The sequence below is a fragment of the Manduca sexta genome, chromosome 27 (genome assembly GCF_014839805.1).
Source record: "Manduca sexta isolate Smith_Timp_Sample1 chromosome 27, JHU_Msex_v1.0, whole genome shotgun sequence".
NCBI classification, from domain to species: domain Eukaryota; kingdom Metazoa; phylum Arthropoda; class Insecta; order Lepidoptera; family Sphingidae; genus Manduca; species Manduca sexta.
Window position 1 is genome coordinate 7,427,117 of NC_051141.1, and position 144,179 is coordinate 7,571,295.

The 144,179-nt window shown below is 34.1% G+C and overlaps 2 protein-coding genes and 1 long non-coding RNA gene across 3 annotated transcripts; 1 reads left to right on the forward strand and 2 right to left on the reverse strand.

Annotated features, from left to right (window-relative positions):
* Window positions 1-11,804: 11,804 nt before the first annotated feature.
* On the reverse strand, window positions 11,805-75,558 carry LOC115441172 (glutamate receptor 1). The gene is made up of 17 exons (XM_030165829.2): window positions 75,417-75,558; window positions 47,899-48,026; window positions 43,325-43,454; window positions 23,846-24,099; window positions 23,244-23,375; window positions 22,109-22,309; window positions 20,301-20,408; window positions 18,840-19,071; window positions 18,340-18,434; window positions 15,274-15,438; window positions 15,028-15,159; window positions 14,829-14,917; window positions 14,384-14,537; window positions 14,123-14,319; window positions 13,868-13,967; window positions 13,343-13,618; window positions 11,805-12,674 (listed from the first exon to the last, which is right to left on the reverse strand). The coding sequence occupies exons 1-17, from the start codon at window positions 75,520-75,522 to the stop codon at window positions 12,606-12,608; spliced, it is 2,568 nt and encodes an 855-aa protein (XP_030021689.2). The 5' UTR covers window positions 75,523-75,558; the 3' UTR covers window positions 11,805-12,605.
* A 21,081-nt stretch (window positions 75,559-96,639) lies between these two features.
* On the reverse strand, window positions 96,640-97,892 carry LOC119190862. The gene has a single exon (XM_037444045.1). It carries the CDS (start codon window positions 97,770-97,772, stop codon window positions 97,050-97,052), a length of 723 nt encoding a protein of 240 aa, XP_037299942.1. The 5' UTR covers window positions 97,773-97,892; the 3' UTR covers window positions 96,640-97,049.
* Window positions 97,893-104,877: 6,985 nt separating this feature from the next.
* LOC115441173 lies at window positions 104,878-116,603 on the forward strand. Its single transcript, XR_003938434.1, has 3 exons — window positions 104,878-104,980; window positions 115,160-115,268; window positions 116,381-116,603. It is a non-coding gene; the product is annotated as an uncharacterized LOC115441173 (long non-coding RNA).
* The last annotated feature ends 27,576 nt before the right edge of the window (window positions 116,604-144,179 follow it).

Here is a 144,179-nt window from a genome sequence, read left to right on the forward strand (position 1 = left end):
ATCGATTAATATACAATTATACAAGAGCACAAAGTTTGGAATACAATTTAGTTTTTGTTTGTATATTTTATAATTTTTCATACTTCTGCTTTGCATCTTAATTTAATAAATAAATAGATTTAAAATGTGCTATATCGAAATGCATTATAGTAAAATAATATTAAAACCGGCCTTTTAATATTATTAAGAGTACATAGAAAGTAGATATATTCAGTTATAATAAGTCAAAAGTTCGTAGAGCGGTCGCGAATGTATGTGAAGATTGATGAGTGTGCAAGTTAAAATTACATTGTAGGAGTACAAATCTGGTCTTTGTTTGCTGAAGAATCTACTATGATAAAATATTAATTTGCAACGTATTATAATATCTTGTTATATTTCAATACTTCTGAATATAATTATAACAGAGATTGAGACGGGGCCTTTTTAGAATCTATCTGATTTATATTTATCTGAATAAATTTACATCATAATATATCTATACTATGACGTTATTTTTACTTTGGTTGTTTAATTTTTGTGGATATTGCTTCAGTAATTTAATAATGAAATGCACTTAAATTTTCTCTTAAATATTCTTGAAAATAACACTGTACAAGAAATTACTTGAGACGTAGATGTAAAATAAAAAAGTGTAAGTTTCGAACAAAATAAATATTAATAAAAGTAAAATGCGTATACTTGCGCGCCGCACTAGTAAGTTACTCTAAGAATGCGTCGCAGCGGCAACATCATACTTTCAACCAGAAATACACTCCGCATGCCCATTTGCATTAAACTACAAAATGATCAAAAACTAAAACTAGGATTTTTGGTGAAAGTATTGGTTATTAATGGATGATTTTTGGCACAATGTTACAAAGGTCAAGACAAGTGTGTAGTTTCATTTATTTATTGTCAAAATGACCCTGTATATATATTATGTGTTTTGCTGCAAGACCTGCAGGCAGCTAGCTACAAAAGTGACAGAAATCAACTCGCCATAATTGTTTATAAGCTTAATATTGCTTTCGAAAGTCGACTTCGGTTGACGCTTTCAACCATAACGAACCGCGTACTCAATTAGAACTGGATATGTAGATAAAAAGGTATGAAACATAAGAAATGTACAGAAGAATGTCGTGTTTGATTATAACTTGTGAAGGATAAGTCAGGCAATTTTCAATGCTTAATAATAAATCTTGAGCTTCGCCATCGGTTATTTATTTATTAAATATTTTGATATACACTGATATTTTAAAGATAGGTATAAAAATGTAAAGGATACTTTCAATGTAAATAGAATAATTATTAGTGAAAAATTATTACCTGTATTCATAAAGTCTATAATATCGGAACATAAAATTTCACTGAATCAAATCCTGGGGCATTGATGTATTATACATATTCCTGTACATATTTTTGTTTGGTGTTAACGATTGTAGAAATACATCTTAGCTACAGACTGTAGTGGTTAGGTGCAATACCTAGAATTTATTTGTCAACTGTCAAAGTATGTAAGAATAATGTTAAGAGTATTCACATATTCCATTGCGGAGACCAGTGGATCCTTTATTTATTCCAAACAAAATAAAAGCCACCAACCAGGTCAATGTATGAATACGAATAAACCACTGCAGGTTTAACCGTACTCTTGCCTAATGCTTGTTTTGTTTTCGTTTTTTCCTGTATGGGTATTGTAGTTATCACGACTTGTTCTGAATTACAAGAATAATAAAACAGTGGAATAAAAACACAATCGATATGAATAAACGGTTGTGGAATTTTCACATTCTAAGAACTCACACACACACACATCACTGCTTTATTCCCGAATTATAGGCAGAGATGCGACTAGGACATCTATTTTTTGTCAATTTTTTTCCGGCCCATGATGTGACAGAGGTCGAGTCTATACATATATCGTCGTTGTAGGTGGAGAACTAAATAACTCGGATTTTGGCCATTTTGGACTTTCATCACTTTTGTGTTGCCCAAAACATGGTGCATATTTTGGCCTAACAAGCATTTCATTATCTTATCCCGTTTCGAAATTATAGCTTTTTTTATGTTAAAAGTGGAGAAATAAATATATTCAAATACTATATATTTTGTTGTAGAAAAAGTAAATAATTAAATAATAAAATCAATAAACTGCGACTTATAATCTGTTCAATAGTAAAGAAATTAAGTAAAATGAGTTGTTTAATTCTTCCTCCAGTCTATTGTTTGTAAACAAAATTAATCAAGTGTGTAGAAGAACTAAACAACTTGATTTGTTTAATTTAGACATTGAAAATCTAATGGTATTCACTTTAATAAACTCTATAATTGTAATTATTTAACCTTATAATTACTTTACCATATGGTTTCTAGTGTGGCAAAACTAAATAACTATACGAGTTATTTAGTTTATTTCAACAAACTTACAAAACATTGTTGTGGCAGAATTAAATAAGTTTTTTATTTTTTTATATTTTTATTCTTCAGGTCAGAGTTTTTGTTAATGCATAATATAATAGATAATAAGACCAAGATATATAAAAATACCTACAGTAAAATTATTTATAGTTTTTTAGTAATGCTTAAAAATAACGAAAAAAAAACAGTTAATCGCGTTTATCTCGAAACTAGAAATTTTGAGTTATTTAGTTCTCCACCTACAACGACGATATATTATATTTATATTATTATTTTGCATTTATCGTTATGGTTATGGTTATGGTTATGGGCTCCTTTTTCCGCACTTAGCCCGTAAAGTCGGGCCATTGTGCGTGACGTGCATGCCGGCTACAGAGCAAGCCAGCCTAACTCCTTCCAGAAGCGCAGGATCCTCCTGGTGTCTCCACAGGCTTCTCGGAGTGACCCCGGCGAATCGAGATTTTTGCCCGTTGCGCAGCTACTCCTTCACATTCCAGGATGACGTGGTAAGCTGTTTCGTCGGCCAACAGACATCCCCATAGGGGCTGTCGGTCATACCTAGAACATATAAATGTTTGTTTAGTGGGCAATGTCCAGTAATGGTACCTACGACTATGCGTAGGGATGCCCTGTCAAAGATAAAAGGCGCTTAGTCAGACGAGAGTCCGGGTGTGGCACGGCTTCGGGATTGTCTGCATGTACTGATACTCGCCCATTGATCCGCGTGTAGTTTATGTGTTCTGTGACGCAGCCATGTTCTCAGCTGGTAAAGGGGAGCGCCATGATTGGTTCGGGACCCAGTAAAGTCTGGTCCGATCCTCTTTGCCAGCTCGTCAGCTGCGTCATTTCCTAGAGAGCCACTGTGCCCTTTGATCCACTGTAGGGTAACTGAGTTAGTCTTTCCTATACTCCTCCAGTGCCTGGTGGCACTCTAGTATGAGCCCTGATTGAATGGTCTTGCTATCAAGGGCTCGTAATACAGCAGCGCTATCGGATACAATGCGTATTTTGTGGCCTATAAGGCCTCGCTTTTCCACTGCTCTGGCTGCCTCCGTGGTGGCGACACATTCACATTGGTAGATGGAACTGTGTGCGCCTAAGGCCATTGATATCTTGATGTTAATTTCTGGTGAGAACACACCTGCCCCCGATCCTGTCCTGGTCTTAGACCCATCGGTGTATATTCGCAGTTCGTGTGTGCCAGACCAGTCATGCTGTTCTTCGGTCAGCCTTACGGTGTAGTTTTTCCGAAGATATATTGTTTGGGTACCCTGTCGTTGGGAGCGGCCATCAGTGGTTTATAGTTGATGGCCTCTACAGAATTTCGGCGTGGGCACCTATTGCTGTACCCCAGAGCTTGAGTGTCTTTAACCTGACTGCTGCTGAGGCTGCCTCTTGTTGGATAAACAGATCCAGGGGCGGCAGTCCCAACAGGACCTCTAAAGCAGCTGTGGGTGTAGTTTTCATGCAGCCCGTTATAGCTGTACACGCTAATCTCTGTGTGAAATTGCTGCAGTTTGTTTCTAGCTGTGGATAGTTTGGTTCTGGGCCACCAGACTACAGCTCCATAGGTGGTGATTGGTCGTACCACCGCAGTATATAGCCATCTGGCAATTTTAGGGTGTACGCCCCAAGTTTTGCCGAGAAGTCTTTTACACTGCCAGAATGTGATACAGTTGCATTTATCGTTTCATAAGCTGTAACCTTATTTTCATCACATTTCCTTATCATTTACCTGTGTACTGACAATTTCAGACATTATTGGAGCAATATATAGTATTTAACTTTACTTATCATTTCCAAAACAGTGCGTGCATCAGCTGGGCTAGGCAACAAACAAATTACATAAATCAATGTTCTATCTAACTTAGGTTTTAATAAAAACTACTTGACGATTTTTCGCTATTTGNTTAACTTTTACTCCCGACATTTCGAAGATTTTACAGCCTTCATGGTCACGATCAAGGCTGAGACTTGACTTGTATAGTTCCTTTGAATATAATATTTAACTAAATACATTATATTGATAATAATAAATATATTTTAAAGCCTAATTATATTATATAATTTATTAATTATATGGAAAAATATTAAATCTCTGTGCGCGAGACGGGAGTCACAGAAAGTGTATGTCAAATTGACAACAGAAATAGCGGGTCAAAAGCCTTGTAGAGAAAACATAGATTGAATGACGCTGTTACGGCGATGTAAGATACTCTACAAATAATTTTATAGTTTTTGTAGGCAACACATTTGATACATACATATATACCCTTTTGATCAAAAAAGTCTGAAATGTTACTAACGATATTTGAAGACTTCTTGAAGATTAATCTTCCTTAATACTTTAAAAGATCTGTATATTTAATGTTTTGCCTCCCAAGTGGTTTTTTCTTCAATATGTTACTTAGATGTAAGTTTAACAATCATTTTTCTTCTTATATTTTTTTCTAAAAATACGAGGATGGCCAAATTCTTAACAGTAGACTTTACTCTCTTTATCCTGTTCTAATGACTGACGAAAAATAGTATTTGAAAATGAATTTGTTTACAGCAGTACATAGAAAAAAATATAGTATAAAAATCAAAACTTAAAAACCTACGAAATAATTGCTGCAATTTAGTAATAAGAGTTTAAATTCTTCGTCGAATATCGATGACTTTCACACATTATTGTATTCACTAGATGTCAATGATTCTTGCTCGTGTTATCGCTGGAGTAGAAAATAACTGTTTTTTTAACTATTCATAGGTGTGTATAAGTGTATAGCAGCTATCCACCAATAAACGTCAATAAACGATTCCAATCGCTCGATCACGGGAATGGACCAATCAGAATAAAGTTTTCTTTGACATCCTAACAAATTACCTACTTATTTTAATTAGTTGGTTTCGGGATCGGATGGAAGATTAAGATTGGCATGGTTTATTGAAATTGGTAGTAAACATAAGCAGATACACCTAAGTCCAAGCGGATTCAGATTTTCATTTTATTTCGCAGGCGTGCGAACTGCGTAGATGTTTATTTTATATTATTTGATTGAAATCCTGCCTTACTTTAAATGCAAAAGTTTGTAATATATTTTTAGGATATTTGGACGTTTAGATGTTTGAATATATATAAGAAGTGAAATGTATATAAGAATATATATTTACACAGACACATGTGATCGGATTTGGATCAACTTTAGAACATGGAGAGATCATGTGCTGGATTAACACGGAGGCTACTTTTATCTGGTTAATTTGATCCCATGAAAAATTACTTATGAACATTATCTTTTTTTCATTATTACCATTAGACGTGGAACCTTCCTTGATCTTACAGAGACATTGGATTCATAAAATAGAGGAGGCGATTAGTATTAGTTTTTTGTCTGAATTGTCCCCTTTTTTGCCGAAAGTTGTATTTATAGGCATCTCCTCAGAACGTTTTGCGAAATACCTGTATGCAAATGTTAAAGACATGACCTAATCCCCTGCCTATAATTAAATATACTCCTTTTTGAATAACAAGACTAGATGACTTCTAAAATTATTATTGCTGTTTATCATTGCTCTAGTTTTAAAATAAAACACAGAATAGATTTCTTTACGTTGATATTTTATTTATAATATGGAGTTCGCTACTTTTCTAGCCTTCTGCTGTGAGTATATAATATTTAATGGTAAAATGACTGTAAGCGGCCACTGCACTTCAGCGAAGCGGTAGGAACGTCGGCGCTCTCCCCTACCGCATAATGTGATGTTAAGTCCTATAGCTGTCGTCGATTGGACCTTACGAGTCGAATCTCTATCTGTCCGTCGACTTATTCGATATTAGCCTTTATGCGATTTCTGTATTTGTATTATAATCTTTAGCCGCAAATGTTGTAAATATAATAGAAGACCAATTAAAACATACTTATATTAAGAGATGCGCGTTCGAGATAGTATTTATTACTTAGTACGTGTTGTGTTCATAATTTAGTGCAGGATTTATGATTTTTCTTACGACAATTAAAATTGTTACAAAAATTACTAGTGTATGTGTACCAAACCAAAATAATTGTGGTGTACCACAATAAAAAAAGCGAAAACAACAAAAATAAAAATGATCCGATGTATACCAAAACCTGCCAACAATTGTTTCGTGTCTGCGGACATATTTGTCACTAAAACGTACTTAAAGTTAAAAACTATTTATAGTTGGGTAGTAAAATACATGAAGCAGTCAGAACAATAAAACTGTCCCATTGTGGAACATAAATGTTTTTAGTGAAGACTTGTTCTATTACCTGCAATTGCCTTTGTCGTGCTCGGCGATTTACGTAGGTATTTTTATTAATATACATAACTGCAATTATAATTTCATTTTCTAATTACTAAAATTCTTATCTCTCTCTCTCTGTTCGTGATATATTGTATATACGATAGCATATAGAAATGGCTTTCGACGCTTGAATGGTAATCAAATCTAAGTGATAAGCATACCGAAAATTTTGTTATATTAAATATATGTGAGATCGCCCGATTTTTCTGCGTCGTTTGATCTGAGTTTCTTAGCTCTAAGACAACTAATTTGGCGGTAAGATACTGGATGATTTTAGTTACAAAAAAAATTTCACTAAATGACACATGACACATAATGAATAAAAACTATGATTTTTAGGGTTTACAGTGGTTAGTACACTTAAAGAAACTAAGTGCGTAGTACTTGTACTAATGACATTACTGTTTTGAATTTACAATTCAAGGTGTTGGATGATGTTTCTACTGTTTAAGGGCGGTCGTATCGCTAACCATCAGGCGAACGGCAAGCTCGTCTCGTCATTCACAGCAATAATAATTAAAAAAAAATATTTTTTTACTTGAAATAAAATATGGCTCACAGTTCATTTCTTAATTGCCTATTCATTATACAAGTAATTATAGTAATACGGACTTACAAATATATTTTTACCTAGGCCAGAAGTAGGTACCCAAACTCGTTTTTTCATTGACCACTTTCAAAATTTTGCTGGTTACGGTGAACCTGCAGCTAAATTTCAACCATATTTCCCAGAATATGCAAGTTTTTACATGTAACAGTCACTGAGTTTTTTCAAATATTATCTGCCTACATCGATATATGAAGTCAAGCAACATTTTAGTTCTTTAGTATGATATCAGATACATTTTTGTGGAGTTGTGAACCCCTATTTTGTGGTTACTCCAACGTAGATCGCCGTTGAGTCTCCCATGGTGCCCTGGGGTTCGTCTACCTGGACTACTTTGAAAATCTATTACCCAGATTATAGCATAAATATAGAGATAAAGAGTTTTAAGACTATAGAGCGGATATTGGGATGATTGTCAGACACAAATTTTGCGCTTATGTAATGGTTACTCCTTCTACCGTGAAATAACAAAACCTCAATGTAAAATACTTCATATTTTTTCTGTATCATGATTTGCACGTTTTTAATGCGAATATTAGCATATTTTTGTAAATATATAATTTTTGTATTAATATCTAAGGACGCTGTAACATATTGTCATAGGGACATTTCAAATAAGACACCAACTTACCAATTGGTAATAACTTTGGAGTAAAAATTTGGCCCTGATGGCCGGTCTATAACTGACTATATTATAGTTTAATGTATTGTTTTTCATTTGTAGTCATAAATGTGCATTATGATTTCTTATGTTTACGCGAATGTTAGACAATAAAAATAAAAGTATTTAACGAAAAAATCCGTTTTATTTTCAATAAATGTGCATTATTAGCAGATGATATTTCAGTAGTGGTTTCACAAGATAATAACAGTTTCGACGATACACAAACCCTAAACCACATAATAGAAAATATATCAAAGTGGTTAGATGATAACAACTTAACTGCTAATATAAATAAGATAAAAATAATTATTCTATTTAGAAATAACAACACTAACAGTTTAAAAATAAATTATCGTAACCAACAAATTAATAAAGTAACATTTTAAAGTGTAACACGTTGCATATGTAATATTAGCAAAATAAATTTATTTGATTTGCTTTCAACATGAATATTTGAGTATTCTGAGTGCTCCTATGCATTACCGAGATCAGATGTTTAAGATCCCAATTATTAATCAATTTGTAGTGATATAATGATATGTTACATGTAATAAATCAAAAGTATTGTTATTTGTTAACGATAATTTTAAATTTTTGGTTCAAGAGGTTCACTTGATCTTATTATTATAGGAGAAAGTTTTTATTAGACTTTTTTCTTTCTACAGAGAGTTTGTTACTTAGAATATTTTACATCATTTTTCACGATTTTACGCTTTTCATTAGTTTTTGTGATATGTCAAGAATGTTAATATAAGATTTTATATAATATATACATACTCGTCTTCACCCTTGCTGACGTTGTGCCAAAAACTATCCATTAATAACTAATATTTTCACGAAAAATCCTGGTTTTAGTTTTAAGATTTTTTTTTATATTTTTGTAGTTTAATGAGAATATGGCGTATGTATGGGTGTATTTGTGACTGAAAGTATAATGTTGCCAGCGTAACGAATTTTCTTGGAGTTGTAGTAACGGCGTTAGGGCGCGTAAAACTAAAATTACTTTTTATGAATATTTATTTTGTTCACAACTTACACTTTTTTATTTTACATCTACGGCTCAAATAACTTACTGTAAAGTGCTATTTCCAAGTAGATAACTATGTGGTGTTATTTATTAACGCGATGTCAATATGACCCTGTATAATGTACTCTGATTGATTTGAATCTCAGACTAATAAGCTTTTGTACCTACATTCAATTTTGTTATGGTCGTAATTTTATATGATAATAAAGTAATATACTTGTTAATGATAAAAATGTGAAACCTAATAAGAAATAAATTGATATATTATTTTTATGTTAGGTTTAATATTTGTGGTTTGAAATACTTTTTAATATAATAAACCTTTCATAGTTGATTCCATTTATGTACGTACGTGTAATGTGATACAATAACTATTTAAAGAAAATAACATTATGTAACTGGTGTAATTGTTTTAAAATATTTTTCTTGTTTTTTTAGAAATATGTTAAAAATCATTTAAATTTGCCTTTAATTTTAGAGCTCATTTTGCAGCAAAGTTTTTATAGTAATTACGTAATCGTAATTACGTAATCCCAATACGTTCATCAATACATTTCATGTGGCTTTTTTATTGCACGGAATGACAAGATGAAGATGCCGTTTTCCCGTTAGTATTGTATAAGACCAGCCATAAACAGTAGCAACACCACCTAGGACTTTGACCAAAGTATTGTGAAGCATTCCACTGCCCTGTCAGCATGTTATAGTTCCATGTTGTCCAGTAATTACACTACAACATCCAAACCTCAACCCAACAATAGATGTATACTGCTGATTGGCAGCACATAGAGACGTCGCGGTGGTATGTGTCTAGACGGACCTACGCTTACGAGACACCTTCCACCACTAAACGACCATCTTCACTTTTAGTTGGTAGTGGAAATGCGAACCATGACACCCGCTTCTAGCGAGATACTTCGAGGAAAATGGAAGCCTATAAATTGTCGTAGGTTTTATAACTATGTGAGGTATAATGTAGTGTGAAGCTTAACTGTCAAGATTCTAGTGTTTAGAAATTTTTGTTTGTCAAGAGAGCTAAAAATAAAACACGAATGCCTTTAATTTCTTTATTGTGATATAATGTAACAAACATTTAAGTTAGATAGTCTTCACATACGAGTAAGTTACTGTAACACTAATGTAAATACGCAAGAAACACGCGACTTGTGATGTCGCAATCATCTATTTGAGAGATCATCTTATACATATTACATCGTAAGTTAGACGTCCGATTATATTAACGGTAACATTAAAATATATCTTAACACTAATTACTACGTCCAATGAAACGATTATGTAAATCAGTCGTTTGAAGAATAACATTAACTTAATATACAATATCTAAACTACATTTATTTACCTAGGAATAAAATTTTCTAGGTCATTCAATAGATATAGTACCTAAATGCAAATAAATTAATACAGTTATTCATGACTCTGGTTTTTAAGTCACAAAAGTGCATATTTAAATATTATATGAAATAAATATAATAAAAGCCGACCGCCATTAGCTGAAAATGGTGCATCTTTTTCAATTTATTTTTAATTAAAAGCATTTTACACCGAGGCGGAAGTACAGTTCAGCCTTTCATAGACGGACGGATGTAGACGCACATTTCATTTAATTTGCTTTACAATTAAAAGCGCCGATTATTTCATACATTTTTAGGCCGTCAGAGGATGAAAGTGGCCAGTTTCGGTGCACCGCCCTCGCTGTAGTAAAGCTTGCAGTTCTTTTATTAGTGCTAGGAGCAGCTTATTCAATCGCGTTAACCGGAGATGATGGCGTCCACTGGTCGCGCGCACAATCATTACAAAATTATTAAGTAGCTTGCTCGTGTAGCATAAATACATATAATTACAAAACAAAGCACCAAAAGAGATCCGGTAAATAACAGCTCAAAATTTAATTATCTAGAGATGATTCAGAATTATTCATTTTTGCCTTTCTTTCGTTTTTGATATGATTCGCTTACATATTGCCTTTGGCATCACTATCCTAATATTAGTACCAACATTCATTCAATAATAAAAAATGTTTTGCAATAAATAGATAATATTTTTACAGGACGTATTCGGTAGGAAATGAAGATGAAATAGGTACGCAGAGGCGAGTAATACACAGCAACGCTACCACCTTGTTATCAATAAAACGATAATCAACTAAAAACAATATCAAACGACTTCAATATTTTTTTATTCCAAATATGGTAGAGACACATATATGCACGAAGTCACGAAACTCCGTACCCTGCAGAATTCTTATTGTAAGTACTTACGTAAACACAAATTACAATTATCACACAGCGACTTACAATATTGAGTATACCTTACAAAAGTTATTTAGAATAAGTATAGTACCTATCTATCAATATCCATTTATCAAGTAGATAGGAATAGGCGATTTATTTTCATCTGCGATAAATAAAGATTTAGAAATAGGTAACAAAAGTTAAAGAATGTTGAGCCTCTGTAGTTCGAGTAGAAAATGTTAATATAACTTTGGACTCGCATTTAGGATGGTAAATAAAATATGTTTTTAACTGCAGGCCATTAATCGTAGACCTTGTAAGTATTGTATTTAAATCTAAGAATTTAAGTATTTTTTTACGTGTCATTACTTGTATTAATAGAGAATAATTGATGTGTTGAGAAACAATTTAATTACGTCAATTGCGTTTTTTTTAAATAACGTTAGTAGAATTAAGTGTTATGCAATAGAAATAAATATCGCTTGCATATACAGCATACTAGAATAATGTGTGTAACTGTTAATATTCAGAACCGTCTGCAGCTGGGTCATTAATTTTATAGGGTGGAGGAGCACCGCTGTGTACTTTGTACGGTAACTCCACCATAATTAACATTTATCTTTACCTAACTATCAGGCATAAATTTAGTTACAGCACTTTAAATTATGTCACTTAATCGAAAATCTTTACATACTAGACACGTAATCATAAGACCCTGATATTTGTCTACATAGTACAAAACAAGTGTGGTGATGTTGGGGCGGTGAAAACAATTTTTGACCAGGGAACAATGGCAAGCGAGTCCAAATCGAAGAGCAATCTTAAAACTATGAAATTGTTCGGCACTTGGTACCGATATGATTATGATCTTACACCTTAAAAGTGAATAGAATTGTCATCACGGTATATCGCTCTCACACTAGAAACATCAATCATTATTTGCACTACTAAATAGGATTGAATAGTCGAGGAGCTGAGTTTACGACAAAAAATTACTGTACTCGTATGAACGTAATGCCGGTCGATTAATATCAGTTGTTCATTGGTTGATGACATAAGGTTCATCTTTGATAAACAAAAACCCTATAATTGCCTTATAGTCGGTAGAAATTAGTTTAAAAAAGAAGCAAGAATTCAAATTAAATTACTTAGAAATTGCAATTTGGGTAAATAAAGAAATATATTCAGGGTTTTTGTTTATCGGAACACTTTCATCAGATCGTTACAAGCAAGATGCTGCTGTCTAGCTCTGCTGCAGTTTACAGCTGGTAGAGGTCGACAGAGGTGGACACCTGCTTGGAGTGGGAGGGACGGCGAATGGCGCCAGCCTCCCGGGCCGAGGATCAAACTTGGGTGAAGGTCGCATGCAGCGCCGTCTCTTCCTGACCGATCTGGTTCGCCGGGGAGTAGTACTGTTGGACAAGAATACACTACGGTTAGGTCCTATAAATGTTGTTTATTGTTCATCTATTAATTGGTAATTCTAACAGTTATATTGTGGCGACCGTAGAATTAAATTATCAGGGTATCAACAACACCATGTGGATTGGCCAGTAGGGATTGTCTCCCAGTTATTTGATGCAATATGAACGTAACAAATAGATGGCTATTTCAAGACTGGGAAAGGAAATATTATTTGTAATTTAACGGCCCAGGTAAAGGTACAAAACAAAAATTAATACAAAAATGTTATATTCGAGTTGTGTTAATAATAAATAATAATAATATCAGCCCTGTATTATATACTTGCCCACTGCTGAGCACGGGCCTCCTCTACTACTGAGAGGGATTAGGCCTTAGTCCACCGCGCTGGCCTAGTGCGGATTGGTAGACTTCACACACCTTCGAAATTCCTATAGAGAACTTCTCAGATGTGCAGGTTTCCTCACGATGTTTTCCTTCACCGTTAAAGCGAACGATAAATTCACAAAGAGTTGTGTTAGTTAATTATTAATACAATTATAGAGAAGTTTTCCCAATCAGTCGCATAACTGTGCTACCGAGGCTTTCACTTCCACAAGTGAATAATAGTTTATTCAGTATAGTTGATACTGCTTTTAGTGGTATAACTTATACATACGCCAGTGAAAGCACCGCCATTCCATCCGAGCCGGTCATGTTCGCGCTGTGGTGTGCGTTGCCCCTGGGGTTTGCGTTCGCGATTCGAGCTAGTAGAACCCATGCGAGCGCGTGTTCGTAGAGCCGTAGTCAGTGGAATATTCGAGCGAGAAGCTTCTGTACGTCCGTGCTGGCAGAATTCAATCAGAGCCACGACTAGAGCCAGGGCAAGACCTCCGAGCAAAACATAAAACAAGCCTGCCACCTGACTAAGTGTCAATTCTGAACCTTGGGGTTCCTGAAAACACAAACTATTGAATACGTATTCTAAAGCGTATTTCGTGTAATGTATCGTAGAATGTAAGTTTAGAACTCGACACATTATTGGCCTATAAATATGATATGCAATTATCGTGAGTGGGTGTAGCGCTATCTATAAAGAAATGTGTTACATTACACGACACATTATATTACGTGCTACTCGTGCTTCAGCTCGGTGGTATTTAATTAACACCCAATTAACACTTTTATATTTCATGCAACTTACCTCGTTGGCGCTACAGTCGGATTTTGTGAACCATTTTCGCATTAGCTTTTGCATCTCACCCTCATTTTTTAGAGCTTGCAGTGCTAAGTTGATGCCGTCCCTAAAAATTAAGCCTGTAGCTATAAAATTTCTATACATTAACAAAGTTAACTTTAAAATGTGTTCGTTCGCATTGCAGCGTAGCAAAATTACGAATATGTCGCAATGCAAATTCGCAACATCTTTAGTTTTAATAAATACCAATGAGAGTCTCACCGCAACTTTGATCCTTTTGGCACGGCCACGGCAAAGTCCTTCATTCCAGTACTAGCAATAGTCACCAACATCTCGCAGGGCTTCTCTGAGCGTGGGTCATGAGCTGCAGAACGGTCAGTGAGGAATCCCAGCCATCCGTGTTCATCAGTGACGTCATTGTCAGAAAATTCGAGACTCTTCTTGCCATCAGACGTGTCCTAAACAATAACCATGTTGTAAAGATGTGATAGCTTCAAACGTATCATTGTGAACGATGCATACCTCTGGGCAGGCGGTAATTTTGGTGAATGTCGGCGGGATGGGTTCTTGTATGCGTGTGATCGTCAAATATGAAGCGAGGTTCGCGGTGTACGACGATATAACGACCAATGTAAAGAACCACCACACTGAGCCCACAATACGGCCAGATGCCGATCTGAAATACCGCCCACGTCCATAAAATATTGCTATTGATATTTTAAAAGATTATATTAATATTATATTAAATTGAAAACAAATGTTGAAAACGTGAGAAGAATTGGCTTTGTGTGCTGATATCTTGAGTGCAAACAATTTGTTGAGAATTTTCAATAGAGAATATGAATTTTTCGTTACACTAATATATTACTTCGTATCTATCTCAAAATATAGCGAGCTCTCAGATACCGACAGTATTATGTAACAAGTAATATACTTTAGACAATCAAATATTAATATAGTCACTGACCTCGGTGTAATTTCGCTGCCTTGTTGCATAAAAGAACCCAGGGAAAACCACATTGAGTTCCAGAAACTAAATTCGTTCACTACCGTCGTCTGAAACATTGTGTACGTTATTAATTTAAAAGGTTAAATTCGTCTTGAAGCATTTTTCAAGATGTCTTTATTCCTTATATGAAAATATGAATATAGCCACTTTAATTTACCTTTGTCGTCGTCCCTTCACTGTGTTCAGACTGTGAGTCGGAAAAGGATACCGCCCTCCACTCATACGGGGAAAATTTTGATACCAGAAACAAAACCACAGTGACTGCGAGAATACTGAAGATGATGCATAGCTGGAAGTAAATATTGAACCTTAGTGAACGACGGAGGCGTTCGGACGAAATTCCAACTAAATTCCTTTGTCCATTTTAGAATAGACGACATTGTGTTTTTGGAATGAATCTTACCCATATTTCCTTAGAGAGGGGGTGCAGAAAGCTGAATATAGTGGCAGCGTCTTTAAATATGCTTTTGGAATGTTTAACGTCAAAAGACAAGAACGGTTTACTGAAATCGACAACTGTCTCTCTCTCTAGTGTTACAGTAAGTGGCGCAATGACGACATCCGCTTCCTGAAAATTTATAATAATAATAAGCCCAGCCCTGTGCTATATATTGTGCCACTACTTGTTACTGCCTTTTCTACATCTGATAGGGGCTTAGTGAAATATCTCAAAATTCCTATAGAGAACTTCTCAGGTATGCAGGTTTCTTCCCGGTGTTTTCCTTCAGCGTAAAAGCAAGCGATAATTCACAAATAAGACACACATCATTTTAGAAAATTCAGAGGTGTGGGCCCTTGGGACTTGAACCTGCGGACATTCGTCTCGGCAGTCCATTCAATAATCAACTAGGCCACCGAGGCTCTTATAATATGAAATTTGTATCTCTTATATTCGGAAATTTATAATATGAAAAAAAACATTCTAAAGGCCCTGTTATAACATTAATTCGACGGTAGACGTGTAACAAACATCGTAAAGTGCGCTAAACCGTCGCGTTGCATAAACCAATGCCTTTCTGCTTAGCGTTCAACTAATAGAAATTTTTGAAATATCTTACATACTCCTTTGAACCAACGAGTGTTTGATTAGCGTCTTAGAGACTTTCTGAGACGATATTACGTGGATAATTAATAAACATAATAACTATTATGGTGAGATAAATATTACTGTAATTCTGGATTCATATTGCGGCAAGGTTATAAATTACCCTATTTGTAACCCCATCAATAATTTGATGTAGAACCTCTTAGAATATTTGATAGCCTCGAAATGACATGTGTTGGCTAAGGCTTTCCGGAGGAGCGAGAGCGAGTGTGCACTAATACCTCGCCACATTATTGTATTATCATTTGTGTAATATTAACTGAGATGCAGATCTGCCTAAATAATTGTACGTATTAAAGTACTCGAGAATCATACATATATTCATTTAGTTTGATTCGAAAATCTTTAATAATATAATTTAATGTAATCCTTGTTGTATTTGAATATCATATGTGGTAAATCGTGACAATGAAATGAAAATATTCAGTATCATTTCGCTTATAAATTACTAATCAGCTGAACTTTAATCTAACTAGCAACTCATCGGTGCATGTACATGTAGTCTCTCAACATCATAAAATTAGTTATAATATTATCCTCACTTTTAATTAGCTGTCACGAGTTTATTATAGTAATAATTTGACTTGAAATGTAACAGTTGGGACAAATCGGTAACTATTGAATTTTTAACATAACCCTAGGATTTATGTCAAATAAATGTAAACCCAAGTTTTAATATTTAATTCATGGTAGTATATATTATATATAACTAAAAAATAATTTGTTAAATATTTATTTAAAAATGTAAGAACGCTATGTTTCCCTGCCACAAACCGCTTTTTAGATAGATCGCATTTTGAAAAAGTTGAACCGTAGTACATATTATAATATGATTACTAGCGGCACCTAATTGAAATAGGTTAGGTGATTCGGAAATTAATGGGAACGACACGCGCTTTACCTAATCTTATAAGATGATTGTATTATGCATAAGCCTTTTCGCAGGTCCAAGCGATAAGTTCATAAAGTTTAACTCAGTCGGATGAACGGCATGACAGCGTTTAAAATATGAACATATAAACGTTAATTGTTATATATACATGTATTAGATATTGTATATACATATTAGATATTATACCGTCATAAGTTATTTGGGCCAATAAAGCAGTAGCAGCTACAAAGACGTCATACAGTCCAGATTACTTACATTGCTAATTACAAATGTATATATGTAATCGTAATATTACATTCCAAAAGTGTGCAAATAGAATGTGGAAAACCCGGCCTCATAATATTTTTTTCACAAACATTACGCACATAAGTTATAGATGCGTGCGATAAGGGAACGACAGTTTAGATTTATGTGTCGCAAGTTCCTATGAAAAGGGAAACCATTTATACAGAGGTTATACTACGGGAAACTCTTGATATTTACTAGAGTTCACGTTTTATCACCTTAACGAAATCATTAAATTGCACGGAAATAAAATTTTAATGTGTGTAGAAATGAGAATGAAATAATTGTACGAAATATTTAATCGAACGGACGTAAATTTTTGTTTTCTATTGCACATGTTCCGTGGAGTAATTTTTGTGGCTTTTAACACATAAATGAACTGTTTTATATTTAAACTTACTACAAAAAAATTAGTTATAACATTGGTGTTTTTAAAAAACTGGGTACTACTATGCATTATCAGAGTAACCGTACTTAATTATACTGAAAAATGCTCTAGTTTATGAACATCATTATAAAATAATGACCATGGCTGAAATGTGGTATTGGTTCTATTTTTTTAAATAAACGTGAAATCCATTATTAGTAAATTAACTGAGACCAAATTTGTAGGTGATAATCCCAAGAGCAAATAAAAAATACATCGTGAGAAAAATAAGAGAGCAAAAAATACTAAAGCTTCTTAGATAATTAGAGTTCTAGAAAGTTTTTTAATTATTTAAGTAAAAAATATTAATGCTTTGTGCCCAAGTTCAAAGTGATTTCGACTCTTAAATATTAACTCTCCATTGGTCCGTTGTGATTATCTTTATTATATTATGGAAGGAATTTAAATAAAAGCAAAATTCACTTAGGAGCAAAAAGCTAAATGCCTTTCAAAGTCTCAGTAAAAACATCTGAAAATGCATGGGAATATTATTGTGTAAGTAACTATTTATAATGGTAAGGATCCAATACAGCTGAAATACTATGGATTTTTGGATTAAGCGGTGCAGTCTTTAACTTCTACTCTAGCTAAACTTCCCAGCGACAAGAGCGAATAAATAATTATGTTTCACAGAACACTCGTGTGGTCTTGTATTAAATTTTCAGCAATCAATTAATTTACATTACAATTTATGTAACGATGTCTATGATGTAACTTTATGAAGTTATTTCTCCGCTCTTGCTAGCCTTTCGTAGATTACCTTTCGCAATAGTTCGCCGATCATTCCATCCCAACCGCCAACTACTTTTGGATTCTCGTTGCCATATTTACCGTCTTTGACCAGCCGGAACTCGTCTGTCAACGCAATGATTTATTGCTGAACATTTTGATTTTCTTGTATTTATTTATCAGCAAATTTGTTTTTTATATTAACAATGAAATGTTATTTATAAATTATTATTAGTAGAAAAAGGTAGAGATAGAAAATATTAATTTTGGTGAATTAAATCTATATTATTCTCACTGGTACTGTTATCTAGAAAAAAGGTTTCAATATTCTAGTATGAGAAATCAGAAATAATTGGGGTGTTTTTCCATTATGTAAATGTCGTGTTCAAATATTCCGGCGAATGTTTCTCGGAATATACTCGTGATAACACTAGGTACGATTAGATTACAACTAATATTATTTGATTGGATATTAAGTTTCGAGTAGGTCGCACTTCAGAATTCGATTTTCAAATAACATGAGAGACTTACATTTGATTTCCAACTTATCCGATAACATTTTGGTGAGGTCCGCACAGAAACCCCTGTATGGGTCGTTAGAGGCAAATTCGGGGTTGCCTGGGTTGTTCCGTATAATGTATGGGGGCTCCTCTATAGTGGTCACTATGTAGGTTTTGTTCCGATTGTAGAGACCGTGGACAGCCAGCGGCGCCAGCTTCGCCCGTACTGGGATAAAGCCTCGGTTGTCGTACCACGTTCCGATCTGGTTGAGAAACATACTGGCAATAAGATATACCTAGGCCTAGGGGCCTTGTGATAGGTCACAAGGTCCTGTGTTAATTACCTACTTATTTTAAATAAATGAGGTTTGAATTTTCACGTTTATAAAAAAAGAGAATTTATTGTCTTCCCCCTTTATGTTATCTTGCGTGACCATGGAAATGATTGAATTGAATGATGATAATAAAATTCAATTTTCATATCAAATATAACATAGATCTTTGTAACAGTGAGTCGGCGATATGACAAAAACTTAAAACTTGTTTGAAGTAAAACTTATTAATTCCCAATATTACAAACAGTGTAACGGTGATTGATTTTTAATTTATACTAAAGTTATAAATGGCACAGACACCGGTCGCATAATCCTGCGGGATAAAATACTGGACTGACTACCGTAATCACATTAAGTTTGTGTTAACGCATAATCGAGATGTAGGATGCTGTTATTACTGCTATTAAGCACAAATACTCGTTAATTAGGACAGCCCGACTTTGGGATGGAGGTAATTATCATTAAAATATCTACATATATATTTGGTGTTAAAATTACGTGTCCTATGTCCTATTATTTATTTTTTACTTAGAATATATAATAATATTATATTAGCGCTATACTGTATACTGTCCCACTGTTAGGCACGGATCTCCTCTGTTACTGAGAGGGAATAGGCCTGAGTCCACTACGCTGGCCTAATACGTATTGGTAGACTTCACACATCCTCAAAATTCCTTTAGAGAATTTCTCAGATATGTAGTTTCCCTCACGATGCTTTCCTTCACCATTAAAGCGATAACTCACAAAGAATACACACATCATTTTAGAAAAGTCAGAGGTGTGTGCCCTTGCAATTTGAACCTGTCGGCAGTCCCTTTCCAACCCAACTAGGCTATCGCCATTTACATACTTGTATTATAGATGTTTTATTTGTTTTACTTTTATTAATTAATTGTGCAATTGATTAAGCCCGAGCGATCATACTCTTTGTTGGCTAAATAAAACATAAATATATATGTGTAATCTAATGATTTTTGTTTATTGAATTTTAGTCCAACTATTTTAAACGACTACGTTATGGCATTTATAGAACTGGTATGCACAATAGGTAGCCTCTGTGAATGCAAAAGAATAATCATAGTAAGTAGAAAGCTGCAAGCGAGTTTTAAAGTAACCGGAATACTATGTACCTATATAAAATTCTTAATTCTTACCTTCACCATGTCACCATCGACGGTCATTTCCATGACTTGCAAGGAGAAGTTTTTGCGGTGTCCTGCCTCATTAAACCTGATGACGCCTGATAATCCTTCTAGCTCCGTCTGAAGCAAAATAGCCGCTTTTGTGTTTCGATTTAATAGCACGCTTGTTATTTGTTCAATCGCTCAGCGTGTTTTAATATAATGTACATTTAACAAATAAATAACAAAGAGTATTACATTTTCCTAAGAATACTAACTTAATATTATTAGTAAATATGCTCATCTTTATTTTTCTTAAGATAGTATAGACTTTTCTATTTAAAAAAAAAATAACCAAATAACAAGAACAAAAAGACTTGTTAGTCGCAATTTCTTTGTCGGCGTACAAAGATCCCCCTTTACGTTGCGTTTAAAGGAGCCAATGTTATTAGAAGGGGCACGTGTGAGCCGGAATATCGTTTTACAGTTTAATGGTACAACAAAACGCGACAAATCCTTTTTACCTACCATACACATTCTAACTTCGAGACATTATTGACTAGGACAATAAAAATGTATACACCTCGGAGGTGACATTAAGTTTCACTATTCCGTAGCGTAGTACGATAACTCGAAACAGTACTAAGCGAAGCATCAGCTGCTGTTATTTCAATTGTGAAAAGGCTCTCATATTTTTCGGCGGCGAATCCGGGCAGTTAACAAGTGCGAGGGTTAATTACCCGTCAACCGACGAAGGCTAATTAATCGGCTGTGCCCAATGTCCCTCCGTCGATAAAAGACGGGCCCGTATTCAACACCTGTGTTGTTGTAATTCTGCTCAATTTAAATTTGCCGTCGACATTATTACCCGCCCGAGTTGGCACAATGGAACTCATATTCATTAGAGATATGTAAAAGTTAGGAGCATGGTACATATTAACCATGTATCCTCGTGTAGTGGCTCGTGTCGCCGGTGTTCTGTGAGATATGAAACTATACGTTTACTGCTCCGGTGCTAAAGCGCTACTCGAGATGTCTCTCAGCAATTTATATTTCCAAGGAAGAAGTACAAGCACCGCTTTTCACTCAAGCGTTTCACTTTGATCGTTCTATCCTACATTGTAACAATACGAAGCTTTTGTACCAATTTAAAATATATGCAACCCACGAATAAGACCTAAACATTTCATTCATATTATGGATTCAAAGAATAAAACTAGCTTAAGTCCAAATCAGAAATTAAACAGGGACTCGTAAAGCTATGCGATGATTCGTTTTAAGATTTACCGCACATAATAAATACGCAGGAGGGTTCTTGTTAATTAATATAGTATTAGCGCGTATAATTCGGTTAACGGGATGTTTCACACGGAATCAGAAGGTGCTTATGCCCAAGTTACTCCATTAGCGCGCAAAATTCGATATTTCAGGCGCAGACAACATAAGTAAATAACACCAACATTTACCTTACGCCGCTCATATCATTATGACATTTCATATTCACCGTGACGTCATCTACTCACGGCATCGAACGAGCATGAATAACGAAGCATTCGCTCGCAGCCATAATTGAATGTATGAATTGGCATCAATCATTCGCATGGGTAATAGGGAATTTAAAATGACTCCAGAGAATAGAGGTTTGTTAGAAGTGAAAATTATAAGCCATTTTTTCACAGATGCTTTTTATGTACGCAGCGATACAATGAACGTGAGACCAGAGACCGACCTAGAATATAATTATGACGTGAGCGTGAAACGCTAAAGTAGCGGAGTTACATAATATTGTGCTAGTGAGTCTCTGCTCCGAGGTCATTAAGGCAGTCTCTAGTTTTAAGTACCTTTTTAATCATCCTGGATATCTTGTCGCCGTGTTCATAAGGCATGATTTTGCCTTTAGGATTGCAGTCTATGGCACTCGCGTTGGCATTTGCATTTCGTCTGGATTGGGAGCCACGTAGGATGTCGGGCTTCTTTCGAAGTAGCCGCAAGATAGAATCAACCAAGACGAGCCCTGCGTCGTACATCATGGCGGCTTGAGCCTGTGGGTCAAAATACGGTAATTTAAATATATTACAATAAACGTCCATTATAATTAACCTATTTTTAATTCTGCAGTGATTGTAATGGCTACTGTGTAAACCTGTCAAGATGTTCTTTTCAGTGAATATTAACTTTAACTTAAATAGCAGAATCAGATTAGACGTAAACGACCCCCGTTTATGGAATATTTTAATGATAAAATTAAATGTTAAATATACGTTCCATCCACGTTTCAAATTTTTATGTTTACAGGAAATTTTTAAAAGGGATTTGTAAAATGTCTCTAGAATGTATAATTAGATATTAATAATGATTTGGATACGTGCTTCAGCGGAAAATTGTCTAGTTACAGTCTACTTAATATTAGCATCACGTAAATATGTAATGACGAACTGGGCGTCTCGCTCGTCGTCCTCCATCCTGGATGCATTGATGAATCTTAAAAGAAACTTCTTAATCTCATTTACATTCCCTCTGTGCATGATGGCTTAGCTCGGTTCGTATATTTTCGTTCCACAACGAACTTATCGAATAGAAATTAATAATTTTATTTTTATTCTCAAAGTAGAATTCTGTCTGAAAAATTCTAATTTTTAATTGAACTAATTACTAGTTTAAAACCCATTTCTTTATCAAGAATTTTTAACTAATATTATAACAGGCTTATTATCTGAATCATTCGGCAGATAACAAGAAATTAAGAGCAATTTAAACGAGAAGTTTCTTAATTTTTCGTGACTGATCTTAAAATTATATAAATGTTATAAAATGTTTCATTTAATTTTCGGCATACATTTGTATTCTGTCTTGCATGAGTCCTTATATAGAAGTACTATGGCATAAACTCAATATTATCCATTTTAGCATAGCTATGTAGTCAAACTAAAACAAATACTTTACTTAACAGTAGTTGAAAAATTCTAAACGTCTTACCGAAATAGAATCTTTCTTCCAATTCACAATGAAATCCCTTACAAGTTTTCGGGAGAAATCCAGTACTCGAAATCCAGTTATGTTAATGGCGCCGAATTCGGTGACCTCTTTCTCCCAACGATCGTCCATCACCTGGATCAACACATACATTTTCAACGTCTAAGCTCTGTGCAAATATTGTTACACAAAATTTTGGTCGAATCAAAAAAATCTAAATTTCAATGGTGGCTGCCTTGCGGAATTTGCTCGCTCTCAATTTTTGCTAAGTTGATAGACGTAATAAGATAATTGGACAAATAATTCAATTCATAAATTTTCTTAATCCGAAAGGTTTACAAAAGATAGATGTTACATTGTATTTTCCATTATTCTTGTTAGCTTAAAATATAGATAAAATAAAATATAGTATTTTTCTGACTCGAAAATAGTTTCAGAAACATTAATTAATTGTATATGTGTGTAGTTAATGCTATAATTAAAGGTTCACTTAGTAAGGTCGTTGTACATTGAAACTAAGTAGTGCAGTTATGCACCGTAAACTTTAAGGTCTTTTGAAATTCCAACAATTAACCTTCCTAACAAGGAGCCGTGGGATTACTTACCAGGCCGCTTAAGAAGTAATGGTAGTTTCTGCGGCCGAGTTGAACATCGCGTACGTGCAAAATTAGCGCTTCTTTCGCCAGCTGCGTTTTCGAGTCTAGTATTACGTATTTGTTGCTCCAGCGATCCATGCGCTCGATAGCTGCGAGGAACGCAACCACATCAGTTGCATTGGTGACGCGCTTTACATTAGAAATGCGGAACGTAGCGTTGCCCGGCTGCAGGCTCTGGTACAAGTGTTGCAGACGAAGTAAACCTAAAATAAGAACGAATCAAATCAATCGATCCTCCAGTGTTAAGTTTTACTAAAACTTGTTGAGTGTATTAAAACACGTCTGCTTTTGCTGCCCTCGTTGGCACTAAATATATGGAATAATGTACATGTAGTTCAAGTGAAGTAATTTATTTGTTATTTAGCGTGAATAACGTAAGCAAGGATGTTTTATTTAGTCCTCAGACCTTTGTAGATGGCAAGATGTCTGTAGTAAATTGTTTGTGTTCGAGGATAAAAAAATAGACAACTTCACTGAGTATTTTTTTAAATGTTGTCTAACGAAATAAAGATAATTTCGTAACTAACTAAATGTTATTATTTAATTAATTAATTATTAATTTTAAAATATTTCTTAAAGAAAGTTTCAAAAGTACAGGCGAATAAAAAATTATGCTAAGTATAATTTGTTCTCTATATATTTATTAGCTTAGATAATGGGCAAACGATTGCCGCCAGCATAAAAGCCAAAACGTTAGATTTCATACACTACTGACTAAAAAAAATGTTGTTTCCCATAACTAATTTTAAGGCAAATATTGTTATCCTCGAAAAACTAAAGCGCCTAGTGGGTAATTGAGCACATATGGAAGCACGATAGAGCCGCCGTCCGCCAGTGAGTGCAATGGCTATATCCATTCGGGCACGTTACGGCAAGAGGCTCCATTCCCGCGCAGATGGCTGTGTTGTTAGCACATGCAGTTTCGCAGCGCAGTTACGACGAAACCTAAATAAGTGCGTCGTAATTTTTGAATGTTAACATTGTTGGTACATCTTTCTGAGGTATTATTTCGGAGCGTGTTAGTTGACGTGTAGAAGTCTTATTTTAATAATAATAATATCAGCCCTGTATTATATACTTGCTCACTGCTGAGCACGGGCCTCCTCTACTACTGAGAAGGATTAGGCCTTAGTCCAGCACGCTGGCCTAGTGCGGGTTGATAGACTTCACACACCTTCGAAATTCCTATAGAGAACTTCTCGGATGTGCAGGTTTCCTCACGATGTTTTCCTTCACCGTCTTCAGTCTTACTTTACTTTCTAATAATATTATTATAAACGCAAAAGTATGCATGTTTATATGTTCATTAAACCTAACCACAGAAACAGCTGGACGGATTTGAAAAGAATTTGGCACACGTGTAGATAATGTTCTGGATTAACACATGTTTACATATTATTACGTTAATTTTCTATTATTGAAAATAATGGTCTTTTTAATTCTGATTTTTAAAATAGATTGCGCTCGTATTGCGCAGGTGGCGCTATGAATAGCTCCAGTGTTTTAGATATTTTTGTACCAGGGAAAGCTCGTCATGCGGACGAAGAAGCAACCATACCTAGTTAGATAAAAAAAACGAGATATAAAAAACGAGTTTGACTACAATGCTAACGATAAAGCCGCAGTATGAAACAGGAAGGATAGCCTTGCATCTAAAGAAACCAACTTTTAAGCAATGCAATGTTCACCAATGGTTCTTATTCTTTCCGAAGACGAGCCTATAGACATATTGAATGCATAAACATTGCCTTACATTACAGCACAACACAGCAATTCAAGATTTACTCTATGTAAGATACGGCTGCAACATTATACCAAACACTCATCTTTAAAATTGGAATATTATTTATTCAATAAGTTAAGTATATATATCTGAATACTTGTACATTGCGTTCTTAATAATATTTATAGATTACAAAATATAAATTATTGTTGGATCAATAAACGTTTTTTAAAGTTGGTTAAAAATAAATACAGATCTAGAAAAATAATGTATTTTATTCGATATTGTATAGCCAATATTATAAATCCCCTTTTCACTTTTACCGCTTAAGACAGCCTTTAACAAATGATCACAGTTTGATGAAATTTGATGTGGGGACTGATTGAACCTTAAGAGTGGACAAGGGGTACTTTACCTACCGAAATTAACCTTAACGGAGATGAAAGTAAACCATCGAATTGATTTTCCTAAAAGGTACCTACGGAGATATCTTAAACTTTGAAAATGAGCGTTGGGTTTAACGATCAATATTCATGAGACATTACTAGGACCTCCTACTGATAGTAATATATAAAGCGATTATGATGAGATTGAGAAGAAGTTAAATCTATGAATTGACCTATTGTGCTTACCTTATCTTATTTTATTAATATTAAAAACATGAAGTGCAGGAAAGTCAGGAAGTTTTGAAGTTTGTTAGTAACAAATGCAGAAACAGCTGAACGGATTTGGATGAAATTTGGCGTACAGATAAACCATATCCTGGATTAACATATTAATTACTTTTTATTATTGTAATTAGCTAGCGTAGTTATATAAATGATTTTTTATTTATCGTGTGAATTTTAGCGTGTATAAGTGATTTTTTTATTTTATTGTTAAGTAGATAGTAGATGTAGTATCCGCTCGAATAGCGAACATCATAAAGGTGATAAAACCCGCCATAGTAGCCCACGAAGTTTACCGCGTTCCTGGATCAGCTTGTGTAAGTATATCCGGTTCTAACGGGGAGGTATAATTTTGTCTACTGCCGATTGGTAAACATTTCTCTTCAGTCGTCATTCTATTCGACCTCACTCCGCTTACCATTAGGAGCAGTGGGGACACTTTATCTTGCACGTATAAAAAAACAAATATCGATGACGTCATGATTCGCTACAGAGATTTAGGGACTTTTATACCGGGAAAAGCATTCATGCGAATGCAGCCGCGAGCACACCTAGTTATTAATAAACTAAGTTATTAATTTTATCTAGAATCAATCTTGTAGTTATTTGCGTAGGTTTTCAACAAATTACATATACAAATGGTTACGGACCCACACATACATGGTTTAAGTTGTCGTTATATCCTCTTAAGCATAACATAATTTAATATAGATATTGAAATAGAAAAATATATATACGCGTTGCGTTATAGCACCATTTCTTTCTTCGGCAGTAAAAGAAAAGATAACAAGACATGACCCCGAGTAATAATTAAATTGGTTACTCTATTATTTCAAAGTATTAACTTGACCCAGGATTCGAGACCAGATTTTCTCAGTATAAAGCCCTTATATGATAAAAGACCAATAAGGGGACGATAAATATAAATAATTTATAATTACCTTACTATTTATAAAATTCGGGACATAACTAAGAATAATTATATTGCTCAGTACAACGGAAGGTTGTTAGGGTTGCCACCTTTTTTTGGGCAAATAAAGTACATCGGTAAATTGAAGGTAGAAGAGAAAGTACATGGCGTCAAAATAAAGTACAAATTATTTATACTTTATTATTTTGCTCATAAACATAAATTAAATTTGGGAACTTTTAATAAGTAAAATTATTATTTCACATTCAAACACGAATTATTTTGTTCGTCTAGTCATTTGGTATTTTACATCACAAAATTTGAACTCTCTCTGTGAGTGCTGACGTAATAAAATAACAATGAAATAAATGCATACAATTTTAAAAAATATATCATCAGACTTATCAAATACTTGCTGCCATTTTTGTACCATTACTTACCTTTGTTTTACGCAAAAATTCTTACGAAAAATCTTAGAGGAATCATATCATGGTAAATAAAGTATTTTCACGTACTTTATTGTTCTCATAAAGTATAGAGTACTATTACCCGAAATAACGTACAATACTTTATTATAAAGTACGGGTGGCAACCCTAAAGGTTGTCTAAAATACCATTCAATAATATTGGATATTTAATGGAATAAATTATATTGACTTTGATTTATAAGTTAATGCTGTTTGTTAGTTTCGTAGTACGCATATTTTCTTGATTCCTGTTTCGTTTAATTGGATAATTGGTTTAATTATTTGATTACGCGAAATTGGATAAAATAGTGGTTTAATGCTTAATACATTGTTTTGCAACTGTCTCCTACCTCATTGGCTAACCAGAAATTAACTGAAATTAATTTAAATTATTGTTTTTAGAGTTAGTGAGATGATTAGAGTGGGCTAGGAAATTTATTATGGACCGGTTAAAACCTGTGTATAATGCTGCAGTGTACTTGTGTACTGAGTACTGATAATTACTCAAATTGTTAGACACAAATTAGAAATCTGGAATGTCATTTATAAAAGAAAATGACGATCACGCTCCAGCAATTGATAATATTATAGATAGATTTGGAATACTTTATAAAACTATTATGATGCACGGATTTCTTTGTCACTGATATGCAACTTCTTTGACTATCTGAATTCTGTTTTATTTGATTGTATTATGATCATACGAAATACTAACATGTTTAACTAAGTAAAATTTGGATTCGCTTTGAAATTTTTTTACACTTAAGTAATTCAATAAGGTTTTATAGCTCTATTGATTCAATATTCATTCATTCAATCCAATGCATTAAATTAAATGTAATAATCTGGTAAAATAATGTTGTTATGAATTGGTAAAGGCCAACAGTACTCTGTTAAATCTACTTATGTGAACCACAGAGGAGACAATTTGTCAGGCGTTTTGAGGATGTATTTTTAAAAGAAATATATGTTTTTTATGAACTGGTTCCGTGATGTAGTTGTATAATGGTACGACTGTAGTGCTAAGGTCCCGGGTTTGAGTCCCCGGTCGAGCAAAGTGATATTTGGGTTTTTCTGCTCAGTATTAGCCTGGAGTCTAAAATAAGCGCCCGATATGGCGACAGGCTCGTCTTTATCACATAATGGGACGGAATACACACGATAGAAAGATGGTTGCCCCAGTTGCACCTCTGCCTACCCCTTCGGCGATAGGAGACGTGTGTGTGTGTGTGTGTGTGTGTGTGTATATTTTTTAGTTTATGAAAACATTTCTGTCGGTTTCTGATCCGTCAGTGAAACCAAGTAAGACCAGTAATAAGTACAGAATTTCATTATGTTTAATGTGGTTAGTATTCATATGTAATTTACCCGTTAATTTCCCAGTCAATCTCGATACACTTGTAAGCAGTATCGATAAACAGAGCCATTATTAGTACACAACAAACATGAGGAACCGGGTTGTATCAAGCTGAATGTCTATTTACGTAGTCGAAGTCAGCTGATTCCAGTGAACAGATTGGATACGGAGATGTGGAAAGACGATCTGAACCAGGCCTCGTTAGCTGAACAAAAAAAATATTCCAATGGAAATGTCAATGGAAGATGAAACACGCCATTCATCACTAACGGGACTCATTATGCAGCACCCGATGTGGCACTTTTGTCATAATTTAAGTGTAATATCCGCAAAAAGATTGAAGCGGTGACGAAGACGTTCCGAGAAGAGGGTTGACGTGTGGGTAATGAACGCGTTATCATAGGATTTGTCGAGACCATGTCTCGACAGGCCTACGCTACCCCGCGCCGGCTCATTGCAATTTCATGCCGCGCTATATTTACCTCCCTTCTCTATTTTTCTCCACCCTCAGGTTAATACGTTTCACACCTTATCAAGTTGGGGATTGAATTCAAAACTGCCGCGTGATATGAATGATGTAAATTATGCGCATAACACCTGGAGTGGTTAAGAGTATAAGTCGCGCCCCATTATCTACTTATCTATTAGCGTCGCGCACACAAAACGTACTATGTATTAGTGGACCATATAACAGATTATATGAACCCTTCGCTACTGATACATGGTATGTTTTGTGTAAGTTGAAGATAAGCCATCTGGAATCAAGATACCTACCTGCTGGCTTACCTTTATGTAGAATTAAGTACAATCTTAATACATTAGAACGATTTGCAGACCACATTTATGTATATTCGTACCTATATGTTGTGTCGGGTTCTCTTTTGGAAAATTTCACCTTCCGTCACTGCTATTTAAATAGATATAATTGATGATCCTTTTCGGACTATTTTTTCTTTAGGATGTATAAAATGGAATAAATAATTATAATATAAGCTGTTGCATGTCAGATTATTGCGTATTTACCAAAGTTACATGGCAATAGCTCCAATAAGACGTGTACTACTACGGTAAATGTTGCTACCACGCAAAGGTAGTCATGGCTTTCTCAGCTCCAATGATATTAAAATAAAATAAGAACCACAGTTATTCCGTAAGCAAACGGTTTAAAAACAAATTCCTAGAATCAGTGCAGTTGCCAGAACCTCAAACAATTTAAACTAAAATATCGCTTCAGATAGTACACTCTTTTTCAAGACGGATTAATTCAGAGGAACGTAAAGTCTTTAGATGTTTGGAGTTAGACCGGACCGGGATGTGCGCGTTTGTCGTGAAGTGCACTAACTTTTCAAACGTCTTTTTGCAACATCTGCCGAATTCGAATCGTAAAGTTTTTCTTTATCTCTGCGAGTCCTGCCCGGTAACGACGGCAGCTTATCTATCCTCGCGACTGAGTTTAAGTTTTAACACACCGTCTAAAGTCTTTACAAATGTTTAACTATTTGGTTTTATGGACCAACTCATGAGTAATGGGCAGCCATCTTTTTAATATCTTCAATTCAATTAAACTTGGTATTTATTTTATTTTAGTTCCTCAAGTAGTCTTTCATTTCAACTAATTGAAGTTGTTAATATAGCGAAACTATGAATCCACATTCAAAATTATTGTATGTTACTGAACTAATCTGGGTTTTATTAATTGTGGTGTGTGATTGGACGTACAATCTAAGTCTTGTAATTAACCTTTAAAGGCTACTTATTTACTTAAGAACAGAGTCACGTGTGGAGTATAAACCACTATTCATAATGAGCAATGAATACGCCATAATAAAATGATTACGACGCAAATTTTATTTAAAAGGGAAGCGCCCTATCTCCTACTATGATCTATATTATATATCTACTTGTTCAAAATTAGAGATTTTATGTTACGCTCGTGGTCTCATCTGTGTGTTACAATGTAACATTCATGATTACATTCAATCTATTTTAAACGAGTTATTTCGTTAAAAAACGTATTTATAGGGCTGTAACAAAAAAAGCATGTGAAGATTACTCTTGTGTAGAAAATTAAAAATTCTTACCGGTACGTGTTTCGATAAACTGTTTTTGAGCTAGTAAATAAAAAAAAAAACGGAGCGACAAATTGTTTTGGGTTTTTACCCTAATTTAAGTTAAAAAAAACATAGCAAGAAATCCGCTACTTTTTGTAAAGAAAATTATCTACAGCGAAGACTGTAAGGATGTCGGGCCCAGGCGGAATTCCGGCGTTGTCGCTCGTTGGACGTGATTCCTCTCCAGACATGATTACGTCTTTTCTTATATTGTGTGAGATGAATGGAACATCTGAAGCTGGCCAAGAAGTCAATTGCTCGCTGTTCGTGACTCAGGGTGAAAGGCCGTGACGTCGATCTCGCCTTTACGTAAACCTACTCAAAAGTAATAATATTCGATCCGGCCAGGCGGAGATTATATATGATTGACCTGTGCTATACTTTTAGCGTAATATTCATTTTCGCTGAGGTGATAGGTGTTCAATTCTACGGATTATAAAATGTTATAAGGAAATAAATTCTTTTTTTTTAAATACCGTTATGTAAACTATTTTAATACTGTAGAATCGAATCATAAGGTGGAATAAGATGAATGCCGAATCGGTAAATGGTTTGATATTAATATGTCACGGGCCGCAGCTAGCGTTTTATATTAAGCGTAATGATAAAATTTAATTATATTAGTTTTCAAATTCACTTAGATAAAAGAAGCCGAATTATAATTACATTATAATAAGCTATCATCATAATATGTCATAATTATATTAATAGAGAAACCAAAAAAATTAGCAAAGATAGGCAATTTTATTCAACAACCGCAACTTTGGGAAACAACGAAATAGTTTTTCTAAATCCAAAACTCCTTGATGCGAGCCCGCCTCGCCGAAGCGGCCCAGTTATGTGGACCCGTATTATTTGCGGACATTTTGGAGTTTGACAAGTTTACGACGAGCTTAATTAAGAATATTTGGCTTAACTCCCTATTCTAGATGTCTGTTTTTAGCGATTGGGAGGAAGGTTACAGTTTATTGGACAAGTAGAATTAATCATTTTAGACTTTAATACAGAACAAAATATGGAAATAATCGAATACAAATTTTGTAATTTTTGGGTTCCGTAACTCAAAGGGAACCCTTATTTTGTTGGCAGAATTATGTCGGGCTTTCATATTGGATGTAAAACTGAAAGCGCCACTTCGAAAGAGCCACTATATAGTTTTTTTTATCATAACTTTGATATACCGCGAAATATATCCGGAACCCCCAAGGGCTCTGAAGCGAAAACGGGTTTATATTTTCAAAGGATCCATTTTATTACGGCAGTTATATGAAAATTTTGTAGTCGAAGTTTTAAGACTAAATATAAATACCAACTAATAAAAAAATACTAAAAAAATAGCCCTAACCTACCTACTTTATTATGATATAGTTAGGTTGCAAAGAATACCGATATAGCAGGTTTTAGATTAACAATAAGGTAACTGTTTAATGTCTTACATAAAGGATAGTTCTTAAAAAAAATAATACAGTTGATCTTTTGTTACAGTAAGAAACCATCGTATTATAACTATCTTCATTATCGTACAAAAAGAAGGCTATCTTATTAAAAGAAGGTCGAATATAATTAATACCAGTTTTGTAGTGCGGTCTTAAAATAAGATTGTATCTCAACAACTTTTGTGTGTATTTCGCAATTATTATTTTCAGACATCACCTGTTCAATCCACATGAAATTTGAAAAATAAACATTAACAATTTTAATTTAATACCGACATTTATACACAGCTTAATTGAAATAACAGAAATGTTAAATAAAGCTTCAATTTAATTATTAAAAAAAGGTAGTAAGTGTTTCACAGTTGAAGCCGAAAGCGATAAAAAAGTGTGACGCGAACACGCAACGAAACTGCAATATATCCCCGGAATAAAACTTGGCTTATAGGTTTTTAATAAAATAAGAAAAAAATAACCAACGCGATTTTAACTAAATTGGTGTGTACACACTTATGCGATGTGTATACCATCCGTCGTGTGAATAAAATATTTATTCATATTGTAAATTGTTAAAATTCGATGGTTAAAATTGAATGTAGTGTATTGTCAAATGATTAAAAATTTACGTTAAATCGACGGTAACTTTTAGCAGTTTACAATAAATACCACGCAGATCTGATTTTTCTCTCATCAAATAATTTTTATTCGTAAAATAAAGAGCAACATTCATTATAAATTACTGTTGTACATGTATAACATGATAATTTGTCTTACTTTCGTATTTAGTCGGGTTAGAAAATTAATATTGAACAATTTATTAAAAATGGCTTATTATACTGTTGACGCTTTCTTTAACGATAAGAAACCGCGAGAATCGGTGCTCGGTACGCCAGAAGAAATCTATTGCACTAAATATATTCTGTTAGACATGTAAATGTTATATTGTAGAGATTTAGTTAATTGTCATTATAACTAAGTACATAGTTGTATATAAATGCCTCCGAAGATCTATTTACTGAATAAGTGATTGAATTTAATTAACAAAAAAATGCCTTTAATCGTGGTTTTTTATATTTGAAGGTGTAATTGTAAATAATTTGCATTTTCTTAAATTAAAATAAAAGTCTTTAAATTAATCACTGTAGACATTATTTTTCCATGCATCATGACTTAAAAAGTAAAAGAAAAAGAAACGTTTTTATTATCAAACTTATCTATTGTTGACTACAGTAAAGTGTAAACTGCCAGCATTACGTGCGGCGTTTTCAAGAATGTGTATACAAAACACCTACGGAATGCAAGACATAAACTTTGCATAAAACTTTTTAGAAACTCTGTGGACATTCCACTTGTTATGACAAAAAGACAGCTTAGAGACAGTGTAGACCAGAAACTTTAAGTACACACTACAGTCCTGCGCAAGCTGCGAGGAATCTTAAGGAATTTTGATGATATGATTTAATTTAATTTATTTTATTTTCGATCATTTATAACATAGTCTTATTTGGGCTAATAGACGATGCTTATATTTAAGGCAGTGATCAGTTAGGCGCCGAAAATTTATTGTTTAACATGAATTCGGTGCGAAATAAAATTTTGATTATTGTGTTTACGCGAATGTTTGACATTGAAATAAAACCACTTTACGGATTTTAACGCGATCAATTTGTTTGATTTTTACTCCCGACGATTCGAAGTCTTCCCAGCCTTTATAATCACATAGAAGACTGAGGTGTTAACCGACCGAAAAATAAAATATGTTACAAAATATACTTTCATTTTTTTTAGTGTACAAAAACGTATAAATTTATCGTATTTATACATGCGTAAAATAGATATTTCAATGTGAAGATAAAAAAAAACGTAATATATTTTGTGCTGACCTAAAATGTAAATATTTTAGGAATAAGTTTTGATACTTTGTGCCTTTAATTAAAAAAATCAAGTGATCAGGAAGCAACCTAAAAATATCTTATGATTTAACACGACGACCTGTGATTTGAGAGCAGAATGAAAATTAGTACTGTACTAGTTACTGGGGTATGAAGTGGGTCTGGAGCGGCGCGCAACCACGCGATTTTTAGTAGCTTGCGTGTGGACTATTAAGCCAATAACTCGTTTAGATGATTTTTAATTCCTTTTAACAATACTTTGAATTTGCCAACATCAATATTTCAAATACTAATAGCTACTTTATTTGCAACCGGAATCAGTTATTTCACAGAAACATTCCATTTTGTATATTTTCTGTTACAAATAACATAATGTCAAAATCAATTATAGGAAAGTATTTGTTTGAATTATTCAAATACAAGTCACAACGGATACAGTGCAGTAATGAATATTCAGAGTTTATAATTTTACTTTCTTTGTCCACAATATGGCATGAATCATGAAAGTAAAGGCGAGTGGGATTATTAACTTTTGTCTAAAATTCATCTTAAATTAAAAAATTATAATAATATAATTTTAAATAATAATAATGGTGTAGTACGTTTTGCCAGTTTCCTTTAAATACAATTGGATGTATGACATTAAGGTTTTTTTTTAATCTGAGAGGTAAAGGTGTGTTGCGAGCTATATTTGTTTCAGCAAGCTGAGGAATTCAATTCTGTAGAGTGATGTGGAAATCTTGTGCAAGATACTTTTATGAATAAAAATATTATTCATTGAATTATTAAACTGATAAATTGACGTAAAAATGTTATTTACTAAGTTATATAGGATGTTTATTTGCGATTCGATTACAGTTGAATCGCTACCGAATACTCAATTGAAGTTGATTGTTGATTGATTTTTACCCAGAAGCGGCAAACGGCAAATAGATATCTAAGTGGGAACGTCTTAAAAACACCAAAAGTCGAAGCAAAAATGCCTTTCCACAATCGTTAACGCTAATAAAAATCTGAAAACATCTATTATATAAATAACATGTCTTATGCGTCTATTGCTACAATATGTCATACTCAAACATAATGTTAACGTTAACGATTGTAGAAAGATACCTTGGTTATGGCCTCAGGGCAATTTTGGATACATTTCCTGGTTTATTTTATACTATATTTACAGCAGTATAAATACGGCGTAAATAGAAACTCTTTCCGTGGGTACGTCAGTTCAAAGCCCTCTTCCGCAAATAATTCCCAGTGTAGGATCTGACCCATCGGTGTTCAGGGAAATATTTAGGCGTTTATGCATCTACTTATAAGAAACATATGAACACTATCACAAAATTAATTGATATTAGTAGTAAAAATTCAAGCATAAAGAGATTTAAGCTCAGGTCATACGTTGTTTTTCAGTCAGTGTTCCCTGAGTTATTTTATTATTATTAAATAAATCATGCAATGCCATGGCAATTATATTAAGATAAAGTTTGTTATATGCCTTGATAGTTCGACGTACCAAGTAACGAAACCAATTTAACTTTTGCACAATTTGTTCTACATAATAGTTGGCTGTTTGAGGTTTTATTTATTGTTTGTATTTGAGTATCATTATTTATTATATTGGTTCTATATATGGGTACTGCTTCACTTCACCACCATTGTTGCGTCTAGACAACTAACTTGATTTGAATTCAAAAACCCCCCTTTGGGAACGTGACTGGGTATTATTTAACCTGTAGATGGTTTTAGATAAATAGACATTGTCGAAGTATAGAGGTACCTCACCGACAATATTTGGTCCACATCCTAAATATAAGCAATTATTGTCATTTGCTTTTCTAATACATATGTAATTCTTCGTGTCAAATACGTATAGTACGAATAAAATTATAAGTTTTATGTAAGGCAATACATTTCTTTACAATAACCTCGAGTTATAAAAAAATACGCAAACTATACACAGTTCAGAACGTTCATTTAAGGTTACAACTAGGAATTTGGTTGGCGCGGTTAGGGTCGCAAAATCTGCTGATTCTATACATTAAACCCACCGAATAAATTGAAAACCGATTGGCGAATCTGGAAGCCACATTCAACCTGGTAACCGTTAAAATATCTATATATGAAATTTTATTCGTCAGGATATTGTTAAAATTTAGTGGTGAAATGAGCCGGTGGTATTTGAAGTGCAAGATAATATTTATTTTAGTCTGTGCCCTTTAATATAGATAAACATTAAATAATTCTAATATTGCAATATGTTTATACAGAACGCTTACGGCATACTTTTCAAATTATCAGAAAATCACTAACAGTAAGTTAAATGATGATCTAGAAAGTATTTGTATAGTTAAATAACGGTGTTAATCACTTTGTTGTTTTGCTACTACTAATATAATCATTGTGAATGTTTGTGAAGTAGCGTTTTGTAAGTGACGTAGCTTGCCATAAAGTGGCCCTAAGTTAAAAAAAAATTGGGGGTCCTTCAGGGCAGTGGGTGCCCGCTTAGTTTAATATAGGTATGGTCCAAGTGGGGCCTCTAAAGCTTGGTGTCCCTTTATCAATGATACAGCCACGCGCTACGCCTCTGTGAAGATGTTAGAAAGTGGATTTTCGTTATAAATAAAACCATAAATAGATATGGGTATTATATCTGGGATTTACACATACTACTTATATCTCGAAAAATGCAGGACGAATTATTATTCCGTGAAAATATTCACGTCAGCGGTTCCACGAGCAACGGCTGGGTATTAAATAATATTTTACATTGCAAATTTATAATTAATGGAGTACCCATACATTGACCCGTTGTAAATAAAACTATAGTAAAGCATACTCGGTCGCAAGTGAAGCGAGGGTCACACTTTCTTTCACATTTACTCCACAAACGCTGCTACAATGTGATTACAAAGGCATTTACTCGGCTGAGTCGAAACGCTAGCTTGTTTTATACAGAGTCTCTGTAAATCCTTCCTATTCTGTACCGACAATACGTTAGGATCACGTCGCTATTGTTGGCTGTATCGAGTTGGACGATTAGGGCGCTTGAAGAACTCACCGCGGGTACGCGTAATCTATCGTCGTCATAAATACACTCAAAGAACGCACAATCAATGCTTTATTACGAAACACAATTTAATACTATATTGCACAACGCAAGTAAATAAATTACTATGAATAGTTTGATTTACTAAATAAGCTATTAGTACCGGTTATTGTTATGCGTGTCGTATCAAGTGAAGTAAATTCAATATAGGCAGGTACAGTAAAAAAATCTAGTGTTAAAATTTCCATCTCATGGAAAACCGGGTAAGCAGTTTTTTTTCCTGTAAAACAAGAATAGGTACGGCACGAGCCATTACTGAGCGAAGGGAGATTCAAAGAGCACACGATAAATAGGCAAGGAGGCATTGAGCCAGCAGGGAGATGGCGTTATTGCTTTCTGAGGGCGCATTGTTACCACGGTCTGTTTTGCATTCGTATATCACAAATGACTGAATGCGATTTAGTCTAATTGTAATATTTGACGACAAAGCGAACAATTACCGCGTCACTAACGAGAGAGGTGACGCGGACGCTTTGACTCCATGTAAAATGGTACATATCGAAACTGAACTGTTCATTAGTGGACAGAGTTTAAAAGTGCGAACGATTGATATTCAACAGGGGAGCCCGCTGTAATCGGCCCGGATAATGATGGCGTCAGTGAGGGGTCATGATCTTGCAATTTTCAACTAACGAATATTGAAATGTGAAGAAGAAATTATATCCACTTGATTTTTATAGAAGTGTCATTTGTCTACAAATGTATGTATTTTCTATGCAAAATACAATACAAAATGTAGGAGTGTTTTTACAGTGAAGTTGAAAAGCTACAATTTTTATATAACCTTATCAAATTGTAGTACAGTGCTCACTAATACACGATAGTGGTATCGCACAAAATAACTCGGATAAATGTTATTTATAATCTTTCTGTGTATACATTTCACACGCTTCAATTTATTTATGTGACACAAAAGCAAGAAGTTTCATAAAAAATATCCGTCGGTTATTCGAAATATTTTACACGGAAACCCTCTGTTGACGTCTTTCACCTGCCGGCTTGGCTCAATGGCACTTCAGAAAAAACTGAAAAAGTTTTATAAACTACCTCAAGGGCGGGGAACGGGTAGGGTAGGCAGATATTTTAGATTACAACCGTTCGTAGACAAGCCTTATGAGCTCGCTGCTCCCACCCGCCTCATGATCCATACAGCTCCGTTCATTTTTTTATTATCTTTATATTGCTTTTAGTAAGCCGTGACAAAATGAGCCGTTTTAAGCGTGCTGTAAGAACTAAATATTAGATATATGGTGAGATGGAGCCTATTATAGATTTTGTAGTGTACGAACCTTGATACAAAATATTACGTGTACTAATCTTTGGCGTAAAAAAACCTACTATAGATATTGAATAATATTATTTTCCAATATAAAATGTTTTTTTTTACGAAATAAAGTTATATAGAACTCGAGGCCTACTGTGACAAAATCGGTAACATCTATCATACGTAATAAAAATAGTTAAAACACTGCTGTAATTGATGAAACCATTATTCATGTTAAATTATTATTTAGGAATATTGCCGGTTTTATAGTTGTAGAGTTATGTAAATTTAAGCATATTATCTATCTATTTGATGATTATCAGGTTAATAAAGCTAAATTACATGCCGAGAAGAATGTCCAATAAAGTTTTTTTACGTCATCTAGGTACAAATTATAGTCAAGAGCAACAAATGCTCAAGTAGTTTCCATTCTATATTGAAATTATAATTTTAAGCATAAAAATTACATAATTATTAGTATTATATTTTTTTGGAAATGAATTCCAATACGATTTTATCCAAGTGTATTACGTTTAATGTATGCGTAGTCTGAAATGACATCTGAAATTGCTTCTTATTCGTCTGCTACAGGCTGATACGTTTCTTGTTGCCAATATCGAAACTGTGCTAGTATTCAAATTAGTGTCATGTACACACCAATTTTGATGTGTCAGGCGTGTTGAAGCGATCGGTACTTCGGTATCACGATCTGTTCCGTGATGGCTTCGTATACGATCTTAAGTTTATTTTCCTTTTATTTCATACGACTCTTTTATGTTGTATTTTAATGCAGGGCTTAGGTTTACTCTGGCGTTTGCGGCTGTCTGTTAAGGATTGCAATCCGGCAATATTCTCAATCCGGCTGAAACATGCCGGATTTCCGTCGATCCGGTCGGATTCGTTCCGAATCTGGTTGAGCTGGTGACTCAAAACTAATTTGCCTTTAAATACTAATATCCACAGTGTATTTATAGAATTATTAAGTGAATATTGAAAGTTCGTAAAAGAAAGGCTTTTTTCTATGAAATCACCTTAATTTCTATTTATAAACTCATATTTATGATAATTGTTTTGACCCATGTTTCATAGTAACAAGAACAAAAAGGCTAACTAATAATATTACTGTATAATGCACAGCCCTCATTTTCATTTAACGATTATGAGTTTTATAAAATTTAATGCATTGAAAATTTTAAATTGGCTCCTACTTGTATTTTACTTTAGGACTCTTAAGACCGCAAAGAAATTTACTAAAGCATTATTTCGCCGTTTTATGCAATCGACCAGAGCGCCCATTATTAAAGCATGCATGCGTGCACCTAGTCAACTTCTTAGCTACCTTTACAAATTTCTCTTTTAAATAATAATGTAATGCGTATTCCATTTGAAATTTTGCGGATATTAAACTCTTAGATCATAAAGTTTGTCTTATAATACTATAAAATATTTATTAGACTTCGGAGAAAAATCTGGAACACTTAAATGTAACGACAGATTTTTATTGTTCATACTTCATGAATAAATAAAGTCTCGCCGTGGCTGAACATGGATTAATGAAGTTTTCTAAGTATTATAAGACTAATTAAACATTTTTATACTATTTTATGATATTATGATGTACTGTACATGCTAATTGAGGGTACTTAATGCGAAAGCACAATTGCAACCGTATTAAGAACACTTTTTACCCTAAAATTCCGAAGAGTGAATTTCGTCACCTCGTACGTATTCCGATGATACGTACAAACGTTACGTTTACGGGTAGACGTACTCGTACGTACTTACTTTGCAACCACATTTTATATGTAAATGGGCTTTTCCGTTTGCAAAGTGCTCCTTTCTCGGAGGTGATCTTGTGACTGTGACATAAAATTCATTTTATGTCACATCGAATGCGTGACTACGTCACAAAAAATCCTGTGTGTCTATCTTACATATAACTCCCGTGAATCAGTAGTATAATATATTCTGTACTTATAATAATATTTATATGTGCGTGTGATGCAGGAAAGTTTATAGTAATTTAAAGGTTCTCTTTGCGTTATGTATATTAAGGCTTGCGACAAGAAACCCATCAATCTAAATTATCACGTTTACGTGTTATGTCTGAAAAATAATAATTATAAAACGTACGTGTAACTAAAAACATTTTAAAATATTCGATTGGATAGACAAGAAAATTTTCATCTGATTCGAGTCGAGCGTCCGACCTTGTGCCTGATGGTGTATGAAATTAGAAATTATGTACGTATTGTGAGGTAGGTGTATCGGATAATGCGGATATCTTCAAGTTATTACTCGCTTGGGAATTTCGGATACGTACTGAATAAGCTTGTGTTACACAAGGCGGAGTAGTATTATTTCGTATATTCTCATTTTTTTGAATCTCTCAGTTGCAGATTTTTGTGAAGATTTAATGTCATAGTATGTAATATAGCAGCCGCCAGCGTACTAAGTGAGTAACCTGCCAGTCAAGTATGGGCTGATATTTTCTAAGGTATGTGTTAACCTCCATCTTGAGAGACTGGTAAAGTTTAAAATATACTAAATTTTCAGGTGAATATCTCTTATGGAATTCTATCTTAATGGAATTCCGTATTATTTGTTGTCATAAACAAATATGTTAAGAAATTGTTCTGACGAAATAATGCGATTTTAAGATTGTAATAAGCAGTTTTTTAATTCAAAAGAACAGCTAACTTAGCAAATTGTTTTATTAATTAGTAGTATTATTAGTAAGCCAATTGTTCTGTTGTATAGATACGGTACAGTAACCATTTTAAATTGCTGATGTCAGTTTAGTTCTAAAGTGGTGATATTGTAGTACAAAGTTCAATAACATAATGGCCATTACACGAGCATTTCTGGACATTCGTGTTAGAAATACAAAATAGAGTCATTATGGTATTGCACTCATTATTCGAAGAAGAGAGTCAAAGATATTTCATCCCCTTACAGAATTAGCATTCCGGACGCGGCTACTTTAAAAATTTCGCTTTCTTTCGTTAGAAATAAAGGCGTAACGTTTACTCGTTTTAATACTTCTCACTGACGGGAATATTAATGAGAATACAAATATCTCGACAAACAAAATACTGGCTGGATGGTAGGTACCTATAATCTTTTTTTTTTCTCACTAAAATGCAGATTAAGATGTCTACAAATTGCATGTCCATTAAAATGTTACGTGTGTGAAATAATATTTAGAATATTTTTATTAAATTGAACTTGTTTAAACGACACGGGATTTTCAGTGTACAGTATCCGTAAAAAGGTAAGTTATAAAACTTCACAGAAAAGCTGACCCGAAGTCGGAATAGGAAGGTGAAAATATTTTTATTTGATTGGAGTTTGGGTCTATTCAAATATGCACTGGTTTTAGTAAAATGACTTATATAATTATCGCTTCTCTATTTCTTCTAGTATGAAGTACTTGAATTGAAAAATCGATGATTTTGACGACATGACGTAGTTTGTGGCAAGTTCAGGGTACTAGGTGTAATTACATCTGCCTATCCCGTGAAGGATACGGGCGTGAGCATAACATGCATGTATTATTTCCATAATGTTTTCTATTCCAACAATATTTTATGTAAAAAACAGTTTACAAATTAAATACTAAAACATATGAAGTGTGTGTACTTATTTTAAAATGAGAAACAAAATCAGTTATGTACACAAACATAATATCATTACAAATATTCCATAAAAATATTACAGCGTTCATAAAGAGGCACCTTATTACATTTTGGTGAACGAATGTTTCAATTTGGGCCAATATCTTGTTGACTATTGTATAAAAACACAAGCGCTGTGAATTGCTTTTGTAACAGCGGGAGGGGAGAGGTTTATTATAAGGACTCGTTCACACCATTTGTGTAGTCACACACAGTGAGTGTAAACTTGTTCACACGTACTCAACGCGCTTGACACACAATGCGAATGAATGAAAACTAAATTGTCTTTCTGTAAAACAGTGTTAAAAATTGCGATAAATAATAGTACTCTATATTTGGTCGATATACAATAATGAAATATGAGTTAATTAACACTGTAGTTTGAACATATAGTAGAATCCAGGATCTACAAGAGGTTTCAGCCGATAAATAATAAATCTTAAACCTGTGAATTCTTCTTAACTAATCGAGACTAAGCTAAACTGACCATGCGTATTGCATTGTTGCATATTTTTTGTTCTATGTATTATAATATGACTGATCTGTTAAGCGTTGTCGGGTATGACACATTTTATCTCTCTAGAGCTAAGCACATTCTACTTTTGAAAGACTTCAATTAAATATTTAAATAAAAGACGGTCTAAATTTCAACCCTGTTGGATTCTCAATATGAAAAGCGGTGATTTGAAGAAAAACTATTCTCAATATTCTTACCAGGGTGAACTGTAAAGTATTTCGGTAGGACAGCATCATGCTAAACTGATTAACATCCACATCCATAAAAGGCGGGGCAGAAAGAGAAAGAAAGCTTAAGACGTACCATCATGAGAATCGTAGATGTAAATGACGTTCTTCCATCCGTAGAAAGTGACAGTGTCAATCACGGCGCGATGGTAGTCCGGTCGCAGGCCTACAGCGTAGTCAATAAGTCCTGAAGATGGTGGAATCACCTATAACAAAAATGCAGGTGAAGTTACCATAAACACATAGTATAGCTTTAGACAAAAAAACTAAGTTTGTCTGTTGGATTTGATGATAAGTAGTTGAAGTCTTTTGTTTTTACTTCGTATTCTAATAATACTCCGACAAGTACTGTCATAATATAACATTACGCAAACATTTTCAATGTAATAATTGATTTTAATTTATATTAAAACTTCTCGAGTGATTTCTGTTCAGTATATTGTTAGAATACTGCCTGTAATGTTTCATCTTAAAAAAACATTATATGTAGGTAGTTACATATTCGCACCAGTGTTATCGATTGCCAAACTGTTTGTCTTTTATGTTTTCAAAACCTGTTAGGTTGGACTTACAATAGCCTAATGACTCGAGCCGTTCGACTATAAAGTGTCAATTTCCTTGATGAACGTTGTTCTTCGGAAATTACACGAGGTGTCTGTCCGTGGCGACATCAGGTGAACCTTTTATTTTTTACTGACTTGTTAAGTATATCATCGGTATCTTGTTAGTTTTATTCTTAAAATAGCGTAATCAAGATACATATATAAATAGTCTTTCCAAAACCTATTTCACTGACATTAAGTCATTTTATATCTATTTGAACAAGTAAACCGCGATACTATTTTGAGCAATGATAAGAGATGAGTACCCTATTATGTTTAATGGCTCAGTCCTGTATTCGCTAACGAGGAATGCTGCAAATTTTCATTAAGTACTCTGTATTAATTATGCTATTAATTAGGCTGCAGTTATTTAACTAGTATTGACTCGCAATGCTGCTTCGTTCGGTATGATTAAGACGATAATACTTTTAATGATGTAATAATTATGATGAATCTTTCTTTTCATGCTCAATACTTACTTACCAATAGTAAAACTATATCTATACGTTTTGCGTATTTTCTAATAACGTCGCAATTAATGTTTGCATCTTATTCAGACATTGTGGTCGAAAACACTTTTTCCGTAAAACTATAGATATTTAAAATGATAGCGAATGTCGGGAGAACCTATTTTGTTACTGTTTCGTGACTCGTGTAATATATCTTACTGGGTACAAAGTTATAAAAGAAAAAAAATATTATTATGTATATTTCGGTTCTTTTCATTTCATATTTTACCAAAAAAGGTAAAAGTACGAGCGTTGACAAACATACGTGCAAAGAGTATTTATTTAGTGAATTATTAATAAGATACACAATACGTACGCAAGTCTATGAAAGTTCTCGTAGCGGAATATATTATTCCGCCCTGAGATTCCGCCTCACGCCATTTGCTCGACAAAATCGTGCAAAATAAAAATTATTGATCTTGAGTTTTTATTCGCGAGGCCGTATTTCTATGGAGGTGTATAAAAACTTTTTGCGTAAAATTATAAATAGCTGTGTGTTCTCGGTTGCCGGTGTCCTTAGACGCGAACAGCAAGCGTGCATTAATGAAGAGAATCGTTACGGTATAAAGACCTTTGTTAAATATGAAATAGTGGGCTCTATTCCGTTTGATTGTCATTCAACCAATTAATGTCTGGCCGGCCTTATACCAAGTGCCTCTGAGGCAATGGTTTTATGTATTTAAATGGTCGACTTCCTTGTGTTTAACGTTTAACAATGTAAATTAATTAGTCGGCTTTTGAATCGTATTGTAAGCTAGTAGATGACTTCTAATGCGATTTATAAATATTTATTGGATATTATTCCTTGTTTAACGATGCGAGGTGCTATTGGATTCAAACTTTTAGATTACATTAAAGAATATTATCCTCTTAGAATAAAATAATGTGAATTTTTTGTGAAGATGCTTGTTAGATGTTAATACATTAATTGTTATCCCGGTAAAGTTCATAGTACCACTTTTATGTAAAGGCGTTTATCACTATAAGATAATATAATTTATAGGCGTGATTTTGTAGTAATTATAGGTACATATCGTAATTTAATAAAATAACCGGAACATACGTAGTCAGTAAATAATACAAAATAATTCGCGGAATAATATTAGTGAAGTCAGACTTTTTATACGATGTGAAATACTTCCATGTCGACATTTATGTTTTTAATTTTCTTTGTGTTTTACATTACTACTTATCTATACTATTATAGAAAGCTAAAGAGTTTGTTTGTTTGAACGCGCTCATCTCAGAAACTATTGGTTCGAACTGAAAAAATTCTCTTAGTGTCGGATAGCCTACTTATCGAGGAAGCTATATAGCATCACACTATATATCAATAGGAGCTGAGCGGTAATGAAAACCGTTGCTAAATCGAGGAAAAAATATTGCTTTTGAGAGATTATGCTGCGTGCGCTGCGCAAACGGTTAAAGTTATGCAACTATGATGTGTGACAGGATTGTACCTCTTAAAAAGTTCGAAAAATATATGATAAAACAGTCCCTCGCCGCATCTGCCTACCTGTCTGAACGTGTTAAACTCAAAAATTACCCAACGGATGAACATGAAATTCGGTACGGAGATAGTTTGAGATCCTGGGAAGATCATAGGCTCCCGGGAAAATATATAGCGAGATTTTTATAACGGTAATTTTTAGCCCGGAAAACTTTAATACGCGGGCGGAGCCGCGGACAAAAGCTAGTATATTATTGACAGAGTACACACGTTTTGGAAAAAAGTGAATTAACTTTCATCATGTATAGCGGACGAATGTATGGGACTCAATTTAATTTAATTTGGCAATCCTCGTTCATGCTATCTAAAAGAGTTAGCGCAGACGGGCTTAGCGAGGGTGAAACAGCTAATTCAATAACAATTGCATCACAACCCTGCGTGCTCCCGTATCGAACAAAAAACGTGATGCTTGCATTCCCAGTATGTACAGTCAATATAATAATTTCCAGGTCTTATAAAAGCTAGTAAAATTGGGCTTTAATTGTTATCTAATTAGCGTATTTAACGTTGATCATTTGCGGTGACTTAATGACTGAATACATGGGAAGTCGAAACGCAAACGAAATTCGGCGCTTAACTCAAAATTTTAACTTATTGTTTAATAGTATAAAATGTAACTGTGTTAGAAGACCAGGTAGCGAGACAGGAGCGCGGTGAGGCGCGTTGCAAAAGAACAAACTATGACAGGAAAAACGATTTAAATTTAATTAAAACTCATTTCTGCGTTGTCTTCCCCCTGGTTGACTGGTAGAGAATGCCTTAAGAATTAAGCCTACTTTTCATAATTTATATGAAGTGGAAATAAATAAGTCTTATTTATTTGTATAGAATTGACATTCCGTCGACTTCGCTTTTACTTTGACGATCTACTTGTTATTTATTTATTTCTAGCCTAGATACGCCGTAGGTTGAATTCGTCCATAATTATTTGTATCCACATTCTGTTGTCGGAAACATAGGTGATGTCAACTCGCCCAAAATGGATATAATGTATTTCTGGTCACCGATCCGGTGTTTAACTTCAGTAGAAGTAAGTAATTTATACTAAAAGTATTATAGTGATTGTTATTTTACGTTGTAGGCTTATGCATAAATAATAATTTTAATTACAGACAGGACATGTTGCCTAAAAATGTTTGCCTAAGGAACATCAAGTGAAGGCAAGCAAGTATGCTTAATAGCGATCCGCATTGAAGTAATGTAAATAAGTTTTACGTGAACGATTCCGTGGTATACAGTTTTAAATTAACAGCCGAAGACGATAAGTAAAATAAACATGGATTTATGAGTAGTCGGAGTTTGTTTAATAATTTTTAAAACAGGTCCCATGAGTTGGGGCTAAATTATAGTGATTTAGCTGTTTAAGTACTTATGCCTCAATGTGGCTTATTTTATAATTTAACATTTATTAGATTTCAATATTTATGTGTACATTGGTATTTCGTTTCCTCAAATCGCTTACTCAAAATTTCACAAGCTGTTTGTTATGTTTTTGTTGCAAGAAATTCACAGGCTGGATTTACCAAAAACAGATATTCTCGACTTTTCATGAAAGAGGTGGCGAGACTTATCTGCTTTTCCCATTTATACTAACAGCCGTTAATATATTTGTCGACCGGCTCATCAATATAATTAATCAATCGTGACCCGTCACTTAATTCTAGTATGCCGCGCCGAGTCCGATGACATGGATCCGACGCGCAGCCCGTCTAAAGGATTTCTAATATGAGCCGATTTTAAGTCAGTTTAATTTTAAATGTGATAGCAGCGAAGTGTTTCTGAATTTCGTTAGTTAATTTTAGAAACGTTTCATATACAAATACTTCAATATTTTCTTTTTTAATACTTGACTACAATTACTTATTCTTTTTTTAATAAGTTCATGCTGGTCCTATTGACTACCCAAAAGCAATAAGAGAGTGTCAAGTTTATATATTTTATGTAAGTGTAGCATATACCTCTTAGCTCTTATCTGAATAGCTATAATTTTCACTCATCGTACAGTTCAGTAACAGAATATTTAGCGTACCTTCTCCGGGAACCATGGCGTCATGAACGGCATCTGGAAAGTGTTGGCGTAGGAGTGTAGCGTGTCGAAGGATTCCGGCGTCACCGCACCCACCATAGCAATCACTCCACGCGCGAACTGGTTACAAACTGTAACAATGTTATAATAAAACATTAATATTAGAACTGCAAAAATAACTTTCTATTACGTTTGCACGGTTAAAGTATTGAAATATTTTACACGACATTTGATGCGGAATAAGATGGTACATAGATGGGATATTTGGTGTCCTCCACTGTATGTGTTGTTGGGCAGTGGAATAAACCAACAAAGTACAGCGTAGCACACTGAAGACGTCTACCCTGCGCCGCCAATGGCCCGGAAGTGTTGCGTAACTTGCGTTACCGTTTGGCTAATTATTATCAATACACCACACGATATATTTTAAAATGTTTTCCCTAGACCAAATTTCATGAAGCGAAGCCAAGGGCTATAGCTAGTACAGCATTTTTTAAACATTTGATCTGTATAACAAAATCATAGAGTCTTTCTTATCATCAATTGCTTTTGCTGTTTGTTTCGCCTGCTTTATAGTTCACAGAACAAAAATCCTTTCTTTTAATATTTATAAATACTGTAGTTTCCTGTTAAGGCAACAATTTTGAATCCAAACAGACCAGAATTGGGGGTGCTCTAACTAAAATACTAACCTTTCCGTTTCTAATAGATGTTTAACAGGATTAGTAATTAATTTCATATTTGAATTTGTTTTTCAGGTTTATTTGTACACGTTTGCAATTTAAATTCATAGCTATCATTTACAAAAATGGTTATTAATACAAAAGTCTTTAAAAATTACAATTTTTCGCAGCGTCGCGTTGACGTTTATCAATACAATTTTATAGTTTTTCAGTGTTCGTATTTTAATTATTTATCGTGAAAATTTTACATTCGCTATCAGTCAACATTTCTATTCGGGATTTCATCTCTAGGGAGACGTATTCTGCCGATCCGTAGTTGATATGTTGATCGATCAAGTTAAATTAATCAAATCTAATCATGTTTATTTTCCAGAATCATTGGGTATAGTGGTTTATGTTTGTAACTAAAAATATGGACGCATCATATTCAACTGTTTTCAACACGGAGTTTTAGTGGCATGCAAATAATTAAAAACAATTAGTCAAATAACTTTTTTAATATTAATATAATATTGTTAAATTGGGGGGCGGTGGCATTTGGGAAGATTCCGCGCAGCTAGCTCAGGGACGGTTACGACTTCCGGGCAGCTATATCAGTGCAACAAGCCACCCGGAGGCGCCCCGTATGCGTCGGTGTGCGGTATATATAGCGGTTGCGCCTAGCGACTTAGCCCAATGTTCTCACGTAGGATGCAATACTCCCGAGTGTCGACACTGGGCTGTAAGACAGGTGCAAACCAACATAACCGTTCCATTCAACCGCAGGTGGTGACAGCGATAACGCGATTTTCTAGTGACATTAGTTTTATTGGCCAATCAAATCAAAACTATAATTATTTATAAATCAATATTTATTTAAACTTTTTACATTAAACTTTCAGAAAATAAAACCCGTAATTATTATTTTTTCAGTTTGCTATTGGCCATTTCTGCCGGATGGGTCTGGCGGAGATGGTCATAGTAGTAAGGGAGATTGTCAGTTTGTAAAATGCACCGTTGAACCACTTTTCCTTTAAACTTATTTATGGACACTTAATAGTTTAATAAGCTTCACAAATATCATGCACGTTGCCAGCCTTGAGAAAGAAATATAGGATCAGGCTAATTGATGAATGGTTGTTATAACATGTTTCAGATTTTATAACACTTTCAATATAATTTAGTTGAAAGGTATTGATGCTTTAAAGGTATTTATTACTACTTTATAAAAAAAATTATCGAATTAAGGTAACGTTTTGCGACGTTACATTTTTAGCGCTTTACTGTTGTCAGTTTTAGTTATAGGTACAGTAAAAATATTAAGATATTTTATGCAAGTTTAATATTAATATTTTAGATTTAACATCAAGAGGAAGTTGTACTCAAAATTGCGCAGAATATATTATTAGCTCTAAAGCCAATTTAACGCGAACGAAAAGAGGCACACGGACTGTTGATTGTATAAAACTCCAACACACTGTAATCAACACGTTTAAACAATATAATTTAATTAATTGTAATTTAGGCTTTATTGAGCCTGTGAAAATTAAAACATTATTAGCGAAAATTTCCGTATTTTGACAATCAGTCCGACGGTTTTTGCGTGTTACGAATTTATTTTACACAATCATTAACGAGTAGGAGCCATAGTAAAACAATGTATGTTCTGTATATATTACTAGCTTTTACTCGCGATTGTAATTGTCTGTAATATATTATGTATTTCAGGGTCGATTAGTAAACAGATTTCACCTTTGAGTCGGATCTTAAGTAGTTGGCTATGGGATCCTTTTTCCGTACTTAGCGTGTAAGGTAGTCGGGCCATTGTACGTGCTTGAGAAGATATTTAACGTATTGGACTAAAAATAAATAAACGTTGACTTGTCATTTGAGCACCTGTTATCGGAGTTGGCACTGTTTAATAAACAAAGCTTAGCTGTCAAAATCGGTTACAGATTATGACTTAAGTAAGATATCATTTGAGATGTTAATATCTGTTTATTAAATAGCAACGATATTATATGTAACTTGATAACGACTCGGCTAATATCGCTCTTGTTTGCGATATTAAGTAACGGAATATATTCATATGGTACCATTGACGTATATTCTATAGACACGAACGTCCATATAAACTATTTGTTCAAAATCCGAACTTAAGTAGCAACTAAAACGTCACGGTTGTAACCTATTTATTGTCTTGAACAACAAATAATTTTACTTATTTGACTCTAATTTTTTATTCAAATCCGGGTTTAAACTTAGACTCGAGTTCTTATATCATGAGCGCCACTCCGTACACAACTACAAGCTGTCAATATTGACCATACTAAAGTCAGTTTGAACAGATTGCCGTTCAATTAATTTGAACACAGTGAACTTTCGGAACGCCAAATAATACGAGGTACATATAATGTATGCCCAAAGTGTGCCCAAGCATTGATTTAAAACTTATTTTTTCGATAGCTTCTATTATAAAAAATATTTTAGGGGCCAGGAAAAGAAACTAAAGTAACTACTGGACTACGAAATAATCCAGTATTATAGTAGGCCATCCTTCACACGATATTAAACTTTATAATCTTTAAAATTATAAAGCGTTAGCTCACGTCTGAGCTAACGCAAATGAAAATATAAGTAATATACTCTGATAATATAATGTACTCCGAAGTATTTTATTCCTTCTTTCATAATATTTTTTTTATGAAATCTCAAGAACTAAAAGACCTAATAACTTTCGGTTGGTTTGTTGCACAAAGAGTATAGGACATTCGCTAGAAAATAATGATGATTGATATAAGAATTTATGAATCAATTAACTTCCACGGGTTTATATAAATATTGTAAAAAATGAAGATGTACTATAATCGAAACAAAAAGAAAGCGATTAAAATTAAATTAAAATAGATGTACAGATAACAGCATCACGATCAATTCAAAGATTGAACTACGTATTTGCATAACCAAATACATTCGTACTCCAAGTATCTGACACACATAACTGTACCCTCAAAACGTCTTAAATTAATTTATCACCGCCCATAAATGTACCAGATATTATTGTTTAGGATTACTATTACACGAACAAGACAGCATACTAATGCGCCGGTGGTAAATCAGAATATATTATTTGACCCAAAATATTATGGTTCAAAGCTTTATAAAACGGTATTGTTTGATTTATTCGTGTGTTCTACACTTCGTGCATACCGATTTGGTACGAGTCCTTACTGAGTCTGATTGGACATGTAGACTGGGTGACACAGCTGGTGAGAGAACATTTTTAGGTGTCATACTTGACTTGTGGGCTAATAGATTTACGGCTTGGTCAATAGAGAGTGTCAGGATCTTGTTGAAGGGTGTATCAAACTGAACGTCATAGTCTCATTACATAGCGCTATTGTGAGTTCGCGTTACGCACTAATCAAAGTTGATAAGACGAGTCTAAAGGCTTCTATAACTGAAGATCAATCATACTGCCAATTTTCGCCTATTATTAAATTATGGCAACTCTATCAAGAATTCGACTGAAGGACAACAGCAAGGCTGATGAAGAAGTCTTATTTGCTAGGACAAAATATTCGTCCTGTATGTGACGATAAGGACATTATAGTGAAATATAATGTTCAAGCAAGTCGTTTCGGTCTCCCACTACACGGACGGTTAAATTGTTTCGCCTATTCCATTTGTAGGTTGAGTTTACACAATTTTATGGGGCTTGGAGTTTGGACAATTCCTTGTGCTAACTAAGTAACGTACTAGCCACCGAAACGTTCATGAAATGACCTCATCACATCGTTCAGTTGTCATCAATTTGTAGAATTTATATTTGTATTTCTGTCACAAAAACAAAATAATAATAATAATGTTAAGAACTGAAGCGATTTTGATTAAATTAAATAGATCCAGTTATTTAACAGAAATCCTTTCACAAAGATGTATCCGGACCGGAACGAGAGTCAACGACCTACAGTCACACTCGATCTGTCAAACGCTCGGTATTTTTATAGCAAGAAGTGTAGGTCACGTCACAAATACGCTTACAAAAATATTTAAGTGCTAACAATAGGTTATTAAAGTGCGTCCTTGATAAAATACATCTTACTATATCGGAAAATATTGTGTTTGTCTAACAATGGCGGTAGGTACGTTTATAAACGATCGTGTATTCGGTGGTTTCATTCATTCCCTACGGACGACGCTGGGTCACTAAAGATTGCTCTTGTTATTTCACGGACTAAGCTAATTGTTACCAAGCAGGAAAACAGATATAAATCCATTATGAACATTTTTTTCTATACAATATTACTGCTTTTGATAAAGGTCACGCTGCGAGACCTTATAATCGTTTTCAAGATTTTTTTGTTATCTCATGCCCTGAAATATTCTAAGGATATTCGGCATCGTTGTAGCACGTAAATTAATTAATGTTACTATCAAATTCTAATATAATTTAAATAGAATTATATACTCGTATGCTAGATTATGGTTACCGATATTGACAAACTTAAGTAGCAAACTTAAAAACCTTCTTGGGTACTAAAGTTTTTGTCTCTACAAAAATAATGGTATTTATCATCGTACTCGTTAAGTGATTAAAAATCCTTATGTGTCAAACTACAATATAAGTGCTGTATTGTCAAAAATTTACATTAATCGACCCACCAGCTGGCGGGATTCCCCGCAATGACAATATTTGATGCGAATCTGTTGCGACCTCGTTCTTGGTTAATAGAATTCAATTTCGTGTATGTTTAGAGTTTTCAATCCCTAAACTGATGACAATACAAATGCGAACTGTTGGAGGTATTACCCGTTGTTATGAAAATCCTTTCGTAAGTAGTACGCTATTTACGTGACCTAGATGCCAATAAGGAAGAACACTTTATGATTAAATGGGGTCAATAATATTGAGTATACAATATTTCTGAATAAAATTAAAATGTTGCGTAAGATTCTTATTTCACTGATAAGTTTTTTTTTTGTGTATTTACAATTTTTATAATAGAAATAGTTTTTAATTATTAATGATCTTTTTAAATTTGTAATAATAAATATATAATTAACTGAATTATTAATAACGCTTATAAATAACCCAATTCCCGCGTCGGCGTTTAATCTTCGTGGTATTCAAATACTTACTGAGTGTAACTATTATTAAATTTGTGACATATATTTGAATAAAATGATACTTTGAGACAAATTTGTTGTTAAGGCTCAACAAATGAGATAGGACGTTTTCTAATTGAATATGTCAGTTAACGTTCAATCGCGCAAAATATGCCAGCTTAACATAAATTACCTAAGCGCTCCGACACTCAACATGAACTATTCAATAGTGGCTTTTCCTATATCCTGCCGCGAATATTGAATAGAGGGACGATATCATTTTTCTCACCACGCACGCATTAGTGCTCTCTGTACTTCCAAATATTGTTGGGGATATTCGTGTTGAAATATGGATGTGGTAATAAAAAAAAAGCAAATAGGGACCGTTTTGCCCGCGGGGACGTCAAATGTCGATCACGTCTGGGCATCACACATATTATATTCACAGAGGCCAAACTCTAAACTCTCCATTGCTTACAAGTATAACAAAGTTGGGAGCTGTTTCCTTTTTGTAGGCCCGCCTTTACCTTTGGAGGAAGTTAATATGCCGCTTGGTGTTAGTTTAAACTTCACGAGTTCACCTAAAGACATTTAGGGGTCAAGTGGCTTACAAGCGTACCTGACTTATGCTGATGTGAATTCTTCAACATTTAGGTGTTAAAGTATGTTAACTTTGTAATTTGTGAACTACGGTTAGCCTGTTCTTTATTTTGCTTTTTCCGTTAGTATGTTGCTATTATAACAATTAGTAAGAGGTTATTCTCAATTTTAAAAGTTATAATTTTACCAAAAAATAATAATCATATCAATCTTATTTATGTTTTTAGTAGATCATATTTTTATGTAATAAATATACTTACTGCTCTACAATTTCTTCTTTTTTTAAATTTCATGACAAAGAGACTGAAATTCGTAATACGTGATCTCTGTAAATGTAGACTGCGACGACGTGTCACGAAAAACATCGGTTTCTTGTGTTATTGTTGTTTGTAATGTGAACTTTTATGCTTCTTTTACGTCTTCAAAAAGTGTGTCAAGTCAAGCTTACTCACGGGAACTACTTGATACTTGGGGCACGTGTTTTTCGCATCATATTTGCGTATATTTTCGCGTTTTATACCCTTTTCTTTTTAAAATAGTGTCGAGCAATTCCCTGATTTGTTTTTGAAAAAACGGACGACGATATATTTAGCCGCACATGTTTTAGCATTCTATCGATTTCAGATTACACAAAGGCTAAAGTGCAACATCGGATTACCGCAGAGGTGAACGCCAATAGTCATGGATTGGCGAGTCATCTCAACCAATAGTTTCAGGAGCACGTAGTGCTTTTATGTTGGTGTGTCTAACAACATATTGTGAATCGTACAATATTCGCGAATATTGCTGCACTCGCTACATCGTTACACTGCTACATATATTATTAGAAATTTTAGAATTTTCAAATCTAGTCTTTATTTACTGAATAGATATCTACGATTGTCTCCTACAGATGCTTGTAGATTTAAATATGCATTTAAACCTCGGGGTGGTTTCCGAGGGTAAACTAGAGTTTTATTTATCTTTGATCACTCTAGATAAAATACAATACTCTGGAGTTGTTACTCATTACGCACTTTGTTTATTTTTATGATTACAAAAATTACATTTTTTACAATAAGTTGCCTAAGACTGTTTCGACTTGTTTGATTCGATAGACATTAGGCATGAGATATATACCTTTAGATTCCAATAATAAATTGAATGTTTGAATCCCTTCCTAACCGAATTTCGGCCACGGCGGGCAATCTCAACGGAAATCAGCCAGGTACGCAGAGAGATATTAGGCGCACAAGTGTGTGCGCAATACTCAGGTGCACTCTCTGTTCCTTTCCCACCATAGTCCGGTGAGACGGCAATCCGACATGTTCGGAGAGAGATCAGGCGCTGAACTGACGGCTTTACGTGCTATTCGAGGCACGGGAGTAAAACACCGCCAACTTTCTGACTCCGAGCTGCCGTTGCCATTTTAATATGGAATAACTTAAAAATAAAGGCCTTCATATTAGTTTCTCTTTTATATCTGTAATGTATAGAGATCAGCCTGTTACAATCTTATTATATTAAGTAAAATTGTAAAGATTTTACAATAATTTATATATGACAAAGTTTGTAATGACATTAAATTGTAGTTGTGAAGACGTTTGTTTGTTAGAAGTTTATGTGCTATCGATGGTGAATATTAAAAATGAATATAAGCTACTTCCCGTACCGTACAAGCGGAATGTTAGGTTTATCAGTCCACATGTAATATATTTGCCGGGATAAAAGTTTAAATGCTAAATATTCGGGATAAAAAGTATTATACGATAATCCAGGACATGCTGCACGTGTTCAGCGACTTTAGAATTTAAATGTAACAAAGATGCAAACAACGGTATTATAAACCACAACAGAGTAATCGCGGCCATATTTCTGTTATCAGTTGTACATTGTAAATAAATCGATATAGTCTCGCGCTTGCATGTGCAATTATGCTAAACTAATAGCTAAAGTTGAAGTCGATTCGATGACGGTGCCCGTGTCTAAATACGTGTTGGTGTATCTGCATGCTGTGTTCACACATGGCATAATCTCTACTTAGTAGAGTGGTTGTTTGCAAGCCTCTAGTGCCCGTATTCCTTCACAAGCTCTATTAAGGCGGTCGACCTACTTGCATGCCAGGGTTGACGCTATTTTTGACAGAGTAACATAGACTTTTAATGAATGTAATTATAATAAAATTATTTTGAATAATTAATAACTAACTAGACATTTATAACGCATAAATACTTTACTCAACTTCATAGTTTGAAATTTTATGAGGTGTTGTATTTTATCGCACCACGCCTTGTTACAAAGCGAAGAAATGCAATCTTCATGAAAATATTTTAGCAATTTAAATTGCTTTGTAGCGAAGAATATTATGGATATTCAGTGTAATAAAAGCAAATAGTGAATATTAACAAGTTAGCAATATAATTTTGATAAGCTTTTGATAAAGAACATTCTTATCATAGTAGTTTCAAAATTAGAGATAAGACAGATTAAAATTCAAAATTGTTAACCTTTCAAAGCATTTTATCATTAATAACCTGCGAATTATAAAAAAAAATTAATGTTAGAATAAAGTAATTTAGCCTTAAAATATCTCACTTTTTTTTGTTATTAATATCCGGTTCCTGCTTCCTGGTCATGTAGCAACCTTATCAGTCAAGTATGGATAGGGGTGATGGTCATCCTCTTGACCTTCTGACACAGTTGACCTGCATGGCCTCTGGTCCGGATATTGAACCAATTACCCAATGACGTCATACTAACCAGGAGTGCTTGATTAATAAGGTAACTTTTTACTTCAGAAGAACTGTGCAGTAATACTCCAGAAACAAAGTCCTAAGCGCGATGAGAGAGCAAAATTTTAAATACGAAGCCCATTGCTCAACACAAGTTATCCCCAAACAAAATAATTAATTTACAAATATAGTAGGTACTTAATAAAGAAAACTATTCATATAAAACATACTATGGAATGTAAGTTAATATTTCCGATCCAAGAGATGCCTAGCCTCCCCTATCCGATTCAATCTCTATAGCATTTCGAAAAGCCTCGGCCACTAATCACCAGGCTATTACAGTTTTTATCTCCCCCAGTCTTTACGAGCGTATAGAGACCATCACACACTTGGAAATCATTATAGGCGGAATCGAGGTAAAGACCTATAATAAAATTGTCCCCGGGGCCAAAACATTCGTCCCCTTTTGAAGAGGAAACAAATCGTAAATGACTACGGTCCTAGTTTCTGCAAGGTCCTTGATTTGGGGCGAATGGTACCTATATTTTATTATGAGAGGGTTTTCGGTTCGTATAATAATTTTATATTCAGATAACTTTTTTTACAATATTAGATATATTTATTTACAACTTTGCTGTGATTCTCCGGCGTACTTGTGTTGGATAGTCCCGTGGTGAACTCTCACGTTTGATTCTAGGGTCGGGAAATATCGGTTTTCTGTGCGATATTTCATATACTTACTGAAATTCTAAATGGTATTCTGTAAATAATAATAAACTTGTATTTACAAATTAGTTCGTTTTTTAATGAACTATGCCGAAAGGATGAAACACTATACTTCTTTAATAGTGAGTAATATAAATAACCACTTTTAAATTGACCTTAATACTCTGTAGAATAAATCTAAAACAATAGATAGTAACAAATTAAGAAAGAACAAGGTATCTCACTCAATTCGAGATACAAATACTTTTTTCACAATTTATGATATTTTACGTCTTTTAGTTTTTAGTTTTTTCTTATATTAAGAACATGCGAAGTTCGGAATAGCCATATTTATATTATGTAAATTATTAAATCTTATTAATTTATAACTGAAAGAATTTCCAGAATTGTAGGATTACGAGTCCAAACCAAAAATTCTCTACGGTTATAATTTATGTTAAACATATCCAGTCTTACTTATAAAAATTTCGCAAAGCTATGCTTTGTTAAATCAAAAATTTACTCGATCAGCTGTAAGTCATAGCTCGCCATCTTGCCTGACAATAAGGTTTTAACTAGCAAACCGGTGATGTTTTTGACAGCTATTTAAGCAATTCTTAGCCACCTCTTAACGTTAAAACAAGTATATACATATTATGTATTATGTATGCTAAGGTGGTTTGGGCATTTGGAGAGGATGGATGATAAGAGACTGACAAAGAGGGTTTATAAGGCGAATGTGGATGGAAGAGCCGGTAGGGGTCGACCGCACCGAACCTTCGAATGTCAGATATCTGACATTCTCAGTAAAGGCCAGGTCAAAAGTACCCGGAACCGGAGGGAATGCATGGAAGGATTAATGAAGCTTGAGGAAGCGCGAGAAGTATGCCAGGACCGTGCAAAGTGGCAATCTATAGTCTCTGCCTACCCCTATGGGATAAAGGCGTGATACTATGTATGTATGTATGTATGTATGTAAGACTGATTAATCCTTGTAATAATTATTGTCACATCTATTTTAATTCGCACATTCGTACCTATTATTTATCAATAAAATTAACGAGAGTTCTCAAAGCTATATAATTTCAACGTCTAAATTTTGACATTTAACAAGGATTGAAGAACTCTCATTTATTGCAATCGTTATGTTTACGCGACACAGTGGCTGAACACGGAGTGTAACTAGCACTGAAAACATTATGAAGGGTTCTGCAGTGCCGTGGTCGGTATACAAGTACTTTATTTTCCAGTACTGATTTTGTTCGTTTTTGCAGACTTTATTTATGAATACATTTTTGTAAAGGATTAAAAGCGTTTAGAGATAACTGAATCGAATCTGTTACGCACGTATACTCGATACATCCGTAGTTTTAATATTCATGGTTATAAAACGACTTAAATTAATTGAAATTGATCCATTTGTGATATCGGGGGTTTAGACGAAGCAAAGTAGAAGAAAATGTACGTGTTCAAACATGTTTGTTTTTCCAGTCGATTCTCCGATAATCTGAACATTGACAAGAGTATTATCAAATTTGGATGGGACTATGGAGCCCTAATTAAAAAGCAATGAATTATTCTAATATAGTTGATATTTTTATAAAAAAAAACTTCAGTCCAAATTTGATTTTTGTTTCAAACTCTTTTATGTTACAACTAAATCTATTCTTCAAACCGATTAGTTTATATTACCTGAGTGACCGGAGATTGTCGCATACCATATTTTCCATTATAGGGACTTTATTTGTTTTATAAACGGACGGGGCAAGCGGCGTGAGGTCCAGACAATGTGTTGATTGACAAAAGGCAATATCTCTCACTATGTGCTACAATAGGGTATTTGACTTATTTTTTACAACTTTTATAAGATTCGTACGTCGTATTCGTAATTCTAAAACAGAAGAAATCATTGAAATTTGCTGAAAAATCTACAAGTTATAAGCCATTGAAATTAGTTAGTAGGGATAAGTGTCAAAAAGGAGAAAAGGGACGGAATACTTGCATGTGACTTCATCGTGCATTATGATGAGTGCGGAAGAAAGAGATGAAGCTATATCCGCACTCCGCGCCCACTCCTGCACGTAGCAATATTTGAAATTTGAATAACTGTCCCATTTCTCGTCGAATTTTAATACTGTTTTCACAAAAGGAATTCTTTTACAAACTAATTGCTGTTACACAGGAAAAAATCACAAAATCAAACGTAGTCAAATAGCCTATTATAGTGGCACTGTAAGTTTGAACTGAGTATATACAGGGTGATCCCAGTACTCGATACTTACTTGGGCCACTAATGCGGGTTTTAAAACCTTATATATTGTGGTCGTTATCCGGGCAGATATCGTATATACTATGTTAGCACAATTAAGTCATATAATTTGTAGTAACTATCTACAAACGACTGCAAAGAGTTTATTTACGCGTGACATGAGAATTATGACCGCTACTGTGGTTTCGAGATGGTAAAGTATCCAATTAACATTTTCGATTACATCATAAAAAATATTTTCAGTCACATTTTAGCGCCATTATTTATTTATTTAGGACTGTGATACTGTGTAGTGCTTCTAATGACGGAAGAAATATTTACATTAAACACTAGTAAAAATGCTAGTGTATAGTACTAGTAAATACTTTACTCAACTATTAAAAAAACAGACCTTGATAAAATCCTAAAAAATCGTAATTAGCATTCGACGTTTTCGAAATTTTCTTTACTGATTTACTAGACAGTATACACTCATTGTCTGCTGTTTAGCAAGCCCTGATGCGTGAGCGTATAAGTACTTCGGATATGGCGATAGGCTTTTCAATGCGTGTTTTTTAAATATATAAGGTAATGATCGGCGCATCTGCAGTCTTTCCTCATACAATAATTTCTATATATAAAATAATGTGACGTAACATTGCCAATACCTATAATATTAGTTTCCGTATTGAATATAACATAAATCGCTAATTTAAAATACATGGTATATTTCTATGGGTATATTTCGGGACGAATTATAAGAGAGTACGTATTCACTTAAACTTAAAAGTTTAAAATAAGCTATATCGTTACAAACTCACAAAACCTGACTACGAAGTTTAAAGTGATAAACGAGCAGTGCAGGTGGGGATAAACAAAACACATATTTAAAAAAAATACTTTGATTATGGAACTTTATCCGCCTGAGTTACCTTGTATGTTCAATGTTGTTGTAGTGTAGTACATAAATAATTAGTTGTTTGGTGTATAAAGAATTAGGATTATTATTTATATTATTCCTACATCTAGCCACGTTTAAGTTAATTCTTGGGATAAAATGTAACCCATAGCCACCGGAGTAATGTAACTTCTTACTAACGTAAGAACTCTCCGAATTGGAGCAGTTTTTCCACAATTACGCAATCAAATTGAAAACAAACAATCTCTTTAGCTTGAGAATTGAACTCGCTACAAAGAATTTGAAATATAATAACGTGACAATTCACTCCACGCAATACTTTTCGACAGCACTAAATAATTCAGAATATGTAGTAGGTACTTCTGTAGTACTTCTTATGTAGTAGGCTCTTCGCAAAATTATACCCGATAGTAAAACTACCATCCGTTTACAAAACACGCGCGAGATGAAACTTTCATTGGACATTCACCTAATGGCTCGGAAAGGCATCCTGGGTGCAATGCATAGTTATTGGCAAAGAGGTGCCATGGAACAGGCCCAGCTATTCGGGTCACCGAGAATATTTAAGGCATGCGCCCGGATATAAAACAGAAACAGACGGGCTAAGCGCACAATATTCTGAAGGCGGACACCATATTTCCAACGGTACACAATGAGTTTCGCATCTCAAAACAAAATTGACTACACCGTAAATATTAACGGTCAGCGATGTTGCCAATATTGCAGAATATTCTTTAGTGGTCGATGAAAATAGTGGTGGATGTTTTTATGATAAATTTAAAAGTTAAACATCTTCTGATAGCTTTTAAGTTTCTAGCACCTTTTTTAGAAGTCACGTTACATAAAAATAATTATAGTTCTACAACTGTGTGCGAATACAACTATATGTTTACTGCTGAATTTAATAAAATAGCATATATTTACCATTTTGATAAATATAACTTTGAAACTATAAAAATACCTGCAAGTTTGTGTCAGGAATTCATTATTCATCATAATCAACATCGACATTTCAGCCGGGAATCGTCCACTGCTGGACATAGGCCTCCCCCATTGAGCGTTATCCAACATTATTCAACAGGAGAAAACTCCTAAATATTTTTTTCTGCACGCAAAATAGTAATTAACGAGAACCTAAGTTAAGCTAAAGGATTTTTTTTATTATACAAAGCACAAAGAATGTTACATTACTTTGTACGGGATAGTTCATAGTTTTATTTATTTATCTTGCCGTTTTTTGTTTGCCTCGTCAGAACAAACTGGGGAAAGCAGTAATTTGGTTTCGCCATTGTTTAAGGTTACAGGTTTTTATTCTTGTTACACGTTACCAATTTTAATGTCTTTCAGATATAAATGTCGATCGCCTACATTTATGCATCGTCATTGCCATTTGTTAATTTGTACTTCAAGAATAATTTTGTGTTTGTTACACAAATTGGTTTAACTTTATTAATAATGTTTAAGGACAAATGTGGGCGACAAACTTGTGTAGTATTTAATAAATATCTTGCCGGCTTAGGACTAAATTATTTAAATAATATTAAAAATCCTGTTTGGAATGTGTTAAATTTAGAGAGCGATTTTTATAGCATGCGAAGAGTTATGAGTAGATTTTTAGAGAATAGTATATTCGGTCTAAAGCGCAATTCATAATATTCGGAGGGTTTCTTGGCCGAATAGCCCAATATTCTGCAAAAATATTCGGCCAGCGCGTAGCGTGATAACTTATATCGACGTGTTTGTTTCACGCTCGTTTGTTCATATATACTGAACTCTTGAATACTTTGATCTTTATAAGAAAATAATTTATTATAAATTAAAATATTATTTATTTTACCAATTATAATCTGTCTATAGAACTTAGATATTCGGTATTTGCCCTGATATATAAAAATAGCGGAAATTTTGCTAAGAGTTTCTATAAAGTGATATGATAATGCCCTATAATATAATAAGGAGCCTATCGCCACATCGGACACAGATTCTAGACTCCGGGCAGATAGTTAGTAGTAGTTATAATTAGTCGCTCACGATCTCAGAAAAGTGGTTGTTCCGCGCACGCAAAAAAAAACTATGCTATCAAGGCTGTTAACAATAAACAATTCTTATTGCAGTGATAGGGGTGAGTCTGATGTGGGAAAAATGAAATTCTACATACATAACATCACGCATTTTATCCCCGAAGGGGTATGCAGAGGCGCAACTAGGGCACCCACTTTTCGCCAAGTATGTTCCGTCCCATGATGTGATAGGGGGCGAGCCTATCGCCATATCGGGCACAAATGCCAGACTCCGGGCTGATACTGAGCAGAAAAACCCAAATATCACTTTGCCCGACCCGGGATTCGAACCCAGGACCTCAGAGCGCTATTGTACCGGACATGCAATACAACTACGCCACCGAGGCAGTCATAGTCTTTTATATTATCATAATAGTTTTATATTCAAATACTATCAAAACGAAATAAAATAGAGGTGAAATATCGTACATTAGTACGATTACACTGCGTGTAAGGAAAAAACGATTTGTTTATGCTTTCTACGCTCTTAAAACTAATAGCCGAAGTTAGACTGGGTGCTAAGTTTCTAAGCGTACACTTGTGTACAGTGGCTTAACGAGCGAGTCACTCAAGGTTTTAGGCGGCTCTGATTTATTTACCACTAGTAACATCTGTTCCACGACACGGATGTCTAAATGATATTTTGAAGTTGTCAAATTATCGCGTACTTTGCGATAGGGATTCTTGGCAAGTTTGGCTAATTAATGTTTGTGTGAAGAGCTAAAATTAGGGGTTAATTTCTTTGCGTGTTAATTTATTGTAATACTGGTGATAGGTGTCTCATTGGTGAGAGTCCGCCTGGGTAGGTACTACCGCAATGTCTATTTTTGCCACCAAGCAGCAGCGTGTAGTCATTGTTGTGTTTCGGTTTGAAGAACATTGTAGATAGTGTAACTACTGGACATAATAAGACTTAACATCTCATGTCTCAGGGTGGCGAGCGCAGTGAATACCAAACATTACTTTATAATACAAGGTTTTGGATGGTGTTTTTACTGTTTATGAGCGGTTGTATCGCTTACCATCAGGCGAACGGCAAGCTCGTCTCGTCATTCAAAGCAGTAAAAAAATGTACATTGACTTAAGTATCCGATTTGCTACTGTTCTGTTATTTATTCTACACACATCCCAAATATTTCCCAAATATTTCCGCCCAATGAGCCAGCCTTTTCGTAGACTATATTTTTTTTTAAACACTTGGCGCATAAGTAGGAGTCCGACACTTTGCATAATTGAAGTTCATATAAATAAGCGACACAGAAAAATAAAATTTATGTGTAATTTCTGTTACAAATATGACAAATCTGACGGTCAAGTTTCGACCGTTGGACGTCCACTAGTTATAATTTAAATCTATATTTCAAATCCGTTCCTAAATTAACATAATGGAATCAATTCAATTAATACACACAATAAATGAAAATTGACCAAATTTGATATGAAATTCCGCTCTATGGCTCGCAGATATTTTGCAAAAGCCTAGTACTACTCGTCCGTAAATCGTTTATCCTTTGAAGAGAACTTGCTAGATTTATTAATGTTTTATCAAAGGGGGTAAAACATGGTCCGTAGTGAATATGATAAGGATTTAATTCCATGAGTGGAACCAACAGTCGTACATGAAACGAGAGCGAGACGAGTGACCACAACGAAACACGCAGTACAAAGATTAAATTGAATCTGGCATTTGGCCAAACCCGCCGCATCCAGAATTACAAAATATTATGCTGATTTTATAGTCCGAGCAAATATTCTTTGGGTTTGGTTTATAATTCGGTTAAACAAACAATATGTCCAGCTGTAAATCAACGACACTAATTGCTTATTGTGTTCTACTGTAAATTAGGATTACTGTTACGTCATTCGCGATGTGTCCGCTAACCGCAGCGGGCAACCTTGGTACACAACGGTTGAAAATCCACACACAAATTGTAGGGTCGAGTTTCGCCTTGGTATATATGCTAATGGAATAATAATAGCTCTATAACTCTTTTGTGGTGCTGAATAATATTATACATGAAATGCATAGTCAGATGCGTTTTTCTAAAGCTAAAAAGGACATTGGTTCCTTGACGTTCTAAAAAAATAATAACTATGCTAATACATTTTTGTCTTAATAGTTCTGAATGGAAGAGAGAAAAACGAGTACACGTATTAACTGTTGAACAGTCGAAGCGTAGGCGAAAGTGTTTCCGCACTGTAGGTTATGGGATCCAGTAGGCGGTAGTTCTACATAACATTAGAACTGCAAAGTAAATCATGAAAAGAATTGCTCTGGTACAGAATGTAGCCGCATAATGACGCATAGGTCCATTGCTCTAAGGGTGTATTTAGTAGGTTGGCTATGGTATAAAGACGCCAGTATCAACAATATTGTGTTTTGTGGCCTAAAAAAATATTGCTCGCAAAGCGACGCCTGGCATCAAGAATGTGGCATAAGAAACACTACACGGAGGTTCGTTCATATTACGATGCAGGATTTGCCGGTGTGCTTAGAGGAGTCGGGTTAAAACCGTATTTCTTTCCAAGAAGATGGAAATCGATATTACCGACCTCTGTCACATCACAGAAGGGAATACATTGCATTGTATCTCTGCCTACTTCTTTGGCGGTAAGACGTGATGTATTTTGTTGAAGTTGAAGACCACAGAGGGTCCATATGTCAGAAACTAAGAAACTATAAAGCCGCGACATAGAAAGAAAAAAGAGACAACTGGTACCTCATTACTTTAATATTACTACGGATTATTTAAATAACATAATGAACAAACACGCAGTTATCGCACCAAATACACAGGGAAGGAAGTAAAAACGCTGTTTATTTTAACGGTGCACTTAGAAAGAAGTACTTTCGGGATAAAATAAACGATAACACACAAGAACTCTTAGAATAGTGGATTTCGAGTGAACAGGAATAAAATCGGTGTTATCATTCGCCGGGTCTTTCGCTTCGGGTGAACTTTGTTACTCAAACACATTAGCATACCCCGGTAAACTTCAATTCTAGATCCTAGTTATTGATATTGACAAATACCATATTATTATAAACTAAACCTAGAAATTGTTTTTAAATTTAAAATAACTCTAAGCTTCACCGTGTTTAATGGTTTGTATTTTTTTTGGGCGCACCTAATTATAATACATTTATTATTATTATTAAATTGGCATATATTAGATCATTATGTTTAATTTAATAACAAAACAACTAACAAAAAGCGCGATATGTTATTGCACAAATAAACAAAAACATTGTGGGCCTTGTTAAAAACAGAGCTTTTTCGGTCGCACCATCTTATAATTTATTTATGCAAGAAATGTATGAATATAATCAAACCAAAAAAAATGATATTTATTGCTTCCTTTTTTGAGTATGTAATTATAGCGATGAAAGATCATATAGTAGTATCGGAAAATATATAAATTAAAACTGTGTTGATACATTAACATAACGATGCCATTTACTTATTTTATAGTGTACTTTGCAACATACCTTTTCTTCAATCAATGTATTATGCCTAATTAAGCATTAAAGATATTTGCATAACAAAAAGAAACACCAATGAAAGGACTCCTATAATTTACGATTTGTTATATGTCATAATTAATGGTTTGAATCAAACAATAACTACAATGCTTTTGATTTGCTCTGACTGCCGACATTCGGTAACAACCGGGGCCCGTAAATTAATATTGAAATTGCACGGGCCAATGTCTCGCAATTTATATGGTTAACACATTAGTCAATAACGAATGAACTGTTTAATTTAAGTGCAGTTTCATGAAGCATAACGTTATTGATTGGGAATATAAATTAATTTCTATTCTAAGGGTCTTTACAACTTCTGGTTAATGCTACTCGTCACATAAATGTATAAGTCGACCAAATACAAAAGTCACTCTCTAATTAATGTTACTAAATAAATGGTAACAAAATGAACACGACTTACATTGTTGGTTTAACTGTTAAATAAAATGTGCTTGCTATTTACTTTTACTAATATATCAATATTTTAACATAAATTAGTTATGGGTTATATACCTACTTAGTACAATTAGTAAACGTTACAAACCAAACTGACGTTTTAGGCCTAAGATGTTTTTATTACAAACGTATTAACGACATTGTCTTAGGCACCTACATTTGTCGACTGTATTAGCTATCAAACTTTGTTTCGTTTTATCATATTATATGGATAATGTCAATATAACAGAAACAATATTGTCTTCACAACCTTCAATACAAAGCCGCCACAGCGATGATACATAAAAGAAACGGGCACAAAAATAATACGCATCGAAAATGATTTGATATCAATTCTGCCCCATCTAATCTATGGTGATAGTAACACTCCATTTTGTTAATATTCCGTATATCTTCCAATCGCATGTGATGGGCATGTTAATAGGCTTCGGTATCAGTTAATACTCGGCCGGGAAATCTTGAATAGGGCGTGCGTAATGCCGAGACGGTGACATAATTTTTTCCCGCCAGTTCTTTGTTTCCCCGTTGAATTTTTTGTCCCTTTTCAAAAGTGCGATGTCGTATTCTTTTTACCGAAAGAACGCTGAGATATTATTATTTGTGTAATGAAAATGATTCTTTGTTATAGCTGTAGGGCGAAAGTTTAATTTTTCACATGAGGACGTAAATGTGTGTTTTGACATAAATTGGCACCACGGCGTTTAATAAGAGTTTTATGTTCTGACTTATTCTACGAAGCGCGTGTTAATCTCAAGCACTTTGTTTAAATTCTAGGAATTTTGTGACTACTTTAATAATTTAACACAATATTTGAACGACGAGAATTATTAAAGAAAAACATTGAGTAGTAACGATCATCTGTGGTAAACCTGCTTGGTTTTTTAATAACATCTAAAGGAGAAAAAGGCGAAACACATAAAATCGCCTTTGTAGACACAGTTTAGACGGTTTAACTTTTTATAGCAGTCTTAAGGGCGAGAATTCAACGGAAATCTGCAAACAAATAGTAGTCCCCGAAGAACGAAAAGTGCCATAAAAATTCGCGTCGTCGTCATTAGTCTCAGACATGTTTTGATCAGGGCCTTACTGCGAAGTGGTAAGGTAGTCACTTGCAGGTCGGGCGGAGATGCCGCGCCGCGTCGCGCCGCTAGAATGATAATACCCTCTTTTTCGACAGGCCAGGTTAATAATTATAATCACAGTTCGTAGTGAGGCACCAGGGTAGACCCGTGTTTTTATCTTCTCGCAATTTTAAATGAGGCCCTGTGAATAAACTTCGCCTTAGAGAGTACTCCATTTTAAATCCCACAGGATATGAGAGATTTCTTTTGCGTGTTGGAATAACTGGGTACTAACGATGACTAGAGTAAAATTGTGGGCAACGGTTTAAAGTTCAAATTCCTGCATTTGTATTTTTGTGGTTTGAATTTCGAAGTTGCTTTTTAGGCGTAAAATGTTTTTATGCGCTGTTTGTTTTTGTAGCTAGCCAGCGCGGGCATAACACAACGGCCGGTTCAGATTCTTGTAGTTAAAGATATTTTTTTTTTTATCTAGCATGTATTCTTCAATAAAACAAGGTCAAGCGATGATAAGCTCGTTAAAGTAGAAATAATTTATGGTACTTCTTGCTACAATGCTTTTATAATTTCAAATTTTGTAAGTATGAATAAATTCGGTCAAAATTTGGCGCATTGATAGAGCAAACGTGAAGCATGTTAAGGGTCACTTTTAACCCACAAAAGTACACAGTGGGCCTTTAGTGCTGAAGAGAATTCTTATGTGGACATTTATTGAGTGTGTTAAAAATTTTATGATCGCTTAGATATTTTAAAAAGAATTCATTTCGATTTCGTCGTGAGCCTTTGATGTGAAATGTTAAATAATTAAATTATTATATCGGTTACCATTTGCTAATGAATAAAACAATATTGAATTTTGTATAATGAGTCTATGTTTACGCGAATGTTAGACATTAAATTAAACTATTTTCCGATTTAATCGCGGTTTTATATTTTAATTTTCTCCCGACGTTTCAAAGACTTTGCAGCTTTCGTGGTCCCTTTAATATTGAATTCTAATAAGAATAGGATATTTTCCAATCAGCTTTGGGCCGTAATATTTTACGTATATGCAGTTCACATGTAATTATTATGAATCTGTCTGTAGCAGACGATATAATTAGTAATTATGACATGACATAATAAACGCCAACTAGATTGTACATGGTAAATTAATTACTTTATCTAGATATAATTAATAATCATTGGTTACACTCATGTATATCGTAAAACCTACCCTGTTTTGTTTCGAGTAAAACCCCTTATTGCTTTTAACGTTGGGGTATTTTTTGTGTGTCACGGTTATAATTCTTACCACCAAGTGTAAACACGGTACAACAAGCCTAGCGTCGTTCGAGCAACCGCTAAGCCGATTAACTAACACTATTATGCTCCGGTTTACCAACCGAATCTCTGCGGTGACTGACCACCAATTTTATAATAGTTACATATAAGGTGATTCAAAGTATTGACATTTGTCCCTGTCCTTTGTGATGTGACCAAACACCTCGAGGTTGCGTATCCATCGAAAACCTTACCGAGGATATAAGATTTACTGTGTATTTAGTTTATTCTCGAAGCATGCAGAGGGAGTTAATCCTTTAATTAAGAGATCAGGAAATGAACATCGAAGTTGGTCATTGGTTTCGCGGTGTAAACACGCGAGAATGTCCTTGTGTTGGAGTTTCTGATTCCTCTAATAGAGATGGGTCGTAAACGGGCGGTTCCGGCAACTCATGATAGTATTCAATAGTTTATGCCTTATAACAAATATTCAAACATACCAAGATCCATGCATATAATAAAATACAAATACAGCAAATATTTGAAAAATAATATAACTAAATATTCTAAACCTTGCGAAGTATTAATATAATACTTTGTATCAGAAAAACAAGATGAAAATATGATATTGGGTATTAATATCGTCAATATTTTTGGAATCGTTTAATAATACTAGTTTCTATATATGAGAAAATGGTGTCATAACTTTTGCATGGCCTTATATTTGTTTGTAGGAAATATTTCTACTAATTAAAATATTATTTTTGATTGTTGGTGTCGGATAAGAGAATTTGTGCTATTTATTATAATATATATATTTCCATACGTACCTATTGCTGAATATGAACTTCAACGTGAAATTCAACGAGAAATTAACTTTAGCAATTCCAATGCTACTATACATTGAATACATTCGCTTAATGACTTTTGTGAGCAATTGTAAGCACCGCAAACCGCTTGGGACAGTAGAACTGTACCCCAGTTTTACAAAAAAAATGCACTTATTTCTTTTTGTTCCCTTTTACCATTTTATTTTCCTTGGACTAGTTCGACGTTTCTATAGTTTGTTAACTTTTTTCTAATTTATTCTACATAGGAAAAGATGGATGAAAAGTCAAATCTAATATTAAAGATCTGTTTCAGTCCTTCGATGTATGCAAAGTACAACTTATTTACGTATCATTAGGTTCTTGATATGAAAATAGTAATAAACTGAATACTCATAGTGAAAACGATCGAACGAACGATTTTCAGATATTATCTATAGTACCTAGTCATTCAGAATTCGTCCTTGAAGTCTAGATATAGAACTTTGATGAAATTGAGCGATCTTGTACAATTTTGAATCGAAATGGAACGGTACCAAAATACGATAGTGTTTATTTGTTTTTGTTCCGCTCCTGGTGTCGCCAATTGGAATTGTGTACTCGTGTGAGCCTTTCGATCAACTACCTAGTTTATCGTATGGAACATTCACACCTAAGTACATACAAAATCGTAATAATATAGTAAAGTTAATACCATTATTGGTTTTTTAGTATTGTGATAATTGATTGGTTTCTTTAAGCGATTATCGTATATAAAAATGATAATGACGCTAATACCCTAGTCAGAAGTTTGTTTTTAAATATTGTAATATATTATAAATATTTTATCTTACTGATAATTATGTTTTGTTATTATGTACAATAAAAAATAAACCCTATTTATTGTTGAGCAGAAAATAATATAATCTATTTATTCATTATGATCATTAGATTTTGTTCGCGTCTTCGGCGGAATCTTATTTGGATATGATAAAATGTCTAGATTACCGCCTGCTGATGCGTCAATTATTCGTCCAGCTATGCTATTATAGTACGAGATCCCACTGCAGAATTAGTGCACTCATCGAGTACATGTTAAAAACTACATTCTTACACATATTTATGCTTAGAAGAATATATATCTACTAGGTTGCCTATTAAAACTTGGCCGCAAATATTTTTAATGAAATTATTGTTAATTGATTTTTCGGAAAACATTTCATTCATTTGTTTTTCAAATAAAATAGCGTCCTCTTCATGACAATACACATAAAGACTCTGAAAAACCACGGTTGCCGTTGCGCACTTGGCCGCACCTCTTCGCAGCCAGGTGTAAGCAGGTATGACTATGATACATTTACTCGTTCATAATGTATATTTATTAGCTATACATCAAATTAAAGCTGAATTTTTCTGTTGATCATGATACACGGTTGCCTAATTAAATCTAGCCGCAAATAAGGGTTGCCGACTCTTAAAAACGATAAATATTGAAGGTAGAGTGAAAGAGAGCTAGCGCGTAATATTACCAGTCAGAAAAGGATAGCGAGTACTAGCTGCACGACACTTTTGAGCCATTGCGCAAACGCCTGATGATCGTGTTCTCAACCACCAGTTAAAACAATAGTAGATACAACTTAATAAATACTCCAAAAAAAAGTCTTCTCAAAATGATAAATGTAAAAATTACCACAATAAATTACTATCCATTAAAAATAAAATTAGGGTTACTCACGTAAAATAAAATTTTATTGTGCAAGTACTGTTTGAGTAAATATTATATTTTATTCAAGTATTCAATAACTTATTACATATAAATGAAGCATTTAAGTAACTCAAAAATTAAACAAACGTATCTTATCTATCCGTAAATTTTATTTAAAAATCTGAACCATCAGAGCTTTCATTTTCACTATCATAGAAGCTATCACTTTCATAACTTTCATCGCTAGAAATATCATAATCATCGTCATTATCGGAAGATTTGTTCGTGGAATCACAGAGAACATTTTCAACTTGCATTGGAGCTGAATCTCCCAGAAACCATGTAGAATTCTTCTGTATCTTTATGCTTTAAAACTGTAATTTTTTAAGACACGCTGTATGATATCCAAAGTCATAGGTAGATTCAATTGTTAATATAATATCATTGTATTTATATTTTTTTACGACGAAATAATAACATTAGCAAACACTTTTGAATGATGCATCATCAAAGTCAAGTACATTGCATTTTTCTCACACAGAAAACACGCCTTCATCTTCATGAATTTTATTCGAAGTTTATTAACCCATTTAGCATCGGAATGTTTGCCGGCAAACATGACAGCTACATGACGTGTGTCACGGGAATATAACCTTATTATGTACTACATGCTATGTATGTTATCCTTTTCTGACTGGTAATATAACGCGCTAGCTCTCTTTCACTCTACCTTCAATATTTATCATTTTTAAGAGTCGGCAACCCTTATTTGCGGCCAGATTTAATTAGGCAACCATGTATCATGATCACCAGAAAAAATTCAGCTTTAATTTGATGTATAGCTAATAAATATACATTATGAACGAGTAAATGTATCATAGTCATACCTGCTTACACCTGACTGCGAAGAGGTGCGGCCAAGTGCGCAACGGCAACCGTGGTTTTTCAGAGTCTTTATGTGTATTGTCATGAAGTGGACGATATTTTATTTGAAAAACAAATGAATGAAATGTTTTCCGAAAAATCAATTAACAATAATTTAATTAAAAATATTTGCGGCCAAGTTTTAATAGGCAACCTAGTAGATATATATTCTTCTAAGCATAAATATGTGTAAGAATGTAGTTTTTAACATATACTCGATGAGCGCACTAATTCTGCAGCGGGATCTTAGACTATTATGTGAGATCTATCTAACTCGCTCGATTTTCAATTCGCCGAGAATTTATAGCCGTAAGGTAAAAATGTTAGCGAAGCAAACTACACTCATAAGCAAGATCTTACGTACTTATGTCACGCTAATCGTTATACTGTAAACAAAGATTTCGGTTATCACACTAGAGTTATCACAAATCTTACCCCAGAAGTTACCAACAAGTCAACTCAATTCGTGCTAATTTTTAACTGTTTATAAAATGAGGTTGACGATATGGTCAAGTCTTGAAAAAATGCTACTACAAGCGACTATTCTGTAGAAGGAGATAAAGCAATTGTGCGGCTAAATCTTTTCTGTAAATCTGTAGTGACGAAGGAGATATATATATTTTTATATATATTTCATCCGTATTTGTAACACTGTAATGGACTAATTAGAATTCTTTAAAGTGCCAACAATTGGCTACACTTTAGATATATCACTTTAATACGTTTCTGTTCGTATTTATCTCACAGATGGAGAGAACGTTAAGTTAATTGCACATCAGTAGACAAACGACTACGAGCAAAAATCGCCTTTGTACATACATGTAAAACAAATAAATATAAATGTACATTTTATAAGCGGCTTAAGTTTTTTGACAGCGAATTTCTATCGGGGTGAGGTCTTTTTATTGCTTTAGCTCAATTTTACATACGTTTTACAATGCAGTTAAATTTGAAGAATTATTAACTTTGTCAAAGCAATCACGGAATACGAAGACTACCAGGGACAATAACTAAGGCCTGACTTTATTGCTGTTATAGTAAATAAACATTGGAAATAAACTAACCACCACGGACACAATGTAGGTATCTACAATATGCAAATAGCCTGGCGATCTTCTCCACATATAAGTTAGTACTTTGATATTTGTGTAAGGTAGATGATTATCTTCAATAAAAATAATTTTGTTTCCATGATGCAGGCAAAATTGGATCCAAGATTATGTGGGCTTACTTCCTCTCTAGTCTATTGATACTATGTAAACGAGTTTTCAACAAGGTAGGAAAAGTGTGTACGTACACAGAAGCACGGATACAACTTTTGGTTATAAAATACATATTTTTTTCCGTTTTTCCTTTAAGTGTTTCCAATTTCTGTAGTAATATTACTTAATGATGTGGTGTTTTTTTTATTTTTTGTAAGTTTACAATAGAAAAGCTTTCAATAAATTTTCATCGGTAGGTGTTTAGCTTATAAAAATTTAAAATATAACGTACAAAACTATTGAAATATATTACGATCACGTTCTTTAAAAACAATGGATTATTATAACAATTATTCAAAAATAGCTACGTTGAAAATACGACTTGAACTTCAACGGGGATAAGTTCATTTTTGCCGTTGAAAAGAAATAGGTGTAGAAACGGGTTGTTGCGAAAATTTGCGTCGCTCGGCACCAAAGTGTTTTGATCAGCCTACCGTGACGTGGCGAAATAAAAAGGAAGGTTCGTCTTGCATTCAAATGAGAACGCCGTGTCAAGGAGGACACCGCAAAGTACAAACTTAATTTTCTTGACTGGAGACCTAGTAAAGGCGTTCGAACTTAAAACTTCGAATCTTGCCAGCCACTTTTTAGCTACTTCTCGTTCATTCTCCTATTACACTATATGTTTTCTGAATAAACCTCGTTATTAAATGTTTAAATAATACTTAATTAAAATTATTAAACGTGTTTCTATTTTGGGGTACCAATACGCTCATCATGAAAATTGAAACAATGTACTGCGAATTCTGTAAATTCGGACCAGGAAATCCTTTTAACAAAACTTAATTTCCTAGAACAGTTGAGTAATTCGTTTTACAAGGCTGCGTAATATTTTTCAATTACTATTTAAGTAATTTTCGTCGTCTACGAATAACTTTGGGGCTATTATGACGACAATAATGGATGGGTATGTTGGGACGTTGGAGTTTGGGTCGACCCTCAACAGTGATAAGTAAACTGTGAGCTGAGTGTGTCTCCAATAAGCTGTCAAACCTTGAGGACCCATATTGATTACTATATAAGTAAGCTGCCGGCGTCCGCCCATTGTTCTATTCAATCCAATATTGTTAATAGTATTGGTTCAAATATTATGTCGTACATGCGAAGGTTTAATATTGTGTAATAAACATGGTACGTAATAATTTGTTTGGTACACAATTTTGTAGAGTAAGGTTGTGTATGTTTTTGGAAATTGCAATATCGAAATGATGCTTTTCATAGATAATGTTTTGTCTATATTTCAATTTTTAATCATTGGAGTCTACAAGAGTGCTTATATAATAATTAACACCGTTCTTTTAATTGCATCTAACAAGATTTACTCATCAGAATAATGTCAAATTAAAACTTACGTCCATTGAATACATATTCAATTATAGAGCATATATATACGTATTTGCGCTGCAATTGCTGTTAAACTTAACGATGCATTATATACAGTGAGAGTAAGTTGAAGAGGGTAGATAATTTAATAAAAAGCACTTACTGAGCCTGGAGAGTTTGAAGGCATCCGCCGTGTTAATTATGTCGACGTACAGCTGGAAGTCTAGCCGAGTTCGATTCGGCCCAGATTGTTGGCCCATCGAGAACATGAAGGCATGTTGTATCTCCTCCGTGTTTTGGGCGAATACGACTCCTGCAACAAGGGCAAATAGATTTTAAGTAAATACACGTTATATGATTTATTTCAATATTGTAGTCATTTTAGTTTCTCAAGTTATTTATACTGTAAGGAACAATATAAAACATATTATATTCCATTAGTGTATACACTCATGGACATAACAAAAGAAATATATACAACAATTTTAAATTCAAAAAGCATGTACATTTATTCCTGCCCCTATTTAAGATAATGTATGGTATTCAGTAGAGATAATTGAAAAGCAGTTAAATTATTGTATTTTAGTATTTGCCTTCCCTGAATATGTTATAGATCTCATTGAATAATGCGCCATAATATATCGGTTTTTGACCGGGATTTGCATGGCACGCCTGCCGGTGATTAAATAAAACTCTGGTTGTCCATTGCTTTATGAATATAACTAGAGTGTGCGCCGGGCATTGGCAATTTATTGTTTTGCAAGCATACGGGCATAGTATGCCGGCATGGAATTTATAGCTGTAGTCTGGCTGGAGAAAAATATGGATTTATTGTCCGTGCTTTGCAACAAATCGTTATTGCTTTTAGGGTTCTGGCGTTCCATGGCGATAAAATAAAATAATACGCAGCGAAATCATTATCAAAGTTGAGTGGGGCTTTAAGGCGAAGACAGTTATTTTTAATTATTAAGACGGTTTTATTAATTTTACTGTTTTTATTTGTTAAGATACGGATTGTACAAAGTACTTTTAAAGAAGTGTATATTTTAGGATTGGTCCATTATATTCGCATTTATTTTATATTTTATAATTATGTTATTATCTCGAGTCCCGGTGTCGGTGAACTTCGATATTTTTTTTTTGTCAGCGTTATTTATTAACAATATGTAGTATTGTCTATATCGTGAGCGATTTTATTTTCGCTAGGTCAATAATTAATAAATCTTGCTTGAATATAATCATAAAATGTGCCCAGCCAAATATTTTCTATAACATTGACTGCCTCAGTGGTGTAGTTTCATTGCATGCGCGGCTCGATATTTTGAAGCCTTTGGCTGGAATCTGTTCTTCATAGAAATACTAAAGAACTATCAGAAAATAATATGCGTGAGACAGTGGTTCGGGTAGATATTCATGACACCACGTTCTGTCACACACATGTCGTAAAAGCAAACTGTCCGCGATCACAAAGTTACAAGTCTGGTAGCCTTTCACCGAACGTAACCTAAAACTCTTTGGGAATAAATGGAAAATAAATGGAAAATTTTAAGGAGAACATTTCCGTCATACATGATTTCTGTGTAGCTTTAACCATTAAGGTTGCACACGCGACGGAAGCTTAAAAAATGGAGTAACTTCTCCCGTTTTCCCAACATTTCCCTTCACTGCTCTGCTTCTATTAATTGTAGCGTGATGAAAAGTATACTATAACCAGCTCAGGAGTATGAAAAATAATTGTACCAAGTTTCGTTAAAATCCGTCGAGCAGTTTTTGTTTCTATAACGGTTATACAGACAGACAGACAAAAATTTTACTAATTGCATTTTTGGCATCAGTATCGATCCCTAATCAACCCCTGATAGTTATTTTGGAAATATATATCATGTACAGAATTGGCCTCTCTACAGATTTATTATAAGTATAGATAGAAGATAGATAAATTAACTGGAATATACAGGCGTTGTTGCTCATAACTATGAGCAACAACGCCGGTATATTAACAATAATCCAACTGGATTCGGTGAGGTATTACATCTTTTGGATGCAGCATTGTGTATAAATTGATTAATACGATATTTTACATCTTATCTTATCTTATTTCATACTAATATAAATGCCAAAGGTTGTGAAAATGTTTAGGTTTGTGTGCTAGAAGTAAACGCAGAAACAGCTTAGTTTTGCACACAGCTTATTAAATTTGGTTATTTTTAACCTAATACTCTATTTCCACAGGAAATAATAATTGTTTAGTGTGATTTTTAGATTGATGGCGCTGGTGTCATAGTGTTTTAAGAACTTTTGGAGCTAGAAAGGTTTTCCAGGCGGACGAATATGCGAGCAATGCTTCGTTGAGTATAAATTCATTAATATATTAAAAGAATAAACGGGTTTAGGACTAACGAAAAAAAAAGAAATGATTTTACTTAGTCTACCTTTATTTATTGACACGAATATAGAATATCAAGCGAAGTATACTTTTCAAATGTATTTTTAACACAAGGGACCTAATCTTCTTAACGTTTATACTACAAAGATTTTAGTATAATATACAATAACAAATAAAGCTTAAACTTTCAAATCGATGACAATTCACCTGTGAACGTACAAAAATACTAAAATAAATTCGTTATTTGTACGAAACTTAAGTGTTCAAATAACTATAGCATAAAAATAGTGATGGAATTTTAGTATTTGGGTTTTTTGCTTTCCGCCCGGAGGTTGGAATTTGTGCCTAATATGCTTGCCCTCATCACATCTTGGGCCGCACCATTCTCTCGGATAAACGCGAGTTTTGTGCAATTGTAGTATAAGTCTTAAAGTTCTTAATTAACTATAGATATGACAATAAAATTGTCTCGCACTTTTGATAGCGTAGTATATTTTAGCTGAAAAATCTTGATGTAGGTTCGGTGACTTACATAACACTAATACGTTGGAGTACCCACCCCTCCGTCATATCACGTACGAATAATTCATTAAATGCAAGATATGTTTCGACGCCAATTGATTCCGGGTCTTCAGTTCTTATAAGGCTTTATTGATTGAACTGTCATGGTCCTCGGATTGCTACAATTAAATACACTATTCGAAAAGACTTGATTAGGACATATTCGAAATTAATATGGCGGGTCTTTATATAGAGTAGTAGAAGCTAAAACAATAGTTTTTTTGTTAAATTTTTGTATGCACGTTTGTATAGGCATAACGTAAAAAGTATTGCATGGAATGGAATTCAGTTTTCACTAATGTATTGCTAAAGGTCTAATTTGTAATATAGGCTCCATTTGATCGCGTGAAAAAGTGTTTTCCGGGATAAAAGTCCTGCTATATATTTATATTGCAGGACTTTTATCGTGGAATTTTTATTTTTCTCTCGGGTGGAGCCGCGAGCAATAGCTAATAAGTTATAACATTATAATTATACACTGTTATAATTATTATAATTATCAGCCAATAAATACTTAAAAATGAAATTTTATTATTAGTACCTCATGACTGTCTTTTATTTATTAAGCTATTCTTATAATATACTAGGTTTTGCCTGCGGCTCCAACCGCATGAAAAAGTTTTTCCGAAATAAATATTCTTCCGGGATAAAATTGGCCTATAATATGCAGAAGTAATGAAGTTTCCTGTAAGTGGTTTGTGTTTCAAAATTGCTTAAATATTTCCAGAGATTGTCTTGTTCAAACAAACTCTTCAGGTTTATATATTAGTATAGATAATACTTGTACATAATGTTCACTAACAGTTGTTTGTTATCTGGTATCGTAGACCAGATAAATGAAATATCACCAGGGTTATAGCTAAGTCTACTGTAAGCCGACAACGTCAGCCAAAATGACGCTAGATTTTTAAGATTTCTCGGTGCAAATCTCACGGGATGCCTTTTGGATAAAGCGTAATTTATTCTAAGACTTTATCGCCTGTTAAAATAAGTAAAAAAGCAACGAAATTAAGTCTTGCCAATTTGGTGAATGACTACATAGTTAAGTGTATAGAACCTCCTTTTAAATATAAAATTGGGGTTTATTCTACGAACACGTCATTAATATTCTAATTAATATTCGTCATGTTACAAAGCAAAGTGGAGCAAGTTGTATGTTTCCGAAAAAATCCAAGTCATAATAGCAAAGAAGATATTTTTTTTCTCGGATTAATTAAAATCTACAGCGTCGAGTATCGTCGTAAACAATTAACATCAAACGTAGTGAGCTTATTAAAATAAAGTACAGTGTAATGAGGAAATTATTTATAATTGACCTGGTGATACATATTAGACTTTTGAGAAACTTTGACTGCGGAGAGAGGCTTAGTTTTTATTATAGCGTGAACGGTCTACGGCCGACGTCAACTTTCCTTATTTTTACGTTCTTTCCACCAGATGCTTTTAATGTATCGGGTCAGTTTGTATATAGACCTAAAACTGCGTGTGTTGATATCATAATCCGAATTATAAATTTGGTCGGCTGTCGGCGGCATTAAATTTTTGCACCTTATGGCACTGAGTGATTTGTACGCGTAAACTGACGGTAAAGTTGTGTTATTTATTGTCGATATGTACTGGCGAAATAAAATGTTTGATTCAATGATATACGAACCCTTTGTAAAGGTTAAGACTACTTAGACTTAGTAGATTACTTAAACTACTAACTCTAACGTCTGGTACGTCTAGTTTTGATTTTATGGCTGGCTTGTTTCTTTTAATGTCTATAAAATAATTTGCTGTGGATAAAATTAGTAGTATGTTGCTACTATCGCATGCGTCAGTTGTACATAATTAGTAGTTTAGAAACTTTCGTTTGGTTTTTGACCTAATAATTTATCTTCGTACTGTATTTATCACTAGTTTTGAACATTCCAGACATGCCGTATGACTTTATAAAATAGTTTTAGAAGCCATTATTCTGTTTACCTAAATTTGATAAATTTGGTCATTAAAATGAAAATACCTTTATTTATTTCCATACGATATAATTTAAGTATTTGCCGCAAAAACATTCAGTGGGCCGGCAATGAGTTAACGAAAAACAATTGCCAAACTTTAGATTGAGACGTCCATAAAAACAGGAGATTTTCTCCGGATAAACGTATCATACTACACATTCAATACTTGAACACACTATATTGAAACTTTTTGGACAGTTATGGACATAAAACCAAGAGCTATTACTATTCTGTTAGTTTTTTAATGTGTATTACGATCTCTTATGATAATGTTCTTTTTTATGTGCTGACCCGAACATTTCTCATATTTACTTTTTATGCTTTGTTGGTTTGTTTCGTACACTTGCAGTATAAAAATGTTCTCTTTGTTACATTATTTTTTCTACGGGACTTTTTTATTTCAAGGTTTGAAATACGCAACACTTTTGAATAAGATCTTAAGCCTCGGTCTGTTGAGTGAAAAAGAAAGAGGTAATTACAATTTGCAAGTGAGATCGCGTTTATTGTTTAAAAGGCAAAAGCTTCTGCTAAATCCGTTTGGTACAATACTCATTTATTTAACACGGCATTTAATATGTCTAGAACATACGCCTGTTAATGCTTAAAATTACGGGTTTGCGCCGTTCACTAGTTCGGTGCGGGTTGTATGGATATTTATTGGTTTGGTCATTGGTTAGATTAGTCAGGGATATTTTTGTTGCTTGTGTTGGTTACTTTTGGCAGTAAGGGCTAAAGAGGCACGGGAACTGAAAATTTAAGGCTGTACTCTATTAAGTTTTAGATATGTGTAAAACAACTGGTATAATTCCGTACCATCAACCTCTTAAGAACTTGTTGGTTTGTGACAGGAACATTCCAGTTTTCCTCGGACGCAGATGGCTACAAAATAACATTATCTATGATATGAGTATTCCACGAACACGCCTTTTCCATTCAAAAGTTTACATTAGGACTTGTTTTATTTGCTCTAACGTCATTAAGTTATTATTTCAATAATTGGTAAATGGGAAGGGATTAGCTCCGAGATCGTTTGTAGCAGTGTCAACAGAATTATACGGATTAGGTCGACCCCGCCGGCTAACATACTTAGAAAATTACCACTCCAAGGTAATGGCTTTCTGCTATGTCTGTTTGCTTCGTGGTTTCTATATTTATTAGGTTTGTTGTCCACGTTTATTTTCGTTTCAGTATTATTAGTTTATTATAACTCGTCCAATTAGTCGTTACTTTCATTATTTTAAGTGCACTCTTTATGTGGTATATTAGTAAGATTTAACAAAAAAAACATAAACGATTTCCAGTGACCTATTTTTTGTTTTCGTTTCAATGCCTACAAATACTTTGGAACATTTATTGCGCTACGACGGCCGACTGTCCGCGGCGTCACACGCAGCGCTTATCTCATGTACATCAACAGCTTGACGATATGATTGAAAACGATGAGAGTAACAGTGGATATATGTCGGATGACGTGGAATTAATCTGTGTCGTGTAAATAAATGTGAGGCATATGTCAGACAGGCGGTGGCGGCGCGGCGGCGGGCGTCGGAAACCCCCTTCCGAGCAGATTGGACTATACCTACTTACGTATGCCGCGTAACGCTTGCCAAATTATTCTTTACCCGTAAAACAGGAACAAAGCCTTCATCATCTCGTGTTATAGATGTCGGTAAATCCACCGTGAAAATTGAAAATTATGCTTCGAGCTACATGTTTTGAAGGCGGATGTGTTGCGAATCTCCTAATTATTACGGTACAACACAGCGAGTCTTGTGTGGTGTTGATTATTGCTAATAATAAAGAATAATCAAGTATGTAATATGCCTAATAAGGTTCAATTTACCTAAGCTGTTCAACATACAACAATTGTCATATTATATATAAGTATAGAAAAAAAGCGCAGCGTTCATTGAAGATGCCACACGTTAACAAGGCGACGATTGCCTTTTTATTGGGAGTGGAATGGACGGCCGACACGAATGTCCGCCCGTTCAAGGGCACCCAACTCTTACTTTTCGAAAATGTTATGTGACTATTTTTTGTCAATTATCACTTGCTTTGAGTTTGAAAGATAACATCGTGAGGAATCTTGCATACCTGAGACGTTCTCTATAAAAAAATACATAGCATGTGAATTCTACCAATCCGCACTAGGCCAGTGTGGTGGACTAAGGTGTAAACCCTTTTAGAAATAAATAAAGCAGGTCCCCAGCAGTGGGACAGTATATGATACAGGGTTGATATTATTATATCATTGCGACGCGTATCGACAAATAACAAACGGAGTAATTGACTCCAGTGGCAACGTCGAACAAACTGTCGAGGGGCGCTTCACTTGCGCTATTAATTTACGCTATAATTAATTTAATCAGCCGTTGTCAATGTAGCGGGCGTTTATTTTGAGCATTAAGGGGATTATTTTCCGCTATCGGCTCGTAATGTTATCGCACGATGCTCCCCGGCTCGGACTGTTCGCTTTTAACGCGAATATACGTGTACGAGTGGAATAATTTTGTCTGCCCCGAGAGCTTATTATTGTTGGCAGTTTGACTGATGTCGATGTAAGTCGAATATTAATTGTGGGTATTATGTAATTGCCACATCTGTGCAGCGTTTCAGAGTTATTTAACTATAAAAGGATGCCATTTGGCTTAATCGATTTTAATGAATTTTGGTATTGAGATAGCTCGTTGATGGAAATGTCAAAATATGACGTGTTTTATTGATTTTAATAAATTAAGTACCTACATATACAGGGTGTCCCAGAAAGTAGTGTCAAGTGGAGGTCCACAGATAGAGCACTTCTAGGGGTATCCGAATCACCCCCATGTATGTTCCGAGATTTTTCATAGTTTTCGAGTTATAAATATTTTTCAGATGTTTTGAGAATTTTCGGTTTGAACGATTAAATGTTTATTTTTTCTTAAAAGTAGAAGACTTATTGGAGATTTTTTAGTTGCAACAAAATTTTCATTAGTTGTACTTTTTTGCTAACAGCAACCAGCTTCGTAACTTTAATGAAAGTTATGAAAATTTTGGTGTAAAGTGAAAAACTTACGTTCTATGAATTATGACTTAAATTTTCTTCTTGAAATTAAAAAAACTAAACAGGTGACTCCGTGGTTCTAAGTTAGGTCAAAAACTTCTACAGACTCCCAGCTTACATATTCATTAAAAAACCATAGTTCTTCATGGGGGCTATTTTGGCTAAAATCAGCCTTAAAAGACAGCAAGGTGGAAAATTCTTAAAAATTGCCATTACATTACAATTATTTTTTTTTACTTCTCATCACTCCTAAGGTTAATTAGTTTGTAAATTAACCGAAAATGACTGCAAGAAAGCTAAAAGTTAAACATTTGGCATATTCTTGTGTTTAGGTTCAATTATTTTACATGATTTGTTCTCGTTGTTTAAAGTTCGTAAACGTGGGTGTAACTCTTGTACCTTCGATTAGAATAGCCTGAGGGGATAAGATACCGACATATTGCTATCATTGTTGATATTAATTATCCTTTAGCTTTGATGTCCGTTAAAATACTAATTTTCTGGCTGCAACACCGTCCGCGTAAAAAAGTTGTAACCAAAGTTTTAAAGTAAGCTGCAATGATATTAAAATGGCGTAAACTATTTTTCTATATTCGATTTCAATGAAAAAGTTATTATTTTGCTCTTAATAACATATATTCCGTTCACTTGTGATTAATCCATGAAAATTTGTGCGAAAGTTTCGAAGAAACTAGACTAATTAAAAAGTCGCTGATTTGTGTTCTATTACTCTTATAGTCCAAAATATACCGGGGCCTGCTGTTGTATTATATGCATAGATGTATAAATATGAGCAGTAGAAGAGTCCCATTGCTCAGAAGTGGGCAGTATACGTTATATCACTGATGTTATTATTGTGTATTTATATCAATACCGGTAGATGCTTGAGTCGTCGACCGTACTTAACATGTTAGTATAAAAGTTTACGTGTTAAAAGGACAAACCGTTCCGAAACATATTACTGTTGGCCCCTTTTGGATCGGACATGTGTCGCCACCTTTAACTTTATATGTACGCTACATTGTCTACATTTAGTATTGAGTTCGTATAAATGTATCCGGTGTATAGTGTTTGATACTTGTTTGTTGTATGCGTTTTTTTTAATGTAGGACAACTTATTCCGTATTTTGATATTTCACCGATTTTTCGCTTAACCTCGCAATCAACCAAATAAAAAACTATCCAAATTTTAGAAATAAAAATATATTTTTCATACCTTCTTCTTACTTAATTCCAATTATGCCACACGTTTCTCTGATAGTTCAAAACAAGCAAATAATCTGAGCAGGTAACGCACCTTATCGCGTTTATGTTAATTTTAATTGGTATTCTATCATACCGAGGTGATTTCACGATGATAACTAAACGCGGCCTTGCTACGATTTTACACTGATCTAAAGAATAAGGCCACTGCACCGAAAGACCATTTCCCGGATCTACTTATTCACCACTTATTATTCTGTAAACTTAACAGTAGGATTTCATACCAAGAAAGTACACATACGAGCAAAGCCATACTTGGTAACAGGGTATAACTGGTTTAGGTAATTTATAATGCCAATCCCAATATTCGATGTTGCCTATTAAGATGTACCAATAAATCAAATTTTATTGCCATCACTAACTGTCGATGAATAACAATTTTTTTTGCATTTTTAATGGACCAGGCATACGTTTTTAATAATATTTTTAAATGCATACAAATAAATAGAAATAATGTTAAATATATCAAACGCTTTGATATATCTTGATTCCATAAACATAGTGATTTTTAATATCATTTCACATAACTATCCCAATCATTAAACCCTCATGCTATTTAACAAAATCAAATAAATCTATGGACGAATGTACAGTAAAATAGAGTGTTCCGATGAAATACAATGAATTACATGGAATGCAATCCAACTAAAACACGTATCGAAAATCGAGCATGTTAATTCTCTTTAAATCACCCCAAGTTATGGACAATGCTCTGCTATGGTTGACAAGAGGGATCGGTTTAAAGCGTCTCGAAACAGGGAATCGTTCGTCCTAATAAATGGAAATCCAGCCGAGTACCGAACTGGGTAGACGTTAGTAAAGCCTAACGGCGCGGCGGCGCAATAATTTCGGGCAGGAATTTACAGATTTACGAATAGATTTGTTAAAAAAATTAAGTCTTTTTGAAAATCTTAAACTGCCAAAATATTCCTTGTAAATTGTCTATCTAATGTTAGTTGCAATCAAATTTGTACGTTGCGAAGGAGATGTATGGAATCAAAAATATTAATAGCATTCACATTATGGATTTAACAAAACTATATCCAAATTATAAGAAAACTACCAATTTGAAACAAAAATGATTAATTTTATTCTACACCGTTATTTTGTAGTCATTTTGGAACCAAAATGTGTTTACTTAGAACAATTTGTAGGACCAAAAAGAAACACTGAATTAATTGTACTGTTGATAGTAAAAAAATCGTTTCTGATAATATTTTTCACTCGTTCGAGTTTGATAATGGTAGTAACGCCGCGACAATTATTCATAAGTATGAATGGCACCGATCGTAGTAGTACGTGAGATTTAGTTGCATTACTACTAGTTCCCATTAGAGTTCCCAAGACTATAAAAACACGGTGAATATGTATTATATATCTTGAATAGTTGGCTTCTAAAATACGGTTAGCGTGCCGTTTTGGTGAAGAGTGGGCCTTAATCACGATTCACGTAACAAGGTGACGGCTACACTATTATAAATCGTAGCCAGTACTGTCAATTCGAAACGAATTTCTTTAAAAGTATTTCAATGTTACAAATTACGAGTTTTAATGTTATGGACGTGTGAAGGTTCATAAATTAAGATATAAAACGTTAGCTATCTAAGTAGGAAGCTTTTGATTTTATTTGACGTCTGATAGTACAATATTTAATTATATTCTAATACACATTGTATTACGTACTTATATACCTGTCGAGTAGCCTAATAATGATATGATTTTAGTGTTAATTCAAATCTAGAATAAATTATATTTCTACTCGCCATAGTAAGACAATTCAGCGTCATCTAAGAAAGTCAATTCTGTATAAACGACGAATGTTTTAATGTTTTCTAGTTAAAGATTTTTCACTGGCAATGGAAATAATTTTCTTTAAGCTTGGCTTTTCTGGAGATTTACGTAGATGTTGACGTTCATACCTCCACTTAAAGCTTAGGCATTCGTTTGGAACGTATTAACGTACTGCTAGCCAAGTAGCGATATTTTAAATCAGACGTTTTAGAATAGGATTTTTTATTTACATTATAAACTACGATTTTGCTAATCGGCATACTCATCAGTGTGTTTTCAGACTTCTATTTAACTCCGTTTAAGATCTATGATGGACTGTAAGTAATTTTTCAAAACCGATTTGGACGGTTAGCGATCTATAGTGCTGCGCAATTACAAAGGTCTCAGGTTCCAGTTGACGTCTGCGTCGTTCACAAAATTGATAGCGTAGCATTCCGCAAGGCATTCAATAAGTATTCGCTGCAACCGTTCTTGAGTTACGAACAGCATTCTATTACTAGCTGTGCCAGCGATTTGTATAAATTACATAGCTGACCAATAAACAGACATTAAATAGTTCGGACGATGAGGATTCCGACTGAGAGACTGGTGAAGATTTCTTCAGCAGGGTCCTTTAAATCGGATACCCTGGTTACTATGAGTATCTCGTAATATGATTATTGTATTGGTTGATTATCAAGGTCAAATTCCATTATATTGATCATAAGTAGTAACGGATTTACAAAATCACTTTGAAATTAAATACAAAAGTCAATAATCAATAAATTTTAGACGAGAGCTAGTTTTGTAAAAATAGTTGCCATTTTGACGGTTATGGAGTGTTGCTGTGACCATTAAAATAACATTTTCTATTGATTCTGTAACAAGTTTTATAGCTATATTATGTTTATTTACAGAAACAATGTATATGTATAGTAAAATGCGACGCGGAAGAAGGTATCTGGCTGATATGCGTATATTTAATGATATTCATAAAATGTTAAATGTAAAGTACATAAAGTTTGCATATTTCTTGGACTTTTCCAAAATATCCTCAAAAGTATTATCGGAGATGATTATCTTTTTTTATTGCATAGTTTAGAAAGAATGGGCGCTTTTTATCCTAGACGTATAAAAGAGCACTAAGCTATTCTATACTAGTTATAAACCAATGTTAACGCATATCAAATCATAAGCAATTATAACATAAACTTTTACAGTTCGTCAACATAATTATAAACCAACTGTTTCCTTAAAACTATTACTAACAGCAAACATTTCGTGCTTAATACTTGGAAAAGATACAGTCGTCGTCGCATAGCGATGGTACCGTGCGGCAGGCGCGGCGTATGCGAGGCAAACATCGCTCCAGTGAGTGCAGCTTGTTTAACCATTGTTGAGTAAAATATACCCCTGTGTACTTAATGCGGCGATACGCTTTAATCTATCTTGCCAAATGTGTGGCAACAACATGTATTGCAAGCAAGATGCGAGTTAATGACATTTTGTGGAAAGTGAAAAACATTATTTCGTAAGTAGTCCAGACTAGGTCACTGAGTGAATAAGAAATAATTTTAGCAGCTAAATGATGTTGAAAATAACGAAATCTACTTAATCATAAACCACTTAATAAGTATTTATTAATACCCTATTCAAGCAGAAGCGAGCTATTCTTTAAATTAAATTTTCTATTCGTAATGATTCCTCATGATTGTCCAATAGGGAAATCCATTCATAGTGCAATAAATGCTAAATTAACAGATCAAAGCCAAGATTTTACCTAAGGCCACGACCTGAAAAAAGAATTTCATATAGAATAAAGATGCGGTTTTTAAGCGTGTGATGGCACTTATCGTTACTGCAATTTTAATGTTATATTTATCAGTACAAATAATGAATGCTGCTCTATAGCTTAGCGATGCAATGCAAACATAGCATTGTATTGGCATTAAAACTAATTTCTTGTTTCTCTATCATTAAGCCATTGTAATCCCGACGGATTTACTCCACGCCGCATGCTGTATTTTCTTAAAATCGAAATATTTCTTTATACTTTCCATTATTACTTTAAATATTTCTTTTTAGTTTACAGACGCTTATAGTTGCAGCTTACAAGGTGTGTTTTAGAATCAAGAATGACCATATAAACATATTCGTTTTGTTCGTGTTCAAAGCTAAATTTCGCGCGATATTTTTCGGGCAATATTAGTGTCTAGCCGTTCCGCCCAGTAGTAAAAATATATATTTTTCATAGTATTACGGAACTCAATAGCCAATCTAGTTGAAACTGCCATCGGGTCCTGTAGAACAATAACTGATACCTACATCCGCCGTGACAATTAGGCCGTGTTCATTTTACAGTATACTCGTACACTGGCTACACACGCGGTGAAAACAACTCCAACAGAAACACGACTAGCCGGTGTTGCGTGTTGCGAATTTCAATTTTACGAATACCATTTCTTTTTCCGAGACAAATAAATAATGTTGTTGTTTTATTTTAGAAATCTAAGTCAGTATGCTGTTAGGGGGATCATTAGTTTGTAATTTGTATGTAGTTATATTTCGGTAAGATTGCAGCGCTGAGATCTCCGGGTTTGATCCCCGAGTCAGGCAAAGTGATATTGGGTTTTTCTACTCAGCCCAGAGTCTGAAATTTGTTCCCGGTATGGTGACAGGATCGCTCCCTATCCGTCATGGAAGGGAATACACGCGGAAAGTCGGTGCACTAGTTGCGCTTCTGCCTACATTTTTGGGGATAGAAAATATGTATGTGTGTTATGTTTAAATAACTGTTTATAGGAATATTTTCTTATATGAGGGAATTAAAGCATTATAGATCGATTTAGATATATATAAACTCCTTCCGTGTGAAAATATTTTTCCTGCCGAAAACATTCCCTCAAACGTATCCAGAATAAGGTGTAAGTGTTTTTAATTACATCATAATCTATGCGACGGTTTATGCGGTATTTTCGAACAAACTTTCACATTTAAATATATTAAAATTACAAATAATTTTGTATCAAATAACATTCGCATGTGATAATCGAATTTAATTGTCACAGCAATATACAGTTAGGGAGAGACGTTCGTAACGATATCGAAGGCGCGTGACTGTATACAATGCGCTTAATATTCCGTGGTAATATGTCACAGTTAGCAAGTCTTCTCAATAACCCAGGGCGGTCTAAGTAATCGAAATTAAGCCCCGCTCACAAGTTTGGACAACGTAGTAAACTTGCCTCCTCCTTTATGATTAATATCACTCTCAAATTACTCCGCTAATATTAATTGTTCATGACAAACTCTATTTGTGAATTGGCGCCACTCGATAATGAACTGTGTGGTGCTGCATTAGCGCTTCGGAATTTATATACTTAACTTACTTTTGGTAACTAGCATTTTATCTGCTTGTGAAACCGAACAAATGCCAAATTTTGTCAAGATTATTGTCATTATAATAATTATTGTTTTGGTTGTTGGTTTGGTAAGTTTCAATAGTCTAATAAATGGATTCTTTCCCATAGACTGTTTTTATACGATTAATAAAATAGCTTATTACTTTGTTAAAGTTTCTAACTGCTCCTTTCACATAATAGTCGCAATATTAGTAATGGCCGCAGTAGACAGTTAAATAGTAATCTGATGCAAAAATACTGGCGTGACGTAATTGTGCCGTCATTCATATTTACTATTTTTAATCGCATAAATCAAGTTCGGTTCGGTTGTGTTGAAATGTGATAATTAATGTGCGAACTGAGCGAGCGAAGAGAGTGCGCCGCGCCGCGACGACGGCTGGCGATCACAGTATCAAATGCTAAACGTAAATTAATAATCGTGCTAAATATGCAGGCTAAATTGCTAGAGGCTACATTTTCAGGTTAAAACTGGTTTACATTTAAATTTTATTAAACAAACAAAAATACACCTATGTCATTTACGAAGTATTATATAAACAATGATTTTCTAAAGGTATTTGCCATTCCATATGTATGCATGCGTAAAGTGTTCTGTACTCATGCATATATATTCTTGCTTTGACTTTGACGTAACATGAAGAAATGACTGATGATTGCAACCAGGGGCCTTATTCTCTATCCCGCACGTTATTTTGACAGTGTGTAACAAGCACGTAACACAACGCATCATGTTTAGGACTATAGAAATATGGCTTACAGAATACCATTCCACACACATTTCTCGAAGATAACATGACACGGCCGCGTTCCGCGTTAACACTATCATACAGAATAAGGGCCCAGCACGAATAAAAAAGACGGACTGTATTTGTCATTTACCCACAGTGAATGCAAACATCAGAACAATGCTTGTTATTGTTCTGAGATGCAAAGGATGCAAACGTCTCAATTGAGACAATTTCTAGTTTTCAAATTGGTATTGTTAATTTCAAATCTATGCTTTTTGAATATCATGATTCATAAAATTAAAATTAACTATTTTAATTAAAATGGCATCAAGCGAAACTCGTGCGATTGACAAATGCAGCATTGCTGAAAAAAGATAATTCTTACTGGTGAACTGTGTGTAGTACGCGATAACTTAGCTAGGAATGGTACGGATAAGACGCCGCAGGTTCAAAATCCAAGGCACATACCACTCTCTTTTCGAAGTTTTATCGTTCACTTTTACGGTGATGAAAAAACATTGTAAGGAAACCCGCATAACTGGGAATTCTCCATAGGAATTCCGAAGGTATGAGACGCCTGCTAGCCTGCACTAGGCCAGCATGGTAGACTTAGGCCTAAACTCTGTCAGCAGAAGGGAAAGCCCGACAGTGGGTAGTACATAATACGGAGCTGGTATTATTACAAAATGCGATCGGGCGTTAATTCGTATAAAACCCAGAGACCTTTATGTTATAATTACGTGCAGATTGTACATGTCTGTTTCCAATGCAGCAGCAAACGAGCCTGATTGTTTAGCGAACCATTTTCATCAATTAATTTAGAATGGACGACCAGATACAATGTGTACGGCTCTTCGTCGGAGCGTTGCGTCGCGTCCATCTAGGCGCATCGGTCCGCAACAGTTAATACAGTTTGAACTGTTAGAGTGAGGAAAGGCTAAATGCATGTTAATGATCTTGAATCCAATTGGATCAAGATAACTATCACTTAAACCGATATAATGGCTGTTAAAAGAACTAATATTTTTTTAAATCCTCCAAATAGCAGAGAAGGCTCGGGACGCGCACTGATGGGACTGGTAGTAACAAATAGTCCATTGTTAAGAAAATTTATACATACTTATCAAAATATTTTTTTATAATAGTATGCTCTTTGAGTAGTTAAAAATTCGTAATAAACGTTAATGCTGATATAATTGCATGTTTAGAAAAACATAAACAAAAATGCAAAAAAAAACATTCGAAGAATATATTTAAAGTAGTATCGATACAATAATGTAATTTGTATTAACGTTATTAAATACTTTATATGGTGTCATAAAATGACTGTTGCGTACTTATTACAGTTAAAATCATAAAAAGCCGTTGAGTAAAATTATTCAATAAACGTATAATTATTTTTTATCATAAAATAATATGAAATGTATCCATTAACAATTAATTAGGTTAATACACGAGTCGAGGTGAATGTACCTGATTATTATTTCTGTCTGTTTATTTATAGAGATGATATTAGAGAACGCAACAATAGAAAACTTTATCTACCTAATTATTATCAAAGTAATATTATATGTTTTGTACATACGACACCTTTTTGTTTACAGGCTTACGGGTGTTTATGTTATGTGTATATAATATTTAACAAAACTTTATTTTTTTGAAAAAGGTAACTATGTTCCCGTCCTCAGGTATCTTAGCTTAATTTTAAGACGTATAAAAGAAATACAAACCTCTTTAATTATTATGTAAAGAGAACAGTAATTAATATTTTTAATCAACTTTAAAGAATGTTTATATATTCATCGTATTTTTTTTATTTCGCCTAGTGGGTATTGTTTTTATCCCAGTGTTTCAATTTCCGTAAATGATTCTTCTTGCGTTCGATTTCGTAGTTTCGGAATGGTCACATTTTAATTTAATTAGTTCAACTTGGAACTTCAAAGACGCAAAGGGGAACTTCTCAAAATAAAAAAGGATGTGAATGATTCTTTTTATATTGGGTTCATTTAGATGTTTTAAAGATAACAAAAAAACATTTTTTTTTAACAAGTAAACACCTATTCCAAAAACTGCTGCCACCAAAAAATCTTTTAATTTTATATACTTAAGTATGATTTAATAAAAAAATATGAAAGCCATGAAATCTTCTATCTAATCAGTGTTTTTATATACCTAAACACAAAATGTATATGTTCATAATTTTAATGGCCAGCTAAGCTAATTAACAAACTAATACACAAAAACAACGTGTAATTTAATGAGGCACCAACAAAAAAAAAAGAATGTTTGTATAAACAAAGTGTCTTGTGCCTATTGAGTCCGAAATTTATGACTGATATACCGATAGGCTCGCCCCCGTCATATCATGGGACAAAATTCATTTGGCGAAAATTGGGTGCCATGGTTGTACCTGCCAATCGCTCCGGGAAAAAGGCGTGCTGTGTACGTTCTGCCTTTGTTATATCATGGGTAATACTGTATTTTAGGTATACATTTTATTTAATAAATCGAAACTAATTGATACGCTTAGAACGGACTAGGTTTCCCAGAATAAAAGCTGTATTATATAAACTTTGCAATAACATTTTGTAAAAATCAAAACGTAACTGTTATTTTAGACTACAGTCTATCTTTCCGCAAAAAAGTCTAAAAAGTCATTCAGGGTATTTCAATTATTTACTATTCACAAAATATTAAAAGTCTTGTATCGCTTGTTTATTTGTAGAAAAATGCGTTACAATTGATACAACTAAATGAGAAACGTATAAGTGTATAACTTCGATCCGAGATTTCCTCAGTACATACAATATTTATTTATTTTATTTATTTATTTATTTACACTTTATTGTACACCATGGATAAAAATAATGTAAGAAGAAAAGAGAAAAAAGTACAAATGGCGGTCTTATCGCACAAGGCAATCTCTTACAGACAACCATGGGATGGATATAAGAGAAAACGGAATAATAAGGGGCAGCATAAGGCGTACGAAGGATATAACTAATTACTTACTTAAAGATAAGAAAAAAAGTACTATACACAAATACAAATACTATACATACGTATAAATAAATACAATTATTGCAAAAATAAAACAAACACATATACATAGATATAAAAATATAAAATATATATATATATATATATATATATATATATATATAAAAATGAAATAATAGACCTATACATTAGCAATGTCTTCATCTAACTTGAGATAATGCTCTTTTATCTGTTTTTTGAAGATAGGCAAAGATTTTGCCCTCCTCAACGTAACTGGCAGAGCATTCCAAAGTCGAGCAGCTTGTACAGTGAAAGAGCTATCGAAGAATCTGGTGGTATGCACTGGGATTTTCAGTCTTAAATTCTCCGATGACCTCAAGGATCTAGAATGTGTATCATTAAGGAATTCAAAACGATTTTTGAGATATGGGGGTGAGAGAGGGTTAAAAAGTATTGTGTAAAGAAGAGAGAGAATATGAGTATTCCGACGAAGCCGTATAGGAAGCCACTTGAGCTTAGAGCGAAACTCGGATACGTGATCATACTTGCGTAGTCCAAATATAAATCTTATACAAAAATTTTGAAGACGCTCAAGCTTATTCAATTGTCCCTCAGTAAGATCAAGATAACTGGCATCCGCATAATCTAGGATGGGGAGTAGAAGGGATTGAGCTAGACATATTCTCGTGGTGATGGGTAGAAAATTACGCAATCTACGCAAGGCCCCAGCCGAGGCAAATAACTTCCTGCTCACCTCTTGGAGTTGAGGACCCCAAGAAAGAGATTTGTCAATGTATATCCCCAGATTTTTACCGTGTCGCTATAGGGAATACTTGTACCATTACAGGTCACGGGTGTTATAAGTGACCAGTTCAACTTGGATATCAACCTAGGGCTGCCGACAATAATGACCTGGGTTTTAGATGGATTTATCACCAGTCCGTACTGCTTACTCCATTCACAAATGCTTCCAATGTCGTTATTAATTGCTAAGACAGCATCATTCACTTCATTGAGAGGAGCTTGGGAGTATATTTGGAGATCATCCGCATATAGATGGTAGGAAGAACTGATTATACGCGTGATAGAGTTAATAAATATGGAGAAGAGTAAGGGAGAAAGAACACTGCCTTGCGGTACGCCAGCAGATACGGAGCACCAGGACGAAGATTTTTCATCAACACATATCCGCTGCCGGCGTCCATCCAAGTAGCTATGGAACCAATCAATTGCAGTTGAGGAGATATTAAGTGAAGATAACACGGAAAGGAGCACATCGAAATCAACCGTATTAAAAGCATTGCTGAAGTCAAGCAGGGCTAAGACTGTCAGTTTGCCTTGATCCATGGCCGATCGAATATCATCCGTAATATGAGTGAGGGTTGTAGTGGTACTGTGGACAGGGCGAAAACCGGATTGGAAGGGGTTAAGAAGTGAATTTTGATAGAGGTAATCAGAGAGTTGAGAATGAATTAAGCGCTCGAAAACTTTGGAAAGAAAAGGGAGGATAGAGATAGGACGGAAGTCGGTGAAGAGAGTGGGATTACTTTTTTTAGGTATAGGGATAATGTGTGCTTCTTTCCAAAATTTAGGAAAGATGCCACTGGAAATGGAGTAGATAAAGATGTGGCAAATAATGGGAAGGATTTCATCGAGGATAGGGATAATCATATTACGTCCGATAAAATCGCTACCAACCGCGTTAGAGGAAATAGACAAAATGTTCTTCCTAACATCAGAAGCAGACGGTTGTTTGAAGACGAAAGGAGGACAATTTGGGGTGCGACAAGTAGAGAGGAATTGCAGAGTGGTATTTTTAGTAGTGTCAGCTAAATTAGACTGACAACAGAAGTGCTGATTTAATAAGTTAACGTCAACATTCTCGGAGATAGTCTCCTGACGCGATTTGCCAACTCCCAATGATTTCAAAAATTTCCAAATTTTCGCTTGGTCGGTGACTTCAACTGACGAATGTATAAATTGGCGTTGTGCATTTCTACAAATTTTACTGCAGTGATTCCGAATCTTAACATATTTTTCCCAGTTCATGTCATTCGGACGGCATTTAAACCTGGACTTTGCTGAAGCTTTCTTTACTAACAAAGTCTTAATATCAGCTGTAAGCCACGGTGATGGTCGATGTTTCAGCTTGATCTTCCGGACTGGTGCGTGTACATCAAAAAGTTCAAGAAGCTTGTTCGAGAAGATATTGACCTTATCATCTATACACTCACTGTCCATAAGCAAGCTCCAGTCAATACTGACGGCATCCTTGCGAAGCTCAACAAGATCCATATCCCGAAAATTGCGCTGCAGAATTATTTTAGGAAGGGCTTTGGGTGGCCGGATACGGTAAGACAGGTAAAGGAGATCATGGTAGGAAAAAGCATCCGCTGTACATTGACCATGTTTGGCGACATGGTTCAGGGACGAAACAAATATAAGATCGAGAAGAGAAGGAGAACAGTTAGGAAAGTGGTGCGTGGTAGATAATGGAAGAATGAAGAGGTTATTGGATTGAATAATGGATTGAAGAGAGGAAGAACGGGAGTCATTTTTATTCAAGCAGGTATTGAAATCACCCATTATTATGGTTTGACTGTACGAGGACACAAAATTTTCAAGAAGTATCTCGAATGAAGAGAAGAAGTTGATATGGAGCGAAGGACAGTAGTAAACACCTAAGAGAATTTTTAGATGCGAAAGTTCCACCTCTATGAATAAATGTTCACCTGCATTTGGAGGCGTGGGCTGTGTCGACACACTTACTATAGAAAAAGGAAAGTGAGTCCGAAGGTAAATGGCAACACCACCCCCACGCCCTTCAATGCGATCATTACGAATGAGGTGAAACCCAGGCAGAGAATAAACAGAGGAGGATAGACATGGCTTTAGCCAAGATTCGGAGACAAGAATAGCATGAATATGTGTACAGTCAAAACTTGCCAGTAAATCGGGAAAATGGGCCGGAATACTCTGAGCGTTGAAATGAACGACATTAAAATTCCTGGGGACATCAGAGAAATGCGAAGAAAGGGTCTCAGCCAGCGAAGGAACACTAACAAAGCTTTCATCACTACAAGCTGAGAAAAACTCCACACTGTCAATGCTACTGTTATGAGAAGACATGATAAAATATAAAGAAAGACACTAAAAATGATAAATACCTACAATAAATAAAAAAAAAAAAATATATATATATATATTATATGATACAGATACTTGATAATAGAATAGCTAATTGAAAATAACAAAATGGCTCTTGAACAAACTATAAAATAATAAATCCATCTGCCGGTTGTGTTAGAAGAGATATCAAAACTAAATTACAAATAAAAATACTATTTAAAAAAAAAAAAAGCAAGTTGTAGTAAATGCTCTAATACTAGTCACTAACAAAAGGCAGAAATATATACGATCCAAGAGGATGCTAAAAACAAAAAAAAAACTGCTAAGTGGATATGGAACGCAATATTTGGCATGTTCGACACAACAAAAAAAGAAAAAAGTGACACATCGAAGAGGTTATGTTGACAATACAGAAAAAAAATAAAAATATTGCGGGTGGTAATTTAGTATTAGAGCATTATACCTGGATACCTTACTTAAAAGTAAACACATCACTTCTTCGAGACTGCTGCTCGTCTGGACCTTGCTGGCGCAGCTTGTTTTGTCACTGGAATGGACCCCGTATGCGCTTCAACAGGAATGTTACCGAGCTGACTTAGCGAAGCAACTCGATGTCGGATACCAGAGCCCAGCACATAAACACTGCCTTCCCTGGTCCAGCAGTTGGTTACGCCGAACTTTTCACGTGCTGCCATAAAAACGTCGTGTCGCGTCTTTGTCAGAAATTCCGACAGTGTTACGCCGGAGTTTTTCAGTCTGGTTTTGCTGAACCAGATTTTATCCCTGGTGTTAACGTCACGAAGCTTAACAAGGATGGGTCGAGGCTTCTTTGACGATGATGTGCGACCCATTCTGTGACAACGTTGGATGTCATCTGCTTGAAAGTCCGCAAAACACAGACGCAGCCTTACAAGGTCAGCGACGAGCAAAGCAGAATTTTCCTGTGATGCTTCAGCAACTCCATGGAAGAGAAGCATCTTGCGACGCCTCTGTGTCTCCATTGTATCCACTGCATGAGCCAGGGTTTCAATTTGTTGCTGCAGCAGAGCCAGCGCTTGTGAGATAAAATTTCTGTATGAAATAAATTCGGCTGCCAACCCAGATGTACTGGTACCTGTGCTAGAAGACTTCTGCAGATCCGCTTCAAATGCTTCCATTCGTTTGTGGAAATCTTGCCTTAATTCATCAACAGTGGCTTTCAGTGTAGACTCCATTGTGTCAAGTTAAAAAAAAAAAAATGTGATGTGATGGATAGCTGAGCAGAAATAATTGGAAGGAGTAAAGGAGAGATAACACTTTACCCGGCAGGTAGATCCTTTATATAATGTATGCAAGCATAAAATTGATTATATAAAGTGTTTAAAATATTTTAAATAAAAAGTATTCCAGAGCAAAATTTTTTGACTTGCTTCTACAACTACCCCCTTTATATTAAGTGACCACTTCGGACGTTGTGTAATAACGTAGCTATAGTTGTAATACTACCATTATCCGAAGGGCGCGGTTACATTCCATTTAACTTTAGACCTTAGGTCGCCGGGCTGCTTATTCCCGCGAGATATACTCACACATCATCAAACGAGGGTGCTTATGAATTTAATTAATTCTCCACGCGATAATTTAAACAGAGGAGGAATTGTGTCTTTATTGCATTTGTTGTGACTGCGTGATACTTTCGTTTACAATAGTGTAAACTGTGAATATCATGAGGACAACGTATTCTAATTACAAATATTATCACCATAAAAAATAACAGTATACGATTTATAATATTCACGAATTTACAAACACCCCAATGAGCTTAACATAATTACTAGATCATATTATTTCTTATGTTTATGCGAATGTTAGACATTAAAATATTACTTTATTACGTATTTTTTCGCGGTTTTTATATAATGATTTTCATCTTGGGAACGTGAACGAACGAGAACGAAAAAAATCCGAAAATATTTTTATATTAACTTAATACATTATTTAATCAATGACTCTCAATGAAAAAAAAACTTGCATATAAACATAAAACATGATCTAGTATAAAGATTATATTGATTGTGTTTGAATATTTTTTTATTAACCCTTGTAGAAAGTTACATTATTGATAGTGGATTTTGGAGTCAGTTTTATTTTGTTAAAAGAATTTTTATTCTTTTATTTGCCTGTTAAGGGAGGTATTTAATTGAATCCAATAAAAAATAATCTTAATCATTCTATTTGATTTTGAGGATTTTCCTCCTGCATTTTCTTATATAAAGATCAGACAACAATATGGTCGCATTGTCAAGCGACATTAAACACAACACAAAAAGTGATCATCAAAATGTTATTAGATTTTGAGGAGTATTCTTCTGTAACTGAAGTTCAAAATCATTGAAATTGAAATGAGATAATTCTCATAGTTATTCATTAGTTGAATCGGACCACAGGGTACATTATCGCTGAACAAATATAAAAAATACAACGAATTGAATAACCTCGTCCTTTTAAAGTAGGAAAAGTTCGTTGAAAGAACAAAAGACGCGGCATGTTTTATAATCGTAGATAATAAGTATTTATTGTTCATTCAATAAATCATTTTTTGATGATATTATCACAATATAAATAGCGTTAACATATTAATAATGGGTTTCAGTTCACACTTAAAATTAAAAACTAACTAGCTACATGGTAAACTTCTCGAACTTGCCTTTTTCCAAACCAAACTTTTGTTTTCCATCCACTGAAACTTATGTCGGCGGGCATTCTACAATTTTTCGCATGTGTCATACTACTAACTATATTCGTTCAGACTTTGACATATTCATCGACACGCGCCAAGTACCGCGCGGAAATATTTTTAAACTTTTAGGGTGAGTTCCAGCTGTATTTCACGTTTTGTAAAATCAATAGTGTTTGTGTTAGATTTTTGTTGGAATTAAAGTATTTTCTTTTAATTTACGTGATTTGGAATAATGTATAGTTTTTTTTTTAAAGTGAAAGTCATAAATTCAAGTAGTATACCAATACAATTCTTATAGAAACAATTGCTAATGTATCGGGCATGTATCTTTAAATATCTAGAAATTCTCGAATTGTAGGTTTTCTTAAAATCACGATAATTGTAAGTATTTTTAACAATTAAGTAACTACTGTAATTAATTAAAAATAAAGGCTCAATATTTTTGTTATATTTGTCGTCGCCGCGCCCGTTTTGTGTTATCATTTTTGTGTTACCTTATACAGTCTTTTCCGCCTTATATCCATACTGGAGATCAAGCTAATTATAATTGTTTTCATTGTGAGAGATTTTATTTATGAATTTGTAACATAGTCGAGGCCTACGCCTTTAGCGGAGTTTATAATAATAAAAATAATATCAGCCCTGTATTACATACTTGCCCACTGCTGAGCACGGGCCTCCTCTACTACTGAGAGGGATTAGGCCTTAGTCCACCACGCTGGCTTAGTGCGGATTGGTAGACTTCATACACCTTCGAAGTTCCTATAGAGAACTTCTCAGATGTGCAGGTGTCCTCACGATGTTTCCATCACCGTTAAAACGAACGATAAATTCACAAAGAATACACACATGATTTTTAAAAATTCAGAGGTGTGTGCCCTTGGGATTTGATCCTGCGGACATTCGTCTTGGCAGTCCGTTCCACACCCAACTAGGCTATCGCCGCTGAAGTAGCGGGGTTTAGTTAGTTTAGGCACTATGATATTTGACATCTCGGTGAAACCATCAAGGATATGTTTGTGCATTGTCATTGAGATCCTTTTTTACTATGAGGTCAAATAGTATTTATTAGTAACCTCCGTACTCAACGTGCACTTTACATCATGATGTTTGCTTATAATGGCAGTTTAAATATAGAACGGGACAATTCGTAGAATAAAATAATTACGTTAAAAGGTTGTGGGTTTATAAGTTTACAAATAAATAAATGAATTGATAAATGAATATGACTTTACTAACTCGATCACCTTCAATACCTATTGAAAATTATTAAAATAGAGTATACTCAAAAGAAGAAAAAAAATATTGAAGTATTGGTTGGGGTCTGGTTGCGATAAATAGACCGCTGAACGATGGGGTGAAACAAGAGGCATTGGCATATTAATTTATTAGAATATGCGATATCTTACTTAATTATTTTAAATACGACAGTTTGTGAAGATACGTTTATATGTTTGTTACAGGAAATATAAAAACTACTGAACTAATGTAGATGTATTTGGATCATAGACTGATTCAATCTTAGAATAAGAAAACATGACATAAATTAATGAAATACTTATTATTTAAATGCGGGAAATCACGGCATAAATACCAGTCCTTTTGGAAGGCTTGCGTGGGGACATGGATCCAACACGTAGAGACCCCTTTAATATACATTACTCTATTTGGGGTTTATACACCTTGCAAGTACTCTCTCTGTCTGTACTCACGGAGGAAATACAGCCAAAGACAGCGCTTGCAAGGTGCAGGGACTATTTCAGAAATTATGGGAATTATACTGGGTCTATGGATAGGATATAGCTGGATTGGTTGCTTGGCTATTGATTGAGACAACGGGACGCCTGCCAAGTAAAATGTCTCAATCTTATATATTCAAGGCAGACGGTGACTTGCCCCCCACTAGATGGGCATAAGCCAAGGACGCAACACCGGTGTGGGTGGCTTAAGGGTGTCGAGAGGTGTGCACCGATTTCACCATGGCGGGTCGCTACCGCCTCCCGGAGCGGGTTTCCTCGTTATTAAGCAGATTGAGCACTTCCACCCTGGAGCTAAGGTTCTTAGCTCTTGTGAATTCCACCCCTAGCCGGCCAGTTAAGGCAAGCCATGGGTCCAGGGGTCTCATTTAGCCGGCTCGCCACAAAGCTATTATTATTTCAACAAAGTCGATTCTTAGTATTTTGTAGTTAGTCTAACTTCTGGACATTCTCAATATCTCATGTCTCAGAATGGCGGCCGTAGAGGAATACCAAACAATACTTTATAATGGAAGTTGTTCGATAGTGTTTCTAGTGTTTATGGGCGGTTGTATCGCTTACTATTAAGCGAATAACAGGCTCGTCTCGTCACTCAAAGAAAAAAATCCCATAAGACAAAAAAGTATTTGAAGATATATATTTAAATTTGAATAAAACTTGTTTATATTCTTTGTTAAACTATTGTACGTTTTTAACTGAAATTCCTTTAGCGATTTAACAGCATCTGTTTGTTATGGTTCTCTTTTGATCTTTTGGGATGGCGTCTTCTTGTAATTGGGACAGGCTTTTAATTTTGACAACAGCTATATTTTCCTTAGGTTGACCCACATAATTTTTGTTCCAGTAGGTAATCATTAAATTTTCCATTATTTTTTTCACGCATCAAAATATTCATCAGATTATTTTAAATTCGAATCATAGAAAATCAACATGGTGAGGTGCTTTAAAAATGTTTTTTTTTTTTTTTTTATTTCGGTTGGATAAAGTCTATACCATAGTGGTAAGTGATTCTCTAAATCTTCGTGTAGTCCATTGTATCTGATGTATTGCGTGTTGTATTGGCAGCGTGTCACCCAAAGATATGGACAGACACTGACGAAAGACAATCGACCTAATGTGTAATATAAGGTATAATAATATATTAATATTTAGTTATCTTGTGACGTGATATAATAACTAAACAAGAACACCATGTCAGAGTTGATAATCGATTAATTTAAGTATGGATTCCTATCATGTCAAAATGTTTTAAATATTCTCTATGACAAATATTTATCATATCGACAGCTGCAATTAACACTACGCTAACTTGAAAATGTCAACTTCACAGGAGACAGTGAAAAATAAGAAAAAAAATATAATACTAGAGCTTTCTTAATGAACGTTTTGTGTTATTCAAGAATTCTTCATTTTATAGCAATAAAAAAAAGAGTTTGTAAGCTTATTCAAGATAAAGAAATAGTAATTTTGTATTCTAACGGAAATTAGACGAAAATCAATTTTAGCGTAGTGTTAACTGCCAGTATCGATATTTGGAATTCTATTACTTACCTACCAACAATAATTACAACAGTCTTCTAAATATAAGGAAAAAGGTAACTAATTGATATACTCTTTGCATATAGGGTGTAATAAATTAATGAAACAATGATTATTGTAAATTATATAATTTTAAACATCGTAATAAATAATAAAATATTGTTTCGCCATTCATGAAGCATGGTACATGCAGGGGGTTGAAAGACAGCGGACGTCAGACGGAACCTAACCCCACATCACAACTTGATTTCTCTGCAACTGAGCCGTGCGGTTTCTTGTTACCAACGCTACCTGTCCAATATTCCAAATTTTACATGACATGCCCACTATAAAGACATTTCGTCTGCCTAGTTGGATTATTAGGATTGCCGTATTGTTAGTATTTTGGATTCGAATTTATGAACAAGTTGGTCAGACTAATATTATACTATTTTATTGTTTTGAATGACGAGACGAGCTTGCCGTTCGCTTGATTATAAACGGTACGACCGCCCATAAAAAATAGAAACACCATCCAACACCTTGAATTACAAAGTATTGTTTTTTATCACCGGGGGTACCCTGCGAAGGGTGTACAAGCGATCCCCGGCTTAGCACCCACGGCAGTCCCTGTGAGGAGTTGGTAGGCCCTATCGTTATCAACGAGGGTGCCAGCGGACGGTACGCTGGCGACCCACGACTATCCGGTCACAGGGCCCGAGAGGAAGAAGGGAGAGGATAGAGGAAAGGAAGAGAAAAGGAAGGAGAACGAGTTTTTTTAGGATGGTTGGAAGGGAGCGATAGGGGAAATGTTCGCGAACCCTTATAGGCCTCAATGTGTATTTAGCAACCATGAGGTATACACACTGAGTTCAGTGTGTATACCTCATGGTTGCTAAATACAGTCACACAGTTGTGTGCCTAGGGTCGCGGAATTGTGCCGTGCATGAGCGTGCATTTGGTGTGGAGACAAGCTACAAAGTATCGTTTGATATTCTACTGCGCTCGCCATCTTAATTATGTTATACAATGTCCTTCAAACCGGAATACAACAGTGACTACACACTGCGGCTTGGCGGCAAAAATAGACATGGCGGTGATACCTACGCAGGCGGACTCTCACATATGAGAGACCTACCACCAGTAAAATATCTACAGACTGCACAAACCTTCCCTTCTAGAAGTGCTATTACTATATTAAACTAATTTATTAAGCAGATGTTTTTGGTAAACATATTGTTAATACTTTATTTTTGTTTTTTTTTTTAATTAATATTTTTATAGCGCCCTATTATTTTGCCAGAAATGTAATATAATGTACAGTTGTGGAGGAGGCGGGTCGGGTAGACACAACTTGGTATTATCCTGAACTACAAAATACACTGTTAGCTTCTTAGAATATTTTCTTGAAATTAGAATTTGAGGTTAAAGTTTTTGAGACAGCCAGTTATAAAAATTAGGCCAAATATTTACTGCAGTTCCGTTACCAGTATCAATATTGCATCGACTTAGTGTTCAAGGGGCAGTTTGTTGAGAATGAAAATACAATATAATATTTATTTTTTATTTGGTTTCGGCGGGTCAGAAGACGACTTTCTGCGACATGCTAGTAAAATTGTTATGTGCGGACAGGCATTAGTGTTGGTTAGCAGGCGATAAAAGTTCAAGTTGAAATATTCATGACACATCTTAATTCATTCGATAAATACGTTCGGCAATAATTTTCTAGAATAATATTATGATAAATCTTCCTCTTACATATTTTATGTATTTAAAATATAAAGCAACAAATCAGCATACATATAAATTTTCATAATGAAACTCAACGAGACCGAACCCCATTTGAAGACGACAATGGCGAGCGAATCACATTTGAACTCGTAATTTATTTCGCTTTGTGATTTTTCATCGCGTGTCTCAGCCGCGCTATTTGTATAGTCATTTTTTGTCGGACGGCAGCGCCACATTTCATCCTGCTCCACGCGATGTACCCTATTCAGCAGCATGCTTATCTCGAACATTACTCGTTAAAGCTTGGCCCGCATCACTATGCGTCAACCCGTCGATTGGTTAAGCTAGAATTTGTCAATCTGTAAAGCGAATTTTATCCAACGCCAATTCATTCGGCCGCAATGCAAGCTTAATCGGTCAACATTTAACAAATGTGTGATACTCAATATAATATTGGCTACCATACTAACACATTAGTGTACGTAACGGTGAGTTGGCAACAGATACCTGTGTTATATGAAGGAGATTCGTATCGGCGCCGCACTGGAAAAAATATTATTCGCGCTATCTTTCGAAATCCATTTTATTTGTGTTCTAGTGCTGGCTGTGAAAGTATTTTATCGTAGGTTGAAATATCACGAGCGGAAGCAAGTGGTTAGAAATTTGAGTGTGGCAAGTAATAGACAGTAGTGTTAAGGTGAGATGGTTTTGACTTAATGTCTGGAAACTAATTATTTTATTTTACTTTCACTAACATTATTTTACGTTCACTATTTTAAAGATTGAACCGGAATTGTAATTTTTGGACAGATTTGGGAATAATTTATACCTAAAATCATTGCGCTATAATATATATAATCGTGTTTATAAGTTGCCCCAGTCCAGTGACTATACAGTTATAGAAGCTATCTTTAATTCGAAGAATTCAAGCCTATTTTAGTGAACCAAACCAAACAATAGCAGCCGTGCTCGCTACCTTACAAACCAAGGTTATTTATTTAATCAAAATTATATTACTGCGAAATTTAAAGTCTTCTAATTTATAGGTTGTAAAGGTCGAAGAAATATTCCCCAGTTTTAATAACAGGCACTAAACGGGCTTTATAAATGCGGCGTCTTGAAAACTGAAAACACGTAGCAAAAGTTATAACTCAGAATGTTTGTGGAGTTCATATAGCTATAGTATGTCTTGTATTGATAATTATTTAACCAACTTAAAAAGGAGGTTCTATATTCGACCCGCATGTGTGTTAGTATTAGTATATCTGCTATTATCTTAACAACTACTATTTTGGGAAAGCTGTAGTGTGTTTTATGTTGTTGATATCGGTTTATTACGTACTGACGGTTAAGACGCTGATTTTAACTGATTTACTTAGTACTTCATAGCGAAACGGAGTTGACACAAATATGGCTATATATAGTCACTAGACATAAGTACCTATTTTCCGAGATCGAATTCGCTTGGATAGCTCTAAAGATGGTTCTAAGTAATACACGGTGAACTGAACAACTTCACGTTAATGTTTTTGTAGCAAAAATCTGGTGTTATTGTTTATTGATAATTGTCACTCAATTTGACGTCATTGGCCCTGTTTGGTTTACACATTCCATATTTCATGAAAATAGTGACTGATTTTCTTTACACGTAATATATTTCCCAATTCAGTGCATTTAACGGACTTTAATTAAGTTAGCGAACGGATCATATAATTTTATAGTTAATATATTTTAGTGATATTTTTGTAAATCGACTTTAATGATGATAGATGTTAATAAAGATATATTAATATTATATAATAGTTTTAAAATAACATGTAGATATCACCTAACAAAGATGGTCGAAATTTCTTAATTTGATTTTAAAAAAATGAAACAATATTGACTGTCACGTAGTTTAAATCACTATACTTAATATAATTTTTGGGGATGAAATACAATATTTTAACAAAATTAAATCTATTTTAGTTAAAAATATCAAGTATTTATTGTCAAGGCCAATGCGGGTTTGACTTATTACATACATAAGGTATAGGCATGTACATTTAATAAGCGGCGATAGCCTAGTTGGGTGTGGAACGGACTGCCAAGACGAATGTCCGCAGGTTCAAATCCCAAGGGCATACACCTCTGACTTTTCTAAAATCATGTGTGTATTCTTTGTGAATTTATCGTTCGCTTTAACGGTGAAGGAAAACATCGTGAGGAAACCTGCACATCTGAGAAGTTCTCTATAGGAATTTCGAAGGTGTGTGAAGTCTACCAATCTGCATTAGGCCAGCGTGGTGGACTAAGGCCTAATCCCTCTCAGTAGTAGAGGAGGCCCGTGCTCAACAGTGGGCAAGTATATAATACAGGGCTGATATTATTATGTACATTTGTTCGTTTTGGGTGACAAAATTAAACTATTCTTAATTAACGTGGTGTAATTATTTATTTGCATCCAAAAATTCACACTAATTCTATCTGTGCGTAAAGCGATTGCTAAAATCTCCTTGTTTCATTCCTTTTCTCTTGGCCTGTTGAGGCGTTGCAGTGGTAACACTGAAGGTTGCCACCATTTACTATTCATCATCATGAGCTATAGTAATAATAAATAATACTACTAGCACTGTTTTATATATTGCCTCCTGATGACCACGAGCTTCCTCTATTACTAAGAAAGTAAGTCTTAGTTCACCACGCCGGCCTAACGCGGGTGGGCGTTCACATACCTTCGAAATTATTTTTTGGTGATTTTTCGTCAAGAACTACACAATCCTAAAGAGCGTATACAGATACATTTTAAATGTTATATTATATAAATGATTACAAAATAATATCTTTAATAGATTTTATTTATGACACGCTTAATCCTTTTGTAATGATGTAACTATTTAACATAAACATTTCACAGTGGAACAGATAAACCTCTCTAGAATGGGAAGCGAGATACTCTTCCGTACAGTAAATTTATTGGGTGTAATTTGCGACACTACTGTGGCCCGCTGCAATCCTCTCTCGATTTGACTTCAAACACTACGTAACACCATTTAGAGGAAAGGATTCGGTGCCCAAATGGATTGTGTTTCTAATTTTTATTTCATGTACGTTTGAAGTGTTTTGTTTACTATTTACTCACATTTTAATTTATTGATTATATTTTAACTTCTCTGTTTTAACACATATAAGCATTTTAATGAGGTAAGTTATTGATAAGTAATATTCAATATTTCCTTGAAGTTAGAAAATTGCAATAATTTCAGCAATTCTTTTCGAATATTGTTAGTCGCCTCATATTGATTATATAAACTTGATTTTTATATATAAGAATAAAACGACGCACTTTATGTGGACTTCATGATAGCCCCGACCTCGTGAATAGATAACTGGTCTATTTTGTATCTTGAGCCACAAGATTGTTAGGTTCGACTATACCCGACTTCTTTAAATATGAAAAAATATATTATTATAAAATAAAAACCATCACGAGTGCTTAATATAACCTTATCACTTCACATTATAGCAATACCAGGTCACCATAGTTTATGGAATATACGCTACATTCATAAAACCTACAACGTAAATAACTGGAAAGCTAAAAATAAAATCACAAAAGAATTGTTAGACTGGTCCTATTTATACTCTGAATATTTTATAAAACCACCAAACGTCTGTAATATCGTAGCCACTTCTTTTTATGGATGCTACTTAAATTGTCAAATTTAGCAAGTTTTTCTATTGTAATTTACAGCCTCCTTTCACGATCTTCGTTATTGTTTTAAGCTTAACACTCCTTTTGTTGGTACTCCTACATAATAAACTCTACGATATAGGTCTAGAGTGGAATTAAATTGCACTTGCAAGTGCAATTATTATTATTCTGATTTCATGAAAATATTTATTTATAGATACGTAATGTGTCGCTTTCCGGGGGCAGTTTTTGGGTGCGATCTTAAACTGGCCAGCGTCCATTACTTGTCAGTCGACACTTTATCTGGTTCTTATTAAACTTACCAGCAGGAGTCGTAGGGTCATTTTCCTGATAAAACAATTCCAGTTAGTGCAAACTTATCATACTCAAGCTGTTTGTTTCTGCCTTTTCCAACCAGATTGCCATCAGATACAACAGGAGACTTATTAAAATTTATATACCTAATGTGTTTATAGAAATTAACTGATAGGCCGCAATATCATTAGACTAAACATATCGTGTTTAATTATTTTCGGACATACTAAAATATTGTTGTTTTGTCTAAGGTTTAAGTTATTGCACACAAGAAAATCCTTAACAAAACAAAAACATATTTTTTTTCGTGGCTAAACAATTAACGATTAGTCAAAACAATATGTGTGTATGGACAAAGTTCATTTGTAATGTATATTTTTCTCGACAGATTTTTCATATATGACTTTTATTCGTAGAATATGAACTTTCTTATTTTCATAGATCTCTTTGTTATAAAAACTGTCTACTAAGACACCTGTCCCATTATTGACGAGGAAGCGACGTACTATTGATTGTATTTACTCGCTGTGGAAACGTAAAATAGATGTAGATCTCGAGCGAATAAAGGATATATCTTTATGTATAAATCGTTGGAAGATGACTGTTGGCATTGCTGGCAAAAACTCTCTCTCCACTAGTTTGTCGCAGCGGTAAGAGATCAGAAAAAAATACTCGCTAATGAGGTCGGTCAAAACACTCGCCGAGAGACTTCTAGCTGTCATTACATATTACAGGGCGATAATCGTCCGTCGCATTCGTAACCTAGCATCTCGATGCTTGCTAACTCGTGACCACTACAAACTCGTCTGTTCGCTGTTCGTTCATCGTCAGCGGTGGGACAAGTATCTTACAAATTATTCCCAAAATATTTATATACAACATTGAAGCAAGATATAACATCAAAAAACTGTCCTTAATTGCAACATAACTTGCGCCTTATCATTATATTAGTGAACTAAGAGTCCCACAGCGTCTTTTTGCCCTGAGGTATTAACTCACATACACGCATCGTAAAAAGTACTTGATGCTAGCTCGTAACATTAATAGACCAGTCATGGCCAATTTACTTAGGAGCTTCTGATATTGTGTTATAACACGAGTTTTTCGCTGTCGAATTGTTATATCAAGTTATTATGTAACGCTCCTTTGGTGTTTTTCCTTCATAGTTGTTTGTTAGATCTTGTAAGGCAAATATTTTTTCGAAATAACTAATATTTTTGGAATGGTTTATGGTTGTAAGATAGATATTATGGTTTTGATAGAACTTTCATATACGGTTCATTTTGCGGTTTCATTTAAGGTTCATTCGGTTTCAGGTTGTGAATATTTATTTCATTTTGTATTTCATAATTTGATTTCCAGTAATGGCGAGCTTCAAGTTTTGTATAACAGAATACACGGAACTGCACACAATACAAAATATTACTACGCAGTTTCTCAGGATATTTGTATGACTAGTATTTCGTTAATATTTAATTTTTAAGTAAATTCTAATAACATGTTCGGATTAAATTAACTTTACGCTTGACGAGAATTAATATTTAGCATGAATAAATTGAGAATAGTTAAGAATAGATTGATATTCATGCATATGTTTTAATTAAAATACACTCTTTACGCCATTATCGCCAAAGGGAAAACCAGAACAGCAACCAAGGCACTCTCTTTTCGCCAAGTGTGTTCCGTCCCATGACATGGTATGACAATTCATATCGTGCACAAATTTCAGATACCGCGCTGATACTGAGCTGAAAACCCAATGTGACTCAGCCCGATACGGAATTCAAACCTGGATATTCAGCGCGGTGACGCAAACATTATACAATATCATAATTAGCAAGACAAGTACTTTACCACTAGAGTCAATATCTTAAAATAATGTACTATTATGTTTTATTTTGAAAAAGTCAACGAAGAATTAATTATATTTGAAAACGAAATTGTTTTATATTGCTTGCTCATTCTCGAGTTGTGTTGTAATTACTTGACAAAGTAAATTATAAATGACATCAAAGTCTTGTTGGCCAGCCTTTGTATTCATTTAGTGAAATTATGAAAAATCTCATTTGTTGTGTTGTAATGCATAATACAATTAATTTTGTCCTCTTAAATATCATTTAAATTAATGAACAGTTAAGATTTTTATTTTTGCATAAATAAGTAAACGTTGTTTAAATTATAAATTGAAAGTATTAACTCGCAAGTTTATAGTTACAACACAACACACATTTCAAGTAAGTAGATAACAAAGAAACGTGTAACAAAACGGAAGGAGCCGACACCGCAAATCAAATTAGACTCGAGAAAACTAAATTAATTGACATTCATTTAGATAACCTACTTACAGGAAATAGGCCGAGAGGGAATCGTAATGATTGATACCAACAATTCTGCTTTGTACGCCACGCCACAAGTCTACACTTTGAACTTTGTAGAGCATAAATAACGGAGCTGGGAACCGAGGCCCAAGCCTCCTTTGAGGTGCCCTGAGGCTAGTTGCTTCCCTATTTTTCATCCGGCTACAGGGATCCAAAGAGGAAATGTTGTGATTTGTGAATAATTAAACTCTTCTTTTTATACGCTATCAATTCTCATCGACTATTTACATTTATAAGTTTTGTAAAAAGAGTGTAAAGCAGAAAGTAAAAAAAAAAACATTAATTATTCGTAAAAAAATGGTTTATTTTAACGCTATAGGTACTTATATCTTGGACTGGCTGGGTGGAATAGTTGTAGTGCATATACGCTTTATCGATTTCTGTTCAGTATCAGCCCGGAGTCTGGAGTTTGTGTCCGATATGGCGATAGGCTCGCTCCCCATCATATCATGGGACGGAACACACTAGGCGATAAGAGGATGTCGTGGTTGCGCCTCTGCGTCCCTTTCGGGGATAAATACGTATTGCGTGATGTATGTGTAAGTATTTATGTAGCTATATTCGAGAAGGTATAAATAGTAATATATATTTAGAATAAATATCGTGTCGTCCTATGATATTACAGACATAGTATTTGATTTGAAGAGTAAGTAATTTGATTATGAACTAATTACAGAGATCGTTATCATTGTTGGTGAGTGCTAATAGCAACTATTTAGGCTTTAACATTTTTCCGAGGTTCATAGACTCTTTAAACGACAGATATTCGAACAATGTAAGCACAGAATGACATAAAAATGTGAGAATAATTTAGAACAGTAGCGTTCCGACAGCAAAGATTTTCGTAAATGGAGGTCGACGGTATAATATAGCGGGCTGGAGAGATGACGTCGGTAAGTTCCAAAATTAGTGCACCCTCATATGGCCTACTTTCACTAACTTAAAAAGCAAGGTATAGTCCCGGTACTGGACTCAAGCTGGCTTACAGGGTATCTAGAAGTTATTGTGATTATTATTTTTTTTTTGTTTACAAGATAAATACATACATATTAATTTATGTCTGTAGTTGAAAGATATTTATAATATAAATATCTTTCAACTATATAATGCACTAAATTCAAACTGATGCGTAAACGAATTTAGGTTTAACGATATATTTAAAACATGAAGATATAAATAAAAAGTTATTGACCTAGAAGCGTGTAGTTGATACTCGACCGTAAAATGATTCCTACTGCCAAAACCTTAAGCAATTTCTTAGGGCCGACTCGTAAAGCAGCTGTAAAATAATTGTGAGAACGGTACACAGAGAATTTAGGAGTAAAATGTATAAATGATAGAATTGAAAGATAAAGTTGAAACCGTTTAAATTATGATAGATAATAAAATATGCGGTGCTTTATTTTAATGTAATTTAGTAATTTCGGAAGCAATAAGTGTTTCTGGGACGTTCTTAATGCACCGCTGGACTTTGTATCTGAACGTTTTATAATGTATATTAAATACGTGAAGAAAAATCTTTGGCGTATGCACGTCACTGTTTGTGTTCCTTTAAAGCATATTGCTCGTTCGGGGAAGTGTAATTTTGGCATAATTAAAGTTCACATAGAGGAGTGTAGACAAATAAAATATGTAGAATATGTGGTACAAATATATTAAAGTCGACAGTCGAGTTTCGTAAAGTGGAAGACCAGCCGGCCTAGCATGCGCATCACGAGATATCTCGAGAACGAGAGTAGACAAATTGTCGATGTCGATAAATATCTCGTTTTCTCTAACATGCGCACCACGATCGACAAATTCCTCGTTGAAGACATAAGTTTACTCGTGAAGACAAACCGATGTTGCCCATTGAAATATATATTCTAAACATTTTATTTTCTAATATAGCTACAATGGTTTTAGTTCATTCAATTTTTATAGATCTATGATCCAATTAGGTTTTTTTTGACGTTTTATGTGACAGTTTATGTCATAACAAAGAGCATAATGTAAATAAAAAACGTAAATAAGTAAACAAATTCAAAATAAATAATAATATTGTACAATATTATAAGGATTCTAACACAAAATAACAGCTCCGCCCTATTTTGGAGTACGAAGTAACAAGACAAAAATCAAATAAAATCTAATAAGACAATTATTTGTACGAGTATATGGTGCCCAAGCCGGACTTTACCTCGGGTGACTACGCCCCGCCGTGAGAACGATGTACCATAATGGCTAATGGAATCAGTAGTCCAATCGGGAAAGAGATGGCTGTGGCTTTGGGCCTCACAAAATACCCAATTGATGTAAGTATAGTGAAACAATAACCTTATTAGCAAAACACCAATGTTGTAAGTTGAACTTTGCAGCCACAAAGCTCAAGTTTGTTCTTATTCGATGGTAATTGATGTTTTTTAGTATTAGTGTTTATTAAAATATGAAGTAAGTATATATTTTCTTTTTGTTTTAGTTCCGTGAATCAAGTGCCTCTACATTCATTGGAATGTCCCCAGCCCAGCAGTCAACACCATGTTGAAGAGCTTACCAAATAGTACTCCCAAAAAGTTTTTTAGTTGCTCGGTTTGAACTTAATACTTTAATGAAAATATGTATTTTTTTAACCTTTTTTTTTTAAGAAAAACTACATTTTTTAAATACTTAATATCATGTATATATATTTCGTTAGGTATCTTTATTTATACACTAGATAAAACATCTGTATGTTAGGAAATTTGGTTCTGTTCTGTTGTGTTCTTGTTCTGTTGGTTTAGGAAATTAATAATATAAGTAAACTGCAGCAATTACTTGAGAGTGCAATTTCTGTTTCTTGTAAGTGTTCATAGTATTTCATTACAGTAATTGTAGGAAATTTGTTGTATAACAAGTTATTATGAAATATTCTATTGTTGCCTAAATTTGTGTAGAAGATTTTGTTGTAATAATGAAAACTATCTTGATATTTAAAATGTGAATATAATAAAATATACATTATTTACATAGGAAAATATCTATTTATTATAATTGAGGTCATCCTGCTTGTGAGACACTTGCAGGTACTGATAATTGTACAGGTTCTTCTCACATATGATGGTCATTTATAATAGTTTCCTCCATTGGAACACTGTAACATAAAATACTGCATTACCTACAGTTACTTAACAATAGTAATATAATGTGAAGTTGTACCAGTGGTAAAATAATATAGTCAAACAACTATTTGAAACAGTGTATAACCATATATCCATTATTGTTAAGTCCATCAGTATACAATCAGTGTAAATGAAGTTTTTAATAAAGAAATAAAGCAAGATATTGTTTGTTCATATTGTTAAGTTGCATAGTAATAGTATCTTCTCCGATACCTGGCATTCACATTAAGAGTTTTGCTGTTTGAATCCATAATGTGACATTTTTTTGGTAACATATACTAATGTAAACTCTAATAATTAATTAATAGTACATTACCAGTTGAACCTTGGTGTCGCAGGCATACTTCCTCATTTTTTGATATTGTGCACTTTGTGGCTCATTAGGAGGTAATATTTTTATATGGGTACAATCTAAGAACCCTAACATACCTTGCACGTAAAATTCACGAGTCTCACCTAAAAAAAATAAAAATGATTCCATTATTTATAAATCAAAATACTTCAATTGATATTAAACTCAGCTACTTATGTAATTAAGTATGTAATAAATATATTCAATTACCTTTAAACGGACGGCTATGCCTTTGGCTTGAGACTCCAAATCGGGAGCAAACTTTTCTTTAATATACAATGCCATTCGTTTTGTAGCAAAGGGATATCATAAATCAATTAAGTATAATATGTCTTCTTTCCACTTTACACGCCTCTCGTTTGTCGTATATCGATATTATTTTACTATAGTAAGATACGTTTTAACGAATAAATTAAATTGATAATTTTCTCGGTTTATCTCTTCGTACAATATCAAAGAAGACAAATATCTCGTTTACATGTGTCAAAAAACGATAAAATTATTTGCTCATGTTAGGGTTTGTAGACAAAAATACCACAGATTAATAAAACATTAATTTTTCTCTACTTTTCTCGTGACAAGTCGAGAAAATGAGCGCGCATGTTAGTGTCGGTAGACATATAGAGATAAACGACAAAATCACGAGAAAAAGTGTCGACAAAATTTTGTCGTCGTGCGCATGCTAGGCCGGCAGCTAGCAAATACACATGTGCTCACTCGTTGTATTTTTTAAACATTAGCGCTTGCCTGCGATTTTGTTTGAATTAAATCCTTTCCTGGTCTAAGTATTTCCTAGTTTTGTGATAATGTAGCCTCTTGTTAAAAGCGTGCCTCGAATCAGATTTATATAAACAAACATAGAATTTACATACCTCGTGTACTAGCATAGATCTATTGGATGTAACGTATGTACTAGTACAGTAAATATGCGGCATGCAGAATAAGCACGCCTTCAGAGAGTAATTGATGCTATTACGCAAAAGGATGTTTAGTTCATTCTTGAAAGTCTGTTGTTTCTTAGCGATCCGGGCGCAGTGGCGTGCTATCTCTCACACTGAATATAAGTCAATATGGCACATAGAGTGACATTGTTTCTTCTTGTAGCTGTGTTATTTCATGAATTTTTATTGGTAAGTGGTATTTGAATTAGCCAATTTTATATTGTTGAACACTGTAACGTATTTTCTTACTTTTTATACACATTTTAACATGTTAGTTATTATAGCATGATTAATTCAGTTTTAATGTAATTACCACTGATTGTCCTTAAATGAATTGTTTTACTTGACCGTGAATATAACAATACCGAGACTATTAACCCTTTATGGATTTAGTTCAAATTTGTTTATTGTATTTTTTTACAAACAGATCTGTAAAAAAGATCCTCTACCTTCCAGTGGCTCTTTTGAAGGGCAGAAAAAAATTACGCATAGGATCGCAACATTTTTATATTACAAGTTGAAAGATATTGAAATAATTTTACGAATTCCGAAGTCCTACCATACAATTCAGCAATGACAAATTATATTTTAACTTGCACTCGCATAAATAAGTGATAATTTATTGCAGCAATGGACCATTTCAATAAATTATTAATAATGGGATTATAATATAATGAAAGTGCTTAATCCCAAATCCCTTAAATTGATTCTCTATGAAAAACTCATTGGTTGAAACGAATGATAATTATAAATATTTTATTGATGTTCACAAATCGTTATTAATTTCAAGTCCGAGCTGTTACGTTGTTAGATAAATATCAAACGTGAATGCAGCATGGCGATAAATAGTAGAAAATATGTGTAAGCCAAAAGGAATAATGCTTTATTTAGTGAACATTAATATCAGCCATTTGGCTCTAGCGCCACGGCATCAGCACGTACGTTTTCATTGGCTATTGCATTTGTCAAAGAATCAACCAAACCAAGTCATAACATATTTTTTTCATAACCTAATTATTATAATTATTTGTTATGTTTTCGCGAAAGTAAGACACTGAAATAAAACTATTTTACGGATTCTATCGCGGTTTTTTATCTTATAATTTTCTTCCGACATGTCGAAGATTTTGCTGTCTTCATGGTCGCGGGGACTAAGACTTGGTCATTGAGAACTCAAAGTTTCAAATAATTACCTCCATTTTACGACCAAATTATCACTTAGTTAGCCGAAGATTATCGTCATAAACCCAGGTTTTTCGAAAAAATCTACTACGATAACTTTAAAAAACAACTTCTTTTAGATTCATTCTACGACATACGACAAAAAAACTTTAGACGGGATGATTCTCAAGACTCTCTGGACTAAAGTGTACACAGGATATGATCCCAAGATAAAGGAGCAAGCCATCAACACTTTGAGGAAAACTGGAGACTACGACAAACTAATAAACCACCTACTAAAAGTGAAGAAGGAGAAAGTTCAACGGATTCTTAACTTATTAGCCGAAATTATTATTGCGTATGTGACTTAAGTAATTTTAATAAATTTTGTATACTAAAATTTTTATTATTTTCGTGATTTATTGGCGTGAGCGCGCAACTTGTTTTAGTGATAATATTGAGTAATGATTGTTTTTTTATAGTTTCACGCCAAAGTGACCTCACTGCACCTGGTGGTAAATAAAGTGGGGTTCAAAAAAATTTCGATTGACGAGAGACAATTACCCCTAGCTAGTCGACATAATTATGCCGGCCTGTTGGAACCGAATATACACAGACTGACCCCGGAACGCGATACATTTACATTACCCACTATAGGAGGTTTAACACCTTTTATATGGTAGTCGTTAACTGGGTCCTAGAATACCTATACATTAATAATACTTCTATACTTCTAGCGGCATAGTAGTATTATGAGCATGTTGGTAGATTACATTCTGCGTTGTGAGGGATACAAGAAAACATGTGGCTTGAGAGTTTTTACGATAAAATTTACTCTGCAATAAAATAAATGCGAGTTCAAATAAACCGGTAACTTAGAACAGGCCGGATACCTAACCCATAAAATCAAGAAAGATAGTATAGACATAAAATGGATGCAGAAATAATTTATCAAGTTCAAGTATAATAAATAAACGTACAAGTTCTGCTTTACATTTCACCATTAACATGTCAATTCTCCGTCACGCTATTAATGACAGATCGTAAAATATAGGTATACTGGATGCGACGCAGTTTTATAAAGTACTTAAGTGCAGTGATGTCCTGCCATAAGCTCATCGGACTGTATCAGACACTGAAACATAGTTAATGGTACGATTCGTAGCAAAATATGAATAACGTAAAATTTTATATAGCAATGCCCATAGATACCGATAAATGCTCATAAAGCCAAATATATTTTTTATAATATCGCATCAAATATATTTTATTATTTCGACAGTTCCTTAGTGATTGAATCAAAACAATTGCCTGACCTTCCACTATGAGATTAAATTAGACTTCGGAGACGAACTGATTTACCACATAGAGACAACAATTTGATAGTTTATTTTTTTCTATCGACTTACTTTTCGATGTTACCTATGGTATATAATTTAGCTTCATCAAAGAGTATTTTCTACACCATTGTTATATAAAGTATTGTGTATAGAGTGGCTTAGTTACAAGCTTTGTTTGACAACATTTCTGAAAAGCGATGTAAGCTTTGGATTTTTCACCATGACAACGGATTGATATTTACTGCTGCCTATACCTATTGAACTATTCTTAATCTATGAATAGAATCTTCTTGTTAAATCTCCAATTGCTAGAGATTTTGGCCACTATCTATTTCTTTACATATAACAAAGATGTTTTCCAAAGATTGACGTATTTGAGTTTTTAAACGTAGTAATCAAAATAAGAAAAAAGCAGTATTCTTTCAAATTAAATCAGAATGAAACAATAATGTGCTTAAGCCGTAGTAGGCGGTGCGTGTTTTACTGTCGGGGATATGCATATAACATGATAATGCATTTTTTAAGATATGATAATTTCTTAAAAAAATAATTAAAGAAACAAAGTACAGATAACATATATTGCAGAAATATATTATTTTTTATTCTACATGTATGCTAAAATTTGGTTAACACGTCGTTTTGTTGGGGACTTAATCAACCTATGCTAGTACGTGGAGATATTCATCCACTGTTGGGATCTTTGCATAAAACGGTTCGGAACCAACCATTGGAGTTGAGGTTTTACTTTGTCTTCTACATTTAATTTTACAATGGTCTCGAGTCAGATGCAGTCTTTCTCTAGGGACATTAGACATGAGTGCTTCTGACAAACAAGCACGTATCCTACCTATATCCTGATTATTTCACTGTTTACCACCTTATATTATTAATTAACTAACTTTGGCTAAATACTTCCGTATATCCGATCCGGTCTCTCATTTTAATACTTTTAGTACTATGCTAAATTGTTCGTAAAAGTTCAATAAACTGAATGAATTCTATGCACTAACAAAAACAAGAAGGAGAATTTCGTGGAATTGCGATGTTAGTAGATATTGTTCATATTTTAAATGTCTTACATGAAGAAATAATTCCAGGAGTTTTGTACGCGGTGAAGGATGCTTTTGTTTTTGCCCGGAAGGGACTAACATTAGTAAATACATTTCACTATGTAAAGACGTATCTAAATCATTTAGCTTAAAATCTGAATCCGCTGAAAAGAAAAAGTTTCTTTTTAGTTCGAAAATGACTGCGCTCGGGTAAGTGCAGTGCCATCCAAAAACGACAACAGCTAACGAGGTGAGGCTCTCTCGTCATTCGTCATCGTTAAGCCACTCTAAACAACTAACTGTCCACTACGTCTAACTTCAAGGGACCCGATGTTATAGGAAAATATCAAATATTGCAAATGCGTTGCCATATACAATTATCTCTCTTACGATAACTTTGACTGAACATAATGTATTGCAACGTTTCATAGTTCGTTTTTTAGTAGAAATCATAAAAAGTGTGATTTATATAATATGTACCAGAGGGCTATCGATTCGAATTTCGTAGGTTTAAAAGACTTAAGAGCGAACACCTCTAACTTTTCTAAATTTATGTGAGTATTTTTTATGAATTATCACTTGTTTTAACAGTGAGGGAACATTTCATGAAACTTGGGTACCTGAAAATTTATTCCTAATAATTTCGAAGGTAGATGAAGTATGCTAACACGCACTAGCCCAGCGTGGTATAATAAGGACTAAATCGTAAATCCTCTCCAGGATTTAGTCCTTATTCTACCACGCCACTAGAAAGTAGAGGAGTCCAGTGCTCAGCAGTGGAACAGTATCTAATACAGGGCTGGAATTCGATCGCGATCGCTAAAATTGTGTAAAACTGTATATTGTATAATGTATATAGAGCAACACAACAAAATACAAAAGCAAATTAAGTGCATACTAATTTTATGAGACTTATTATAAACGAAGGCCCTATAATACAAATTGACACGAAAATATAGTGTAAATAACGCTGAGTATTGCAAAACTTGACTCGCACTTTACCCTTCAATAAAACGTATTGCCTAGAGTAAACCAAAAATAGCTGCATCTGCGATTTTGTGGCTTACAAACTCTAGTTTTGCTCACGAACACGTCATACATATACTCTTGCATAATACATTTTTTTTATACCAGTTATCTTCTATCCTGTGAATTTATTCAAATATGGACAATTAAATACACATGGCGAATCTTAAATTCGAAAAACATTTTTGTCAACTTTCATCACTTTCAAAGCTATAAGATCAGCCAACTGGTGATAGTTTTTATCTAGAATACTTACAAAATCTGTATCCATAAAATATTTTGATTTGATTAAAATTTAGTAGGCACGGGTGAAAGTGGACGTACGAAGCGACATAGTCGTGAAATAACGACCTAGCACCTTAAATAAAGAAATAATATTAAAAAAGGTTGAGCTTTTTAAAAAAAACACAATTCCAATATTATTCTTCTTACGATATCAATACATATATCCCCATGACGCGTATACGGTAAATTTCTTAAAAGCGACACACAAATCTGATGTAAGTGATTCAAAATTCTTGAAACTAAATATCGTATATAATAATAGTGTATTCTATTATTATATTCCTGACTGAGCTTCCCTGTATATAAAATTTCGGATATGATGGATGTAGCGATACATCTTAACGACAGTAGGTATTTATATAAAGATTGCTTAATGATCGTAAAACGGAAGAACATAGTTTTTGTATGTCTATTTAAATACAAAGTGAAATATAAAGAGATATATAGATAAAATTCCTGGTTACAACTAATCAGACCAAAGATAATTGGTAAACTCTACATATGCATATGTAATTATATATGTAGAGTTTGTTTAATTATGTAATTATATATGATGTAGAGTTTGTTTAATTTAATATAATTGCATATGTAGAGTTTGTTTATGGCCTATAAACAAACTCTACATATGCAATTATAAGTACAGTTTTAAAATTACTAATATGGTTAAGCGGATAACATAAAAACGAACTTACATTGTACTTAATTAATTCTATTAAAAAATGTTAACCATTTGTTCAATAAAAGCAGATCAAATAGTACTTTAAAAACCACTTTAAGCCTTTTATATTGGAAATGATTTAATTCTAACGCATACATATTTAAATTTAGCTACATCCTAAGTTAATCCTAAAAAATAACACCATTTGTTGGTAATGTTAATTCTATTGAAATAAATATTGATAATAATAAAGTCCTCGGTGGGGCGTAAAAGGTCATTATAATATCTCTAGGTCATAGCTAAAAGCCTTCTGAAGCTCGGTAGGGGATTTATTGAATACGTTTTGGCACAAGCATAGTAATAGCCTACTTCACTAAAGCTATATTTTTATTAAAAGGTTGGCGGTGTCCACAATTAGTGTTACGTTTGGGTGGCAATCTCTTTGAAGCAGGTAATTACTATAATCACTGCCTTTAAATGTAATAATAATACGTATACAAAAATAAGTCGATATAATATTAGAAAGAAAGCGATAACATCTGTGTTTTAAAAACGTCTGGCGTATGATGAAAACTCCGACACCTCCATAATACAGACCGTACTTGCCAAGCAGTAGAGAGGTCTCAAGTGGCGGACAGAGCGTTCACCACTGAATAAATGTGCATGCGTTTCTCGTCCAAATGCTAAAAGTGACTCCGTGAAGTTGGATAATATATGTATACTACACGCTTTTGTTTATCTTATACCATATTTCCCCGGAGAGAGTGGACAGTCTCTCGAATATATATCAGAGAGGCGATGTGAGTATTCGACGTCGGCGACTTGCCTTCGATTTGGGACGAGATGTTCTCAAGTTCTATGGGAATTTGCTGCGAATTTGAGTGCTTCGATTGCTATGAATATATTAAATTCTTTAATTCACCAGTATTTAAAACAAGAAACTGACTTAAATTAAAAATTAGCTTTCGGACAGAATAGGTAAAGAAAAAACAGTCTATAACGTTTCCGAATTTTCTATTTTGGCGTAGCATAAAAGAGGCGTAATATTGAGTTAATGATAAAACATTTATTTCTACAAAAGTCCTGGAATACAATGATTATCTGGTCCTTTATACTATGGAAAACGTGCTACTTTAGTAGATGGGTTAATTTAAATTATGATAGATAAGTATTTATTGGTATTTGCATATTTTAGCGAGGGTGTATTAATTACTAATTGAGGGCATATGGTATAATGCTATTATTTTAAAAAAATAAATAAAGCCAAAAACCATCATTTGTCTATAAATCACTCATTTGTCGAAACTGGCCCATTAGGAACGACCCTAGAGTGTAACATACTAATGTTACACTATAATGACCCTAGTCTAAATATATATAACTCAAAGGTGACTGACTGACTGACATAGTGATCTATCAACGCACAGCCCAAACCACTGGACGGATCGGGCTGAAATTTGGCATGCAGGTAGATGTTATGACGTAGGCATCCGCTAAGAAAGGATTTTGATTAATTCTACCCCCAAGGGGATAAAATAGGGGATGAAACTTTGTCATTTTTAAAGCGATCGGGCTGAGACTTCGTATGCATAAAGCTACTATGACGCAGGCATCAACTAAGAATGGATTTTGATAAATTCCACCCCTAAGGGGATAAAATAGGGGATGAAAGTTTGTATAAATCTACTTAGATTTTCGACTGATTGAACTGAAAATAAAGATTGGAGCTACTATGACGAAGACGTTCGCTTAAATAGGATTTTGATAAATTCAACTCCCATGGGGATAAAATTAGTTTGAACCTATCAGTACCGGGAAAATATGTAGCAAGACTTTTATCATACTGTGGACTTATATCTTCACGCGGGCGAAGCCGCAAGCAAAAGCTAGTGTAACATAAAATGGATACACACATATACATAGGATGTTAAAATTATTTACCTTCCTCGCTTCGTCGCAGTAGGTAAAAACAAAAAATAATGGAGCAGTAGTAGTCTATAATGAACTTGAGGAAAGAAATGGAAATCAGCAAAGAAAAAAAAACGATATTGACTTCAGATAACCTTACGTAAGGGGATGTTGCCGTCTTCAAATATTAAAAAAAGATTCTGATCGTTCGATCGATAGTATAACAGTTTAGCTGTAACCGAGATTGCCAGAATAACAGTAAGAACTTTAATATTAATAGTATTTTATATCTAAACGCTCTTCTAGTCTGAATCAAACAAAGAAAAACAATAGGTACAACAAATAGATGCATAGATTGAGTTCCTCTTTCAAACTGGAGGTTTTGCTTTAAGACTATGTTAGGCGTTTGCCGGGAGTAAGCTGTGTATTACCGAGCGAACAAATTACCATGAGCCTAAGCACAGTTGGAATACACAAGGCACATCGTTAAGCATAATCTCATGCCCTTTGCGTCCAGTTTTGCGTAGTTGAGGGCCTTGCAGGAGTATTTACGTTTAGTGCATTGGATTTATGACGAATTCTAAGTATTTCTGAACAACAATATATATTTAGTAATCAATAATACTACACTTTGTTCTTAACGTACAAAGATATAGAAGAAGTTTCGATTTAAGTGTAAAATGATATTTTTTTACCCTTACAGGTATTTCTTTACTGAATATTTCATTCGCCATATTGAACACATGTACAAATTTCAATTAAATAAATTTATTACTTTTCTTGTAAATAAATGTATTATTTACCCACATAAATACATTATTAATAGCTATTTTGATTAAAACCATGTTTTCTTTACAATAAATAGGCCTTTAATTTTCCCAAAATGTTTTGATTCTTTATTAGTATTTGTGTTATGAGAATGAATGTGCATAGAGAGCAGTTTAAAATAGTTTTATGTTGTTATTTTACTAATAAAGACTTACAAATGATTTAACGTATTTTGAAGCCTTTAGATCATAAAAATGAATAGACATAGGTACCATATTTCGAGAGGAAATCGAATATTAACCCGTTTACTATTACACTAGTCACATGAACGGGCTAACAAAGCGCATTCAATACATTCCACTCACGGTCATCCATTCCTCAGGCATACCGGAGATAGTTTATTCATATAATAATACATAATAATAACGTACGAGACCTATGCGATCCGAAACATTATGAACTTGGGAAACAGATGTAAACTTTAACATTATCACAAACAAGGATTCCTAAAGTTGCCAACCAATCTAACGAATTAGGAAAAGAAAATGTTTTCTATGTTTGATTTTAAATATACGTAGTATTCATTTACACGTAAAAGTAAGTAATCAAGGTGTCAGTCAAGTCACCCACACCTCTGATTTTTCTAAAATTATGTCTATATTCTTAGTAAATTATCGTTTGCTTTAACGGTGAAGGAAATCATCGTGGGGAAACCTGCATACCTGAGAAATTCTTAACAGGAATTTTGAGGGTGTTTGAAGTCTACCAATCGACAGTAGGCCAGCGTGGTGGACTAAGGCCTAATTCATCTCAGTAGTAGAGGAGGCCCTTGCCAGCAGGGGGGCAGTATGTAATAAAGGGCTGATATTATTATATTATTAAATCATTGGATTTAGTTAAAATATGGAAAAAAATAATATTTTCAAGTGTTTTACACCCAAGAGTGCGTGCATCGTAATAGACTTAATTCGGTATCTCAAATAATCGACCCATAATATTATTTTCAGGCATTTCAGGTACCTATTACATCTTTTTCCTGTTATTCGATATTTTCACTGCATCTACCATACTTACAGCTAAGATGTTTTTATTACATAAATACGTTGTCCAAGTTCAATACTGGCAAGACGAAAATAAGGTAATTGCCCAACATTCACAGAGGCAACCTCCAACCACTGTCGCGGCTAGTCGGCTTACTAACTTTTGTATTTTTATAAATAAAATGCCTTCTTGTGTTTTTAAACGATACTACAAATTATCTCCAACTGTGAATGAAAAAAACGTTTCATTTCATACGTTAGTAATAAGTATACACTATTTAAGTTATTTTTAAACTAATAAATGCATTTTATTCGACTGTCATAGCGACGGAGCGGTCGACGCTCGGGCCCACTCGGGTCTACTCGGGCACACTCGGGCCGTATCAATGAGCTGCTAGGGCTGCGACTATAGTAAATACTGCGCTGTTTTTATGTGCAATTTTGTTAGACTGTGACGCGTCTATTTGTAAAACATCATTGACTTACAGCGTCTTTATTTACATTGGCCTTTGCCGATCCTTTCTATATTATATTTAATAAACGAAGTAAAAATTTTGCAAGTGCACGATTGCAAACGGTTATTTGTATGTTTACTAAAGTCGCCGTTGCAACGTAAACCTATTTGCATAGCAAAACAACCGTCAATAAACTTAAGGACCAAAAAAAACGAGTGGCTGAATTAATTTTATATTTTCAACTATATCTGAGGAAGCTTGTTTATTTTATATCAGAATTTACTGAAACATCGGCGAATGAAATCAGTCTAAACAAACGTTGTAAGGAATATATTTCAAATCTTTTTTTTTTTGTTTTGAAATATACGTGCTGTAAGTAATTTTTTTTACTCGTTAAGCTAACTCGTTGAATTGCTGAAGAGCAATTCAACCTCTACCATCCTATACTTTGTGACATTCGCAATAACATGTATATTTATTAATATTATTGTTCATTTATTATACTTAGTATTTATTAATATTAATGTTCATTTATTATACTTAGTATTTATTAATATTATTGTTAATTTATTATACTTAGTTAGGAACCTCATTCAACTTGGTATGAGACTGCTTTTAAGTGTTTCATGGAATATCTAACCGCCGATAAGACCTATAAGAAGTCTTTGTTGGAATATTGCGGTTATAGTAAATTACATGGAATTACACCTTTAACGGTAATAAAGTGAACTAAAGCAGCGTGCTGTTTTAAAACTACCTTCATTTTCTAAGTAACACAGTATCTATATACTTATTTGCAGCGTATATAACATTGCATTAATAATTGAAATCACATACTCATCTTAACATGTGCCAAAAGTAATTCATGAATAACGAATATATTCAACAAAAAACCTAGTTTTACTTTCATGATTTTTTTATAATTTTATAGTTTAGTGCGAATGTTATAGCGTGTGCGTGGTTGGATTTCTGATTGTAAGTGTGATGTTCCCTTAGAGTGATAATAGTGGCATTAGACATTAAAATTCAATTAAATTTTCTTACTATTTATTTTGCTCAAAACCTATTTTTTTTTATTTTACCTCTCTTTCCGAGTAACGTATTATAAAGTATTATTGTCAAGAAGACAAGAAAGTCTGTGATTCTTTATTTCGATAGTCATCACATTAAATGTAATCTTGGTTACAGTGGTAAACATTAAAGGCTTGAATTATGCGATGTGATGCAAATGTGTGACCTTTATACACGATGATTTTATAATCGTTTTGGAATCAAAATTTGCTTACTTAGAAAAATTTTTAGGACCATAAAAATTGAGAATTAATTGTACTGTTGATAATTAAAAAAATATGCTTTTGATAATATTTTTCACTTGTTCGAATTTGATAATGATAGTAACGTCGTGACAATTAATTCATAGTTATAAATGGTAGTGATGGTAGTAGTACGCATATTTTGATTGTTAATTTTAACTGTAATATTTAACAACCATAAAATTATAAAAATCTCAATAGCGTAGGTTTTTAAAATGAAATGAATTATTTCAAATAGGCTCCTTTTTAAGACTTCTACTGAAATATATATTATAAATTATCTTGGTAGGAATTTCTATCGATTAAAAAACCGTTTTTGGACATGTCATTGCGAATGAATCAGAGAGTACGTCTAATCGACAATTGTTTAAACAATTAAGTTAAAATAGTACCAAAAGATATATTGAGTAACTATATTGCCACGATTTCTATGGCATATTCTGAACAAACAAGTTACAGTTTATAATATTAAAATTAAAATATTTATTGATCAGGATTTTTTATATCATGGGGATTTCGCAAATGCGAATTAAAATACATAAAATTTTCTTATATTGTTATATTTGCAAATATCCAAAGAGTTCACGTCAAGTACCTTCATCTAAATTTTCAGAAAGTACCTGTTGTATAAAATTAGTTTTTTAATGGTTGCGTTACTTTTTATATTTTAAATAACATCACGTCCTTCCATTAAAACCGGTCTACATTTTAAATTTAAATGATTTTTATAACTCTAATTAAATTAAGAGAAAATATAATGAAACGATAAAAATTATAAAAAGAGAACATTCAATAACCATTCATGTTGTTACATAATCACTTCTATGCAGCATAGTAATAACGTAGAAAATATCTAAGCATTAAACAGCTGCACTTCGCCAAAAGCGAGACGCTGATGGTAGCAATTATGAAAACAATGTTAAAGTAAGCACCTACATCGATGCAACAGCATTCGCACTGTGGTCTGGTTTCAAATTATTTCTATATATAACTTGCGAGCTAAGTGATACGTTTCCTTTATTTATTATTTCTCGTCGTTATGTCTACCAATGGTGTTATTTAGTTTTATGTGAAAATTTAAGACATGTTTACACTATGGAGCTATAACATGACGTACTTGGAGCTCGATACTGTTAATACGGTTTATTTTAAGTGTCTTATTATTTAAAAATTGATAAATCAATCATTTGATAGCACATACTTTCTATAGTTCACAGAGAATAAACACATAAAATACCGCGAAGAATTACACTCATAAAATAATTACTTTCACCGGATATTTTCATTAAGTTACTTAATAGCAACGCTATGCTATAGTAAACGTTACCACATGCAATCCCATGTGATAACCAACCACACCCCAATGTAATATTCGTGATGGACCAGAGGAAATTTACTTTCATATATTGGATGTTAGTGGTCGACCCGATGGTCGATTGTATATCGACCTATATATAGTATTATATTTAGTAAATTTGTATTCTATAATCAAAAATTTATGTTATAACTAGCTTTTGCTCGCGGCTTCGCCCGCGTGAAGGTGTTTTCCAGGATAAAATTCCACTGTTTGATAAAAGTCTTGCTACATATTTTCCCGGTACTTATAGGTTCAAACTAATTTTATCCCCAATCTATAATTTCAGTTCAATCAGTCGAAAATCTAAGAACATTTATACAAACTTTCATCCCCTATTTTATCCCCTTAAGGGTAGAATTTATCAAAATCCTTTCTTAGGGGATGCCTACGTCATAGTAGCTTTATGCATGTAAAGTCTTAGCCCGATCCGTCCAATGGTTTGTGCTGTTCCTTGATATATCACTGTCAGTCACCTTTGAGTTATATATTATATTAACAACTGAAGTTAGCTAAAATTGAGTTTCTCGAAGCCGACCACTATTTATGTACTATGTATTTTGAGACTATGCAATTTTGTCGCGTTCGCGATTCACTTTCACTTTTGTTGAGTTTCAGAACGCGATATTAGATCCTCCAACGCGCACGCGAATTTGAACTTTATGCAGCGGTAATAAATTACAAATTGACTCTCCATTTTATTTAGAAAACGTTTGTATGGGAAATAGAAAAATGCTGTTTTGAGGATTTTCCCGGCAATTATTCGAATTTTTCTCACCTTTTAAATCTTCCCTAGACCTCCACGAATAATTCAAGACCAAGATAAGATAAATCCGTTCAGCCGTTCTCGAGTTTTAGCGAGACTAACGAACAGCAATTCATTTTTATATATATAGATTATCGAAGCCTCAATTCATACTAATATTAAGCATGCGTAAATAACTTTGCCAGATTATCTGTTACGGTTTCTTGGGTAGGTTAAAACCGTTTTTGTTAATATCTTGTACGTAGAAGGCTTGGGTAGAAAAAAGACAGACGCTTTTTTTCAATATTAGTCACAAACAGAATTCCAGAGGGTGAAGTAGAGTGTATGTACATGCTAGTTATAAATAATAAAATAATATATTTACCTAGAGACATATTGCCGGGCGTGCTTGATCCTGAAACAACAAATCACACATAAGCAAATTGAGAATAAAATCAGATTAACTTATAAATAACGCGCAATATTGTATTGCATACCACAGTATTCCCTTTTTAATTTTACAGCTCTAATAACTGATCTATTAAGCTCATTTTCCGTAGATAATAGTTAAAATACTTTTAGGATGTTTGGACGAAAAATTTCCAACTTTTAATATTATATCACAGAAATTGATATAGGAGTCTGAATGTCTTCTTTTCCATAACTCCGATACCGATACCATTAAATAAAGTGTTACGTATAGTGAACTCGGGTCACATTCCATATATGTGGTGTAACAGACGTATAAAAAGTTTATTAGTAAATTATTAGCTTGACTTTATTATGCTCTATAGTTAGACCAGTACAGATTTGTTGATCAACAGTCTCTGTCAATCATGGGTTCATCGTGAAGTATGAATAGGCGAGAGAGTGACATATCTTGTAGCAGGCTTAATAAATTACCCCTTTTTACATTTAATACATTATTATAAGACTTTTAACTAATTATTGTTGTAAAACTTCCTGCCATGCTGTAATCAGGCAACTTTTGTAGAGACGAATCTTGGTCAATAACAGATTAAAAATGTTTAACGGCAAAGCGTTTTTTGTTTCTTAACAAAATTTTCGTAAAGTTAAAAGTCGATAAATAATTTATGGGAAATAAATAATATATTACGTTAACATAAAAGTTATTTATAAAACCAATAAGGTTTCAAGTGTCATAACTATAAAAGCATTCCAGATGTAGTTCCTATTATCTAATTATTTTTGTTACAAATTCTGCACAATTATTGATTGGAAAAATATTTAAGTCTTTTTAATTGTTAAGCTTATCTATCCGGTCGTTAGAATTGTTGTTATCATACTTACACACATTGTTATACTTAACAAAATTATATTAAGAAAAACCAGAATTCAATCACTTATTTCTAAAACACACTTACATTATTTTCATCACAGACAGATTGTTTGTTTAGGCCGTTGATGTTTGTATGGCGGTTAAGTTGTGTTTATTGTACAGTGTCACAAGTAGGAAGGGAAACAGTTTGGTTTTTAATTGTCGCGTGTTAAAAGAAGTGAAAATTGTGATTAATTAAAAACAACATTTTATGATGATTTTAAATAGTAGTAACCGTCTCTCTTGACAAATATTTTTGTGGATATTGCAAATATTATTTTAGCTAGTTCCGCACATAAATTCGTGTCCAGAAATTGTGAAATAAAAACCGTAATCGTTTCAGTAATTTCAGAACGGATACTCTACATATAAACTTGCAAATTATAACCTTTTTATTAGTATGGACTGGAAATTTCTATACTAATTGATTTATAAAGGCGACGCAACACTAAGACGGATTAATACGGACGAAGTTTCATTTTTAAATTGTACACGTACCTTAGTACGTGACGTCTTCAGTCGTAAGGCACTAACTCCGCGAAATTAAAAAAAAGATGGAACTTGTAAATTTTTGCTATTATATCACTAGTCACGACTTCACCATTAAACAAATGCCTGATGTTTAATATAGCCCAAGAATTAGTATTTGAAAAAGGATTGCTGTTAACTAGGTTTTTTAAAAATGAATAGTTTCATACGTGTTTTTTTTTAATTACCACAAAGATAAATCAAAGTTCATTACGGAAACCTGTTTTATTATAGGAAACGAATGAGTCACCCTAGATTTATTGAAAAATTGTTATAACTTTCCATATTTACCAAATTGCCACAATAGGAAGGACAATGCGGTCCTCAACTTCAATTCACATTGGACACTTTTGGTCGTTAAGTGAAAAATAAACGAGAAAGTTTAATTAAAGAAACGCTTTGGCTCCAGAATGAATTTTCTCACGCCTTTCCTTGCTCTCAATTTGGCTGAAAGACTGTGGGGCCTATAAAAGAGCAATAAAACATCGATTTTGCATAAGAATCTCACAGATGCGGTCGTCGGACCGGGGGCAGCAACACGGAATATGAAATGCGGCAGATGTGGACCACGATTTAAATTTATAAACTATTGAATTTTTATTCGTTTGTATAAAAAGGTTTGATTTGGCTTTATGGGCGGTTTCATTAAGTCGCGACAAAGTGGCAAACAGCGGTTCGCTTCAGTCGAGAATTTAACTGTGCATTTCGTTGAACAGTTTACTAACAACAAGTGCTGTTTTGGAATTTAAGCACAGTTTATGCACTTTACTTTGTTATTTTTACACTTAACACTTATTTCAAATATTCCATGGATGTTGTTAACCAATTTAAATAACGTCGAAAATGTTTGTTCACAATTATGATGTTGAGTGGTCGATGAAATCATAACTTTTTGTTTGTTGTTTTAATTGCTCTCATTGCTCAAACAAATTAGTATATAGATTTTGGGGAACAGTTCTTCTTACTCACGCTTTTTATCTGGTTTAAAGTAATGGGCCCCAAAAACATTCAACAGTATGCAATAATGGGATTTTATCCTCACCAACTGGCTTTATGCGAAACTATAGCACCATTTTGGTCGACTTACCTTATATTCTTATTAAGCAGAAGAAAAATCTTGGTTTTATACCAACTCATGGTAGAAGACATCTGCACTTACAATATTTATTTATTTTAGTTAGAATACCAGAATATTTTTTTTAACTATTTCCTAAGCGTATTAATAATGATCGCAATATTAATTATTAGGTGTTATTATTACTAACTTGTTACCGTTAATTTCCACTTACAATATAAACATAGGCATTGACCAGCATATCAGCGGACTATGGTCCTCTAACACCTTTTCTCATATAAAAATATCTTTTCATTTAATTGAGAGATAAATAATTAAACAAACCGGCTTTTCTGTAAGGAAAGTTAGAGACAGGAAAATTAATTAAGGAATAAACAAGTACAAAAAGATGTTGGTCATGATTACTGACAGAAGTTGAAGTAAACTTAAAAAGATGGGGCTCTGTGAAATTTATGCTTTTTAATTATTATATTATCATATCATATGAATGCTAGATAATGCTTCAGTCCCGTAATAAGCGATGGAAATAGTGTTCAGGTTATGACATTATTTCAGTCTTGTGCTGTCGTAAGTCGAGCCTATCGCCGTGTCGAAATCTTCATATCTAAACCAACATCGTGGTTGAAGTATACTATCGGTATATATCATTAGAATTAATATATAAGGCAATAATCGCGAATGCGGTTGTTGCCTTAAGGATTTGGACCTAGGTTCTAGACATGAGTCTTTATTTATAACTAGCTTCCGCCCGCAGCTTCGCCGGCGTGGATTTCGGACTTCAAAAATGGAGGAGGTGCTTAATTTGTCGGGATGCTTTTTTAATGTATGGTGGTATGCAGGTGGTCCGATTGTCCGGTCAGGGTCTGATGATAGGATCCCGGTGAAATCGAAGGAAGCATATAGCACAATTCAGTATTCACGCGTGATGGTTTATTATTAGCGTATTTCATGTATAACTTTGGTGTTTCTATACCGATTTCTATGATTCTTTTTTATGGAATATTTGATAATGTTAACTTTTTTAATTAGGGATGACTGAGAGTGTTATAAACGTAAGAGTAGACAAATAAATGAGAAAGCTTCGAACTGCTAAGCTATCGGGAGTTACACGTGTTATTGTGAGTCAACCATAAAAGATAGACATATGCTGCCGTGGGATATTTTTTACATAATTTTAAGGAGAACATTTCCGTCATACATGATTTCTGTGTAGCTTTAACCATTAAGGTTGCACACGCGACGGAAGCTTAAAAATGGAGTAATTTCTCCCGTTTTCCCAACATTTCCTTTCACTGCTCTGCTCCTATTAATTGTAGCGTGATGAAAAGTATACTATAACCAGCACAGGAGTATGACAAATAATTGTACCAAGTTTCGTTAAAATCCGTCGAGAAGTTTTTGTTTCTATAACGGTTATACAGACAGACAGACAGACAAAAATTTTACTAATCGCATTTTTGGCATCAGTATCAATCCCTAATCACTCCCTGATAGTTATTTTGGAAATATATTTCATGTACAGAATTGACCTCTCTACAGATTTATTATAAGTATAGATAATTATTTGTGACATTTCGCAACGCGTAAATATTTATTATTTATTCATTTGTAACGTTATAATTCTATTTACACAAATTCAAAAATCAGAAGGTATTTGAAAGATAAATAATTTGGTCAATTTACCTAGTAGTAGACGTATTGAGAAAATAATGAGATATTAATTCAATTTTTAAAATGTAAAATATAACGAATTGGCTTTACAGTGTGCGGATTCGGTTCGGCTATTATATGCAGCTATAATTTATTAAGAAGTGAAACAAATTATTTTATTTCACATGAGTTATAAGATAATAATGTATACTTTTTTAGTTTATAGATACCTGCTTTGTAATTCCTATAGATTTTTAAATGAAGATAAAAAACGTCCAAAGTCAATAACATTTCGCCACACGCTTGGAAGTTATACTAAAATGGTACTTTTTTTAAATAAAATTTGTCCTAGCGATGCACTAAAAGCTACCGAACATTAGCGAGGATCGATAGTGCGGTTGACGCCTCGCTGTGGGACTAATGGACCGTGATCATATTCAAACATTACTTATATTAAGGCCTAATATTTAACGTTATGTCAGAAAGTGTCTGGTAGAAGGCCAAGCTTGAAATTAATACGACAAAGAATCAATAAACCATTTTATTCATGTGAATGTGACAAGCAATTCGATTCCTTTGCTTCCACTACGAACGTAAGTTAACTTGTTTTATCATTTCACAGGAACTACCTAAACTATAGTGACGTAACCTTTTGTGAGGACACCTGCATACCTGACAATATGTTTATAAGATTGCTTGTGAAGTGTACCAACCTGCACGAGGTCAGCATGGTGGAATATGGACTAAACCCTCTCAAGTCTCAAGTAAAGAAGATCCGTGCTCAGCAGCAGGCAGTATATTATAGGGTCAACATTATTTATAATCTATACAACAAAGATACACTATTATCGATTTATTTAATTTTTCCCAACGTTACGACCGGATTACTTAGGAAAAAAAATATTATGCAGGGTTTATTCCCCATTCCCTCTCAAGACGCGTCGTTGAGAACATTCTCATCTTATATTGAAAGAAAACACTCGAAATGGAATAGAGCTCGCGGGAGGTTGGGCTTAACTGTCTTTAACTTTTGCAGGGCTCGAAAAGCCCGGTCCAATAGACCGCGTTCACATAAATCTAACGGCCGACAGTAACAATGTAACCGGCATGTCTTCTACCTACGTATCTACTATAAAACGATTATACGTGTAATGGAATTTTGCTGACGCGATAATCCGGTCAGCGTTTTATTTTTGCTCGATTGTAATTTGATGGTATATCTGTTGGAACTATTGGCGGTACAGATATTTTTATGAATTAGATGAAAATAACTATATTTCCAGATGGTAATAGTTTACATGATTAAAATTTATTTCTCAGGAAGAACATAATAACATTAAACTTAATAGACATTGTTACGACTACATAAGCGTGGAATTCGTATGGTAGGTATAAATAAAATAGCTAATGGTATTTCCGTCCCATAAAATGACTTCGACCCAAAAATATTGTATACATTTTTAATCTTGGATAATTGACCTGGTGATCGAATCTAAAACTTCACCGGTTTCACGGCTCATATACTGATATACCTCTACTAAACAAATGAGCCGATAGGGCAATTATACAGGTGACTGGTTCAATCTCAGACATATTAAAGTGGGATAGTCGATTTATTTTATAGCATATTTTTAAGGGCGACGATAGCCTATATCTCTGAATGGAGGGGACTGTGGAGATGAAAGTCTACAAGTTTAAAACTTAAGGCACACACCTCAGATTTTACGTATGGTCAAATTTACGTATACGCCTGGTAGGGCCGGATTATACAAACACACCGGTCTTGTGGGTGAGTGCTTTAGGCACTGCGAACCCCTAAGTGGCCATGCTCAGAGCGACCTTCTAAAGGGTCACGGCCTCGGCTCAGGATGGCCACTGAGAGACATCAGCGATTATGGGTAACGCGAGAGGTGCGCAAGCGACCTAACAGTGTACCTAGATTACATCGGCATGAGGGCCGGAATTATCAGAAGGGCCGGGGGGACGGGGACGCGGCGAAGACAGAGCTGCGGTCGTGTGGAGTGTTTGAGCTTTTTGAGCTGCTTCCTCTGGATCAGTAAAAACAGAACGCGACCTTCTCCATTTCGTGCGGTCGAAAGGAGACATATGTATTTTGTATCATTTGCTATTTGCTTTAACGGTGTAGAGAAACACAGCGAGGGAATTTACATTTTCTATCATTGAAAGCATGTAAAATCTCTCAACCCACACTAGCCCAGCGTGGTAGACAAAAGCCTAAAAATCCTTTTTAGAGGCGGCCATGCCAGTAATATGGCGATAGTCGCGCCTCCTGTCACATCATAGCACGAACATACTTGGCGAAAAGTGCGTCGTCTTGTTCCTGTTGCGGAACAGGGGCTTCCTGGGTAGAAGGACCCAGGATTACAGGAAGAAGGGCACACGTGTCCAGGTAAGCTATTCTCTAGGTTCTGGTCGTGATGGTTTTCACCCTAAAGCTGTGACTTCGCATGCCAGCATGCGTGCCATCAAATTGAATAATTCCATATTATTATTACTAAGTTTGTATACTATCTTTAAGTATATTATTGTACGTGTTAAAACAAATATTTTCTAATCTAAGAATATTCTATTTTTGAGTGTTACCCGTATAACAAATTCAACTTTGTAAATACATATTTGTCCACGTGTTCATATGTGTTGCGTTCTGTCGCTTGCGGAGTGCTTTAGCCGGCCAGTTCCCTACTATTACTCAGTTCATCGCTTTTTGTGATTTTCACGGTTTAATTTATTAAACCTGTTATTAGTTAACACAAAAAATCTAGCGATAAAATTCGCATTAGAGTTCAAAAGTTTAATTATTGTACAAGTAGAGTGGAGACCAGTTAAATAACATTAACAAAATTATTATGAACGTGAATTTTTGTGACATTAAAAGGAAAAGTTGTATTATAAAACCACACTGTTTACAACTGATGCTGCTCAGAGAAACCAATAAGGCGATCATAAAAAATAAAACGATATATTTGCCGTAAGGACGCTCGGGTACAACATTTTTAAATGAATAACAGTCGAGAACGCAACCGCCGGTATTTCAGGGCGCTCAAACTTGTTTAACTTAAAGCATTATTTTGTGTTAACTGTCCGTAGTCGCAATAACTTTATATATATACTACATTAAATCTTCATAAATGCAACCGACATTCAGGGATACGGCGGAGAACATAATGCACAATTATTGCCGCTTTAAGCAGGTCTGCTTAGGCCAGGGGCGGGCAATTTGAACCCGGCTGTAATTGTAACAATTCTGTAAATTTTTACAACTTAATATCACTTGGATGCGAGCTCCGTAGTCGACCGCCTCGACACAAGAGTGCCTTATTTAATTTGGATTGTTTAAATTATTTTATAGCTTAAGGCGAATTTTGTAACTAAAGGATATCCCACAAAGGTTTTATTAAATCTAATATTGTAACACGTGACAATTACGTGTAAATGTTGGATGATTATTGTCTTTATTATTTATGTTACCGACAATGTGTATATTGTAAAATAACCTAGGCATTGTATATAGAACATATACAATGCCTAGGTTATTTTAGAGAATACATTGCTTTGACATTTAATACAAAACCAAAATACGCTGCCGTTAAACGAGTTTTATGTTTAAATTTTATTTGTAGCGTTCGACAACATATTTTTAATCGAATTTACGAATGAAAAATAATATAATCCAGTCTTTGTATGTAGCCTAATTTCACGTATCATTGGTAATCTTATCACTCTAAAATTTACATATATTATTATAATTCTCTAGTTCATCTATTCTATATAAATCAACGGAACAAAATAGGGTCTTTACGTAGTTTAATGATATATGGATACACGCCAGTTGGTATTACGCTATACTAGTAAAGTTTGCTGCCTGTGTTACATACAAAAAGCATTAAAACTTGCACTGTGAAGAAGTAGGTTAGTTTTGCGCAATTGAGATCGCGACTTCCGCGCAACGTACTTATATGAACTGGCGCACAATTTTACTCATGTGGATTTCAGAATGAAACTGTTAAAATGTTTAAAACGGGTATTTTTAAATATCAAAAACGTAAATTCCGCGGTGACCTAATAACTGAAACATATAATTTATCGTTTTGCAAACGCTTTCGTTGGTTATTTGTTTTTATTAATAATATTAACTTAAATTAATTCATATGCGTATGAGGGTACTGCGTTTTATACGCTTTTTATTATTCTATACGGAACTTGCGAAACACGTAGAAAATACTTTTTAATCTTAAAATGTATATTTCATTAATAACCTTCTACCACCACTTTTACAGATATTGAGTGTCAGAGGGACGAATAACATAAGCTTAACAAATTGTTGCGATAGTTGCGACCTTACCTAACCTTACAGGCATTGATATATATGTACTGTCTTACAGGGTAAACGGAAGAGTAAATTGTGCTCGCAGAACATACAAAGACAAATGTTTTTCCGCTTTATGATTCTTTTTTCAACGATCTGTATGAAATACGGTACGAAGCGCGGTATGATTTGATGCCGCGCGCTGCCTCTAATGTGTCTCTGATTTTAACAGCCTACCTGCAGCACAAGGGTGCTGATCGTAGTTTTAGCAGCCATCTATTCAATAATTATAATACATGTAGAAAAAGAAGATGTCATAATTCTGTAATAATTTCTCTTTACTCTGGTTGTTAAATATTTTGTTATGATTTGAATATTGTTTCGTTAATTTCGTATTAAATATGCCATTAAATTGTTGATACCGTACATCTCTCACTAGAGCATATATCATTTTAGTTTGTACCAATTCTATTAGATAGAAAAATTTATATCGAATGTTTAATATTTCAAAATTTTCATAAAGACCGAAAATTGATTTTATTTGTAAATCTTTGCGTATTCCCGACATAAATCATGCTCGTAAAAGGATGGAACGAATGCTCAAGGCTATTTGTTCGGAGGAAGGCCAAGAAACCAGGGATAGAGCTCCGGCGATGCGGATTCTGCGCTGCCGCAACGCATCATATTATGCACGCAGCTTAAGACGAAACTAGACTCAGTACTTTTATTTTAATACGGGATATGCATTTGATTTAAATACAAGTCATCTATTTCTTTAACTGAGTATTGGTATAAATGAAAATGTAATAAAATATAAAACTAAATTATAATTAATAACCAATAAATTATGCTGTATATTTATATATACAATATGAATATAAAACTATTGATCGGATTTTATCGCAGTTTTACATTTCGAAGACTTTGAAGCCTTCTTGGTCACGGGGTATGCCGGGTCCTCCGAGAGACATAGTTATAATATCTACATAGATTTCACAATTATACAAAATTATTAATTTTTTAACTGTTAACGACCCGATTTACATAGAATGAGCTCAGAGGTTCTTGAAGTCTGGCAGACCGTCTTATTGGTCCCGATTAAATTAAATATAGAACAGGATCCCAGGCTTGTGCAAGCATCCAATCATCTTACGTACTGAAATTCGAATGTTTTATAATTTTGATAGCCTCACAAATCATTCTAGGAAACGGTGTTCTTCCGCAAGAATTTGTGGCTTGTCTACTCGAAGATAATGAGCCTTATTCCGAGTGTTTAGCAATAGCAGACTTAGTAGAGCGGCGGTGTTTCACGTCACTTAAATATGTTCTTTTATATATCTAACATTCGCGTAAACATACAAAATCAATATACATACAAAATTACAAAACCAATTCCTTCCGAACGATGTAAACGAATAATCGATTTCATAACATCGGACTCCGCTCGTGATTTGGGAAGTTGCGCAGAAAACGAAACGACTAACAGTGTATGCATTTGATTCGCAAAAAGTTCATACCTTAACGGGAAACACCAGTGAACACTAACAGGATAACCATACAAACGTTCGAAAACTTTGTCATTTACTACGAAGCTATGACACGACACGATTTGTTTGCTGGTCTTTCCATTTGCCCGTGTGTGCTTTCACGAAAATTTTGCATGACCAACAACGGAAAGCAAATTGGATATGAAACTAAGCTGGCGATTTGAAATAGCGAACTAAGCCGGTTTATGGCGATAGAAGTGCTGTGGATCAAACAGTCTTACTGTTTGGAATTTTTTAAATGGTTGTATATGGCCGACTATTTCCTCCAATAGCGATATTAGTATGACATCACCACTACACATTAATTTTTCTATATTGTCTTTGCATAACGTACAATAGGTACGTGTATTCCATACACCGTTATGTTAAAATAATGGTAGATATTAAAAACCCTTATTAAATGTTCTTTAAGTCACACTGTCATACGAAGTCTTTTATGTAATATATTGTTATTTTCATTACACGTTTCTTAAGAGCGCGCTCGCACGAAACTCATCTCAAACTAAATACCCACAATATGCTGTATGTCGAGATAACTTCTATTACGTTTCCGCCTCATTTGTGCTACTTTTATGCTTTTTCTGCCACAATAAGAATCTCGAGTGTCATATTTATATTGTTTAATAAATAAGTAACAGATATTATAGTACGTAAATGTTTTGACTATTATGTTTGTTTTGGCTATTGTTGTAGACTCGGTTTACTAACATGGTATAAATGATAGCAACCTTTATTTGTAATTGGGGAATTATATTGTATATTAACGAAAAGGTAAATAATTCGATGTCACGGAAATATAAAAGGAGAGTCTACATTTTTATACTGGCGTGATAAAATAACTGCGTTGTACCTAATTGATCGATAAGATGGTATTCTAATTGATCGACGGTCGCTAGTGTTATGAGGAAGATCGGAAAAATCAGTTCGTCTTTGACCGAAACATCTTAATATAAATTATGGTGATTTCTTGCAATGCAGTAGTTATTATATTATAAAATAAACGCAGAATTTTATTACTATCAAATTAATAATATAACTGAAAGGTGACAAAGAAATTTGATTTTCTTTTTTATTTACTGGAGCATCTTATGGTGAAGGGTTTATTATAATCTCTATATTTTATAAAACTTACGGGAATATGTAAGGTAACAATTATTATTGTAAACATACAACATATAAATACGTATGCTCGTTAAGTTTGAGCAGTTGGTACCTGTTACATTACACTCCATGGTGCATATTTGCGACTACCGTAGAACGCATCTTCAAAGCAAACTAGAAGTTTGGTAGCAACTACTCACTTGTTAAGATTTTTTCTGTAATCACGTTCGTGCTTGATATCTTACGCAAATCTAATATAAAATTTTAGTTTTACGTCTTCTATACTTCGAAGCTGTCCCTACTGAACTCTGTTTTGGGTAACTTTATATAAGTCAATAATTTCAAGTAGTTTTATATTTCAGAAATACTAGTTGTATAGTTGTCTGATGAGTTTTCCTGTCGCGTGTCATGGACGGTATTTTAACACGTCATTTTATTTATAATATATTTAATACTGATTTCTTGTGCCTTCGCTCGCAGTATTTTTATTTATTTACGTGTCAGATAAAAGAGGCGTATATGGTAAGTTAGTAAACAGTCTATAAATATGTGTAAATTACATCCAAAAAATCCGCCCGATTTCTGCGTTTACATGTAAAGCTCAATAATGAATGGAGTGCAAATAGAAATTAAAAGAAACTACAGCTTCATGGGTAAAATCACCATGAACGTCAAATCGAGTGTTATGTCGTTTAGTCGCGTATACTGTGCCTCACTTGATTTCATTTACACGGGCGCTGCTGTTTGAGCAAATACGATGAGTTTACAGTTGCGGGTGCCGTTTTTGAGGCTAAGGTAAGACGCTGAGATCAGGGAGCGGGCGCTTCACCACACCGCTAGAACACTTTATGCTCACGTAAACACAATTTATGCGGTGGTTCGTTGTGGACCGGTTCACTCAACAGCTCACTCGATAGTTAGCCCGCTTGATTGGTATGTGGCAATAGCTACACCCAATAACGCAGCTTTGTATTGTGGCAAAATACCCGCACCCACTTCATTTAATCAGGCCTTCGGGCGCCGAGTAACGGCGACGAGTGGATTTAGCTTTGTTGCATGCTGAAGAAGACTCTTTTTGTTTAAACCTCTAAGTGTAAAAATGGTGAGGATTTTTTCGAAGGCGATTCGTATACTTTCGTCTCTTTTGTATCGGCATTTTGAGGTCAATCTTTCCCTCAAAGTCTGTAGAGAGTTGAAATGATTTTCCATGCTACGTTATTTAAATCCATCCTCGGATACGCTCTATATTATTAAAGAAAGTTCTGGAGTAGCGCGACAGTAGTTTTTTCTTTGCATGTAAAGCGACAGCCGTGCATAATACCGGCAAGCTTACGCATAAAAAGATCCTTCGAAACGTGGAACTAAGTGAAGGGACGTTGCGATATAAAACGATAATAGCAACTGCTTAGATAACAACTGATTTTCCTACTTAGTGAATTGTGTAAATAAATTCGACGGCCAAAACTGTAGGGATACTTTCCTTCAACCTAAATGTACCACTGTTCGGTGTTTACAACCGTACAAATACCTAGTAGATACATTAATTACAAAACCTCATCGTCCATGTAGTTAAGAGTGATTTGTTGTCCTTAGGGAAGAATAGATAATGCTGTTACGCGCCTCGCGTTTGTTCCCTTTTGCGTACGTAAGTCTTGTAACTTCTATTTAGGAAAAGTTACGTATCGGTACCGAAGTTTCACACATTATTTGAAATTTTGTTTAACATAATTAATTATACGTTATGTTAAATTATTTGCTTCATAGAATACGTATTTTAATATGAAAAATGAACGACACGTCTCTTCCTTAATATAATGCGTATATATAATCCTAATACATCTTATTATTGAAGCAATGTAACTTATAAATCATTTTGTACTTAACTTTTGAACAATACACACGTTCTAAATAAACCATTTCCAAGGAGTACAAACGTATCTGTTCCCTCATTCCAATATGACCCTATACAGCATACGCGGCGAAATTGGTATGCTTTGGTCAATTTCGTGTATTCGTAATCCACGGTCTTCAATCAAAGCAGTGACACCGGTACTTGGGTCGTTTGGAATTAATTATTGGGATGCAATATCCATCCAAATGCATTTCGTATACGTGCCCATTACCGACCTTTGCTATCCGTGCTTCGCAATTAATAGACCCATCCTGTATAACGTCCATTTCATCAATCACTACTTTGTAACATGTACTGGTAAAGGGGATTTCTCTCCTTTGCGTCCATACATAGTATCATCGGTTTTGCCTATTTTCAGGCAAAGACGTAACACATTTGCTATATTAAGTTCCATGTCACAAAAGGCGGGCCTATTCCAACGGGAATAGGCTGTGAATACCCAGAATTCTGGCGGGAAACCCAGTATTACTTACTGTCCAACCCGGGATTGGAACATAATATTTCAGAGCGATATTCGTACTGTACACGCAATACTACTACGCCACTGAGGCAGTCAAAGTCTTTGTATGTTTTCGTATATAATATTCCCGCTGTTTTCTATTAAAATCTACCCAGTCGTGTTGCAATTCAGGTAACATGAAAATACTCTTTGTATGCTTATAACACAACAAAGCGTCTACAAATTTTTGGTTATTAATTAGTACTTATAAGTTGAGTCAATTCCCTCAGTCATTTTGATTGCATCTCTACTTCCTTAGAGATAATAATGATACTTATAGATGTACTCATTTGTTCCCAAGGTTCTCTCAATAAATGAAAGGAGAGAATCTCATAACTATATGTATACATAAATCCGTCGCCGAGATAAAAATTAATAGCACTAGAATAATGAAGTTTAATTTTTAAGAACCAGAGTAATAATTTTTAATCAAATCATTCTAATAAACAGACAGCCAACCAGCTTTATTTAGTGTATTTTTTAATTTATGCTTATCCATTGCTTCTCACGGAGTCTCATAATACTGTTATTCTCAGTAATGCGAGCAAATTGTAATATCTATCGCGCACAATACACTATCTCAAACGTCTTGTTTCGCCAATATACAATGTCTTTACAGACTTCACAGAATTCCGCAGCATACTCAGTGACACAAAGTTGTAGGAAGCGGCAAACCGCGCGTTTGTGATGCAGCCTTGCAGCTTATTAGGTTCATCATATAGCCATACCATTTTATGGTATAGCCCTTAGACGAGTCTCCGGGGTGTGAAATGTTACAGAGTACAAAGAGGAAACTTATACACGTGTCCGTTAATATACTAGTTTGAACGTGTTTTATTTGTAGACTAAACTTAAGGAGAAAGTTTCCTTATTTTTAAGGTAGATATTACGATAAACATCTCTAAGTATTTTTTTTGCCGTGTAGATTTTTACGTAACTAATGAAAAAATAATTCGATATTTTTATATTCTAAGGAATGTTAATCACTTTATCCCGATGACTTTTACAAGAATTATAAAAATTCTATCGTCATTCAATTCGAAAAACCAACCAAAGTGACTTATCCTGTCTCTAAAATTTATAATTAAAAAACATGTATAATACTGAACAAAATTTTAATTCCTATAAACTTATCCCTCGTTCAAAATTCGTATTGCTAGTTTCTCGCTTCAGAGCCGACTTAATACCTGCTGTGCAAAACCTGTCAAAATATGTTGGTTATTTTATTATAAACTACAAAAACAAACACATATCACGTTTTTATCCCTGAAAAGGTAGCCAGAGGTGCAACTAGAGCACCCAGTTTTTGTTAAATGTGCGCCGTCTCATGACGTTATAGGTGGCTATCACCATATCGGGCACAAATTCCATAGTTGGAGCTAAGAGTGATTATAAAAACCCTAATATATCTCTGCTCAACCGGGATTTGAACCTGGAACTTCAGAGCAGAGGTCGGACCTCTCACGCAGTACAACTACGCCAGAGAGGCAGTAGAATTACAAATTATAATATGTATAACTTCTATCCGTGTTATTACGTATTGCTAGTCAAATTTTTTTTAAATGTATCACATATCTCAAGTTTGTTAATAAATATACAACATATGTTTGCTTGGACCTCGTATTTTGACCGTTTTTACCTGGCGTTAGGTTTAATGGAGTACAATTTGCAAAGTTCATTACGAGAGAACATGTTGTAAGCGCTCCACCACAAATCTGTTACCCCAGACTACTTTAGTATATTGCCTAGGTCTTCGCCCTTGGATCGACATAAAGTGTATTCTTTGTTAAACCCGAGTCAATAATCCGGAGATATCTTGAGTACTTTTTCTACTCTACATACAAAATAGCGAATTTTAAAAAGGTTTGTCACTGCGAATCTGCTAACGTATAATTCTTCGTATGTTTAAATTTTGTTGGCGATTTAACAAATCTCTTTGTTGTTTGTAAAGCCAATACTTTGAGTAGAATAGTTTCGTTTTATGTGTAAATAAGAGAATATTCCTCTCCATTACTTTTAT

Excerpts from the sequence above, each read along its gene's own strand:
- LOC115441172 (XM_030165829.2), bottom strand. The coding sequence starts at position 75,522 with ATGTTCTCGATGGGCCAACAATCTGGGCCGAATCGAACTCGGCTAGAC. Across the intron at positions 18,435-18,839 it reads GGATAAGTTGGAAATCAAAT|ACGAGTTCCGGCTGGTCAAA; the intron begins GTAAGTCTCTCA and ends TTGCGTTGACAG. Across the intron at positions 14,320-14,383 it reads AAATTACCGCCTGCCCAGAG|GACACGTCTGATGGCAAGAA; the intron begins GTATGCATCGTT and ends GTTATTGTTTAG.
- LOC119190862 (XM_037444045.1), bottom strand. The coding sequence starts at position 97,772 with ATGGAGTCTACACTGAAAGCCACTGTTGATGAATTAAGGCAAGATTTC.